The sequence below is a fragment of the Eleutherodactylus coqui genome, chromosome 7 (assembly GCF_035609145.1).
Source record: "Eleutherodactylus coqui strain aEleCoq1 chromosome 7, aEleCoq1.hap1, whole genome shotgun sequence".
NCBI classification, from domain to species: Eukaryota; Metazoa; Chordata; class Amphibia; order Anura; family Eleutherodactylidae; genus Eleutherodactylus; species Eleutherodactylus coqui.
This window is the reverse complement of record NC_089843.1, coordinates 126,066,970-126,211,148: the sequence shown is the minus strand read 5'-3', so window position 1 is coordinate 126,211,148 and position 144,179 is coordinate 126,066,970. Positions and strand designations below refer to the sequence as shown.

Below are 144,179 nucleotides of genomic sequence, written 5' to 3'. Positions count from 1 at the left end.
GCCGGCGGCCATCTTCACCGGGTAAGTAAGAAGTCACCGGAGCGCGGGGATTCAGGTAAGCGCTGTCCGGTTATCTTTTTTAACCCCTGCATCGGGGTTGTCTTGCGCCGAACGGGGGGGGGGGGGGGGGGGGGGGGGGTTGAAAAAAAAAATCCGTTTCAGCGCGGGACAACCCCTTTAAGTTATGGGAACAGGCACCCGCTCCCCCATCCCTCTTTTCAGACCGCTGTCTGATCATTTATGCCAAGTCTGTAGAATCGTTGTGCCGTGTACCAGCGTGGGGGGCGGCATGAATCGTATTTAGGGTGGATGGCGACATATCCCACTCTCTCTGCTAGGAGTGGTGAGAAGAAGGGGCTGCGGTGTCAGCAGGAAAAGAGTGTAAAATATATTTATATCTATGGAAAAGCATAGAGAGAGAGGGGGAAAAAAAACAAAAACAAAAAACCCTTTAATTGCCTTCTATAAAGGACATGTTCACACTGGGTGGCTTTGCTGTGGAATGTCCGCAGTAGATCCGCAGCTGAAAGTCTGTATCAAATCCCGCACCCATGTCAATTCATTAATATCGACGACTGTCAGCATAAAAACAACCACATGGCTGGATCACGAGATCCTCACGAAGTGTAAATGCTTACCGCTTCACATAGAATAAGTGTACTGTATATTAGATTGTGAGCTCTTAGGGCCAGGGAGTGTACTGTATACTAGGTTATAAAACTCAAGAAGAAGAAGAGGAAAAAACAAACAAACAGCAGTGGAACGCATGATGACATCACAAGTCACATGATGTTACAGGGCTTATGACATTAGAGACAGCACATGACATCATAACTGGCACAGAATGTGACAGTTCTAAAGCGGAACTATCTTGTGTCACTCCAGCAGGACAGCCTGACGAGGACGGGTGCAGGTAAGTAGCTCCTCCCTCAGGGCTGAGGCCGTGTTCACACATCGTGTAGACGGGGGAAGGGGGGGGGGGTGAAGTTTAGAACTGCACCATTTTATCACCCAAAAATCTCAGCACAGACACCTGTATGACGCGTTATTGGCTGCGATCATCAGGACTAAAAATTTAAAATAAAATTAAAATCTCTCTTTTTAAAGTTTTTTTGTTTTTTGCTTTAAAAGAACTGATCTTCGACCTGATTTTATGTGCACATCTGGGCACCGTGTATTTTGCCTCTCCGAAAAGAACAAAATGCGCCATGTGTGAACCCGGACTCACAGGGGTTTCCTATAGCACTATAGTAGAAAGGCAGGGAGCCTTAAGCCCGGGGCCTGAGGGCGGAGAGGCAGGGAGCCTTAAGCCCGGGGCCTGAGGGCGGAGAGGCAGGGAGCCTTAAGCCCGGGGCCTGAGGGCGGAGAGGCAGGGAGCCTTAAGCCCGGGGCCTGAGGGCGGAGAGGCAGGGAGCCTTAAGCCCGGGGCCTGAGGGCGGAGAGGCAGGGAGCCTTAAGCCCGGGGCCTGAGGGCGGAGAGGCAGGGAGCCTTAAGCCCGGGGCCTGAGGGCGGAGAGGCAGGGAGCCTTAAGCCCGGGGCCTGAGGGCGGAGAGGCAGGGAGCCTTAAGCCCGGGGCCTGAGGGCGGAGAGGCAGGGAGCCTTAAGCCCGGGGCCTGAGGGCGGAGAGGCAGGGAGCCTTAAGCCCGGGGCCTGAGGGCGGAGAGGCAGGGAGCCTTAAGCCCGGGGCCTGAGGGCGGAGAGGCAGGGAGCCTTAAGCCCGGGGCCTGAGGGCGGAGAGGCAGGGAGCCTTAAGCCCGGGGCCTGAGGGCGGAGAGGCAGGGAGCCTTAAGCCCGGGGCCTGAGGGCGGAGAGGCAGGGAGCCTTAAGCCCGGGGCCTGAGGGCGGAGAGGCAGGGAGCCTTAAGCCCGGGGCCTGAGGGCGGAGAGGCAGGGAGCCTTAAGCCCGGGGCCTGAGGGCGGAGAGGCAGGGAGCCTTAAGCCCGGGGCCTGAGGGCGGAGAGGCAGGGAGCCTTAAGCCCGGGGCCTGAGGGCGGAGAGGCAGGGAGCCTTAAGCCCGGGGCCTGAGGGCGGAGAGGCAGGGAGCCTTAAGCCCGGGGCCTGAGGGCGGAGAGGCAGGGAGCCTTAAGCCCGGGGCCTGAGGGCGGAGAGGCAGGGAGCCTTAAGCCCGGGGCCTGAGGGCGGAGAGGCAGGGAGCCTTAAGCCCGGGGCCTGAGGGCGGAGAGGCAGGGAGCCTTAAGCCCGGGGCCTGAGGGCGGAGAGGCAGGGAGCCTTAAGCCCGGGGCCTGAGGGCGGAAAGGCAGGGAGCCTTAAGCCCGGGGCCTGAGGGCGGAAAGGCAGGGAGCCTTAAGCCCGGGGCCTGAGGGCGGAAAGGCAGGGAGCCTTAAGCCCGGGGCCTGAGGGCGGAAAGGCAGGGAGCCTTAAGCCCGGGGCCTGAGGGCGGAAAGGCAGGGAGCCTTAAGCCCGGGGCCTGAGGGCGGAAAGGCAGGGAGCCTTAAGCCCGGGGCCTGAGGGCGGAAAGGCAGGGAGCCTTAAGCCCGGGGCCTGAGGGCGGAAAGGCAGGGAGCCTTAAGCCCGGGGCCTGAGGGCGGAAAGGCAGGGAGCCTTAAGCCCGGGGCCTGAGGGCGGAAAGGCAGGGAGCCTTAAGCCCGGGGCCTGAGGGCGGAAAGGCAGGGAGCCTTAAGCCCGGGGCCTGAGGGCGGAAAGGCAGGGAGCCTTAAGCCCGGGGCCTGAGGGCGGAAAGGCAGGGAGCCTTAAGCCCGGGGCCTGAGGGCGGAAAGGCAGGGAGCCTTAAGCCCGGGGCCTGAGGGCGGAAAGGCAGGGAGCCTTAAGCCCGGGGCCTGAGGGCGGAAAGGCAGGGAGCCTTAAGCCCGGGGCCTGAGGGCGGAAAGGCAGGGAGCCTTAAGCCCGGGGCCTGAGGGCGGAAAGGCAGGGAGCCTTAAGCCCGGGGCCTGAGGGCGGAAAGGCAGGGAGCCTTAAGCCCGGGGCCTGAGGGCGGAAAGGCAGGGAGCCTTAAGCCCGGGGCCTGAGGGCGGAAAGGCAGGGAGCCTTAAGCCCGGGGCCTGAGGGCGGAAAGGCAGGGAGCCTTAAGCCCGGGGCCTGAGGGCGGAAAGGCAGGGAGCCTTAAGCCCGGGGCCTGAGGGCGGAAAGGCAGGGAGCCTTAAGCCCGGGGCCTGAGGGCGGAAAGGCAGGGTGCCTTAAGCCCGGGGCCTGAGGGCGGAAAGGCAGGGTGCCTTAAGCCCGGGGCCTGAGGGCGGAAAGGCAGGGTGCCTTAAGCCCGGGGCCTGAGGGCGGAAAGGCAGGGTATACTTTTTACTGTATATTAGATTACAGACTAAGGAACAGGCTGTGTTTTTTTATTTCTGCACAGCATTAGCTGTCCAGAGTCTATAATTACATACATCTATACAGCACTATACAGCAGGACAGATTAGATCCAGGGTGATAGCCGATCACCGCATTTGGGGTCAGGAAGGAATTTTTGTCCCCCTGAGGTAGAACTCTCCGGGTGGTTTTCGCCTTCCTCTGGATCTTTGGGTCCAGCGGCTCTCATCTCATCGCTGAGGCCCAATATTACAGAAATAGTTTTATCATACATATAATATAGTGTATCAGCTCCCAAAGACACAGCGGCAGCTGCTGCAGGGCAGGAACTATAGGGGCTCCATATAGAGAGTTGCGAACCTATAACTCCACCTACAGCGATGTCATCATGTCAGCTCCTACCTCCAGTTACAAGTGTTATGGGGTTTAGTCTCTGATGGGGACGCCAACATTGTCTGTGTCCCCGCGGCTACACAACAGACTACCTGAAGGCTGAAGACAGCGACAAGAAGAGTTACTGAGTACAGAAGACACAGGGGTCTCGTAAAAGTAGAACACAGACTAAAGGGGTCATTCGCAGGGATGCAAAAAGTAGTCATGGTGACCCAATAAAACATGGAAGGGAGCGCCACGCAGCAAGGACCGGTATTAGCAAGTAATGGCCACATTTACACGCAACGATTATGGTTCAGTGCTAACACGGCCAACGACTGAACAATAAAAGATAATTCAATCGCTTATCATTCATTGTATGCAAGCATAAATATCACCGTTGGCGCGTTCGCTAGGCGTTCGGTTTAAACAGCGCTCGTTCCGTCGTTCTCATTCACTGGGCAGCGAACCGAACAACCCAACAATCCTGCTTAAATAAAACTCAAAACAACATTTACTTTGTATTTAAACTGACCGCCCGAGTGACTGAGAAACTGTAAGACCCAGAAGACGGGAGTGCTTCATGCTGTTCTGCAGCAAGAGGATAGTTGCAGCGACTTGCGTACGTCTCAATAAATCTGATGCATTTGATCGGCAGTTTCTGGATGTTTCGCAGGGTTACACCCATAATTGTAAATCCTCATAAGTAATTAGTGTTCCTATTACGAGGCAAGGCGCACAGTACCGGATTTTGTATATATCTGTCATATAATATTTCTCATCCAATACAAAGTAGTGTGTCTGCGACTATTGCACGGTGCAGTCTGTATCTCTCCAGCTGTAGTAAGAGGAGGCCGGAGCAGCGCTCAGCCTCATCCATACCACCAGTCACACAGCTCTCAGGATGCTCCTCTCTCCAGCTGTAGTAAGAGGAGTAAGAGGAGGTCAGAGCAGCGCTCAGCCTCATCCAAATCACCAGTCACACAGCTCTCAGGATGCTCCTCTCTCCAGCTGTAGTAAGAGGAGGTCAGAGCAGCGCTCAGCCTCATCCAAATCACCAGTCACACAGCTCTCAGAATGCTCCTCTCACCAGCTGTAGTAAGAGGAGGCCGGAGCAGCGCTCAGCCTCATCCATACCACCAGTCACACAGCTCTCAGGATGCTCCTCTCTCCAGCTGTAGTAAGAGGAGGTCAGAGCAGCGCTCAGCCTCATCCAAATCACCAGTCACACAGCTCTCAGGATGCTCCTCTCGCCAGCTGTAGTAAGAGGAGGCCAGAGCAGCGCTCAGCCTCATCCAAATCACCAGTCACAGCTCTCTGGATGCTCCTCTCACCAGCTGTAGTAAGAGGAGGCCGGAGCAGCGCTCAGCCTCATCCACATCACCAGTCACAGCTCTCTGGATGCTCCTCTCACCAGCTGTAGTAAGAGGTGGCTGGAGCAGCGCTCAGCCTCATCCCCATCACCAGTCACGCAGCTCTCTGGATGATCCTCACCAGCTTGTCACGTTCCTGCAGGCCGTATGAACATGAACAGCGACCTACACTAACGCAACCTCTAGCCGGCTGACCGAGAAACGGAAAGGGAATATATGAACGAACACCAAACACACCAAAACATAAACCGAAAGTGCAGATGACAAAAACCAACAGCTGGCAAGATACTTACCAAATGCACTAATACACAAGCAGATGGTAACAGGAAGACGTACGAGGTACTGTTTTGTACTTTGGCCAAAACATGTAAGCTCACAAGCCCATGTCAAGGGTCCCTGTTGACTTGTGAGTCCTTGGGCTGGGTTCCCACAGGGCGGATTTGCCACGGAAATTCCATGCGGAATGTCCATTTAGTTCAGCCTGTTTCCACCCCCCACCCCCTGCTCCTTGTTGATCCAGAGGAAGGCAAAAAAGAAAACAATGAGGCAGAAGCCAATTTAGCTCATTTTGGGGGGAGGGGGAGGGGGGAAATTCCTTCCCAACTCCAAGTAGGGGATAACTATTATGCAAGACAACTCCTTTAAGGGGCTGTCCAGGACGTCCCCTATAGTCAGTCTATGCTGAGCATAGACTATCAATATATCATCAGCAGGGATGCACCAAGCAGGATATCTGCTTATCACCAAAGCGCTGGAAGCAGGTAGCTCAGTCCATAGCGCAGTGGCCCAGATTGGTACTGCAGACATAACTCCTAATAATTTCAATAGAAACTGTACCTGCAGTACCAAACTGGGCCACAGCAATATGGACAGCGCTATCTGCTTCCAGCACTGTCTACACTCACAGCAGGGATCGCCAACGGCAGATACCCACCAATCAACTACTACTAACCTAGCCGGAGGATAGATCAATACTAAAACCCCCAACAACCCCTTTAAGCCAGAGGGCTGCCATCTGTGAGCCCACCACGCCAGTCGTACCGCGACTCACAACAGAACACTGGAGGAAACATTCAAACGAAAAAACGGTCACCAGCAAACATGAGTCACCAAGTTCTTCGAGGAGTTGCGGAAAGTTCTGCTCACTTCTGTCACTTCCTGGAAAAGTTGGGTGACCGCCGTTAGGGCGCCACTTTACAGAGGTGTAATCAGCAGAACTCCACCCTCTGCAGGGTGGCATCATCTGGCCATCCAGGAAAGTGAAGCACCAGCCACATGTAGGGCAGTAAAGCCAGCTATGCCAGGCATCACCCAGCTTTCCCAAGGGCAGGGAGGAGTAAGGCATAGTGAAGGACTAGCATGCACATGTCATGTCCCTCCAGGCTGCTTGTACAGCAGCAGTGCCAGGAGGAGCGACAGAGGCACAACAAGCACTACTCACCAGGTTGAAGACCGTGTCCACCAGGTCCCGGGTGCTCACCTCCCCGACCTCCAGCAGCCCGCTGAGCACCGCGAACTTCATCCGGATACCCCTTATAGGCACCCCCGGGCCTAGAGCTTGCGCCCCTCCAGGGTCGGGGCCCTCGGCGGCGGCCCTCCTCTCTTCACCTGTTGTCTGCACCTGTCTCTCCTGGCCGGCCATGGCTGAGTGCAGGGACACAGGGCCCGCCGTGCCGTGCTGTCACCTGGAGGAGCTCTCGGCGGGTACACAGGTCCTGTGCGGGCGGTGGGACTGAGCTGTAGACCGGCACTGGCGCTACAACACCGGGACCACCGCCTCCTGTCAGGTGCGCCGGGTGACCCCCTCCCTCCTCGCACTCACTGCAGCGTCCTAGGAAGTGGCCGTCGTCTCCTCCTGCTCCGCCATGCTATTGGTGTCTGTCACTACTGCCCCTGCCGCTATTGGTGGGTTTCTGTCAGTGCTCAGCTCTCATTGGTCCGCTTCTATTTCCAGCGCTCTGATAGGCCAGCGCTGCAGCCTGCTAGTTCCCTCCTGCCCGCAGGTAAGAGGCAGCGCGCCATGGCATCACAAGGGCAGAGCGAGCCGGTGAGCTGCTCCTAACACGTGGTGCCCTGTGCTGGGCGGGGCCTCCGTCCTGTCCCTGTCCTCCACAGGGGGCAGTGCTGGGGGCTTCCTCACTGCCATAAGACACATGGGGTACAATGTATCAATAGAGGCGCAGCTGCAGATCACTGCAACTTTCTGGCTACATTGGTGTTGATTAAAAAGCTCTATTTAGTTATTCTACTCATTTATGTAATTAATGACCCGAAATCCTATTTTTTTCTGCCAAACTGCACTTTTTTCTGGCAAACTCTCTCTAGAGTTGTTCGGACGCCCGCTGAAGAACTGTCCACATTCATCCTTGAGAAGGTGTTTGCATGTATATAGAGGTGCAGGGCGGAGTGTGCAGGGTAACCGCCCAAAGTAATGGGGTGGACTTGCTGTGCGCCGTCAATCGCCAGGCACTATTTTGGCACGCGTAATACACGCCAAGATAGAACATGCTGCCATCTACATTGCACATGTATTTTGCGCAATATATGTGAGTGACAATATGGAAGCATATGGCAGATTGGTACAGCACATTAAACACGTAAAACCCGCACATGCATGATATGCTGCGACCATACATTTGTGTGACGGAGCCCTTACTGCAAACTGACACCACAACAGCTGTGAAGCTCCTCTCTCTTTGCCTTTGGAATGAGGGGTTGAATTCCCACCCGTCTATATTAAAAAAAAAGAAGAAATGAAAGCAAATTGGTTACATATTGGTATTACGTATAGCTGAAAACAAGCAGAAATAGACAGATGTCATTGTTTCCATTTTTTAACGGATCCTCCATCAAAAAACAAACTATTGCATCTGCTCAGCCTCCGCTGTAGCGCTCTTTTGTGTTACATTTAATGGATTTGTTAAAAAGCAAATCAAGATGCAGATGTGAAGGAGCCGTCCCTCGTCAGATCTTAGCCCACTGCTGCAGCCACTTATGTTTTGCCTATTACTCAAAGTTCACATCCTATTTGTGAGATTGGTCAGCAGAATACTTGTATCCATCATGTTGAAGTAATCACTTAATGTAGGTGATACTCAAGGGGTATCAAAGCCTTATCAGTCAGGTATACCTAATTATTAGTCGATGCATGGGAGAAGAAAACTATGAGAAACACGCAAGTGATGTTTTAAAGCTCTTATGTTTTATTGTTTCAATGCAAGAGGTTACATAGTGTGGCATCCCCCACAAGGTAAATAATTCAAAGTCTACAGCATGTGTGATACTTCTCTCTTAGGCTTCTTTCCCACAAGCGGATATTGGCCAGCCCTTTTCACGGCCGCTGATATATGCTGTGATCTGATGCATTGGATTCCAATGCATCAGATTACATGGCCGTATCCCTGAGACGTAAAAACGCCAGGCCAGGCCAATATAGCGCAGGGCGTTTTTACATCAGGCCCAAAAGATAGTCCTTGAATGATCTTTTGGGCCGGAATACATCGGCCGCTGTATGGGCTCCTATGGGAGCCCATGGCAACGGCTGCAGGTGGGAAGGAGTTTAGCAGCGTGGCTGCTAAACTCCCTCCCTCTGCTTCCCCCCCCCCCTGCTTCCCCCCCCTGCAGGCTCACCTCTGCTCTCCCCGTTGGCGCTTTGCAATGGGAAGGGGCAGAGCTAAGTGCCGCCCATCCCGCCTCCTCCCATTGCTGGCTGCAGACAAGGGGCAGGGTGGAGCTAAGCTCCTGCCCTCTTCCCGCGCCGTGTCCATAGCAATCAGGAGGAGGCAGGATGGACCAGCGCTTAGCTCCACCCCTGCTCCACCCCCTCCAATTGCAAAGAGCCAGCAGGGAGGATAGCAGAGGAGAGCCTGTGATGGGGAGGGAGGGGAAAGGGGTGACGGCATGGTAGTCTCGGAATATATGTGCACCCGTTAACCAGTTTTATCTCTCTCAACGTAGAGTGCATCGTCCGGCCGATATACGCTCGTGGGAAAGAAGCCTTCGTAAAACATTATAAAGGTTAACTATGACAAAGCTGTATGCTCAGCGTCTGTGAACCTGTTAGGGTGCTTTCACATCTGCGTTGGGGATTTTGCTTTCCTGCTCGGAATTCCCTCAGCCGAACAGAGATGGAACTGAACAGCATCAGACAGACCCCATTGACTATAATGGGTCCGCCCGTCTGCCCAATTTTTGAACGAAGAAAAAGTGCTGCATGCACTGGCATCTGGATCTGTGACAGAACCTCCAACCAGAGCTTCCAACGCAGATGTGAAACTAGCCTTAAGCTGGCTGCACACGGGCGGATTTGCATTGTGGAACCTGGAGCGAGCATCCGTCTTAGGATTTCGCAGCAAATACCGCCCATAGCATGCTATGAAAAAATGCGTTTTCCACCACACAAGCGGAAACTAATTGTAATTTTCCGCTTGCGGAGGAAAATTCTCAGTATGCTTTATTTCTGTGCGGATTCCACATGGACGGCTTCTTTTGAAGTCAATGGAAGCCATCTGACTTACGGCCCTTCCACAATGACATTGCAGAAAGGTCGCGGGTACCCGCATCATCGCCTAACGACGACGTGGGAAAAGCAGGGATTTGAAATAAAAAAAACTGTACTGCGCATGTCCGACAGCTCGCCATGCAGACCAACTGCAGTACAGAAAGAAGAAAAGAATGGCAGGTACACGCGAATGCTGCCTGGGCACAGGATCGGAGTCCGCTGCGGGCTCCCGTATACGGAATCCGACCTGTTCGTGTGCAGCTGGCCTTAGCAAAACGTCACCTACAATGCGTGTCTTTTGCACACATACGTCTTGCTATGCTCACGGCACTACTGCATGAACTATAATTCAGTACTATCACATTAGGAAAACAATGCTTACCGCTACCCTCCCCTTCCCCAGTGTTGCTGCCACGCTGTGTCATAGTCATCACCAACTTTCTGTGCTGGCAGGTTTAAATCTGGTTAAGGCTTCTTGCACACAGACGCTTTTTTGTCCAATTTTTGAACAAAAAAAAATCAGTCCAAAAATTAAACGGAAATAGCACCAATTGTTTGAATGGGTGTATGCACTTGATTTATTTACCCAGAAGAATAGTCTGGGTGAAAAAAATTGCAACAATATTCTTGCCCAATTTTTGGACAAGAAACACATGTGTCAGTGTGAGGTGCTCAGCACATAGGACAGCACACGGATGGGATGAATCTCAGGCACAACTTGTGCATGTACCCTAAACAGTAAGCCCTTGTTCTGCTTGAATAAACTGACAACTGTCTATTACAATTAAAAGGACTGTCCAGTCATGGCTGGTAGGATCATAGAGACACAGCCTAATGACCAGGGAATGGTACCACCCAGTTGTCAGACTAGGAGGTGCACTGAGACTTTTTGTAGCACTACTTGATTGAGTGACGACTACAGTGAAGACTGCATGGAACTCAATGTACTGTTTTAGACTGCAGCTGTAGCTTCATAATAAGAATGAATTGGTCTATGTTACACATCATACTTTTCTAGGAGGAATAACAGAGGAACAGAAGAACAGAGTGCTAATATAAGTATTATCCAGAATTGTTATACTGTGGGCAATACAAGTATTTACTAAAGTAGACAGTCAATAGAGGTGACACTTCCTGTATAAGTCCAGTGACGTAAGGTGATGTCTTCTCTTTCCTTTTCTTCTCCACCTGACCCATCCCCATTACACCTGGTGCTGACCACTGCCGAGTTTGCTGCTGAAACATCTTTGGTCTCTCGATTTTGCAGGCATCTCCAGCTTCTATGGCAACACACATAAATTCTGACTCCAAGACCATTTTCAGCAGTGAATAACTGGCTTCTAAGCATATTAATCACATTAATTCTATGTAGCGGTGCCATAATCTTCTATTCTCCTCATATTTTACATGAGGGGTCCAACAAGTGACTGAAGTTATGCTTTGTTGTCATGGCAGTCTACAGATGCCCCATAAATATCAGTCTTCAGACCAAAATTATACACCCCCTCCTCACTCCTGGGTTACTCCTTGCTGGCAGCACCAGGACGTTGTGGGCACAACCGCATGTTATGTCTTAGTATGGAGGGCATCAGGACAGTGACTGAACGTGAAGAGAAGCCAGAAGGGTATTATCATCCTTTAGGGTACATGCACATAGATGATATCACCGATACAGTTGAATGAGCGTATGCACACGAGCTGTGGTTTTTTTTTAAAACTCAGACCAAAAGGGAGCGACTGTAAATTTATTTGTGTGCAAATAGCCTGATCTGTTTCATTAAGGTCGGCAACTGGATTTGAATTGCGGATTCTGTGATTATATGATCCTAAGTTATATGCAGTTCAATGAAATGCATTGAATTACATAGTTGCGATCACACGAGGAATTGTGTAATCCGCGAGCGTAAGATAAAACACATCATGTTCTATTTTATCACGTACATCCATGACATAGTGTCTATTGTTCTCTATAGACGCAAATATACCCGCAGCCCATACGCAATTACAGAAGAGAATTATGCTGTGTGAATGAGGCCGTAGTCCGCAGGTACACAGGTGACAATTTATGTGCATTTGTTTAGTGTTGAAGATTAGGCAGCGTACATGCCGAATGCTCTCTATTGAAAGTGCACCATCTTTATCCAAAAGTCATATTTAGAAATAATGTTGAGCGGTTACTATCATCCTTGATACTGATGTTTATTTGATCTACATGATGGAAAATATAAAACTGTAACAGTCGTGTATTGTGAATGATGGACCCTGTGTGAAGGCTTCGTTCACGGGTGACAAAGTCCTGCGATTTTGTCGCGTTACGACAATGCTACAAATCGCCTGTATGTGAAGCCCATGCTTTCCTATGGGTTAATTCACTTGTGCGATGCTTTGTAGCATGCGACATCCCGACACAAAAACCGAGCGGTTCCGGCGATATGCACGCGACTCGTGAGAACTTGTTGCTCATGTTTCCCTATGGAGCCTTCCTCTCTGTTGCATCGCATCTCACAAAAACACGATTTTCCTGCAGTGGGATGCAACTTTGACAGTAGGAAATCCTACTGTCAAAGCCATATGATAAGCCCTAGCTGTAGGTAAAAAAAAAACCAGTATACATCACCCTAGAAGCGCTGTCATCTCTGGCATGTCTTCTCCTCGGTCCATGGCACTATTCTCCTTCATCTCTTCTGTCCAGGAATTGAAAAATCCCCGCCTCCTGGAAGCGCTGCTTTTGATTGGCTGATGCTCAGCGCTCGATAAACCAATCACAGTTATTCAATTAGAGTTGGCTCTGATTGGCTAAGTGTCAGCCAATCACAGCCAGCACTTATATTTCAAGGCTCCCACCTTCTTCGAAAATCCTCACATTTGGTGGTGCTACAATGTCGCGATATCACCGTGAGAAACTGCAGCAATATCGCACGGACCAACAATGCAATATCGCAGCGATTTTCTCATGGTGATGTCATGTTGCCCATGTGAACGAGGCTTAATAATGTTGCTCATTGTGATAACCAGAGAGAGTGAGAGTGTGTGTGCGTTTCTTTCATTAATGTAGGTTTAACTCCCATCATTAATAACGTGCATCCATCCAGATGTTGTCCTGGGTAGATTTGAACTTACAACGCTAGCACTGCAAAGCAGCAGCGTTAATAGCTTAGCCACCACACTTGTCTGGTCTGCTCTGCTGTAGAGAAGTAGAACAACAACAAGTATAAATGCAGAGAATATAAAAACACTATCCAGATGTTTTTCCTGGTCAGATTTCAACAGAACTCCAGCACTAACAACTGCATCACCATGCGTGTTCTTTTTTTCTGGAAGAGAAGATGGAGAAACACAAAGCGAGAAATCCATGGAGATGTTGTTCTTGAACATATTTTAATCTAGGACACCAGCAATGTAAGGCAACAGTGCTAATAACCGAGCCACCTTGCTAGTTCTTCCCTTTTCACATTCTTCCCTCTTGTAGTTTCACTTTCTACTTCCTTCTCCTTTTCCTTAGGGCTTTTCCCCACGAGCGTCCGTTTTCACGGCCAGCTGATACACTCTGTGATCTGATGCATTGGATTCCAATGCATCAGATCACATGGCCATATTCCTGAGACATAAAAGCGCCCGGCTAGGCCACTATAGCGCCGGGCGTTTTTACGTCGGGCCCAAAAGATAGTCCTGGAACTATCTTTTAGGCTGGAATACGTCGGCCACTGCATAGGCTCCTATGGGAGCCCATGGCTGCGGCCGGGGGTGGAAGAGAGTTTAGCAGCGTGGATGCTAAACTTCCTCCCTCTGCTCTCCTTCCCCCTTGCAGGCTCACCTCTGCTCTCCTCCCCGCTGGTTCTTTACAATGGGAGGGGGCAGGACGGGGTGGAGCTAAGCTCCCGCCTTCTCCCTGCCCCTTGTCCATAGCCAGCAATGGAAGGAGGCGGGATGGGACGGTGTCTAGCTCCGCCCCCACCCATTGCAAAGAACGAGCAGGGAGGTGAGCCTGCGATGGGGAGGGAGGGAAAAGGGGCGACGGCATGGTAGTTTCGGCATATATGCGTCGGGACCCATGCCGTCTGAACTGGCACACAAACGTTTGATTTGTGTGCCCGTTCACCAGTTTGATCTCTCCCAACGTAGCATATATCAGCCAGCCGTGAAAAAGGCCGGCCGATATACACTCGTGGGAAAGAAGCCTTAGAGAAAGAAAGTGAAGGAGAAGTCTAAGAAGGAGTAGGAGACAGGGAAGAAGGAGTTGAAGGAGATTAAGAGCATCTTCTCCTCCTTCTTATCTTTCTCCGTCTCCTTCTCACACAACCTTACTAACTGTGCTCTCCACAAACACACACATTTCAAAAAAGCCAAATTTTATTTCCACTGAAATCAACGGAAATCGGAATCAGCATTTCCTATTCAAGATTATTTTTTGTACAGGAGGTGAAAAATTTGACTCCATTACCCGAGCGTCCTGCAGATCTATCCTATTAGTGGCATGATTATCTAGGTAAGTGTCCATTTACCCCCCTCTGGAGACCCGTCCACAAGGGATGTTTTTATATCATAAAGTTTGTTGTAATACGGCAGTGTTCCCCAACTCCAGTCCTCAGGGACCCCCAACAGGCCATGTTTTCAGGATTCCCTCAGTATCGCACAGGTGATGTAATTCTTGTGAATGCCTCAGATATTGCCACAGGTCTTCTTACTATAGGCTATCCTGAAAACATGACCTGCTGGGGTGCCTTGAGGACCGGAGTTGGGAAACACTGTAATACGGTCTATATTTCTCTAGAATTTCTGAGGTGGAGTGGACAGTTCCTCCATGACTAGATTGGATTTTAGGTATATGGGATTAAGGTAACCTTGGGTGAAGTGTTCAGGCCAGCCTGTGCCCACATTTATCTCCGTATTCGAATGCACCTTTGCAGATTTTGTCTCTAAAAGCCAATGAGCGTTGGTCTAGTATTGATAAGATTTGTTGTCTGAGGAAAAAGATCTCAGCTTTTAACATATCTAGGGGTTTGTCTTTTATTAGAAGTTTCTTTAATATGGAGGTCAGGAGATTTTTTTAATTTGATCGATCTTTCGTTTTTAAGTCGGGCACCATGGGATATGAAGATTCCTGAGGACACGCTTCAGGGCTTCCCATTGAATAGGGGCTCCAAACACGTCATTTTAGTGTATGTCCTCAAACTTAACAATCGCCTTCTTAATATCTTGGACACAGACAGAATCGTTCAATAGGTTATTGTTTAATCTCCATACATTGTTCCTTTGGTCTCTGCCAAGGACAGCTAGTTCACCAAATACAAGGGCATGATCGGACCACACGAATGATCTTATCGAACAATTTGGATGCGGGTCTAATAGTTTATGGGAAAGCAGGATGTGATCAAGTCCACATTAACAATTGTGGGCCATTGAGTGAAAACTGTAATCTCTGACACCCGGGTGAAGAATTCATCAAAGATCAACTACAAATAGGATCTCTAAAGCCTTTTTTAAAGATCGCAGCGCTGACCGGGAGATGGACGACTTACCCGAAGAAGGGGCCACCTGAGGGTCAAACATCAAGTTGAGATCGCCTCCCAGAATGATGTTGAAGCCCTCAGCAAAGTCTGCCAACTCTCATATGAGTCTGGTTCCAAAAGAGATTCAGTACTGTTTGGAGAAATAGACATTAGCCACGGTTAATATAACGCCTGCTATAGATATCTTTAAAAATAAAAAAAAAATCTGCCTACTGGGTCTATTCTAGAGGATATAAGCTGATACTGGAATGACCAATGAAAGGCTGTAGATACACTACCAGCCTTCTTGGAGGGATGTGAGCCATATAACCAGGAGGCATAGAACCTGAAGGTGCATCTAGGGATATGGTCTACCCTAAAGTGGGTCTCCTGAAACATGGTCGCCATGACTTTCTTTTTATGCAAATGGTGGAGAATTTGACTTCTCTTCTCTGTGACATTAAGGCCCTTGGTGTTAGAAGTCACACTACCCATATCCGCATTATAAGATTTGGGATGAGCTGAGACCAATTACTCAAGTCCTGCTGTGGGAGGGGGAAGGTGAGAGAAGTGGAGGGGGTGAAAATAGCAAAACCTTAACCAAAACACCAGGCCCTGGAACAGGACCATGAGAACTAAATTTGAACCTCTCTCGATACAGCAACCAGTGCTGCAATACCTATGGTGGGGTGAGGAAGCCAATGTTGGGCTTGCTTCCTTACCCCAGTTACATGTGAAGAGAACTTGTAAACATTTGTGAAACTGCAGATATACTAATCCCGGAGACCATATACATAGTATTATACAGGAAATGGGAGCTATGGAAAGATTTTAAAAGACCATGAACTTTAATTAAAGAAGACGCTAAGTATTTGAGTCCTTAGATGCCACCAGACTGTGTGTAGCTAGGTTTGCGTCAGGGTCTTCCTCCAACTGCCTCCGACTTTTGGGAGAAATTTTGGGAGGTCTCCCAGACTTCCGAATACAGCCAATTTCCCTCCTTTGTGAGCATGGAGTTGGAAAGGATATCCCTATCTGTGTTGAAACTCTTTCTCTTTCAAAGTTGAAAGCAAGGGTTTCAGAGCTTGGCGTAGTTGCAGGGTGCAACATGATGGGTCGGGGAGTATTAGGATGAGAGAACCCCAGAAAGACAGTCCCTCTGTATCTCTGACTCTCTTCATGATAAACTCTTTCTCTTTATAAAAATGGTTACAACAGACCATATTACCAGGTCTTGAAGGGTCCAGAGATCAATGAATTCTGTCTATTTCGATCGACTTTTCAGGAGGTCTCTGCAGAATATTACTTGGACTTATTTAAAGCAGCGCCAACATCACAATATGATGCCCTATTTAAGAGCAGCACAAATTAATGATAGATAGCTTAGGCTGCTACTGCAAACAGCATAAAAAATATTGTGTCATTTGGTTAATAGACACAATGACACTGCATCAAGTTCAGGATATACACGATGAGAGCACTTCTTCTGCCTCTCCGCTCCTTCACCCGCCCCACTCACCAATGATTAACAAATCCTGTGTATACAGGCAAATCATCAGTCACATCAGTCATCAATCATTGGCGAGTGCAAGGAAGGAGATTACTCTCATAAATACAGCAGACTCATAACTATGGGGCAATTTACTCATAACTTTTTATCTTCCAATGCTCCAAATGGAACAGTGGAATCATACAGTAGCTGCCTTGCTTTGGATTTGACAGGTAAAAGGTTAAGATAATTTTCCCCAGCACACGATGTACCCAATAAATGAAAAGGCACATGCCAGCATCTCTATGCGTCTACGCAGAAAAGTATGCCAGGTCCACCCTGGTGTACATTTCTGGCATGTTTTTTTTGGTGTAAATTATACACAAATCTATTGGTCCGGGGCGTCCATGCACCCCTCTTGATAAGCCTCACCCATTTTTTGGAAAAGTGTCAAGGGCGGCTCAAAAAGTTAGAAAGCCTCAAATTTTCACGGAAGCCGAGCTGACACAAAAATTTGCGACTTTTTAAAGCTTTCCGAAGCTTTGCTAAATGCCCTCCTATGTTTCCTCTCTATCCACTCTTAGAGCCTATTAACCATACTGCACATAATATTCTTTCAAAATGTGTTTATTAATTTTCTATGCCAACCATACAACATTTCAATAAAATGGATACTTATTGTACCTGCAGGGTGTTGTTCTCTTATCTTGTGGCGCGGTCCGGGTCGCGGGCCAGCGCGGGTTCGTGCCTCTCCACCCTTCCTTTTTGTGTGTCGAGAGCTTTATCTTAAAAGGTATTTATTGGTCAGGCGGGCCCCCACCTAGACAATGGTGTCGTTGTGTGGACCTCGGGGTCTGAGCCCCCCAATTTCTATGGAGGATTCCTCCTCACAATGCTCTTTACTTTTAGTTATCGCTATCAGCAGAAGGGCTTCTGAGGGAGTCGCCCGCACCGCCCGCCACCCGGGAACCGCCGCCACTGCATTTTCATTGAGCCCTGCGGAATTGAACAATGTGCGTTGCAAACAGATTTTGTAGGTAACATTATATTCGAAACAAAACCGGACAAACCGATATATAGGTATACCCCAGACAATGCTGGGGGACAAATAAAGAAAAGGAGAAAGGAAAGAGGGGAGGAAGAAAGAGAACTAGGTACAAGGGGGGGGGAAGGGACGGAGGTGAAGGGTTTGGCTGTCTCGTGAAATCGCCGAGCGTATATGGCTTCTGGGAGAAGAGAAATTAAGGAAACAGGCAGGTAAGTTGGAAGGAGACCCCGATATCACGTGGGTGGGTTTTCATCTCTGTCTATAGAGATCCGTCGGCCAACCATTTGAGAAACGAAGGGGAGCCTTTGAAATCTATCCAGGCCATCCAGGCATCTCGAGACCCGGCTACTGGTTGGTTCTGCACAGCTTCGCTGTTCCGAAGGTCCTCCATGTACCTAATATGTTCGACCTCCTCCACCCACGCGGACCTCTGGATCTCCCCCCCACGCCTCCAGTGCCGGGCTATAATGTGGCGCATGGCCATGATGAAATGGCCTATAAGGCTCTTTTTGATCCTAGAAACCGAACCAGGGAGCATGGAGAGGAGAGCAGCCTCGGGGTTCAGGCCCATGGGAGATCTGCAGACCCTCTCGTATACTCTGGCGACATCTCCCCAAAGGGGCGCAATTAGTGGGCAGGACCACCAGATGTGCAGCATGTCTCCCACATCGGAGCAGCATCTCCAGCATGTGTTTGAGACTTCTGGGAAAATTCTGTGGAGCCTGTCCGGGGTTCTGTACCATTGCGTGACGATTTTGTAATTGAGCTCCTGTGCCTTGGCAGAGATGGACATCTTGTGGGTCATCCGGTATGTCCTGCTCCAGAGCTCTCCGGAGAATTGCCCGTCCAGGGCCTCCTCCCATCTTGACTCCCATGGCGGTCGTGTGTCTCCCATTTTCGCTTCGGCCAGCAACCCGTACAGCAGAGATACTACGTGAGGGGGTGCGTCAGAGCCCACACATAGCCTCTCGAGTGGAGTGAGTTCCGCGCTCAGTGCCCCAGGATTCCCTAGCGATCCTATGTAGTCCCTCACCTGGAAGTATTGCATCCAGGCGCCTGGTTTTTGCCTATGGGGCCCGACTAGTTCACCCAGTGTGCGCATACCACCTGAACCCCAGACTTCTCTGACTCGTGGCTCCAATGTGCCTGGTATAATTGACAGTTTGGTTACTGTTAGGGTGGCCGGGAATTGGGGGTTGCCGGTAAGGGGGGTTAGTGGGCCCGGTATGTTCATTAGCTTTCTGCTCCTAGCTATTCGATTCCAAGCTCGCAGGAGATTTACGGCAAGGGGGGAGGCTCCTTGTCCTCTCCAATCTACCCCTCCCGGGATCCAGAATGCACCCCCTAGGTTTAGGTTGTTCTCTTCCGTCTCTAAGGTCACCCATGTTTTTGTGTCTGGGTAATGGAGTATGTCTAGGATACATTTCCCTATTGCTGCCTTATGGTAAAGTTCTAAGTCTGGCAGGCCTGCTCCCCCTGCTGCCCGTGGGCGAGTGAGGACCTTATGGCTGATTCGCGCTGGACGGTTTCCCCATACGTATCTTGTTGTTGCCTTCTGTAATAGTGTGAAGAAGCTCCTGGGTATGTCGTGTGGCATGGTCTGGAAGACGTAGAGGATTCTGGGCAAGATATTCATTTTAAGTGAATTAATTCTGCCGAACCAAGAAAGGTGTAATTTGGACCAACCCGTCATTTCGGATTCAAATATGGAGAGTAGGGGTTTGTAGTTAAGTTCGAAGGTGTCCGACGGATTTGCTGGGATGTTTATACCTAAGTATTTTAAGGAGTTCTTTCTCCATATGAATGGAAATGTCTCGTTTAACCGGTTGGCCTCCGTTAATGGTTGCACATAATATTCTGGTGCCGTTTGGTGTAAAAAACGGTTATTATGAAAAGTACAGCATATTGTGATGACAGTTCCATTTTGAATTTGATCTACTGCAGATTTGTGAGGATGAGTGTGCTTATATCAAGAAAGTGGTCTGAACCATAGAGGTACTCTATTGTCTACTACCCTTATCCTTTCTTCCACACACTGACATTTTATTATTTAGGCCGGTCTCACAAAACCGAGTTTGAATTGCGGAATCGGCTATCATCACCTGTAGGGACGATCTGCGGTATTCCACACATATTTAAACAATAGAACATTGTCATTTCCGTTCATGGAAATACAATCGCGGCATGTTCTATTTTAGTGCGGCTTCCGCTTGAAGTCAATGCAAGCTGTCTGACCCATGGCCCATCTGCTATTGGCATTGCAGATAGGTCATGGGTACCTGCGTCATTGCCTAGCAACGGCGTGGGATAAAGAACGATTTAAAAAAAAAAATCTGTACTGCGCATGTCCGACAGCAGCTCGCTGTGGCCATCCGCAATACAGGATATACCAGGTATGTGCAGTCGCCGGCGGGGGACAGGACTGGATTCCGCTGCGGGCTTCCACATGTGAAATCCGACCCATCTGCGCGAGACCGGCCTTACTCTTTATTTCATATATCACTCAACCAACTATAATGAAATTGTACTAGAACTCATTAAATGAACAGATTCTCACAATCCCCCTGTGTATGTACTTCCTTGGCAGTGCATAGGGATATACCTTCTGTAAATAGTGTATTTGTGTTTGATACACCGGACATGAAAGTGAAAGTTTAAAAAAAAAAAAAAATCAAATAAGAATAACGCATAAGCATGAGTACAATGAATAATGTATTTCTAAAGCAGAAACGTGAAATAAAATGCCAGGACCGATGCATAAACTATCTATTAATAGGCATTCAGACATGAGATTGCACTTGACAATGCTTTACTAATGCTAATGTTGATTTTACATGACAGCTGGGAGGGCATTTAAATGGAGGGTTTTTAATATATGTAGCTTACTGAGGGAATTAAGTCGGGGAAACCAGATCAGCATACATCTGGGAGGATACATGTCAGAACAATGTTGTAGAACTGATAAGCCAGATCCTTCCTTCAATTCCATTTGTTGTGATCTGGCCTCCAGCAGATTTGTGCCTCCAATGTATACCATGAAGGGACTGTCATTTCACACATCATTTTTGTTTATTGTAGCCATTCTATTAAGCTAAATCTAATGTTCAAGGGATTGATGTGGTGCTACAATACTCCACGGGGCATATGGCATAGAAAGTGGTTAATTAGCTTGATGCCTATGTCAGCACGGATGTAATCTAAGATGCCGTGTTAGCTTGAGAATTGGAATATCAGCACCAGTGTGACAGTTGTTCTATGTTGTGGTATGTTACCAATTAAATGGATTTGGGACAGTATAGTGAAGTGTATAATTGTGACTTTTCTCCCAAGGCTGGTTTTAGAAAACTATAATTTAGCTGGATTTATTGTTCGTATTACACCTGGACCCCCGTGGTGCTACTGAACCAAACTCTAGATCACCAACCGACCTGTACAGTAGAACCTCTAGGGAAAAGGGCAGCTATCTATTGTATTTTATTTGTGTTTTGTTCCTAAGCTCTTTTATTCTTGACTGTTTTTCATCCTTCTATATATTCCTCTCTGTTGTAGATGCAGAAATGGTTTAAATGCTGTGATATATATATATATATATATATTTATATATATATCACTTGTTTGGCACGGCCTGTGTGGTAACAGTGATACTATATTTATGCTTATTCTGGAAAAGTGGAATTTAGTATTTAAAGGTGAAATCCAGTGAAAATGATTTTCTGATATGTCATAGATACATTTGAGAAGATAAAATTGGTGAAGTCTGTGACCTTGGACCATTACTGGTTTCCAACATGAAATGGTTCAATAGAGTGCTTAAATACTTCTTACTTTCTAAAATTTAAAAGGCAAAAAAACTGAATTTATCATCTTTTCCCATCTTATTCCACCCCCACCCAAGAATTATCAGTCACCTGCTAATGATGCCACACTTTCCCCAACTGCCCATCTAGGCCCTCACGTTGAATTCACCTCAAAAACATTTCTTGAATCAGCCCGTTCCTCAAGCTCAAGTCTACAAAAATGCTGGTGCGTGCCCTCATCACTTCTCACCCAGACTACTATAATATCCTCCTCTGTAGCCTCCTATGTAACACTCTTGCACCCCTCCAATCCATAATCCACTCTGCTGCTTGGTTAATCCATCTCTCCCCTTGTTACTCCTCCTCCTCTCCCCTCTGATCTCTTCTCTGTGCATCTTGGGAATTCTGTTGAAAATATTAATAATATACAAGGTTGTCCACAACGTGTTCCCTGCATACATCTCTGGCTCCCTAACTTGATGCCTCCCCACCCACATATAAGCCCAGGGCCTCGCAAGACCTCCTTCTTAGCTCTCCTCTTGTCTGCTGCTCACACATTCGCCTCCAAGATTTTCCCTGTGTATCCCCATACTCTGGAACTTGCTGCCATAACCAGACTTCCCCCCACCTTTGAAACCTTCAAAGGCAACTTGAAAACCCACCTCTTTTGCGACGCCAACAACATTCACTGCTTTTTTGGCCTATGGCGTATTTTCAAAAGTCTAGCATGCGTTGGGTCTGGACTTTTTTCAGGCGTATTCCCATAGCATTCTCTCTAGGAAAAATGCCAAAGTTTGTATGACCAAAAAAATTGTCAGCAAGCAAAAAAAATCTAGTAAAAATGACAGAATTATATAAAATTTGCATGTGACTGTCTTGGAAGAATCTTTTCAAGTGTTTTTAGGCCGAATGTGCAGGGGCAGATCTGAATTGCGGAATGCGCCCATAGGGAAACATGGGTGTCCACACCTCAATTAAAGCATGCGGATTTGATTTGTGGATCTTTGGCTGCAGAAATCAAATTGCAGCATGCTCCATTTCAGTGCAGTTCCCGCACTGAGGGTTTCCATTGAAGTAACACAGTCAACAATCAAGTGATGAATAATAAATCATTCGCTTATCATTCATTGTTCATTACATGCAAGCATGAAAATCATTGTTGGCTCGTTCGCTAATCGTTCGGTTAAAACGTCGATCGTTCAGTTCTTCTCATTCACTGGTACAATGAACTAAACAATCCTGTTAAAATAAATAAATAAACAATGCATCTTTGTGTTTAAACTGACTGCTTAAGGGAATGAGCAAAGTGTTCGCTCGGGCGAACCATTATCGCTACGTGTAAAGTACCCTTAGGGCTCATGCCCACGGCCGTGAAGGACTCCGCCAACAGACGATCGTAGCAGAGTCTGCCGTGGCACCCTCAAAACCTCCATACTTACTACTCCGGATCCACCGTATGGGTCCTGCATGGAGGACCCGTGCTCATGCGCAGTACAATGGAAGCCGGCCGCATGTATTCCCACGGCATTTAGAGCATGCCGCGTTTTATTCCACTCTGCAGAATTCCATGGTGAAATTCCGCAGTGTGAACATTGAGCTGTTGATTCAAAAGAACCTAATAGCTGCGGGGCAATGCTGTGGTTCTACGCGGCGGAAATCCAGCCGTGGGCATTAGCCCTTACTGAGTAAGACAGACGTATTTAGACATGCTATCTGCACTTATGGTCCTGGCGATGGTGAAAAGGAGGATAGTTGCCAGAACTGGATTATGAGCTTGTGGAGAGCGCCACCCGCAGGCTCTGGTGCAGGACTTTGTGTCACTCTGACATATGTTTTTTTGTTGTAGCTTTAGATAGGTGGATAAAGAATCAGTAAGATCAATTGTTTCAAGCAGTGAATATAAATACAATCACAGGAAAAGAATTTCTAAGTTACCAGAAAATTGACAAAGCAAGACATTTTTTCTCATTTTCTATGGAAACCAAAGTATTCCTTTACTTATTAACAAAAGAAGACATATTGCTGGCCAGTATGTGTCATATAAAGGTTTCCCTACAGCAATTAATGCATTCATTTATTTTTATATAAAAATTCAGAAACACATTTTAATTTGTACGAGTTAACATTTTGTCAAGTATATGTATTGGGATAGAAGCATTCGCAAGAAAAGGATTCAGGACATATGGAAAAAGTGAGAAGGACTGGATAGCATAACATCAGGGCTGTAGCTAAAGGCTCATGGGCTCGGATGCCACACTGCAGTTTGGGCCTCCCCCCAAGTCCACTTCATGGCTGTGTCTTCTCCATCACTTATAGCTGCATAACTGGTGTTTTAAGTGACCCATCGATGCAGTATCTGCAGTCAGCAGCTCCGCCAGAGTCTTAAAAGATCCAGGGCATAAGCCATGAGACATATGTTTTGCTTCCCCCATAAAAATATACTAGCTATATACACATTAGAGACAGCAAAATTATATATACAACTGAAAGTAGATATGATAATTTTTATTACACGTCAAGGTTCTGATTCAGTGGCACAGCTCTAATATAGCTCTAATAGTAATATCAGCATAACATGGTCAGATACCAGCTCTACCCAGAGATACTGATTATAGTGCCATAACCTCCAATGATCACAGGTGGTGCCCTCTTTGATTAGTGTCAGTCACTTTCATTTTTCATCTCTATCTGGCCCAAACCACCATGACAACTTCTTCCAGCCACCACTCGCCTCTACATAATTTAAAAATTGAACAGTCTTTAGCTGCATGATTTCTAGCACATCCTCACACTATGGACATCCCCCTATCCTGCTGCTCTTTTAAATAGTGCCAACCAGCTGTTATTTCTAATAAATAATCTCTCACAGACTGCTCCCTCTGGCTCTTCCTCATAGTCCACTTTCCATGCCGCCCTCTCTCACAGACTGCTCCCCATCATGCCCTTATCTTTTACACAGCCCACTTCCTTGTCAAACCGAATGCCCCTCCTGGTCCCCCATCATGGACTGATCCTTGTTTTCGCTCTCCTTCCCATATACATACACATAGGATGCCTTTTTCTTGGTTCTCTCCATTCCCCCCTCATCACACAGTACCCTTAGGGTACAAACACACATAGCGTGGTATGGTGTGAATCCGCACCAACATCAGCAACAAAATCCACACTGTTTGGTGCGGTTTTTAAAGTGGTTTTGGTGCGGATCCGTAGCAGGTTTCTCCTTTCTAATTCAAGGGGTTAAGTTTGCTGCAGATCTGCATCAAAATCTGGTTCAACAGGTTTCTGAAAAAATAAATGTCCCTTCATAACCACTGTGGTAACTTGGGGGTTCCTCGCTCATGAGGATCGCCACCTTCAGGTCCTAAGATGGTTGGCACCACTCTCAGATAGACATGGGACAACTGGATTGCTTCAAACTCTGGCTTCTGACAGCTTTATTGCATGCAACAAACTTATCACAATATCACTGAAACACAACAACTTCAGGGTTCACAGCCTGCAGTGTCCCCGTTACTTTACCCAGCAAGGGCATCTTCCACTGTCAGACTCGGGACTCTGGGTTTGCAACCCGCAGTGGATATTTTAAAAGCTACATTTTAAATCATTTTCTCACACCAAGCATTTTGATTTGGAATTTTTGGTGACACAACCTGATTGATTTGTACACCATATATCAGGGTTTGCCATCTATGAAAGTTCATTAGGCGCTGTCAAAGGTTAGGTCTAAGACAACCTGCTAGTATAAAACTGACCGGTATAATACACTACAATGCAGACAGTATATTATACACGAAATCAGGACATTGAATGTTCAATAGCTTTTTTAAAAAAGGTTTTTGGAAAAATGTTTAAACAATTACTTATGTTTCATCATAAATACCTGCATATTGCGCGTGCAAATATGTTCGTGTGAATTTGGCCCAAGTCTGCGTTTTCTAATTGTGGACAGCAACTAAAGCCTACGCTGTGAACAAAATTTGACACAGAATAGTCTGTTAGAGTGGTTCCTCAAAATAAGCCATTTATGGCATAAAGAAACTACATTGTGGTTGTGGCTTTATTTTATTCTCGTAACACATTCAAAATAGTAGGGCAATGACTGGGCATTCACAGACTGATAGCAGGGAAAACCATGTTTTAGTGAGAAGCTTGTTGGTAGTTGCGCTGCTGTAATTATGGAAATCTGTGTGGAACTTTTAAAGGGGTTGTCCCGCGGCAGCAAGTGGGTCTATACACTTCTGTATGGCCATATTAATGCACTTTGTAATGTACATTGTGCATTAATTATGAGCCATACAGAAGTTATCAGAAGTTATTCACTTACCTGCTCCGCTGCTAGCGTCCTCGTCTCCATGGTTGCCGTCTAATTTTCACCGTCTAAAATGGTCGAATGGCCAAATTAGACGCGCTTGCGCAGTCCGGGTCTTCTGCTTTTCTGAATGGGGCTCCGTGTAGCTCCGCCCCGTCACGTGCCGATTCCAGCCAATCAGGAGGCTGGAATCGGCAATGGACCGCACAGAAGAGCTGCGGTCCACGGAGGAAGAAGATCCCGGCGGCCATCTTCACCGGTAAGTATAGAAGTCACCGGAGCGCGGGGATTCAGGTAAGCGCTGAGCGGTTTTTTTTTTAAGTCCCTGCATCAGGGTTGTCTCGCGCCGAACGGGGGGCGGGGGGGGGGGGGGGGGGTGTTGAAAAAAAAAATAAATCGTTTCGGCGCGGGACAACCCCTTTAAGTTAGATAATATTACATTAAACCCCTACAGTCCCATCAGATAGCCTTAAATCTTTGTATGCAAAGTGGGAGCGCAGCATAGTTCAATGTAAAAGGATAAGTGACAAAGAGCACTGACTTTCCCTGAAGTGGTCCCTTCCAGTCACAATAAAGGTTTCCTTCAACTTCCTATCTTACATAGGGTATATTACAGAAAACGGCCACTACTTACTGAGTAAGGGCTTATTCAGACGACCGCATATCGGCCAGGTTTTGACGCCCGGCCGATATACGGCGTCCCTCTCTGCAGGGGGAGGAGGCTGGAAGAGCCAGGAGCAGTGCTTTGAGCTCCCGCCCCCTCTCCCCCCTCTGCACTATTTGCAATGAGAAGAGGCGGGGCAGGGGCAGAGCTACGGCCTGTTACTTAGACCCGCCCCCTTCCATTGCAAATAGTGCCGAGGGGTGGAGAGGGGGTGGAGAGGAGGCAGAGAGGGGGCGGGAGCTCAGTGCACTGCTCCCGGCTCTTCCAGCCTCCTCTCCCTGCAGAGAGGGACGCCAATATCGGCTGGGCGTGAAAACCCAGCCGATATACGGTCGCCTTTAGGAGTGCATATAGATGCATCCTCCTCTCACAATGCAGGTAGCTGACTACCAAATGAGGGAGCTAATTACACCTGTGCAGGACACCACCGATGCAACAGCCACTCACACTGCCTCTTGATATAGAGGGGGTGGCTGCTTGGCGTATACTCTCACACATAGTGGCTACAAAGTGCCAGACCATTCGGATACATGTAGTTCACCATGCAGACTAGCAACCTATTAATGACGCCATGATAATTCGGCGGGTTGCCCTGCATATCGATCAGTGAACCACATTGGTACTGCCACCCTGGGCTACCCCTGAAGTCTTCAAGCCACGCTGCATGTGAATGATAGATAATAAATTCAAGGCATTGGTTGGATGTTGGCCAAGATGCATGAGCCCACTAACCACTTCACGGTTCCTTGCGTTGTAGTGGGTCCCTACACTAATATAAATACATCACAGAAGGGGAAATATAGGAAATTTAAAACAATCACAGAAAACGGCCATTACTTTCTGAGTGAGGAGTGCATATAGATGCATTCTCTCACCATGCAGGTAGCTGACTTCCAAATGAGGGAGCTAATTACACCTGTGCAGGACACTGATGAGACAGCCACTCACATCTATATGCACTCCTTACTCAGTAAGTAATGGCTGTTTTCTGTGATTGTTTTTAATTTTCTATATTTCCCCTTCGGTGATGTAGGGTATATTACACTACCTAATTTCAACCAAATTGTTTAGATGCATGCCCATAACTGAGAAGGACTTATCTGGCACTTTTACATCACCTTATCTGGTGAAGAAGACCCAATATACAGAATGTTTTGAGAGCAAGTGATAAAGTTCTCCACCTCGATTAATGCATTTCCAGACATGTTAAAAACATTCGCTACCGATAAAATGGGGTTATCAAAACGGGAAATGCCCTGAAAAATTCTTTAAAGTCTGAAATAGATGGCTTCAGTCTACCTCCTCTGTAAATATGCCTCAGTCTATGTTATATGACTCTTCTTCGGTTTTGTAACTACATCAATGTAGTTTTGTACACTCTTGTTTGAAACACAAAGTCCTATGAACAGCCTAACTTCATACTTGATGACTGGAGTTTTATATTCTTGATGGCTTTTAGACCATCCTTCAGTTATTCGGATCTCTTTAATTTGTTACACATTGTACTTGTGATCTTTAGGGTGCATTCAGACGACCGTATATTGGCTGGGTTTTCACGCCCAGTCGATATACGGCATCTCTTTCTGCAGGGGGACGAGGCTGGAAGAACTGGGAGCAGTACTCTGAGCTCCCGCCCCCTCTGCCTCTTCTCCGCCCCTCTGCACTATTTGCAATGAGAGGAGGCAGAACAGGGGCGGGGCTAAGTTCTGGGAATTAGCTCCGCCCCCATCCCACCTCTCCTAAAAGGCAATGTCATTCACAGCTATATTCAGCATAAAGAACAACAGAGGGGCCTGCAAGTGATGATCTGGCCCCACGGAGCCCTCCCTGATCTAATCATCGAGTCTGTCTGGAATTACATGAAGAGACAGAGGTATTTGAGCAAGCCTACATCCACAGCACAGAGGATAAATGGTTAGTTTTGCAAGATATTAAAAAAAAAACACCCAGCTGCGTCCCATTAAAAATGGTGTGCAAATGTACCTATAAGACTGAACAGATACGGTTTCAAAAGACAAAGAGTGATCACACCAAATATTTAGATTTCTATTTTATTCATTCACTTTGAATTTTGTTAATTGACCAAAAAACTGTTAAACAACTTCTTATTTTTGAAAACATTGCAATGTTGCAGCATTTTTTCAATACCTGCCTAAAACTTTTGCAAAGTTCTGTATCATTTACTTCCATGGGAGAAAACTGCACTCCTAAACTGGGCCACTACACTACAGATGGTGTTAGAACAGTACCTGCTGTCTGGAGCAGTATCTCATCAGCTGGTTGACAGGGATAATGAGTGGCAGACCCCCGCAGATCTGCTATAGGCGAGTATGAATTTTGTTATTTTACTACCGCAGGCTGAAGAAGTTTTGAACAAAACTATGTCCCCAGATAACCCGTTTAGGCTATATTGTCTTATATAGAGCATGATCAAGGCACATGTGGATGTGAAGAGTACAGATGGCTGCCTTTGTCTCTTCTGTTCTGTATTCACAAAGGAGCAAAAATCGGTTCAGAAAGACTTCCTATGTCCAACATCAACGAGTCTGTCAGATTGGTAAGATGATGATGGAAATAATGACCCGTGAGGGGCAGAAGAATGGCTGTACTCCAAGTTTCTGCACGGCCTCAATCACGAATACTTGCTCTGACTTTAAAGGGGATGTGTCATCAGAAAATGACAGATTGCATAAATCACTTTTATGTCAAACATATTTCTACAAATTTGTGAGATTTTATTTTCGATTACCCTATGTAAAAAAATTAATTAAATCCTGTAGTTTTCACACTGACCACTAAGCCTAATAATAGGTTTGACAATTCCTTACCAGGATTACAATGAAAGACGACAAGATATATATGTATATAAATAAAAGATAGGATCCACAATAGATGATGATTAGGACTCATGGTTTCCCCCTTCCTGCACAATGACCTCATGAGGTCTTAAATAGAAGTCAGTGGTTCAGCTCCTGTCCATTGTGTGAATGGTCCATGAGTTCTGCTGTAAACCATTTCTAAATGCGGTTAACTGCAGCTCAATAAAGATAGCAGCTCCCATAGTTGTGTATGGGCCACAGAAAAAAAAGATTAGGAAAATAAAATAGGTTTCGCTACCTGGTTTAGGCTGGATTCACACGAACGTATATCGGCTTGGTTTTCACGCCGAGCCGATATACGTTGTCCTCATCATCAGGGGTGGGGGGGGGAGAGGAAGAGCCAGGAGCAGGAACTGAGCTCCCGCCCCCTCTCTACTATTTGCAATGAGAGGCAGGACGGGGGCGGGGCTCATTTGCAGCACTTATCCCCGCCCCTGTCCTGCCTCCTTCCATTGCAAATAGTGCAGAGGGGTGGAGAGGGGGTAGAGAGGAGGCAGAGAGGGGGCGGGAGCTCAGTTCCTGCTCCTGGCTTTTCCATCCTTCCCCCCCCCCCCTCTGCAGATGAGGACGACGTATATCGGCTCGGCATGAAAACCCAGCCGATATAGGTTCATGTGAATCCAGCCTGTAGTAAAATACATGGGTGATGCATTCCCTTTAATGGTTCCATGTGGGAAAAGTGATGAGGTGTTCATATGACATAGTATGTCAGGCTGAATGAAGACAATGTCCATCTAGTTCAGCCTGTTTCACCTTCCCCCCTCCCCCTTTCCTCTCCTTGTTGGTCCAGAGGAAGCCAAAAAAAACCAAACGAGACGATTTAGCTCATTTGGAGGAAAAGAAAAATCCTTCCTGCCTGCATATTGGCAGCCAGAGTAATCCCTGAATCAACATTTGAGTTCAACAACCTGCTGGTCAGCTAATGTCTATATCCTGTAATATCATAGCGCTCAAAAAAGACTCTAGTCCCCTCCTAAATTCCTCTATCGATTTTGACATCACCACATCCTCAGACAGACAGTACCACTGCTCTTCTGGGTGATCTGCACTTATTATAGCCATAGGCGGCCACTTCGAGTACTCTTTTCTTCAGTTATAGCAGCGGTCCCACAGTACTTGGTGAGACTTAGAAAGCGGATTTCTGCTTCTCACATGCTAATCTTCAACTTTGCAATTTATTTTTACTCTCTCTCTTATAGGGGCTACAACACAAAACTGAAATCCATGTTCCAGGGCCCCCAGGGACCTTTGTGCCATACCATGTAGCGCTTCCATGTTTTCCTATTCAACTACACTATTGTTCGTTCAATATGAGACACCGCTAGTGAGATATAATGCTGGATCAGCCTTTTTGACTGCACCTTGTGATTTTTAGAATACCTTCATTGCTAAAGTTGAGCTGTTAACGTGTACATGCGAGACAGCTATTGGCCAAAAAGGTTTCAGCTAGGAACAATTCAACACCTATGAGCAATGTTTCATTTACTTTCCAATTTCAGAATCTTGTAAGGCCGCCTGCAGACGGGCGGAAATTCCGCAGCGGGATTTCCGCCACTGGAAGCCTGCATAGGATTGCGTTAACAAACGCAATCCTATGCAGACGGCCGCGCGAAATCTCACGCGGCAAAAAAACCACAGCATGCTCTATTTCTGTGCGGGGCTCGCAGTCGGGTCACGCGGCGAGAATCCTCGCAGCCGGATCCGACCCGCCCGTCTGCAGGCGGCCAAAATCTAATAAAAATAGTTACTGTAGCATGTTGATAGTTGACGGTATGACTTACTTTCATACTTAGCTTGCATGCTTTGTGCAAAAAAAAAAAACTCACCCAAAAAAAGAGACACATATTACATACATATTATAAATTACTTTTTATTACATAACGTTCCAGTAATGCATAATTGCCCGATAAAAGATTCTAAACAAATAGTCTCCCCTTGATATACTCCTCTCCTGTGTTCACTGGGCTATTACCAAGGCATAGTTCATTCACCACTTCCATATGTTACAATCTCAGAGTCTTGAGACAGCAGTCATGATCCTTAAAGTGCATTGCTGATTTATGACACATGGGGTCTTATATATTTAAAAACACAAGTGCAGAAAAAAAAATGAATAAATTGGGCTGTTGGCTATGGCAACCACATAACTTCTGGGGAAAAAAAACAGTAAGATGAAAGTTTTTGCTTTGTCAGCACTAGTTTATACACATGGCCCATCATGACAGAGGATAGGCATTTACTGCATTATCATATTGTAATCAAGAGATGCAGTATGTTACAATAAGAAAGGAAAAGAAACATTGAAATCAGCTCATTCAAATACCTTGAATTTACAACTTAGGTAAAGACATTCAATTCTGAAGTGGTATTTTAAGTGCAACTCCATACACTCACCATGTCTGACCAGGACACATTTTATATACTTTACATTAGCATGTTTGATCAGCATAGAAAAAGATGCAGTCCTCATAAAAGGGCTGTATAGTGTCTAAAGGAATGATTAGAAAGAGATCCATTAAATTTACCCTGTATATGGGCATTCAAAGTTCATTGAAGCACTTACATCCAAAGTGACACTTATTTCCATGTCATACCTTCACAATATAGTTCTGTTGCCTCCAGTTCTTCCGCTTCTTACGTCACGTTTGCACACTTTCTCAAAGCCTAGCAGTTCAGTGAACTTACGTAGTCGTGTTAAATCCTGTCAGATTAGATTTGTCAGGAAATATTTAAACCGGATTTAAGAAAAGAGTAAATAGAAAAATAACCTCATCTTAAAGAAATGTTTGACAATTTTGCACCATTTCGACCCAAATTCAGGTTCAATCGATTTCTGTGATGGACTATTTTCTTTCCGGAGTCAACAGAGTACGATTTTCTTCTAGAAGTCCTCCTCTCGGTTCCAGTTCCACAAAGGCGATCATTTCTTTAGTTCTTTGAAAGGTTAAACAAGGACAATGATGCTGGCTCATGCAAGGGGCAGATGTGCACCCTACTGGAGAGGGTTAGTATGTGGAGCATAAAGCAAGGTTTTCATGGCAGTAAATGGAAAGTATGCGTTCAGTACAGAAAATGGATTAGAGAAACTATTTTGCATACCAGAACAAGTAAACAATGTCAACTAGTACGTGTTAACATAAAACAATAATGCAGTGATGGAGGGAGGAATCATTCAGAGTATCATGTGTTGCTGTATTGTACACAGGCACTGAATGGATTGCAGATACTACAAGCCCTGAACATCGTGGCACTGTGGAAATGTGTCATTTTTCCACAGAATGCTAAGAGTCTGTTTGGCCATGTGGCCAGATGGGTTAATTGGCCATATGAGGATTGCTCCAGGAAATAACAAACCCTATAGCACATTACACATAGCATACTCCTAGGCTGGCCGTGGGCAATGCTGGACTTGCAAAAATGTGCATTCTGCAGGGTAGACCAGAAGTAAGGTAGATCAGAAGTTGGAGTTTCTTGGCCGGTGAAATCAAGGACATTTTTCTGTAAGCCCTTTACAATGCTACATGGCCTGTGATATGCTTTAACATCTCTGGCTGGAATTGATGTATTTGTACAGAACAAGCAGGTAAACAGCGTATACAGAAACCAGAACAAAACATCTTATCTAAAATAATAAAAAAAAAATACACAAAAAAAACATAGTGCAAAAAATCTCACACATTATATCTATATAAAAAGTTCAGTTGGCACCAAAGGTGATAGTCTGTTTTGTGAGAAGGTACAATGCAATGTCCGCTGTAGAGTGCTAACATTTCTGAACATAGTTCTTTGGAAATATCCCAGTTCTCCCATACAGCTCTCCACTCATCCATTCATTATCTACAGATTCCAGTGCAGTGATTACATCACCAGCCTGTGAAGGAGAACAAAGACAATTCAGATTGATATCAAGTAGTGTGTCATGTGTAATGTAATAATCAAAACAATCCTTTTCCATTAGGTCTATTACATCCTCCAGTGTGGGCGCATTCCTGATCATTACTGAGCGGAGATCACGCATACAATCTGAGTAATTCTGATAGTTGATTTTGAACACTGCAGAGTGTAAATGAAGTGTGAAAATCGCAGTTGCAAATCTTCTATCAGGTTAACAATATTGTTCCTAAAATAGAGCTCCAAAAACGGTAAAATCACTTGATGTCTTGACAAGGGACCGCGATTGCAACATTTTAAAAGTCACCTACGTTTAGATTTCTCTGTGGTGTAATTGGGATAGCAAATTGTTAAAATTGTTACATTGTAGATACTCAAATATCTCCTCCATTATTTAATATTGTGCATTCTAGAATGGTGTGATCTACATACTATTTGATCCATCAATGGACACCAGCAACCTGTGGAAGAACTGGTGGGGTATGGGCAGCAAAGCATGGTACCAGCACTGCCGGAACATAAAGGGTGACCCCATTCTTGTCTCCAAAAAGCCCAGTTTTGTCATCTCTGTTGGTCAGGTTTGTTGCTAGACTCTTGCATGCATTATTCATTAGGGAGTATTTCATTTCTGATGAAACTGTGATGTTCAAGGAACCTTATAAGTGCACCCATTTTAACGGTAGGGATTCAGCCTTCTCAAAGATGCTTTATACAGGGAAAGGTAACATAACCCGTCAACAAGTCTCATCAAAAACATAGGCCCACACTTATCAATGTATTTGTGCCTTTCTTCTGCTGTATTTTACTCCTGCTGTGGGATGCATTAACTATTTGCACCAGAAATTTAAGCCACTGGCGTACATATAGGAGTCGCTGGGGTCGCGATCGCGACCCGGCCCCCAAGCCAGAAGGGCCCAGAGGGCCCCCTTTCCACTCGCTGACTGACTGCAGAGTTACTTTCACTTGGCGCTCTGCGGCTTCTCCTGCACGCCGGCGCCTCCTCCTGGACCTCCGCTCAGTCTCCTCCCCTGTCTTGTTCTCCTCCACGATAACCAGAGGGGAGGAGTCTGAGCGGAGGTCCGGGAGGAAGTGTCTCCGTGCAGGAGAAGCTCCCTGCGGTGCACAGAGTGCCTAGTGAAAGGCAGTCAGCAGGCAGACTGAGGGCTCTACACATTGCCGCCCTCCCCCGACTCCTACAGTCATCCTCAGCCAGCAGGGGAATGGAGGTGGAGCGGCCAACACACAGCAGCAGCCTGACAGACAGTGTAAGTACTGACTTACACATGTCTGTCTCAGTGGGGGAGGGGGGTCAGAGCAGCAGGCAGTGTGAGAGGGGGAAGAGAATCAGGTAGGGGTATCCTGTGTCAGAAGGGGGAGAGACAGCCATGAAGGGGCAGGGGATGAACCATGCTAGGGCATCCTGTGTCAGAAGGGGGAGAGACGACCATGAAAGGGCAGGGGATGAACCATGCTAGGGCATCCTGTGTCAGAAGGGGGAGAGACGACCATGAAGGGGCAGGGGATGAACCATGCTAGGGCATCCTATGTGATGGGAGAGAGCCATAAGCCCATTCTCACACAGGCGCCGATTACCGTGGCTCTTTAAACGCCGCGGTAGTCGCAGTAAAACGCTCCCATTGTTTTCAATGGAGCCTTGCAGACGTGCTCGATTTCAAGCGCTGTTTGCTGTATTTTGCCAGTTTTAGCACACCTCATCAATGATGTTGTGCGCTAAAACCCAGTATGGACCAAAAACTAAAGTAAAATCGCAGCGGACACCGCAATCAAAATTGCAGAGTTTTGCCGAGCGCCTGTGTGAGATCGGCTTGAAGCCACGGTCACACACACCATCAGTAAAATGCTGCATTTCAAAAGACGCGATTTTGAGTGGTAAGGGTACGCCATGGGAGCGGGGTACGTACCGCAAAATGACGTACCCTTACGTCATAGGGATAGCGCGAGATCATGACAGATCTCGCGCTATCCCACAGCGGAAGGCGGCTGTCAGTCATAGCCGGCCTCCTGCTGTAGCAGCGGGGGTGCATCGGAGATGCGCTCCCCGCTGTTAACCCCTTCCCTGCCGCGATCTATGTAGATTGCGGAATGGAAAGGGTTCATGGAGGGAGCGCGCTCTGTCTGTGAAGTTGCCGGGCTCTCACGATATAATCGCAGAGAGCCTGGCTGGTTGCCATCGCAACAGGACGCCAGAGCCTATGATCGCTGTATAAGCGATAAGGCATGGCAGGACAGAAGTCCTGCCATGCCTTATCCCAGCAATCATCAGTGCTGTGCTTTAAGTCCCTCAGAGGGACATAGATGGTGTAAAAAAGATAATAAAAATGTGAAAAAAAGAAAAATGTAAAAAAAAAGTCGTAAAACACCTTTTTAGCATAAAAAAAGGTTTTTAAAAAAAAGGCACATATTTGGTATTGACGCGTCTGTAACGACGTGTACAATAAGTTGAATACGCTTTTAATCTGCACAGCAAAAAGCGTAAAAAAAATGCTAAAAAACAGAGGCAAAATGCTAATTTTTAGCATTTTGCCTCTCAAAAAATGCAATAAAAGTGATCAAAAAAGCCATATATTCCCCAAAATGGCACCAATAGAAACTACAGCTCGTCTCACAAAAAATAAGCCCTCAAAGAGCTCCGTACATAGAAATATAAAAAAGTTACAGGACTTTGAATGCAGCGATTTAGAAACAAAAAAATGATTTCCAAAAAAAGGGTTTTCATTGCAGAAAAGTGGAAAAACCTAAAAAATATAAGAATTTTGGTATCGTTGTAACCGTACCGGCCCGCAAAAAAAATGTAGTGCGTCATTTATGCTGCATGATTAATGCTGTAAAAAAATAAATAAAAAAATCTATGGCAGAATTGATGCGTTTTCTCTCCCTGTTATAAAAAAAAGTAATACAAGTTTTTCTATATTAGTCAATGTACCCAAAAATGGCACCATCAATTCCATCGTCGATGGAAAAGTATAAAAGTTATGGCTTTTGAAAAATGGAGAAGAAAATCTGCCAAAAATCGTTGCGTCCTTAAGCCCAAAATAGGCCATGTCCTTAAGGGGTTAAGAACACATTGTACAGCTCTACACTGCGATTTTTACTCACCCCATCATTATAATGGGCGATGAGGTGTATTAAAAAGTGCTTAAACACATGAAAATAGAGCAGGCAGCTCTCGAAAATCGCGGTGTTAGAAACGCCTCATCCGAACGTTAGTCTGCCAAGTTCCATTGAAAATCAATAAAGGCGCATTGTACAGCGGTTACTGCAGTGTTTGAAACGTTTGAAATTTTCTTTTGTGGTTTTGATGCAAAAATTTGTGCGGATCGTCCGACTGAAACAAGAGCTGTTTTCCACTACTTGGGCACAGACCCTAAGACCAATTCACACGGGTGATGACGCAAAATTCTGAAGCCCCGGCTTTTCAATGGTTTCTTTCACATTTTCCATGTTTTGACTGATGTGATGTTGCGTGGAGAAAAAAAAAAAAAAAAAATTGCTGCCTGCCCTATCTTTGTGCGTTCTGCTCTTTTTTAATCGCCCATGTTTCCCTATGGAGCCTTTGTTTTATCGTATCGCACGAACTTGCGATTTTAGTGCAATGCGATTTTTAACATCAGAAAGTCCTATTGCCTTTCTCGCAAGAAAACTGCAAATGACGGCGATGTTTATGTGAAAAAAAAGCCTCGCTGACGCTCTATGAGAAAACCTGCAATATTGCTGCAATTTTGCGATCCCCCTTGTAAATCTAGCCTAAGGGTATGGGGAGGGGGGCCAAAGCTGAACTTCTGCACCCGGGCCCATGAGCCTCTAGTTACGCCCCTGATTTAAGCCATTTGTGCTGTCCAAGTCAGTCTTTAAAAAGGAAGTGAGAAGTGAGTGGGGCTTGCTGCTTAGCCAGGATTTAGGGACATTTATGAAATGTGACTTTTCAAAAAAGCTGCAAAATTTTAGCACAATCTCATTCCAACAGCGGATGTAGGAACATCTCTAGACATATACAGAGATGCAACAAATGTATCAACGCCGTGTGACATTTTCATACATTTGTTGCAAATAACAATGACATTGCCTCCAACCAAACTGACTGAAGAAGTGCTGCACATGATGAATCCCCCCCAATCTGCCTGTCCTCAGGTTGATGGGGTATTCCAATCTCACAAAGTGATGACATATCGCTCTGACCTCTGAGACAGCCACCAATTATGAGGATTAAGGGTCTGCAGCCCTTTCACAGTCTTTCTCTGCACAACACAACCACAGCAACCTGCTATGCAGGGAACTGCAGGACAACTCCATTCAAGTGAATAGGACTGACTGCAGTTCACTACACAGCCACATAAGATAGGATATCAGTTTATGAGATGGGCATGTCCCTTGCAATGCCCTGTCATACTGCTGCAGGAAAATTGAAAGTACTGCTGGATTCCACCATATATTATAGCTGATCTTTGAGGATCTCCAATAAAATGTCCAAAATGGAGAAAGTGTGCTGTGGCCTCTTCATCTTCAGTACTGGTGGGGGACCCAGAGGTCAGACCCCCTAGGGATATTCGGTCACTTATGAGATGGGAATAGCAATAGTCCTTTAAGCTTCTTTGGGTTTGGGGGTATGAGTAGGAGTGTCTCATAGTAATGAAGATGGGAATCACTGCATCGAGTCATTTTTTATTACCTGGAATGAAAGTTCATCCTCATTCTCCCCACTGAAGTCATAAAGTGCCCGAGCCTTTCCAGATTTCCCTCCCTGAGTTTGCCACGCTGTTGGTCCTACAAGAAATGTATAGAAATCAGTATAGACAATAGGAACCATCATGGTTTTAACAGGACATTACTGAAGTGAATCTGCATCTCAATAAGCTATAGAGGGCAGCATATTACAGCGGCATATTTGCTCTACTATTAGTGAAAGTAGCCCAAAAATATTGTGCCATCTGGATAACAGGACCTAACAAAGAATACAGAGGACTCATTGTTAGGGAGAGCCTAACCCTGCCTCTACCCACTGACTGACGGCTGCCATGTATCTGCGAGTACACAGCAGCTGTCAGTCACTGGTCAGGCGGGTGGCATATACAGCTGGTTGCGTGTTCCTCATTAATGTGACTACTGTATGCTCTACCAGCCAAACGGCACAAGATGTTTTTGCCTATTAGTAGAACAAGCCTTTCCTTGTAATATGTGGTCTTTACATAGATCAGCATATTCGGGTGACAGATCCACTGTAAAGCATGCACCCACTTCACAGACAAATGGATGAAACAAATATAAAAACAAGCTAAGCAAATACATTAACTTATCTAGTATTCAAAAAGGGTAGGCCTATCTGTATGGGTGAAAAGAAAAATAATGACGACACATATCATGACATACTAGCTCTAATACGTAGACCAGAGCACAGCTTACACAGCCAGGTTTTGTGGGTCTTCTTAAGCTAGCCATAGTAAAGATTCTACCACAATCTGACAGGCACTCAACATTTTTTGTGATGGCAAAGCTTGTCGGTGAAGGGATATACCCAAAAATATATTTTACACCATGTGTGCATTATTCTAAATGGAAAACTGTATTGTGGGAAATCAAATATGTAGCATAAGAATCCTTACATCTATGGTCAGCTTTATGGTGGCCATGTGGATAAGAGAAGAGTCATCCCAAACTGTCGATATTGATGGGCTCAGCTAGAGGGGTCGCATGTATATTGAAATGGGCCTCCTGAATCTCCTCCATGAAAAAAAAGGAACTCGGCCTGCTGTATTTCCATGAAAAAAAAAGGAACTGGGCCTGCTGTATTTCTACACACCCATTTGTTGTTCCTACCGTACAGAAACCTATTTCAGAGAGTGGTTTGGTGGCAACTTATTCCCCTCTCCCTATTGATATAAACTTGCATACTTGGCCAAACTGAGTGCAAATATTTATGGTGGATTTGGCAGAAATTGCAGTAGACCAAGTAGATGACAGCTATTGTATGTGCCTGGTCAAAGGAGTGGGCAGATTTAAGTGGTTTTCAGGTTTTTTTTCCCGTTTTTTTTGTCATTGTCCCATTCCTAGAACTTTTTAATTTTCTGTTAACATAAAAGGGCTTGTTTTTTGCAGGACAAGTTGTATTTTTTAATGGCATCATTTTTGGGTACAAAAAAATGTATGGTCTAACTTTATTTTTTTTGAGGAGGGGGGGGGGGGCAATTGGGAAAAAAAATTCTGCAATTTGTTTAGGATATCATTTTTACGGCGTTCAGTGTGCTAAACAAACCGGATAACATTATGTTCTAGGTCAGTATGATTCCAGAAATATCAGGTTTATAAAGATTTTTTATAGTTTTCTATTTTTGTACACTAAAAACACTTTTAAAAAAAAAAGTTTTTGTGTTCTTGCATTCCAAAAGACAGAGCATTTTTAGTTTTCCATCGACGGAGCTCTATGGGTGCTTGTTTTTTTTGCGGGATGAACTCTAGTTTTCATTTATGTAATTTTTGGGAACATATCAATTGCTTTTTATTCTATTTTTTTTCTAGGTGCAACAGTAACAAAATCTGCAATTTTAAATGGCGTTCACTGTGCAGTATAAATAATAATATGTTAAAGGAGTTCTGCAGGCCAGTACGATTTTTTTTTTGCAACTTTTTCACACTTTTTTGTCACTGCATTGAGACTTCTACCATTTTTCTTTTGTTTGTCAACTGGGCTGTGTAAGGCTTTGGTTTTGTTGGCAGGATGAGTTGTACTTTGTAATGGTACAATTTGTTGAACCAATGAGACGTTTTGATCACTTTTTGTTTTGTTTTTTTAAGGAGAGATAGGCAAAATTAGCTATTTTCGCCAGGTTTTTTGTATTTCTTTCTTCATGGCATGCACTGTGTAGATTAAATAATGTACTAACTTTTTTCTCTGGGTCTTTTTTTTTTTACATAGTAAAAAGGGCTTTAACATCTTTATTTTAATTATAGATATTTTTTTATACTTTAACTTTTTATTTTTGTCACACTAGGGGACATGAATATCACCATATTTTATCTACTTTAGTATAGCAGTGTATTATAAAGCCTATGAAGCTCACTTCCGCCAGAGGCTGAGCCTCATAGGCTGCCGTAGCTGGCAGACCTAGAGGCCATATTAAAGCCTCCTAGTGCAATAGCAACTTATCAGCCCCTCCCTCTGTCAGCCTTTTACATGCTGTTGTTGCACAGACTACAGCATGTAAAGGGTTAAACAGCAGGGTTTGGTCTCTCTGGACCTCGCTGTTTGAGCAGGTGCCAGGCTGTTATACAACAACAAATCACCCACTCCCCCTGGCACGTGCCATGCTTCTGACACAGGCGCCATAAAAAGGCGATTGCATCAAAATAAAGCCCATTAAATGGCAGCCATCAAGAGACGTATGGGCGGTTATTAGTGAGTTAATAAAGCTTTAACACTGTAGAAATGAAAACTTCTGCAACTATCCAATACCTTGAAATTGAAGAGGAATTGTTACAAAGTAGGTTTATAAAAATATACAAAATATAATTAGCTAGGCCTAGTCTCAGCTGAGATGTTGATACAATTGTATCCAGCCTAGCAGTGTAACCCCCCTATTAATAGGAACTATCACCACCACCCAGGCACATTAGAGAGGTACAAGTAGAATTGGGGGACACCTAATCCCCTGCCTGTACATCAGCAAAGAAGGCAGAGTCTGTATAGGAAGGATGGACTGCTGGTCTAACAGAAGTGGTAAGCATCACACTCCTTTTCCCCTAGTATCTGTGCCCTAGAAAAAGGCCACCCCCTTCTTTGAAGAATTTATTGCTCTTTCTCATGTCACCTTATCAACATGACCTAAGCCTGTATACGGAATGAAGATTGTACAGTAATGGACCACTTTTGAACAGGTCAGACATCTCGTAGAAGACGTCTATGGAGAAACCACCCCAGGGGTCATACTACAAAAGAGACAATTTGCCTGCCATCAAAATGAAGGGAAATATTTGCCCCAATGTGCTTGCAGGAGTTTATGGCATCGCTTCAGTGAAGCCAGGCGCTCACTGGATTCCTTAAAGAGGTATTCTGGGATTTTAGTAGCTGATCAACAGGGCCTACTGCTCTGGGTACCCATAGGTCAGCTTATTGTTCGGCCGGACATAGTCATTGCTGGTCAGTGCTTTAGGTGTAAATCAATGGGAAAGCTGCCTCCTATTAGACTTTTTGCTCCCCCGGGTTGGACATCCCCTTCCTGATGGCAATGAGGTACCAAAAGTGGAATAGGAGGCAGTGCTGTCATTGTTTTCAATAGGAGTGAAACTCCTATAATAAAGGCTATAATACTTCTGGCACTTACCAACAATGACTGTGTCTGTCCTGCTGCACTGACAGTGGGCAGAACAATCAACTGATCGATGGGGATCCCGAACAGTGGGCCCACGTTGATCAACTCCTGATGAACTATCACAGTGATCAGTAGTTAAAGTTCTGGAATACCCCTTTAATGTTGGCAAGATCCTGCGGTTCCAGTTTGTGTTGGGCCTGTGGTACATCCTCTTACACTAAACCATCCAACACCACATTGACTGGGAGTCTGCATTGTTCCTCTCAGTCTTGTTATAACTTTCTAATAAAGAGTTATGTCAGAGTATACTCAACTAACCAACAAGGAAAAACTGATAAAGCTGGACTCTATTGAAAGGCTCCTATGGACTTCCTGTAGGCATTAGTACACGAAAAATATCATGACCACCTGTAAAAAGAGTTAATGAAACAATACCAACCAACTGTCATGCGGGACCAACCCCAAAAGGTGATGAACAGTTCCACTGGCATGGCAGAATAGAACTAGGGTTGCCCAATATTGGTAGTGCAGACAACCAGGGCACCTGGTGTGTACCCGTCTCTTGCTCCCTAGGGGAACAAAACTGGACCTTTTAAACTGGTATTGGACTCCTATCACCACCTAGATCTGCTTTTCAGCTGAGGGCAGCACTAGTTATGTACCAATTTGCATTCGTTGAATGTAAACAAGAGTGTTCCTACTCACTGACAGACAACTAATATCCTGACAATAGTGAGGACTTGAAAAACAAAAAGTATAAGAGAAACTTGTAGAAGTTTTCATTTAGCTAGTGAGTACATTTTAGTAAAATAAAATCCGAAAACCTGTAGATATTAAAAACTGGGCCCCGAAAACCTTTGTAGGAAGCATGCACATTTTTAATCAACCAGCTAAGACATTAACACTAGAGATGAGCGAGTATACTCGCTAAAGGCAATTGCTCGAGTGAGCATTGCCTTTAGCGAGTATCTCCCCTGCTCGAGACTGAAGGTTCGGGTGCTGGCAGCGGGCTGCGGGGTAGAGCGGGGCGGAACGGAGGGGAGATCTCTCTCTCCCTCTCTCCCCCCCCCCGCTCCCTCCTGCTGACAGCCGCTACTCACCGCTCCCGCGCGCCGGCACCCGAACCTTCAGTCTCGAGCGGCGAGATACTCGCTCGAGCAATTGCCTTTAGCGAGTATACTCGCTCATCTCTAATTAACACATAAGACACTCAGCAATTGTACCAAACCACAGCTACATAACAAACATATGGATGTGTGACAATGGAGTCTGGTCTTACAAAAGTGGATGTGTGTGACAGATCAGACCGGGGCTGCTTTATAGCAGGTTGTTAAGATTATATTGCATTGAAGACTTGCATCAGGGTCTGGGAGACACATAAAATATATTGCTGACATTTCTGAAATAGATTGATTTCCGTTGGCAGCCTTTCTGGTTACTGCAGGAGTAACCGGCTGCCGGAGGACCGTATCTGGTTTACTACGTGTCGCTGTTCATTGAAAGCAGAAAATGTTGCAAGATTAGGAGGTTTTTGTAAACAGATGTTGATTTCTCTCCAGTCTCTTGCTGTCATGACAACCCGGCTCTATGCCGAGCGGCGGTACCAACCACAATGCAGCTCTGTAGAAGTACACTGCATGCTTCTATAGCCTCCATGGACCCAGGAGGGTGAAAGGACAAGAGCCGAGTATCACTGGTGCACCAAACTGTCTTCCTTTGTTCTTATGATGATGTATTTCTTTTCTAGAATGAAGTGTGTCACTCTCCACAGATAGCCCTGTCCTCTCATCTGTCTAGGCTTTCCCTTTCCCATTTTTCCTGTGACCTCTGCCTATCTTAGTGTCCGTTCACACCAGCGCTGATCCGTTTTTTCAAGAATGGAACCAATAGCAAAATGGAATTCAAACAGAAACCATTGATCTGATTAAAAAAAGAAAATCAACGGACAGTTTGTATCCAACAGATCCATCAATTTGCTTCCATTTACATCCACTTGTAACGATCAGTTATTTTCATGTGTCTAACTTTCTGCACATGCTCATTTAAAAATAGAACTTTTAAACAGGCATCAAAAATGGACCAAACCGAAACCTTTCCATTCCGTCACCCATTGATTGAAATCTAAAATACAGGGATCTGTTTGATTTACATTTTCCACATTGAAATAACAGCGCAAACTGCTGCGCTACCGTTTTCTCAAGACGTAACGGAATGGAAGTAAGCCTAACTGAAGCTCAGGAAATCCCATTGAAATCAATGGGATTTAAATCAGAACCATTTTTTCCGTTCTGCAAGGTCTCTGATGGAAATGCAAAACGTAAATCCCAAACGGTGATGTGAAGGAGCCCTTCGTCAGGCCTTAATAAGTGTGTCGTTCTGTCATTAACCTTCCACCTAATGGTGAGAATGAGGTGAATTTCACAGTGGAAAAGATGCGGAGATTATTACCTGTTTAGCCACTAGATGTCAGCAAATGTAAAAACAAAGCAAAATTAAAAACACAGCCAAAACTAAAAATACGTGTTTTCATAAAACTGATCTTCAAAAAAGGTAATTTCTAAATGACAGACATCCTGGAAAGGACGGCTTAAAACTAACATTTCTTTTAACAAAAAGAAGATCCTAGCAATATTTACAAATTCATAAAGTACAACTTTCAGGAATATTCACGGACAGCTGGTCACAATCACCTTTTTCATATGGGGGTACAGGGAGAAAATATGTGGAAATCTCTGAGCAATATAAAGGGCTTTTCTCATTATCTCCAAAGTGTTTAAAATGAACTTCGCAAAAAGTGACAGATCAAAGTAGATGGTACCTAAATATATAATGGTGGGGAGATATTTTATTGCTAAAATGTTGTGCCTCTCTTAACATGAGGTACATGCTATAACTCTGTGCTCCTCGGATTTTAGATGGAAGAATACAGATGTTCTTCATATGGAATTGGTTGGAAAAATACTGTTGTGTGCTCTATGTATAGAAACATTGTTTCTAGGGCAAAATATAATTAGAATATGGGCCATATGGAGGCACAGACTGTCTATGGGTCTGTAGTACAGAGCCACCATGACTCCATGTATCCCCCTCTAGCTAATGACCAACCTTGAGTCACTGTACACTATAACTTAAAAGTCATGATCGGTTCCCTTTAAAGAAGCTGGCTAATCCTCTTAAACTCTTGAGTGGTGGGGCTCAAAGATGAGGGAACGGGCAATCCAGGAAACTGTGTTTTATACTTAATGGGTGCCCGTCCCAATGCGGTGTCCCTGCAAAATTGGCGTGTCACACAACTTGGCTCTTCTCATCTTGCTGTGTATGTGCGCATCCCCATTCATCTATATGGGACAGCATAAGAGTCACTGTGTGCGCACCCCAAATTCATGGAGACATTGCCCAGGACAGGGGCACCCAGTGAGTATGAAACAGCTTTACAGATTCCCAATTCCCTCTACTTTGAGCCTCAGCTCCCTTTAAATCGGCCTGAATTATGTTGGTATGACACTTACTCAAGATCTACATTTCTTCCCAGGCCCTGTTTAACATTTTTAAAAAATCAAGAAGTCACTTGGCAGGCCTCCTGGAGGCATATATCTATATTACTCCGCAAATCCACACCATTTGCAACCTGATTGGTTGTTTGGATTTACTCATTCCCGATGATTGGTTCATTGGGTTGCCTCATTCACCGTAATTGGTTATTTGGTTTGGCTGATTCACGGTGATTGGTTGTTTAGGTTGGCTCGTGTAGAAGTGCGGAGTAAAAGGCTAATATGCCTCCTGGACAGCACTCCAGTTAATAAATGGCTGCCTATGGAAAGGCATGTGACCAATACGTCATCATGCCTCCTTCACATACATGTGGTGCTACTACACAGCACATCTATAATCATTGTATGCACTGGGATTTGAGTGCACTGTATAGGATTGGAGGAAGCATGATGACATGGTGGTCACAGGTCTTTGCTCCATAACCTATTTTATGAACAGGACCACCATACGGGCTATCCAGAATGCCTGCTGAGTGGGGAGGAAGGGGAAGGGACGGGACACATTGCTTCTTGAAAATGCATAACAAGGCCTGAAAAGAAAAGCTAATTTTTAGAAAGTACGTCACAAACATCATTTACACAGATTTCCTGAAAATAGTAAGAAACTGGTCAACACCTATAACCCTTTCCCGCCCCATGTTGTACATGTAAGTCATGGTAGGGAAGAGGTTCATGTGAAATGCTGTACATATTCAGAAGCTGAGCCCGCGCCAACCTCAAGGGGAGATAGGTGTAACTGACAGTCCAAGTCCCACAGTGGGGATCGCAGAAATTCCCAATCCCTGCTGCTAACCCCTTGAATGCTGTAATTAGGGTTGATTCAACATGTGCAGGGTTAACATAGGAAGTAAGCTCCCTCTGTAACATCACTGGCCCTCTGCCATGCCATTTTGAAGGGCCAATGGGCTGCCATGGCAACCACACACCAGACAATGGCTTCAAGGTCTGCTATTGCTGTTATATTGATAGAAAAGAGAAAATACACTGCAATACAGAAGTACTGCAATGTATTGTATTAACTGTCATATGATAATAAGTTAAAGTCTCCTGCAGGCACATAAAAAGAAGTCCAAAGAAATTAAAATAGTCAAAAAACCCACATAAGAAAAAAACTAAAAATTTTATTTTATTTTTTTGCAAAAAAATAAATGAGATAATACTTTGGTATTGCTGCATCCATAATAACTATCTGTACAATTGAACTGATTGTTTTTAGCTTTTTAACAAGTACAGACAACTGTTTAAGTAAAAAGAAATGATCCTAAATACTTTTGTTCATTTCAACTCTCAAACAAATACAATAAAAATGATTAAAAAAGTCATAATGTACCCCAAAAAGTTATTAATTTATACAACATACTAAATGGCGTATTAAAAAAAAAAACACAAATAAAAAACAACACACATTGGCAGAATTGATGTATTCTTTCACCTGTCCTCCTCAAAAACTAACAAGTTATATAACCCATTATATGGGCACCTAGATGGTACCAATAAATACTACAACGCACCACGCAATGAACAAGCTCTCATATGTCTATGTCAATAGACATTCTTTTTTTTAAAGTTACGGCTTTTGAAAAGTGGAGATGAAAATCCCCCCAAATTTTTGTGACCTTAAATACCAAACTAGGCCGCGTCCTTAAAAGGGTAAATTAAACTATTGCTGTAGTTGCTATAAGTTTATTGGCCTATGTAGATCAACTTCTAATATAAAAAGCCTTTTTTTTTTTTTAACTCTCTTTCGTTATACAGTATAAAGCAAAAAGATATAAAACGTCTTTGTAAGCAGTCTTTCATCGGCTGTTTATATCACTGACTGGCTTATGTGTCTTTCAAAGGATTAGAAATGCCTCTGGGAAGTATTTGTTACTGTACTCCATGCCTACCATTCATGCTCCACTGTAAAGATCAATATTGGCGAGTATATAATGTGAAGGCTGCAAGCTGAATAAATCCTGTGTCACCAAACCTAATCTGGTTTATGTGTGTATGCCCACATAATGAGGAGCGAATTACTAGTCAAGTACATTTGTGGTTAGCAAGTCACCTTCACTATCTAAAACCAGTTCTCTTCCTGGATTTACTGTAGTGTGACTGATGCGCCCAGGCATTACACCCAAGTCATGTAGAAACAGACAGGTAACAACCACAATGTCAGAGGTGCGCTGCTGGACGCCCCTCTACCCCTCCAGAGAACATCATACATTATTCAGAGTTCCCATTGATGAACACCAAGGATTTGATATCTATCTTATAAAGCAATCTCTCTACTCATCAAACTGTGGCAACATAGCCGTACTCACAGGGGTATTTTAAGACTGTAACTCGAGGTTTTGACATTTCAGGTGACATACATACCTGAGCAGAGCTGTACGAATGCAGCCGGCAGAATCCCTTCTCTGCCATTCAGTCGCCCTTTGTACCACTCCGAGTCCAGTCTTTCTATAATCTTTATCTTGTCTCCTTTTTTAAAGGGCAAGTCATCTTCTGTCTCTGCGTGGAAATCATACAGCGCTTCATACCATTCTCCAGACAGTCGGTTTAGCTGTGACCGAAACCAGACATCATATTATACATTACCATTGTGAGAGCGATTGCCAACCATGCAGCCAGAAAAAGGTGGAACACGGCTTTCAAAGTGAACATTTCCCTCTACAGCTGCAGAGTAGATATTGGACCAGACACTACATTACTAAACCTATTCCAGCCATTATCGAGATTCAGAATCAAGTTTTAGTCTGTATTCACACAGGCGAGTGCGATATCGGACCGACATCGCACTTTTTTTTTGCTTTGATTGCCAGAAAACCACAATGTTGCACTTGCAATTTTCTTAAGCATGAAAATCGCATATTTTGCAATAGTAAAAATAGAAAAATCATATTGCACTGGTGTGAAAAATCACATTTACATATAAAGTGCGATACTATGTTTTCAGGCTCCCATAGGGAATAATGGATGATTCTTAGAAAAGTTATAGCAGGTCCTTTTTTTTTTTTTTTTTTTTTTAAAACGATTCTTGTTTATCTCAGACCATCGATCTGAGAAAACAATTGTTCATGTGACTAAACATATTTAAATGAATGTTCTTTTCGTGGGGGTGTTGTTTTGTTTGTAATGAGTACTTATTGGAGAATATGAGCCCTGTATTAGAGATGAGTGAGCATGCTCGTTTAGAGCAATTACTAGAACGAGCATCGCTTTTTTCGAGTAACTGCCTATGCGTGTGAAAAAATTTGGGGGACGGTGCTCGAAAAAGGCCTGCGTCAGGCCGAAACGTTGCTTCTTTTAAAATGGACTCAATAAAAGATACATCTTAGGCCCTCTGCCCACGGGCGGAAATTCAGTGGCGGGATTACCCGCAGAATTTCCGCCCGTGGAAGCTGCCATAGGATTGCGTTAGAAAACGCAATCCTATGCAGACAGACGCGATTTGTCTGCGCAAAATCTTGCGCAGAAAACAAATTGCGGCATGCTCTATTTCTGTGCGGGGCTCTCGCCTGCTGGGGAGAGGTGAGTGCCGCACTGGTCCCTGCAGGGGCTTGGTTTCCCAGCAAAACCTTACACAACAAAAAAGGGCAGTTCATTCAAAACAGATTGCCATGACAATATGAAACGCATACCTGTGCAGAAGATGCAGATGGTTTATTCTTCTGTGTATCCCAGGAATCAGGGGCTAAAATGGAAAACAACAACTTGTACAGTTTTTGCAAGAAAGATACCGGACAGACTAACTTACGGTACATCCACAGACCTGCAGCAAGTACAATGGTGTCCAGTAGAGAAAGCTTTCTTTGTAGAAAACATTTCTTCTCCATAAAACTGATTTACCATGTAAGGCTCTAACAAAACAAACTAGCATTCATGTGGTCTCCGCAGTTCACAAAATTACCTGCAGTCTTGTTTGGCAAATCTTCTATGATTTCAACAAAATTGATTGGAAAAATGCCAACATGTCCTTTCAGCTCTCCCTTAACCCATTCCTCATTAATGTATTCTCTCAGAGTGATTGTGTCGCCCTCACTGAAGCTGAGCTCATCCTTCTGATCACCAATAAACTCAAAACGTGCCACGCAACACGGACCCCTGGAGAGAGGGAATGACAAATGGAAAAAAAGCGTTGCTCATGAATAACATCTGCAGTTAAGTACAAATCCACCATAACAGCCATAGAAAATTCAATTATTCAAGCAGCTTCCCAAGTGTAGGTAAAATTAGCTTTTTCGGTTTAAAGAACAAGTAGCCATCAGTAAATCTTCACTGGCGTATTAGAGAGAGCTGCACTCCAATCCGCTAATATATTACTATTATCAGTATCCACCCTCTATAGAAGGAAGTGACCTGAAAATAGGCTCCGCTAGGCTTTCCCCCACAAGTCGGCAGAACACAAGTCACCGATTATGGCAACCTGTATTCTTTCTGTGGTGCAAAAAAATGCAAGTTGTAAAATAACTTGTGTCCCTTCATAGGTACAGGGAAGCTGCAGAGAATTTGACTTCTTAATGGGATTTCTACTGTTATCAGAGCACTCTCATGCAAACTGTAACTATACCGATAACACAAGTATATTAGGTAATTGCTCTATATTAAATTCCCCACTTCACAGATTAGACTTTTTAAAAAGAAGATAGCTTAATTTTTATTAGAAAGCTTAATAAAACCATATACACTAGGGCTAGACAGCTGAGGCATAGAGCCCAAACATGGTGGGTGGGCCTATGCGCATCAACAACAGACAAACAATTATACAACACTCAGACAAATATCCAAAGAGAGGGATTGGCCTCTCCTCACGGGTCACAAGTTGTGATTACACAGTCAGCCCAATCAGAACCCAGTGTCCTAAAGGGCACAAGGATTTGTTATAGCCTCTTATCTCAATTTGTAGAGGAATTTTTCTTCTGTCAACTATACAACAGAGCCTGGTGGCTCTATAAGCTCAACTCAACGCGTTTCACCGCCTATTTGGTGGATCCTCATGAGATGCGATAGTCTAGGTTTACAAGACAGATATTACTAGAGATGAGCGAGCATACTCGTTTAGGCAAATTACTTAAGCGAGTATGGGCATTTTTGAGTGCATGCCTGCTTGTATAAAAAGATTCGGGGGCTGGCGGGGGTGAACGGTGGGGAGAGGGAAAGGGAGAGGGAGAGAGAGAGAGAGACCTCCCCCCCCCTCGTTCCGTGAATCTTTTCGGGCAAGCAGGCATGTACTCGAAAATGCCCATACTCGCTCGAGTAATTTCCCTTAAGGAGTATGCTCGCTCATCTCTAGATATTACCACTCAACATTGTTACGATTTAGAATTTGGTGTCTGTGGATGCCGCTGAGTAGATAATAACAGCGGTAACAAAAGGGTATGATAACCCTACTAAAAGAGTGATCAATAGCCTGCTAAATCCAATAATTCACTGCCATGTCTAAAAGCAGTTTCCTGATGGTGGGGACTGCTTTGCAGTGCGCAGGGTAGGAGGAGGTTTTGTGAGACTAGTTGACTGAGTGCTGCCAGCGGGATGATACCTATCAAGGCATACACCAGTCTCTATGTCTACAGCTCCCCCTTAGATCAACATGCACACAAAAAAAAAGCAGCAGGGCCTCTGGCCTTGATGGTAGGTCAGGGCTGGTTTTGGGGCAGGACTATCTCGGGGGAACTACCTTCAGCTTCAACTCTTGACTCCTCCTTCTGATTGTAGCAGAAGTAATACCAGTGCCTACTTATACATTCAATATATATCATATTTTATATATGGATTTATTATAAATTGCTATCTTGAACACTAATATATATATTATTAGTTTGGCAATGTTGCACAGTTTCTAAAATGGGAATTATAGATAAATAAAATGCAGCTTTGCAATCAAAGTCATTTTATGGGACAGAATGGCCTTAAGGCCGTGATTTTAGAGTAAAGATTGACTTATTGGAATAACCATTATATAATCAGTATAATATGAACTCTAAAATCAGAGAATGCTAAAAACACGCGCTAGCAAGTATTTTGTAAAGTGCACTTACTTTACATTCGAAGCTGCAGGATTTTTCTTCGGATGACCCTTATCTGCCAGATCAACCTAAACGAAATGTATTTAGGAAATTATATTTGTTAAAATGCCTAGATTCCTATAAAATGCAGAAGAGGTTATGCATCACATCTCAACGATCAGACTGAGGGGACACATGTTATAGTTTAGCCAAGGGTGAGTTCACACTTCTGTTACGGCTGTCAGTTAGGATTCCGTCTCTCTGTTCCATTTTTGGAGAAAAAAGAAGGGACTTAAAATAGAAATTGTTTTCTTCCTTCCTGATTTCAATGGGCTTAAAAAACAAACAAACAAACAAAAAAAACTGAAAGCAAGTAGAAGCTTTTCAGTTTGTTTCCATTCTGTCAGGTTTCCGTTCTTCTTGTTAACAGAACGAATAGCGCAGTTTGCAGTGCTACTTGTCTTGTTAAAATAAATGGAAACCTAATCAAACAGAAGCAAACTGAAAGCTCTCCGCTTACTTTCCATTTTTTCAAAGTGCCAATCTGGTGACTTTTTTTTCTTCCTCCAGTATATGTTTGTGAGCCAGTGTTACCTTAGTTAGTCATGTGATTTAAATTCTGTCAAGCTCAGGTCTACTTAGGGCCATGTATTAATGTTATAGTCAAATACTCAGTTTGTGTGATGCTGTTGCATAGATCTACCACAGAAGGCGTAATATATGACTAATTAATCTATAATACTTGTATTTTGAAGCCGGAGTAGGTACATTTCTGCTGAGTCCAATTCCAAATCCCTGTGCCAATAAAAGCCACGCTTTATTCAATATTTGACCTTAGAAGTAGGGCGTCATACACTGCGCAGTTCTATGCTTGTCATATGACAACTCTGTAGAAATTTCAAGGTTATACGAATACGGAATTACTTACCAGGATGCGGACATGATTGGCAGGAAATATGCCAGTGGTTCCTTTACATTTCCCTCTGTACCATTCTCTGTCTATTTTCTCCAGCAGGTATACAATCTCCCCTGAGCTCAGACTTAGGTCATCTGCATGTTCTGGAAAGTACAAAATATTACAGAAAGAGAAAACAATGCAGTAATCCTGATCAGGCATCTTTCTGATAAATCTAGTCACTGGCTTGCATGTTGCAATCACCCCCTCTAAAACAAATACGTTTATTTTAAAGGGGTGGTCTGGGACTTTGAGCGTTTTTTCTATTACTCACCTGACAAAAAGTATATATTTGTGAGAACAAATATATACTTTTTGACTTAGTGTGGGACTTGTAGTGAACCTTATTTATTGTTATTCGTTGGTGCCCGCCCTTTACTATTATATTGATGACCTATCCTCGGGACAGGTCACCAATAGATTATCAGTGGGAGTTCGATTCAGAGTGCTGCTGTTAACATGGACAGCGCAGTGGCCCAAGTTGGCTTTGCAGGCAAAACTCCCAATGAAATCAATGGGAGCTGGGCTTGCAGTACCCGACCAGGGCGCTGCAATGTTATCTGCACTATCTGCTTCTAGCATTAATCACATTGATAGTGGCCTTTGCAATCAGCCGAATGGCAGAGATCCCAAGTGGCAGACCCCCGCTGATTCTTTGTTAACCTATCCTTGGGATAGATCATCAAATTAGTCTTAAGGCCCATTTACCCGCAACGATTATAGCTCAACAGCCATCGTTTAAGCGATCATCGTGTGTAAAAACTCCCATCTTTCACTCTTCGGCTGAACAATGATTTTTAGGTGAGCATAAAATCCATTGTTCAGCTGGAGAGAAGATAACACGGACCGCATCCTGTGTTTGCCATCCATGGTGCTGTATTCTCCATGGGAGTGCTGATTACATTGTATTCAACTTGCAGCCCCGCAGCAGAACAAAGAATGCAGAGAACAGATCACCTGCTGTTCTCTGCATACAGCTCCTGGAGGCTCACTTACATGCAAATGAAGGTGATAATCTTACAAACGATTATCTTTGCATGTAAATGGCCCTTTAGACAAACCCTTTAATTAAAATGCAAAAAGTTTTGTCAAGTAGTAGTCATGCCACTTTTAAATACACTATGATATTGGTCTAGGTTTTTGGATGCAGCGCTACTGTGCATTAAAATGAATTCTTTCAATTCTGCCTCCCATGGCCTATAGCCAACGTGGTGCATCAACTTTGTGCACATGTCTTATGGAAGAAACACTAAGACTGTGGCGAGCCATCTTCCCATTTGTTTGCTTGATTTGTGAATTTTTTTGTATTATACAAAAGGGACCCAAAAAATGTGTCCACACTTGAATAATAGTTATAGATGCCCTTTTTGTAAAATCCAAATTGAATTATGGTAGCAATATGTAGTATTAAATGGTCTCTAAAGATATCAGTATTTACACGATTGCTAGAGTTGTCATATGGCTGTCAGGAAAATTAAATAGAATGGCGGCAGCACGCTTGGCTTTTGCGCGCAAACTTTATTTGTATAGTAGTTTACTGAAACAAAAAACGCTGTACATGGGCAATGTAATTCTGTATGTACAGCATTTTCATACGCACCCATAGGGAAGAATTGGGCTCGATTACGCATAATATGCAGTAAAATAGAACCTGCTGCGTTCTTTTTTATGCAATGAATATAGGCAAATGTGAATGGATCAATGAAAATCAATGTACTTTCATTGATTCCATTCACCGCGTATTATACACGCGTAATACACAATTAAATTACACCCGTGTGAGCAGAGCCTTATAGTCATCATTTAATGTCTGTATAACTCTGGTAATAAAGCTTTTATGCTGATATTTTTCATGTTAAAGTGTGTATACATTTTTTGGGCTATCCTGTATGTTCATCTGATGAGCTTTTCTGAAATGTTCAGACCAGTAACAGAGAAATGTTTTATGCTGAAAATGACAAGAAGCTATTGTAAAAGTTAAACACACGAACCACCAGGGGGCACTATTGCTGACACTGCAATAGAAGTAAAGCTAGTGCAATATCTCAGTATTTTATGAAACATTAGCTTATTCCATATACTGTGTATTACTTATGTCCTTCCCATATACTGTGTATCATTTATGTCCTTCCCCATTTCCAAACCTTTCATTTTTCTTGAAATATTTACAGTTAATCACGTGTGAAGAACTAAAATTCCAAAATAAATACAACCACGACGTATACACGTCATATAAAGGGAACGCTCAGGCCTCCCTCACATCAGAGGTCCTCGGTTTAGTGTTTTGCAAAGTGGAGGAGGTACAGAGACTGTGATAATGAGCTGACTGAGATGTTTAGCACATTACATCATGGTGAACAGTCTAGCTATCATGGTAATTACCTCAATCACATAGCATTTCATAGGATAGACTACTGTTGTCTTAACGGCTTAGTTTTGGGTGCAGGACAATCATTTATACACAGTATGGCAAAGGAGCTAGGCTGTGTACAAACAGGAATCAGTTGATGTGTTAGCCTCTTCATGTGTTAACCTGTTCGTGCAAGAGCTGTAAGACAACATATACACGCAAAATCTAGAATACTAAGCTTTTTACCATATGCCAAAAGCAGTCTAACTCAACAATAAGTTTGGGGGTGAAGGAGGCTGGGGAACAGCCAGGAAGCGAAGGTACTTTTTTTCTTTCAGGTCATTTAATTTATCACCTAGCTGGATACTCATTTTACCGACCTTGGAGTGAGTCAACCTTGTGCCGGCTACCCGAACCACGCGGGGATTGAACTCGCAACCCTTAGGTAGTGAGCAAGAGTATAAACTGCATACTGCTGCCTCAACACTCTGCGCCACACAAGGCCACATGACAACTTTTGAAGGAGGACGTATCTACAAGCCAGTGAGAATTTTAAAAAAGTGGGTGTAGGTGCAACCTTCTTTAAGTGAAGCAAGAGACATTAGGTTAATTTATTTCAGCTCCTGTTTTATTTAAACCAACAGACGCGTTTCAGGGATGCAGCGCCCTTTCCTTAGGATTTTGCTGGGGATACACATCCAGGGATTTCAGCGCTGCAATGTGCGTTTCAAAAACAGAGCTGAAATCCCTGGCTTTAATAAACTATCAGCAAAATACTAAGGAAGGGGCGCTACAGCCCTGAAACGCGTCTGTTGGTTAAAATAAAACAGAGGAGTTGAAATAAATTAACCTAATGTCTCATGCTTCTCCTAAAAGAAGGTTGCACCAACACCCACTTTTTAATTCTCACTGGCTCAAACATAAAGAGAACTCGGCTTACCTCCAGCAAAGTCATGCAGCACCAATGCATGAGGTGTATGGCTGTCCTCCATTCTATAGGGTAACTCCTGAAACAAAACAAACAGAAGTAAGAATCTCATTTAACATGAAGTGGTAAGAGCATCATAAAGAACTAGATGAAATGAAATGCTTTATGACGGCAATTTGGTCAGAAGAGGAAATTAATCAGGTAAGCAATAACTATGTAGAACTGACTGTATTCAACTGAGCACAGGATAGCGTAGGCTCAGGGTATAGTGCGCTACCATACTCTTAGGCCTCCCTCGCACTGGCACTTTTTCCCCGCGATTAACGTGACGTTTTCAGCACCGCGCAAATTGAGTTATAACGCTCTGATTGTTTTCAATGGAGCCTCTCAGACAGCTGCTCAATCGCAACGCTTTCCAGTGCCGCGATTTTCGAGTGGTCCCTATTGTATTTTTGACGTTTAGCGCACATCATCCATGATGAGGTATGCTAAACTCGGATGTCAGTTGCAGGGAGCTGCGGCCGAAAGTGAAAGTAAAGTTGCAGCAAAGAGCGGTGAGTGAAATCGACGGCACTTTGCCCAAAGCCTGGGAGGCCTTAGGTCACTCTCAGACAGGCGTTTCTTTCTGCGTTTGCAGCGCAGCGCAGAGCTAAACGCGGTCTATCACTACCATTGATTTCAATGGGGATTCTCAGACAAGCGTTAAAACGCAGTGCTTTTAAACACTGCGTTTTTCAAGCGCTGTCTGTTCTATTTTCATGCGTTTCTGTGTTTTAAAATGCAATGCTTTGCCCATTGAAATGAATGGGGTGCGTGTTCAGCGCTGCTGAAAACGCAGTAGAATGTGATTACCGTGTTTTTGGCCGCGTTTTCAGTTGCATTTGTTCAGTTCTGGCGTTATCAGCTTGCTTGGCTGCGTATATAAATATGTGGAAATTGCAGCTGAAAACGCATTGTCAATGCAGCTGAAAACGTCGTAAACGCAACATTTAAAACTATTGTCCAAATGACCTATTATTTTATTATTTGACTCAAACTATATGGTAAACATATATTATAATTAGAGATGAGCGAACGTACTCGGATAGGCACTACTCGTCCGAGTAATGTGCCTTATCCGAGTACCGCTGTACTCGTGCAGAAAGATTCGGGACGCGCTGCGGAGCGGGGAGCTGCAGGGGAGAGCGGGGAGGAACGGAGGGGAGATCTTTCTCTCCTTCTCTCCCGGTTGCTCTGCCCCGCTCCCCGCTGCGACTCACTTGTCAGCAGCGGAGCGTCCCGAATCTTTCAGCACGAGTACAGCGGTACTCGGATAAGGCACATTACTCGGACGAGTAGTGCCTATCCGAGTACGTTCGCTCATCTCTAATTATAATAAAAAAATATAGTTTTGTTTTTTTTAAATTAAACTTTCCATTTCTCTGTATTAAATTATCCCACTTTACAGTAGACCAACACTGTTTTATAGAGATACTTTTCAGTATGGAAGGCTTAGTGGGTGCCAGCGGAAAGCTTGTTGAGGCTCAATAATTCAGTTTGCCAAATATTCACAGCACTCCACATAATAGTATGATGTTCAAATAATAGAATGTATTGAAAACTTTACATCAAATTATAAAATGAGTGCCGTCAAAGAGTGTTGAAATCCCACAGGATTGACCAGAGGTTTCAGTCCTCCTACAACTTAGTCAATGGTATCTGTCTAGAGAGGCAGCACAGATTAGAAGAGTAACGTCATATGGCATGTTAATATTCATACAAGGACCTAAAATTAAAGAAGACCTTTCACCACAATCTTGATGTGTGTTTTTCATTAAAATTCATTGTCCTGACCCAAAGTAAACATTTTATTGAATATAACAAATTAAAAAAAAAAATCATTAAAAGGGTTGTCTGGTAACTGGACAAACTTCCTCCGATAGCTACAACTACGTTAAAATAACAAAAAAGGAGCATACTCGGTCATGGAGATTCACCGCTGTTGCCCTGCAAACCTTGTGGTGTTTGTCGTCTAAGATGTCATCACAGGAAGTTCCCTGACTGCTGCAGCCAATCAGAGGCTGCAACGTCACCGGCCATTCTTTTGCCATCAGTTCTCTCATCCTCGGCGCCACGATGCCAAGAGTTCATAAAAGTGACCAAGTAGCCTAAAAGTGTCCAGTAACTAAACAACCCCTTATTAGTACCCCGGGATCCTCTGCCGTCCGCTCTCAGAACATAAGATCTCATATCGAACGTTCTGGCTTTAAAAAATAAAAAAATAAAAAAAATATTGCTATATTCTGTATTAAACTAGCGGTTAACAATTGATTGCGAACGGCTTTATTAATACAGGAAAGTGTTTTATTTTATTTTTTTAACCAAGAGCACAAAATCTTACATTCTGAGAGTGGAGATGGCTGTGTGGGATGGCAGGTCGTCTTTAAAGAAAGGTGAGAATATCTAAGTGGAGGTAAGAGAAGAGGGAAAATACTTCCCAGTTTAGAACCATAAACGTTTCCTGTTTAATTTCAGGCTTATTGCCGTGATACACGCAATTTAAGATGGTGTATAGGGAGCCTACAGACTATGTTACCTATATAACCTCTTCCTTATAATGCGGCATAACATGCTTTGGTTTGAAGCCAAACAATCTCAATCGCCTCTCTCTGAAGATAAACCTACCTTTTGCTTATTTTCTGAGCTGTCATCGAGTGGTGTGATGATCTTCAAATGAGCCACTTTTACATCCCCGCTTACACCTCCCTTTTGGCAATAGACATGATTGTTATCTTTTTGCTCCAACAGCACGACCACCTCTCCACGCTGCATGTATTATACAAATAAAAAGTAAGAAATTAAGAGCTATAAGTACTCCATCATCATTATGCATACATTAGATGACCTAGAACGAGCCATCTGGTTAACCCCTCAAAAGGGGTTTTCTAACATTTTGCATTGGAGGCAGTTAGGGGAATGAGGTGTCTAAAAATAAAAGGCACACATACTAGACTCTTTTTGCTCCCGCTTCCCCGCCACGACAGGGATCTGTTTACAGCTGTAGCGGTGTCACGTTGGTTGTTTGCCCACACGGCCACTGTAGCCAATGATGTCTTGTAAACCTGTCTCAGGACTTCAACATTAGAAGCCCATGTGGTAGGTTTAGGGGACGTCACCAGGCCTGCAGGAAGAGCGGCGTCACTTGTCAAATGCTGCAGTGCCGGACTCCCGAAGCGGAGGTCTAGCACTGTGGCGAACATATTTCTTTTAAATAATTTTGGGCATGTGAAGCCCGAAATTTTATAAACAAAATAACTCAGAAAACCCTTTAAAAGGACTTAATTTTCGGTTTTTCCTCCCCAGTTTCCAAAAATCTAAACTCTAATTTTTTTGCCAACGTAGCTATCTTAGGGCTTTTTTTTTTGTGGGACGAGTTATATTTTTCAATGGTACAATTCAATGTGGAATGTAATGACGTTATGTATTATTTTTTTCTGCAAACATTCATCATGTGGGATAAATAATCCATTATTTTGATAGATTGGACTTTTGAGGACACCACAATACTAAATGTCCTTTTTTTCTTTTTCTCAGCATTTTTACTTCCCGTAGGAGACTTGAACTTGTGATCGTTTGATCGCTTATCCCACATACTGCAATACTTCAGTTTTGCAATATATGGCATTCTATTAGCGCAAGCCACATGCCATTTCTAATAGGCAGAAATACATGGCAGCCCCAGGGGCCTGCAAAAGGTCCTGGGCTGCTTTGACAACCAAATGGCACCTTGCAATGTCATCACGTAATGGTAAGGGCCGTTCAGAATCCGTGATCTCCAATCAGGGCATTTAAAGGCCGCTGTCAGAAGTGACACTTGCATTCAAAGGGTTAACAGCCACTATCTGAGCATCAGTGCACCCTGCCTATGGTGCATCACTGATGTTGTCAGCAGGGCATAAGACAGTCATAGTGTAGACCTAGAATTGTGAATGAAGACAAACAAAATACATAGCACTGCGATCCTACAAGCAAATGCTACCGGCATAACATATGGGTACTGCTAGCTTTGGGGGTCAAAAGATCTTTGCTCTAACCCAATCACTAACATCATTGCTATGAGAATACGATAAATATGGCATTATGAAATAATAGAAATAAGATATACCTTGCACGACAGCTCTCCAAGATTAGTAGATACAATATCCTTTTCAGCAATTCCATGAGGCAGAGGCAACTAGAAAAAACAAAAAGTACACCGGTTTCACGATCGGACATCAGTACAGTACAGGATCCCCAGCCAGTATTGTGGACCAGACCTTTTACCTCTTTAACATTGCAGCCATTTTCGGTCTTCAAGGGGTATTCTGAGTTATAGTCTATTTTTTGAAACGTATAAAGGAATTCCACCATGGTTTTTTGGGTTTCGTCTTTTTTGTAGTGTCAACCATGTGGTGTAAATAATATGTTAAAAAGAGGTTGTATCAAGATTGCAAGTTATTCCCTATTCACAGGATAGTGGATAACTTGCGGATAGGTGGGGGTTTCACCGCAGAGACCCCTGCCAATCTTGAGATCAGGGGTCCCGTGTCCCCTATCTTCCTCACTGCATGTTCTGCCAGCTATCCCTTCATGCTGAGGTCACTGTGGGAAAGACAATCATTTGAAAAAGATTGCCTTTGCGTGTAAATGGGCCTTTAGTTTTTTTTTCTCCTCTCTTGAATGGCCTTATCAGCTAATGTATGACCACAACAAAGTTTAGGCCCATTTAGACGGGACGAGTGTCGGGCAAACATACTAGCTCCCGTGCACCAGCATAAACGATGGACAATGAGTAGATCGCTGATCACTCAATGTAAATAGCAGACATTCAGTAATGGACGTCCGCTATGTTATGTCAATGGAGAGGGGCGAGGGAGTGCGGGGAGAGAAATCTCCTGCAGCCTGCCTGCTGTGAGCCAGTAATACTAGCTCCTGTGTAGGAACGAGTGTCAGGCATCGTTTGCCCAACACCCGTCCCATCTTAATGCAGCTTTTGCCTTTGTTGTGGTCATAAAATCAGCAGATAAGAAAGTTCAGGAGAAGAGAGATAAGGGCTTAAAACCAACTTTTCAGCCCCAAATATATGCATTTAAGTGCCAAAAAAATTTGCCTGAAAAGGTGCCCACTGCCTTCAAGTGTCAAGGCAGCGGAAACAGACATTACTGTATATATACCTGCACAAAAGCACACATTATATATATATATATATATATATATATATATATATATATATATATATATATATATATATATATATATATATATAAAAATAAAAAAAAACACATACTGGTGGTCTGTCAAGGAAATCCTGAGCCTAGTGGCCTTGTGAGGCCTCCCTCACACAGGGCGTTTTATACAGCGTTTAGCGCTGCCTTTTCAGCCCAGCGCTAAACGCTGTACAACACTCCCATTCATTTCAATGGGGCTGCTCACACAGGGCTGAAAACGCAGCGCCTTCCAATGCTGCGCTTTGACAGCGATGCATGTTCTATTTTGGGGCGTTGTCAGCCCTGCGTCGCCCATTGAAATGAATGGGCAGCGGTTTTAGCACTGCTGAAAACGCGGCAACACTTGGTGCCGCGTTTTTGGCAGCGTTAACCGCTCGCCGATTTTCGGGGTGAGGGCTTGTAATAGAAGCGCTCACCCCGAAAATCAGTCCCAGCTAGGTAGAGAAAAAAAAGAAAGTAATACTCACACCTAGCCGCTGTGGTCCGGGTCGCGGCCGCTGCTCTCTGCCGCTGATCTGGGCTTCCTCGGCACCCCAAAGTCTATTGCCGGAGGCCAGGTTTGAGAACCCCGGCTCCGGCAATAGAGTGCTGTGATTGGTTGTCGGCGCTTGCTCGATACCCAATCACATCCCTTCATTGACTGTCTCAGCCAATCAGAGCTTGCCGGCGCTGATTGGATGAGACAGTCAGTGAAGGGATGTGATTGGGTATCGAGCAAGCGCCGACAACCAATCACAGCACTCTATTGCCGGAGCCGGGGTTCTCAAACCTGGCCTCCGGCAATAGACTTGGGAGTGCCGAGGAAACCCGGATCAGCTGCAGAGACCAGCGGCCGCGACCCGGACTGCAGCGGCCGCGACCCGGACTGCAGCGGCCGCGACCCGGACTGCAGCGGCCGCGACCCGGACTGCAGCGGCCGCGACCCGGACTGCAGCGGCCGCGACCCGGACTGCAGCGGCCGCGACCCGGACTGCAGCGGCCGCGACCCGGACTGCAGCGGCTAGGTGAGTATTGCTTTTTTTTTTCTTTTCAGCATTCTTGGCTGGCATAAAGTATGCCAGCGCTGCTGAAACAGGGCGGAATCTGCAGCAAACGCAGCGTTCCAAAACGCTACGTTTCTGCAAACGCCCTGTGTGAGGGAGGCCTGAGAGTGCCCTCACACATATACCGGTCCCAACACCTCCTAGCCTCCCTCACACAGGGCGTTTTCAGCAGCGTTTTCAGCCCTGTGCTAAACGCTGTACAACACTCCCATTCATTTCAATGGGGCTGCTCACACAGGGCTGAAAACGCTGCTTTGAAAAACGCTGCGTTTTGAAAGCGTTGCACGTTCTATTCTTGGGCGTTTTCAGCTGAGTCTCCCATTGAAATGAATGGGCAGCCTCTTCAGCTGGGCTGAAAAGGCAGCTGAAAGCTCGGCTGAAAAGGCAGCGTTTTGCAAACGCCGTGTGTGAGGGAGGCCTAACAGTCTGGTCAGAACAGCCCAGGTGGTGGACAATTCATCAATACGACCAACCAGCTTCTTGCATTCCAATTATGCGCCCCCTCTCAAACTCAGTTAACTTGGTGAAATCTAACTAGGTACATGCGAGTCAGTACCTCCCTGAGCTGCATCTACAGTGTTCATCCAACCAGTATCCTGTCTGTACTGACAAGAACCCTGAAACTGTCTACAGATGGGTCGTTCTTCCTTTTGGAGGAATCACATGCTGCTTCTAGGATAGAAGCTTTTTCATCAGTTAACAGTGATGTAAAATACTGTATATACTGAAGACGTGAAACAAGTGAATGTTGACTGTAGAAGAGAAAATAGGTGATCTAGGGGCCTTACCATGTACTTATTATATAAAGGATGTCCAGGTTTAGGTCGAGGAGGTAGATCTGGTTGCTGTCTTTTTAACACTTGACTTTTTGATCTGTTGAGCCCAGATGTGTTATGTTTTGCACCCATGCCCACATCGGAGGATGATCGGGAAAAGGCATCTCGATTTGAGGCATTTTTGGAGATTTTAGGGGGTGGAGGTCTTCCTGGTGGTCCTTTCTGGGGAGGTGGTTGTGGAGTGTCCATCACTTTAACACCAACTGGTCTATATCAAAACAGAGTGTGTAAAATATAGTAAGCAAAATACAAAAAAGTAAAAAAAAAGAACCTGGGATGCATATTACAATTAAGTGGCCAGGTATAAAATGTAATGCAAGGAAAGCACTGAGGCTTTGATTTCCTGGCTTTTTATTTGCTGTTTATAGCTCAAATGCATATTTTAGAAACTTTGGGAGAACAAAATTTATGTCATCCTGACACATCCCTACCTAGTAGGTAGTACTGGCTTAGACCAAGTCTCTTCTGCATTTTCAAATTGCTCCCATTCCTGAAATACAAGAAGACTTGGATGTAGAAATGCCAACACAACAGAGAAAAAAAAATGAAATTCATGCTGGATATTTCTACACTGGTGTACAGCAGACCAGCACCATCAAAGCTGGCAATATGTCAGAAACAGTGGTAGCATATATCAGATGAAAAAGTATGCTGTAAGAAAAAAACATGCATGAAACCTACCTTTCTGACTGTAGGTCGTGCCCTTGCTGTTGGTTTATTGAATAGGCTCCCTACTGGTTTTTCAGAAGGAAGTGGTGGAGGAGTCTGAAGTTCTTCACATGCTGTAAATAGAAAGTACTATTACCCTACTTTATTAAAAAGATTTCCCCTCATTCTTGAGGAGATACTAGCTTTACTTTTGCATCATTCTTTACTACATATACAGCAGTTAAATGTACTTTTATACGTACTGTGTTTCCTTCAAAATAAGACCCTTTCTTATAGGGTATTCGATTTTTGCCCCAAAAGAGGCACTGGGTCTTATTATACTTACCTAGCAGGCTTGATCCAAGTCCCTCCCGCTGATCTCTGGAGCTCCAGAGCTTTCTTCAGTCCTCGGCCGCGCACAGAAGATGGCTTCCTGGTTATGGGGTTCATAAAACCAGCCTCTAGGAAGCGATGGCTCCGATTAGCTGAGCAGCACTCGAGAACCAATCAATGCAGCACTTGATGAACCAATGCGATGGCTGTGATTACTTAATTGAGAGCTGCATTGATTGTCTCTCGAGTGCAGCTCAGCCAATCATTGCTATCACGTTGTGGAGGCGAGATTTATGAATTGGCCAATCAATGACACGGCTCAACCAATTCATACATCCCGCCTCCACAATGTGATGGCTGCAATTGGTCCTTCAACAGCTGCTCAGCCAATCAATACAGCGCACGATAAACGCTCCGTAGATCAGTGGGACAGACCTGGACCGAGCCTGCTAGGTAATGTATTGCTTTTTTTTCATGTAATGCAGCTAGCGCTTATTTTCAGGGTAGGGCTTATTTTCAAGCCTCCCTGTAAAATCAGGGTAGGACTTATTTTTGGGGTAGCTTTTATTTTTAGGGAAAAATTGTATTAGCAGTGTATCTAGTGGACATGCATCAGGAATTTTGAGCTGCTATCCAACAAAACATGGTAAGCAATGCAGAAACTGATATACGGTATAGACATCTGAAGATGAGCCAGATACACTAGCATCCTGTGCTATACATATTACAGAGCAGCTTCTTGTTCATATTTTTGTGTATATGTGCTTTGATGAGAAAAAAAAAAGGAGATTTAAATGAAGAATACTTTAAAAAGTGTCAGAGAAGCAACTGTAATTGTTCCTGCTAATTCAACAAAGCCCATCTATTACCTTACAGCAAACTTTGTTGCATTTGTCAACTTGCTTGTTCTCTGCTGTGCCCTGTGTTCCAATATTAATCATAAGAACAAGCAAAAATTCAAGTGTGAAGTCATATCGGTCATACGCAGCTCTCAGAAGTGTGATAATCGCCACATAACCATGAGGTTGCAGGATACAAAGTAGCTCTGTGGAATGCTCACATTTGCCGAGTTTGCCAGAGATGCGGATGACTGTAGGCTTTCTGAAGACGGTAGGAGGAGCTGGCTGCTCCTTCTCAGCCTCATCCTTGGAGAACAGCTGGAAGGGATCTGAAGGGAGAAAACAATTTTGCTTTGACTAAGGAATGTGGACACGATAATAGCAAACACAGAGCCCTGAATCATGTCCTCGCTGACGTTACTGAATGTGCTGACACTTTATAAACATTAAAGGAGACAATGCATGGAGCTTTCTACAGATACTACTTTATGGCAAGTCAGTTAGACAAGAGCATGATCTGAGAGGATCTGTCGCTGTTGGACTTTAAATAAATGTTTTAGGGTACATTCACACCCCACTTAAAGCGGTTGTTTAGTTACTGGACAACTTCCCTTTAACCCTTTCCAATCCACTGTCTGACGTCTAAAGACATTCTGATTGAAGGCTGTACAGCTCCGATGTCGGAAGACATCCAGCAGGGTATTCTTATTGTATATTACTGGCCGCTCTGTTGTTGGGGGCCTCTTCAGCATGTCCGATACCGCAGTACTGGCTCTAGCCAGCAGATGGTGCCATTGCATAATGGCAGAAGGAGAAAGCCCCCTAGGAAACCGTGAATCCAAAATTGGATTGCAAAGGGTTAATAGCGCTCACTGTAGTAAAATAAACTGAGCAGTGCTTACCCTTCCTCTGCCACCAGGATCCAGCACTGCCATAGTCCCCATGTCTGTTATAACACTGGATGTCACCGGAAGTCAGGCGACCGCTGCAGCCAATCAGAGGCTGTAGTGTCATAGTTCAGCTTTCCTAGCATCATTGTGTCCAGGATGTGAGTGCCAGTAGAACTAGTGGTGATGCTGCAGTGGTGAGTTCAGTTTTGGTGATGTCAGCTGTCACAACAGACACTGGGACTACATCAGGGCTGCACCGTTGGATCCCGGCGGCGGAAGAGGACTAAATACTGATCCGTTTGTTATTTTACTACAGCGACTGCTATTGCATGGATGTTGTTAGATAACGGGACGACCCCATTAAAGCTACTTCCCAAAGTTCCATCTGGATCCCAAAAACAGGCTTCAGATGGATCCCTGAGACAGATCCATAGATTATCAGCCAGTCAACTGGAGACCAGTAAGGACTCTGTTTAACTAGGTTTTTGTTAGCTTCTAGCATTTGCACCAGACAGAACAGTGTGGTCAACTACACTAATCACAAATGCTGAAAACGAAAGGAAACCTAGTCAAACACAGACCTTATGGATGGCCATTTGAATAATGAAAATCAATGGTTCCATGCTAGGGTTCTGTTTGAATCTTGTTTTTGCAACTATATGTGGAACTCAAGGAGGTACTCTTAATTGTGGTGTGAAGGCACCCTCACAGGGTAAAAATGACCACACAGATAAAAAAAAAAAAAGTTCAAATATGGCCAGTAGCATTGCTCAAAACAGCTAGAATACTATGGTCATTATGCAAATCAATGTTCTAAAACAAAAGCAAACATGCTAGCTTTTCTTAACTTTTGGGTAAGATAAAACTGCATTACCCCAACACTCGAAAAAATGTTAACGCACAAAGTTTTAAAATGTGAAAACTTCATGCAGGTCCACCAGTTACAAGTACACAATGTATCTAGGATAACTGGATCTGAACAATCTTTGATTATAGGATGATTGTGGGTGAGGTTCTGATGCGAGTATAATAACCACTGCACTTGTAAACACAGCCTCATTTGCCACTAGGCATGGGAGGACCAGTGCCTAGGGTGGCGCTAGTTGACAGATGAGTTTTCCTTTCATCCACTTCCGCCTGCTGGATTTGACAGGGCACCAGAGTGCACAGAATGGATGGCACCAGCAGTGGAGAGAGAGGGAGGACAACGCTCATCATTAACTGCAGTGCAAAAAAAAAAAGTGCCTGCATGCTGACAGAGTACCGCGCTGAGGAGGCGCTACCTGCCTCTCTATCATACTCCTGCCCCTACCATGTAGGAGGAAGGAGTAATGATGAGTCACCAAGGAGTAGAAGTTCTTTCTCTATTAGGCACAGTAATAGTATGGCCTAATGGTTCTGCTGCTGCAGATCTGCACATGTAGGCACTTTGCTGATAAGCTGCAGATGCATGATAAAAAGACCAGAAGGTTGGTGTGTGGAGCTGCATGGGAGGCACAGACTAGAATAGACCAAAAGAGTGGCCTCGCATTCCACTGGCCAAATAGTGGTATGTGTAAACTGATGTATCCATCCTTCTCAAATGGAAGGGGCCACAATTTTTTACGCAATCCAGGGCTCATGGAGCCCCCTGCCCGAAAAGAGGTTTACAGGAATAGATATAGCATGCATGTAAGGCTGTGTTCACATCTGCATCAGAGACTTTAATTGGGGCTTGTGGTGTAGATCCATCCCAAAATCCCAAACAATAGTGCGCAATTACATCTAGGAGACTGTCGGAAACCAGATCAACCCTATTATAGTCAATGGGGTCTGTCCGCACCATTCAGTTCCATCAAAGGATGTTTTTGTTCCAAGCAGAGATTCTTTTTTCTTTCTCCCATGATGGAACAAGAAGATAGAATCCAGAAACGCAGATGTAGCAGAACCTAAGTAAGTAAATCATGCTCCGCAGCACTCAGATGAACTATTGTCTTGCTTGCAGCTATCATTCATGCTGAACTTCAGAACCAAGACAGCTCATTCTGGGAAGCAGAGGTTTTCCTGCTCCTTGCATCGCTTAGAACCCAAACTAGTGGTAGGAGGTATTCTGCAGACCATCTATGGTATATATGGGGCAGTATCTCAGTGTGGTGGTAATACTCACATTATGGTAGTAATTTTGTTATTCAGCAACAGTATGGAAGTATTATTCAGGTACTAGTGGCATTATCCAGTTACGATATGGTTATATTATTCATGTACGGTGTGGTGCTCTTATCTAGTCACAGTATGGCGGTGTTATGCTGTCACAGTACGGTGGTATTATCTAGTCACATTATGGAGGTATGGTTCAGTCATTGTATGGTTTTAATATGTAGTCTCTGTATTATTTTTTTGGGGGTTAGGTCTAATTATGTATTGAAATTTCAGATTCTGATACAGCATAGTATTCCCTCGATTAGACTAGATAAATCTAGGAGAACAGTCCACACCACTGACCACCAGGACCTGACTGTGCGCTACACAGCAATACTAGAGCAGCATTTACGGTTAGCAATTAGACCCTGATAATTCTCTTCATGGCTTCACAATTTGTGATACACCGTTGTTATTGCACAGAAAGGAGTGAATCACGACGAAGGCGGATGATTGTAAATGTGCCTTATATGGGGCGCTGCTTTCAGACTTTGTGCCTAGGGCCGCGGGAGCTGTAAATATGGCCCAGTTTGCAAAATCTTCCAGAGCAGCAGAAATTAAAGATATATGTACAGAAAAAAACAGCCTTTTTTTCATAGAAAATATCAGAAAACGGTATAATTTCTGTATGTATATAGTGCTTGGCTGATGGCTAATGATCAGCTGTCTAGCTGTATGGATAATGAGCATATTCAGAGATTTTTTTTAAGGGGTAGTCTGGGTTCTTTTCACCTGATGACCTACCCTCTGGATAGGCCATCAGTAATTGGTAGATGTGGGTCTGCCGCTCGGGATCCCATCCATCAGCTGATCATTTGTCCAGTTTTAGTAGGCCAAACATTGTTATGCGTGGACAGGGAAAGAAGCGGGGGAGCAAGCTTTACTCCTATTGAAATCCCTTCCTGCTCCTGTTACTGACATCCTGTACTGGGCAGGAAGTGAAATAGCAGTGCAGTGCTCCCATTGATTTCAATGGAAGTGAAGACAGCTTTCCCACTTCTTCCCCAGTCCACTAACGAGAACACTCGACCTGCTACACTGGTCAGCGGGCCAGATAATTAGCTCATGGTTGGGGATCCCGAGTGGCAGACCCCTCTCCATTAACTACTAATGGCCTATTCAGAGGATAGGTTATCAGCTGAAAAGAGCCCAAACTATCCCTTTAACTAGTCCAATACATCACCCAATTTATGGAAATAGATTTCCAGATTTTACGGAACAGAAGTCAGAAATTATTGCTATCGCCAAACAGATTATTTAAAAGGTCAATTTAAAAGGGCCACTCCAGTTTTCTTTCATTATGTAGCTATTCCCCCAGTATATATAAGTTGGCTAGTGTTACCTTGGTTAGTTATTCCTTCTATCTGAAACTCCTGTCCTCCTCCTCCTCCTCCACAGATGGTCATGTGATCTCAATTCTGGCCACTTCAGATATAGGTTATACTGTCTGAAACTAGGAAGTTTCTCAGTCTGTGTCATGCCATTACATGGCATACAAAAAGGGAGGGTGAATATTGTCAAATTTAAAACATAGAATAAAGATAAAATATAGGATGCTTTAAGAATTGATAATAGTCACTTTCTCTTTTGTGTGTTGAAATTTGGTGAAGTCTTAGTACAAAAATCCATAGCAATTGTAAGCATCCTTTGGGATCTTCTGTTATTACATGACCCCTAGCGCAGAAACTGCCTAGAGGGGGATACAAGCACTCCTATCACAGTTACTAATGATGATCACACAGGTCTTGTCACACAGTTATAATAAAGGAGATCACAGCTCATCCTCCTGACTGTGTACTTATAGTCTGTAGCTTAGGTGAATATAGAAGGTAATGATAATCAATCTGCTTCCCCTCAGCAGGAAGAAATGGTACAGCCTCTAGCTAATGCAACATACTGATCAATGTGGAAGTGAAGCCAAAAAATTTCACTCAAGCTAGTGGCTAATAAGCATCAGACCAGCGGCTGCACTGCATGGAACTGACTGCAATAAACAAATGAGACCTCAAAAGCATGACAGGCAATCAGGAGAGTGGAGAAGGGATGGAAAAAAATATGTTTTCACTGGAGTGGCTCTTTAAGCATAGATTCCATCCTAGTACTGTATAGCACTGCACATGCAGCAGAAACCAAATGCAACGGAATACAAAAACTGTGCTGTTATCTATCCTTACCAACATTTGCCTTCGAATCGCTAATAACTTCTGGACTGGGCAGAACCGGTGATAAAATATCATCATCAAAGCTGATCAAGTCTAGGTCACCCACTGACTTGCTCTGAACCACTCGGGCTGCAGGTGCTTCCACGGTGTTAAATGCTTTGGCTTGAGAAGCTACAGAGAATTTTGGGGCAGGAAGGAGAGGTTTGACTCCCATGGATACGGAGACAAGGTTGTCAGTTTGAACAGATTTCTTAGGCAGCAGAGGCCTGGGAGCAGGAACCGGTAATTTTCTTTCAGACTCTTTACTACTGCTTCCAGATGTTGTAAGCAGACCATCAGGAAACTCACTACTGTTGCTTTTTGAGAGATTCGGTTTCGGTTTCTTTGGCAGGTCTGGTTTGGTCACACCGCTGACATCTTGTAGACTCGATGGCACAAGACCTTCTCTTGGTGTAAATTTTGGTTTGTTGTCTTTCCCAGGGTCCCATTCACCAGATACTCTATTGGATAATGGTTTGGGAGCTAATATAGGCTTTGTGGTGACAGCACCCCTAGTGTTGATGGAACGTGGTGCGACCTCTGGTCGTTTAGGATGTTCTGAATTTTCACCTTGAGACTCAAAGGCTTTAATCCTTGACACAATACTGTTTTGGCTTCTTTCATGGCTCATATTGTTCATTTCAAATAAGTCCCCCAGAAAATTATCATCAAAACCAGAACCAGGCTGGCTGGAATGAAGTTCTCCTTCAGCGATACCCTGGAAGAAGATCTCACTGCTACCTTGATAAATACTTAGATTATTGTTTACTACAGGTTTAAGATTAGCTTTTGTCCTTGGCCTTGGCACTGGGTATCTGGTGACATTTGATTCTTCGTATCGGGTGCTAGTCCCAGCAGTGTTACTGACTGCTATCTGAATGGCACTGTCCTGAACATTGTTTGTCACAAAAGGTAGTGACTGGCGGGATCTCTCAGTTGTCCGTTGCACTAATAATTCAAACAAAAAGAATATTACAAAAACATTTTAATTTTCCACAAGTATTTCCACCAGTTCACCACAGGTTGAACTAGATTTTTTTCAACCATACTAATAAACTAAGCCATCCATTCCAGATAACAGATACACCCCAAGTCTAGTCTACATACAGATGGTCCCCCTACTTGCGAACAGGTTCCATTCCAGGAACCTGTTCGCAAGTACATTTGTTTGCAAGTCCGAACAAATGTTGTATGGAGCGGGATCCACCCCCCATCCCACTCCATACAGACATCGGGTGCAGGCTGTTCTTACAGCGGACACCCGGCGGCAGCAGTTCTGACGAGCCGCGCCACTCGCCGGAACTCTTAACACTTTAAATACCGCTCTGACAGCGGTATTTAAAGTGCTATCAGTTCTGACAAGCGGCTCGTCGGAACTGCACCCGCCAGGTGCCGGCTGTAAGAGCAGCCTGCACCCGACGTTCAGGGGGCCCGTACAGTGTCCGGCGATAAGATCGCAGGACGCTGTGCGGTTGCTAGTCAGCCGGAGGCCTTCTCAAAGGCCCCAGGGCTACCAATGCAGAGTGCCTATCAAGCGCACGGCTTGATAGGCGCCCTGCATAGGCAGCCCTAGGGCCTTTCAGAAGGTTCCAGGCTGCCTAGCAACCGCACAGCGACCCACGATGTGACCGGACAGGCTTCTATCAGGCTTGATAGAAGCCTGTCCGGTGCCTGCGCAGTATGATGTAATGCCATAGCACTACATCATACTGTGCAGTACAGATTGTTCGTGACTTGCGAAGTTCGTAAATCGAACGTTCGCAAGTCGGGGACTATCTGTACTTCTATGGCCAAATAATAATATCACTAGAAATTAAAAATTGGTATCCTTTTATATGACTAGTGTAGTCACTTAGGGAAACTTCCCAGCAGTTTATTCTGCCTTTAAAAACTACACATAACACATGAAAATTAATAAAAAAAAAAACAAAAAACATTTTAAATGTGGTTTCACACACAGGTTATTTTTGAAAAAAAATTTGCTGTTTTTGTGGCAGTTTGTGAGCCAGAAGTGGATCCAGCAGGAAGGCCTTACTTTACATTTTCAATTTACTTTGAATCCACCCTTGGCTTTGACTTAAAAAACAAACAAAAAAAAAACACTTGAGGAAAAAAAAAAAAAAAAGACAACAGACACAAATATTGTGGCAAAAAGTGTGTTAAATCATCCATAGCAGATTTTCTGCAGCAGAAAAATTTGCACCAAAATCAGAATCAAATTCTACATCAAGATCCGCATTGTTGGTTCAGATTTTGATGAAGCTCCACAACAGATTTCACCCTCTCAATTGGAGGAAATCTGCTGCCGAATTTGATCAGCTACATAAAAGGACAACATCATCATAATGACTTCAGCTGTCTAAGAAGAGCACATAAGAGTATTACACACTTCAACTTGACAAAATATGTATCTTCAGAGTGAAGGGCCGTGCAATAATAAAGGGTCTATGACTGCATGTGAGGGGTAAAGGGCTTTATGTTGACATATAGTGTTCATAGGAATCAAGCAAATTCAGATTAAAGGGGTTGTCCCGCGCCGAAAGGTTTGTTTTTTTTTTGCATAGGCCCCACGTTTAGCGCAGGACAAACCCAAGGGATGTGTTGAAATTAAAAAAAAAAATTTTACTTACCCGAATCCCCTCTCTGCAACTTCTTCCTTCTTTTACTCCAAGATGGCCACCGGGATCTTCACCCACGATGCACCGCGGGTCTTCTCCCATGGTGCACCGTGGGCTCTGTGCGGTCCATTGCCGATTCCAGCCTCCTGATTGGCTGGAATTGGCACACGTGACGGGACGGAGCTACGTGATGACGTGTAGAAGGGGCGGAGCCAGAACGCCGCTCATGCCCGGACCGACCAGAAGGGAGAAGACCCTTCTGCGCAAGTGCATCTAATCGGGCGATTAGACGCTGAAATTAGACGGCACCAATGAGACGGGGACGCTAGCGCAGGGAAGGTGAGTATATAACTTCTGTATGGCTCATATTTAATGCACGATGTATATTACAAAGTGCATTTATATGGCCATACAGAAGTGTATAACCCCACTTGCTTTCGCGGGACAACCCCTTTAATACATCACCTCTCTTTTCCACCGAGGGACTCTCTAAGGCCTCCTGCACACTGGCGAGAGCGCCAGCCCCATTAACATAAATGAGAAAACATCGCTGAAGGAGTCCCCTGCTGCCGCTGTGACAGCGGCAGCAGGGGATCATAAGGTTTCCCCATTGTATTCAATGGGGCTGGCACCAGCGGCTCCAGCCCCATAGAAATCAATGGGAGAAGATCGCAATCCTCAGCCACTGCTGTGACAGCAGTGGCAGGGGATTCCCTCATTCCCGTGGGAAGTCCCATCATCACTGAACACTGTGCTTAGTAATGAGGGGACTCCTGCGGGGATGCAGGAATTCCCTGCTGCAGCAGGCACAGCAGTGGCAGAGGAGCGCGATCATCTCCCAGTGCTTTCAATGGAGCCGGCGCTGCTGCCGTCAACCCAATTGGACACAAAGGGCAAGATCGCAAAAAGAATAGACATGCTGAGATTTTGTTTTCATGCTGCATCGCAAGCGTTGAAACACCGCACATGTGAAGGGAGCCATTGGAAACCATTGGCTTCATAATTTTACGATTTCATCGTCAGTCTGAAGGCACCCTAAGGAAGATGCATCAGTTTCATAGAAGTCTTTTAATTGGGCAAATGTCCCGTGGGCAGGCCTGTGGGAGTTGTTAGCAAAGTTTGATATTGAAGATGCTTTTAATTTGCTGTCGGTTTACCCGGAGTGTTTTCATTTGTTAGAGTGCTTGGATTGCCAATGTTTTGTTGACGTGTTTACCCATGGGGTGTTCTCTTTCATGTTACTATTTCTAGTTATTTAGGTTTTTTTAAAGAATGGATGGTTTGTTTTGCAATGGGTTTCATCAGTATTGCTAAATTAGATGATTTTTTGTTTGTTGGTCCTGGGTGCTCAGTTACTTGTGCATTTTTATTAGGATTGGTGGTTATCCTTAGAAAAAACATAGGGGTTGTCCTTCTTAGGAATAGAAATACATACAGTGCATATGGCCTTTAGATTGCTTTAGAACAAGCTGGTGCCTTTGGTCAACTGTGTGGATGAATCATTTGGTAGCACAAAAAGTGTCACTCCAACAAATACAGGTTATTTTGGGTTTACTAGTTTTTCTGCACATAAGGTTATCCCAATGGGGCATGTTTTTCCCATTGTTTGTGATTAGTGATGGCAAGTGTGAGTGGACCCCACCACTTTATCCGAGTATCCTGGGGAATGAAAGATAATTTGTTAGTTTGCACACTTTTTACACTCTTTCAATGGTCGTTTGATTTGTCAGGAGGAGGAGGTTATGAGCGAAGACTTAAATCTTTTTTCTAATGTAGCAGGGAGTGACGGGTTCTATGTGATCTTCGTAGACACTTGTGTAGGGGTTCCTGGCTGGCAGCTTGATTTGTTAATGGGTTAATGGCCAATATGTCACTCTTTGAGGAGTCGTTTCCCTGATTAGGGGCAAATTGTTGTCCATACAAGCGTTAGGTGATTTTGGATGTCCAGTTTGGGTTCTGGGAATGTTTTTGCACATGTGACGGGGAAAGGGACATTTCTTAGTACATCAGTTGGTTTGCCTCTTACTTGTTTCTGGTTTTCAAGTTGTGTTTGCGGCAGTTGGGACTTAACACGACCAAGTTTGGTACACATTCATTCCGGATTGGTGATGCAACGATGATGTCTGGGCGAGGAAATCGATGGAAATCTGATTGCTATCGCTCATATGTCTGCCCTGACTGCACATTTACTGTTTTCTTGCATGTTGGTTTTAACTTGAATTGTTGGATATTTGGATTGTTGAGCATTCATTTGTTTATTGGGCAGAAAAATGCACAATGACTGTCTGGTGATCTGTACTTGGGGTATTCTTTGGCAGAGGTTCACTGGAGGGGGGAAAAAAAAAAGAGGCCTGTGATGGGTCCAGCTGCTGCCAGATGTTACAGGCATCATCCGTAAGTGTGCAGGATTGGTAGTATTTATCAAATATACAGGAGGTAACGATATATATGTAAAAGTAAAGATTGACAAACTTATAACTCTAATGACGCAGGTCTTTCGTAGGTTTAAAAATGGTTTTGAGCGAGTAGTTTTAGTTTGGTCCGAAGTGATTCCTAGAAGTTTTTCGTGGGCAGCTTGGAATATGAAGTCGATAGAGAACTAGGTGCCTTTTGATCATTCTGATTTGGAGGGTGATGATATGTTGGAAATGCAATGGAACGTTATGATGTTTATGGCATGGAATTATGTTGCTGTTAAATCAAAAAAGTTGCGGCCTATCCCACCTTTGACCTACAATAATGGTTTCTGTCTCATTTATTGCTGCGGCATAGTTTGAGGTAATTAATAAGGCTATTGTATGTATAACTTATGCTATACTATATGTAGTCTTTGTTGCATATTAACATTTTTTAGCAAACAGATAAAAACCTACCTGTGGCGGTGGCTTGATCACAAGTGACTGGCTGATGAATTACATTATTGCCTGGCGCTGTGTAATCATCTTCCAAGTGAAAGTCAGTTTGTGTTGCACATGTGGACGTCCGTCTGGGTTCAACATTAGAATTGTTTGTGGTTACTTGCACTTGCGAGATTTCCTTAATTACTTGCTCATAGGATGGCGGCTGTTGAAAACATACAAAAATTTGTCAAAGTGTGCCAAAACATGTCCCTTATGCCAAATTTTATCTGGCTTACAAATGAAAAATGTTTTAGATGCTGAATAGCATCTCCCTCAAAAATGTTCATTTTTAATTTTAACCCTTTCCAATCCAATGTCGGGCCTCCACAGCTCCGATGTCGGGGCAGGCCCGACACTGCAGTGCAGGAGTGCATCTGCACCCGATCGTCTGACACATCGGGTGCAGATACACTTCTGCACTGGTCCTCATTGAGGACCCCCGAGGAGAAGGCAGAAAGGGTTTTTAACCCTTTCTGCCTTCTCCTTTACACATTACATAGCGCTCAATTAGTGCTATGTAATGCACGGCCGGCGATCATGTGACCGTCGGTGTCACCAGACCACCAGCGGTCACATGAACACTGAGCCGGGAGCCTGCACCGTGGGGGGACCTGCTTACCTGTCCGGCGTCTTCCGCATTCTCCCTTCTGTCTCCTGGCTCGGCGATCATGTGACCGCTGGATGTCACCTGACACCAGCGGTCACATGATCGCCGAGCCGGGAGGCAAACGGGAGAATGCGGAAGACGCCGGACAGGTAAGCAGCCCCCCCTACGGTGCAGTGAGCCCCTGCACCCTCCTGAACTCTGTCAATTCAGGAGGGTGCAGGGAAGTGTATTTTTTCTCATTCATTTTCACCAGGGTTAATCTGAATTTAAGGGGGTTGTGCCGAGTTATAAAGTTAGCTTTATGATAGGTGGGGGTCTGACAGCTGGGACCCTCAGTGATCCAAAGACCAGGGGTCTCATCAATCCTCGAATAAATACAGCGGAGGTCTTGCAGGCACATAGCCACTCCATTCACTCCAGTGACAGCACCAGAGATTGCTGAAGTGCTTAAACTGGGTAGTCTTCATAAAAGTGAATGGAGCGGTGGGGTGTTTCCGTGACCAGCACTCCATTCACTCGGGAACTGATCAGATGCCTGTTCTCGGGATTCGTGGGGGCCCCAGCAGTCAGACCCCCCATGATCATTAATTTTTCCCCTATCCTGTAGATTGATACATAGGGGATAACTTTATAACTTGGCATCATGCCTTCAAACTGCAATTATCAGCATACTATGTTGGCCTGTTTAAGGTTTCTTCTCCTATTAGACCCGACAGTTTGGCTACGAGTTTAACTGCAAGTCTGCTGTATTCTTTCGATAGTTGCTATTAGCCAAATGGTAAAATTATTCTTTGCGCGATTTGGGCAAATAAGAGAGCAGACCCATCTCTATACTATCATGCTCTTAAGCAAGTCAACATAGTATGCCGACAGATGGGCTTAAAGGAAAGTAAACATAATAATTATCTTAACGCTTACCTCTGGATGATGGGAGTCACTAGGCCTCCACTGTGGTGGAGGTGGTGGAGGGAATCCTAAGCCCCCAGGTGGGCCACCATGAAACCAAGATCCAGGACCAATGGGCTCAGCAGCAACTATTGTAATTTCAGGGCGCCTGGAGAAAAAAAAAACAACAAAAAAAAAAAACATTACGGTCTAGAGTTTAAAAAATCCTGTAGTTTTCACACTGGCCACTAAATCTAAGGGCCCTTTAAACTGCAAGATAAATTGGAGGGAGCGTGCAGCCAGTGGTGAAGTAGCAATATTGTTCACTTGCCATGCATTTACACGGATTGGATGGTTTTGGTTGTTCTATTGAACAGAACTGCCTCTAATCAACCTACTGCTACTGCTTTCTATTCAGAAAATCGTTACAACGCCCATTTACACAAAAGGATTTGCAGCAGACAAACGATTTTCAGGTCCGCATAAAGGACCCAATCGGTGAAAATTTAACAATTTAACTGCTGATCATTTAGGGTCCATTTAGATGGGACGAGTGTTGGGCAAACGATTGCTGACACTCGTCCCTGTGTGTCCTCGCTCCCGTGCCGTCACATTGGAGCTACTATCGCTGGCTTGCTCACAGAGCGGCCAGCAGCAGGGTGGTGCAGCTGCAGGAGATTTCACTCCTTGCACTCCCCTGCCCCTCTCCATTTACATAGCGACGTTCAGTACTGAACGTCCGCTATTTACACTGAGCGATCAGTTCATCGTCCATCATTTATGCTGCATAAACGATGGACGATGAGCTGATCGCTCAGTGTTAATAGAGTTAATGGAGAGGGGCGGGGGAGAGGAGAGAAATCTCCTGCAGCCACCCCGCTGTGAGCGAGTGATACTAGCTCCTGTGCAGCAGCACGATAGGGAGTATGTGCAGGGATTGAGTGTTGGGCATCGTTTGCCCAGCATTCGTCCCGGCTAAATGGAACTTCAGTTGCTGGACACGTTTATACCTAGCATTTATCATGCAAACCACTTGAACAATTGTTTGAATGGCTACTGTGCTGTGTAAAAGGGCTCTAATAAAAGACACCTCCTGTTGCATCACCTTTCAGCAGTCATCTCAGTACAAAGGTCAGAATTACAATGAAATGTGATACCTATGTGTAGATTATACACACAATCCACCATTTATATGGATGATGAGCCTACTGTAAAAGCATCTCCCTGAGGCTGTGCTCACGTGGCCATAAGCATAAACCACTGCGGGGTACAGGCAATATTTTCCAGCTGTGGAACTGGGCATGATCCTGCGTATGGCGGCGAAACTGTACTGCGCATGATCACGTACTCCCGCATGATGTCATGTGCAGTACACCGGTTTGTTTTTTTAAAATATTTACTGCGCCATTGCTTTGTGATGACGCTTATATCCACCACTATATGCAAAGCAATTATGTATGGTAACGTGTATGTACGTGACAACAGAGAACAATGGGCTCTATGCCACGTATATACAGAATTACGACATGCTAATGTGAGCGGAACTGCATAAAGTAATATAATTGATTGCCTGCGAGTTCCTGCGTATCACAAGGGTGTACAGAGCTAGCGTAATGCACGGTATACATACGGCTGTGTGAGATGGCAGCCCCCTAGTTATGTAGAGAAGAAATAATAGTGTACAGTCAGAACATGGATTACAAGATGGAATATTTCACTCTCTGGTCTTCGGTAAAGAAAAGCCAAAACAAACAAAAATGTAAAAACTGTACAGGGTGCCTCTAAAGTAATAATAAATTAATTACTCAGCAACCAACTTACATGAGACGCCGTTTTAAAACCTATATGATGCACAAGAATCCCCGGTTTTATCCACGTAAGTCGGAAGGTAAAGAGGCACAATTGCAGAATTTGGAAAACCGAAAATTCCAACACCATTATTGAGCACAAGCGTGACTCACCGAAATGAAATAGTTTTTGTGTATCTCACCGTAAACTGTACGGGTTGTTCTTTGCGGAGTCCACGGTAACCGACCTCTCCTACCTGGACATGCTGGAAAAATTGAATAATGCTGCAAGTTCATGTTTGCCTCTACACTGGATAGGAAGAATGGGAAGAAAGGACCCTCATAATCATCTGACTTAACTCTGCTGTGCTAGTTTTACTTGTGAGGCTACAAAGACAAAACCTACGTGTCCCCTCTGCCACATAACATTACGAGTAAGAATTCAAGACGCCATACACCCGCACCCCGGACATGTTAGGTAGAGTCTGGCAGGCGTTAAACAGTACTGCATCAATGTTTGGTGCATTTCCCCCTGAGGCTCACATTGAATTGATGTAAGGTGGATAAACCTGGAAACCTTGTGCATAAATGAGAATGAGAAAACCACAGCGTTTCCTGTAGGTTGGTTGCGGATTAAATACAGTTATTAAAGTAGGACTTACTTTAGAGACACCCTGTATATATATAGGCGATGCATTCCAGAATACAGAGAAAAGCTGCAAAAGCAACAATGTTCCATCTCTAGCAGAAGTTAAAGGGGAATTTGTTACAAGGTTCATGCTGCCAAAACCACAGGCAACATGAACTTGGGAAAGGCATGCCCACTGCCCCGTGTAGGTCTCATTCTGAAATAACGCGCCGTTGAAGAATAAACACACTTTGACTTGGAGCTTCGTCCTGATTCAAACTTCAAAAGAGGTTGGCAGAGTTGGCTTCTCCATGCCCGCTGCATATTGACTGACAGCTCTCTTCCTATACACTAAGGGGGCAAAGCGCCCAGTCAACAAGCTGTGAGCGGGGAGGGGCTGACACGGTCCGCCTCTGACTCGGAGCTGAATTGCAAGTCAAACTTATTCGGTTTTGGGCTGATGCGGCCTGTGGTTCGGGCAGCATTATCCCAGTGATACGTTCCCCTTAAAGGACTAATATCATGGACCAACTGTTTTCGATTAGCATGTAAGTAAACAAATGGAATGGCTTTCTAGGCACATTTCACCAGTTGACTTCCTGATGTCTGTAAACTAATAATTATTTGCAACCTACAGGCAGTCTTTTTGTATACTTTATGATTAAAACCATTCAACGCTTTTAGAAAAAAAGGATGCCAACCCCTGTGGCGTTCTAATGGCACTCATACTGGTTGTCGTCTGGCTTTCTAAGAAACAGATAAGACTATTTAACGTTTGAATTTACATTTCATTAGATCAAATGAAGTTCGCAAATCAAGATTTTATGTACTAAAAAGAGTTTTTCCATTTTGAAAGCAAAAAATGGGATGGAGAAGTGGGGTAAGCTGCTGCCCGTCAATCATGGCAATTTTAGATGAGACGCCCAAACTGGAGATACAAGTTTATCAACAAGCCAACAGTCCCAGTGTGCTGGGTAATGGCCGTTTTGCTTTAAAGGAGTTTTTGTCATTGAAACAAAAGCCTGCCCCCAGCTGGGCCTTGCCTAAAATAACAAACAAGGGTATATTCACCTCTCCTGGGGGCCCAGGACGCAGCAGACAGCCGGCGTTGGCATTGGCAGTGGCTTCCAGGTAGACTGGATGGGCGGAATTTGATCGCTGAGGCCAATCGGAGGCCGCATTGTCACGTCCATATGGCAACCAGGATATGAGCCCTGATGCCAGGAATGCCAATAGTGACGCTATGGCCTCTGATTGGCCACAGTTGTCACATGCTCCCGCCTCACCAGTCTATTCAGAAATCACCACCGATGCCAACACTAGCTGTCAGCTGTGTCCCGGCGCTCCACGAGAGAGGAGTATACCCTCGTTTGTTATTTGAAGCAGGGCCCAGCCGGGGGACAGGGTTTTGTTTTAATAATGAAACCCTTTTCCTTATTTGAAAGTGTAATCTGTTACCATCTCTTTGCAGTCCTCTCTGAGAGTAGCACAAGGTAGGGAAAGTGATGCTAATTACAGTAATAATTATGTATCTGTGTAGGAAAAACTTGGATTTTATTAGTAGCAGCCACATAGAGAGGACTACAGAAAGTAGTCCTCGATATTCATGAGCAGCCTCTCCCCACCATCTAGTCACTGATTGACAGTTCTCTGCCTATTACTGTGCCTAGAGAGACAGCTGGCTATCATTGGCTGGAGGAAGGAGTGGGCGAGGCTAGTGTCATTTAATGAATATCGAGGACTACTTTCTGCAATCCTCTGTGTGGCTGCTACTAATAAAATGCATGTTTCTCCCAAACTACTGCACAAATACAGCAGAGATATTGATGTAATCAATTACCTGTGCCAGTCACTATCTGGTTCTGCTCGCTCTCAATAAGGGCTACAAAAAGATGGTGACAGATTTCTTTTAGTGGTCAAAAGAAAGAAATGAGAACTGGAGGATAATGATCCACTTGCCAACATTAAGCAATACTGCATTGTCCATGGCTTAAGAGCACGATGCTTTACCTGGCAACTGCTATATTAATAATGGAAATATTTCAGGGGTGGATGCCTAAGCAATTGGTTCCATCCCACTCCTGACTGAGCCCCTGTTGCCTGTTCTCTGGTTAAGACCTCTACTTGCTCATGATTATACTGTCCTCTGTGCTCCTCACCTTGGCTACATTATTGGACCTCGTCATCTGTCTGCCGCATGCCCTGAGCCTTTAGCTGTAATATTGGTGTGAACTTTGCTGGCAGCCCTGACCTCTGCTGGTCTTAAGCCCCATTTACATGGGACGAATGCCAGACACTCGTCCCTGTGTGTACTCGCTCTCGTGCTGTTACACAGGAGCGAGTATCGCTGGCTTTGACATAGCGGCCGGCAGGAGGTGGGACAGCTGGATGAGATTTCACTCCCAGTTTATCCCCGCCCATCTCCATTCACTTAAAACAGCGTTCATTTAGTACTGAACGACTGCTGTTTACACTGAACGATCATCATTCAGGATTTTATGCAGCTTAAACAATGAGCGATGATCCAGAGCACTGATCGTTCAGTATAAACAGTAGCCGTTCAGTGCTGAACAGCCACTGTGTTAAGTGAATGGAGAGGGGCAGGGGGAGAGCGAGGAGAGAAATCTCCTCCAGCCGCCCCGCAGCGAGCCAACGATACTCGCTCCTGTGAAACAGCACAGTGAGTACGAGTATCGGGCATCCTTTGCCCGACAGTCGTCCTGTGTAAATGGGGCTTTACATCCACCTCTGTGTACACACCATCCATCAGGGACCGTGCTTTGACCTTGTGTAGCATCAGCAGCCAACTACTGAGACTATTTCTGCAACTACCAGCTTAGAGACTCCGCAGTGAAGACCAAATCCCACTTGAGAAAGGTCAAGGGTGAAAACTGGGGTTCCCCAAGTGTTGCCTCCAGAATAGCCCTGAGTCAAATCTGTGTGTGGCAAGGCGGATCCACATCTGTCAGCCTGAGGGCTCCTCCTGCACACTGGCGATTGCGACATTGCCGTGTGAAAATTGTGACTTTTTTCCCCGTGATTTTTGAGCGTTAGAGCTGCTTTTTTAAGCAAAAACATCACTGCCACTTGTGATTTTCTCACGCATTTTTTTCACGCGATTTATCACGAAAGTCAATAGGACTTTCCAATGTTAAAAATGCATCGCACGAAAATCACAAGTTTGTGCTTTGCGATGCGATAAAAAGGAGGCTCCATAGGGAAACATGGGAGATAAAGAAAAACAACAAAATGTAGAAAAGCAGAAAGACAGGACATGCTGCGATTGTTTTTCAATTCCACATCACGAGTGAAAACATTGAAAATGTGAAGGAAACAATTGAAAAATCACTGGTTTCATAATTCTGCAGTTTCTCTCAATCTCGCATCGCTCAAAAAACACACGATTTTCTTGCAAGTGTGAAGGCACCCTGACACATTTTAAAGGACATATGATCTTGTAGTAGTATCCTTTCAAACGAGTCTACAACAAGCGTTAAAATGTTCACTGATTAACGAGCAAAAAGGTTTGTTTAATTGGCCTTTACACAGGCGGATTCTGGCTGTATTGGAGACGAACATTCGTTAATATGATCATTGGTCTCCAATACAATTTCATCACTGTTGGCAGCCTATCCCCTCACACAGGGGGATGTGCTACTGAGAACAATATCAATTAATTTCTGCAGGAGTAAGGCCTCATGTCCATGGGGAAAATCAGGCCCGCCACGGATTCTCCATGCAGAATCCCGCTGCAGGTCCCTCCTTTCCCGGGGACGTGAGGCTGAAAATAAAATTAAACTCACCTGTCCAGACGCTGCGGATCTTCCATCCATCGCGGCCGGATCTTCTTTCGTCGGCCCGGCACGCCTGCAGCGTGCCGCGCGCATGCGCTAGGCACATCCGCCGGGCCAAAGAAAGAAGATCCGACCGCGACAGAGGGAAGATCCGCAGCGTCCGGACAGGTAAGTTTTAATTCTCGTACGGGTGTTCCGCGCATCCAGACGGCTTCCATAGGCTTCAATAGAAGCCTGCAGGAGCCGTCCCCGCGGGAGACCCGCACGAAAATGGAGCATGTTGCGTTTTTTTTCCCGCACGCGGATCCACGCCTGAAGGGAAAAATGACATCCGCAGGTATTTAACTACCTAAATACCTGCGGGTGTCCAATGCATCCCTATGGGGCGCGGATCCGCGTGCGGGAAAAACGCTGCAGATTTTTATCCAGTGGACATGAGGCCTAATTGCGCACGTGCTGCTGAGAACAATAATTTCTGCAGTATTAGGCCAGCTCCACACAGGCGTATTTGAACACACAAAATGTATGCTCGGAATACGCAGTGAATAGAATCCATTGATTCCTGATGGCAGTCCTGTATACAAGAGGTGACTGCTGCCCGATGTTTGCTGTATCCAATGAGAATCGCTGCATGTAAAAGGTACATTAACACTTGTTATTTAGTAATAAAGAGATAGAAGACTACAAAGCACTGAACAGCTGTAAAGTACATAGGAACAGGCATTTTGGATATTTTTGGAGTTTTGTAAAAGACCAAGGACTTCAGCTCCAGATGCTACGTGTTCATGTCGCTGCACACTGAATGTTTAGCATGTAAAATAGAACTCATAGACCAAGTTTTCTAATTAAAACTCAAGTCTGCTAAGAATCTGTAATTTATAAAAGTATCAGAACAACCGAGCCAAAAAGTGTCCACATGAGTCAGCACAAGGCATATTCCAAACCTGGATGAAGTCATAAGTTTCCATTGCCAGACATGTCTAAACTGTGCCATTATAGGAACATTCAATTTACTTCCACTGCTTTTACTGATGAATTGTGAAGCACAAAGAACATTACATCCTCTTATGTCTGGAGCTTTCAGTGACACGAGTACAAATTGCGCAGTACGGAGGAATGTCTTTCCCTGTAATTTTTAACATATAATTAACTATAAAACACAACGTCTGACAGATCATTTACATTATGGTGACCTGGTGCCACCGATGTAGACAACCGTGCTTGCCCCACTGTAAAGGCCATAGAAGGCGCAAAGAATATATTGTAAATACATTTGGTTCAAGGTTTCATTTGTCTACTTGTGTCATGTCTATTGTATTAAAGGAGAACCAGTAAAGAGTGGCAGAAAAAGGCCTTCCAGTTTACATTAAAATAGCCAAAAAATGTTCTGAGAATGAGACATTCTAGGTGACCCCTCACTAAATCATTAGTTTCAGTATACATGCCGTAATTACCATTTTTTTTCGCTTTATAAGATATGTCAGATGATAAGACGCACCTAGGTTTTAGGAAATAGGAAAAAAATATTTTAAACTCCACCAGACGAGGCAGTGAGGAGGTATTACAGGAGGGATGAAGAGCAGTAGTACCGCCTCAGAATGAAGTAGATACCACTAGGTCAACCTGCCATTCAGGATCCAGGGACAGCTGAGTGTAAATGTAATGGTGATCTTATAACTTGTCACCCAGCTTTCCAGGAGCCCTGAATGCCATGTTTGACTAGTTATAGCGATGTATGTGCTCAGCAGTTGGCATTCAGGATCCTGGCAGAGCTGAGTGACAAAGTAATGATGATTCCATTAGTTGTCACCCAACTTTTCAGGAACCCTGCATGGCACCTCTCATTATGATGAGGTATGGGGTATACATTTCAACACAACTAGGCACCAATCAGCTGTCCATACGGGTGGCTCTCCTCCCTTGCTATAGGAGACGGTAGATGGGTAAAGGAAGGCCAAGCCACAACTCTGACTGAAGGCATAGAGAATGTTCAGTGAAGAAGAATGCTATACAAAAAAGTTTTTCTTCTAGCTCTTGGTCTAAACTATCAAAGAAAAGTCAAGCACGTTCACTACCTAGTATGTAGTTACGGTTCTGTGAATGCTGCATTCCCCACACAGCGCCACTGGGGAAGTGACACTTTAGTAAATATGCTTTAAGAGATGCCAAAGGCACCCTGTGATGGAGTAGCTCGAGAAATACAGTCTTCATGCGAAATCAATTCAGTTTTGCCCAAATGTTCCATTACAAATTTTTTTTAGAAAGAAACATCTAATAGGGTATTTGGAATAAGAGAAAAACATGAAAAAGCAGAGGCCTAATAAAATTGCCTGTAATTGTACAGAATCTAGGAAATCTCAGCAGCAATACCTTCTATCCCTTTGCTGTTCACTCTGTGCAGTAGTTCTCGATGCTGAAAAAAATAAAGTGGGTTATTCTAAACAATCTGACATAAACAAGGCATATTCGATACATAGGACACAACCCGTCACAAAGCCATTCAGGTTGCAAAAGAAAATGAGGTATATCTGCAGAAATGGAGATACGAAGTAAGAAAAGTAAAGTTCTACAATTGTGCTGATTACTTGCCCTTCATAACCAAGGCTGACCAAACAAGCAACCATCAAACCTAACTACACTTAGCATTATACAGCTTGAGACGGATATATCCAATCTTTGGTTTACACTTAAAGCAAACCTATCATCAACTATAAGCACCATAACCTAAGCTGACGTGGAGTCCGAGGAGCCTCTTCTCATACTGCATAGTGATCCTGCATTGAGCAGGGGGTTGGACCCGATGACCCTTACCAACTTTACCATTCTACGAGTCTATGGGAGTACGCACGCCACTTCATCGGGGGGACACTGCAGGAATTGGGGACTGGGTATGAGTTGCACCTCCCCAGACTCCACATCACCGCAACTATACGCATTATAACTTAGTTTATAGTTGCTTACAGTTGATGACAATTTCCCATCAAGATTAGTCTAAAGGTCTCATGGTCAAGACAGAGTGATGTGTAGAAGTCCATAACTGTTTTCTCTATGTTTGGGCAGAGCAGTTCATGATTGCTAAGGAAATGATAGCCTGGCACCACCAAGTGCCCTTGCGCCATTCCAAGGGCTCCAGTGCCACTCTAGTCAGTGGCTTCCATTCTATGCATACAAAAAACATATAACTTGTACTTAAAATGTTTTTTTTTGCTGAAAATAAAGTTGGTAACAAAATAAAAACCCGAAGCAAACCTCACAGAAAACTTTTAATTTAGAAAGTGAGCCCAGAGTTCAGTCGGAATTAGTGAAACCGCTCCATTACTATATAGAGAAATGTGAGACTTCACTCTCTGCTTGTAAAACATGTTCATGGAAATAATGTGTAAGAAATAAAGCAGGACTTACTTCTCTTAATAACGGCTCTTATGGAGGACAGTGGTCCTTGTCTGCAAAGCAAGAGAACAACGGGTTAATTGGAATGGAAAAAAAATCACATCTTGCAAACTCCACAATAGCCGACTGCCTGCATGCTTTCTGTCATAAAAAGAAAAGGAAAGGGCAGTTCCAATATCTAAAGCCAATTTACTTTGTTTATTCCAGTGCTGTAAAGTAATCCCATGATCCCACCCCTCCGTAATAGAAACCAGAATCATGACAGAGCAACCGCTCCATAGGAAATACACTGCAATTCTTCCAGAAGGTAAGAACCCATGACAAGTGGAGACATAAATGGAGATTCATGCAGTGTCCTTGCATTTCATGGGAACCTCAGTCCTTTCTACTATGGCGACGTATCGAGAGGCGTATTTATCTGTTTATCTGCCAGAGAAATGCAAGTCTCCAGATGAACGGTCCCAGGAGAGTCATTATAAACATAGCCGTTCTCACAAAACACGCTGCAGTGCAGAGCAGCAAGGAGCTTTGGGGAGTTCTTCTGATTGTAGAACATTTATTTTAGTAAAGAGATATGACTTCAAGAAAAGTTTTCAAAGAAGTTAACTTCAAGACCTTGACCTCAAGCCTTTTAAGTTATATCTGTGTCTATGAAAGCTGTTGACTATCAGCCTGGTTGCCTTATAGGTCCTATGTCACCCAGCTTTATAGAGTACGAGATGGAAAATTTGGCTACCAGTACTTATGTCATGATGAATCCACAAACTTTGTTGCAACTTTCTATTACTCCCATATGCACAAATACAACAAACCCTTTAAGGATACTTAACCGAATTTGCACAAAAAGGCAATTAAACAGCACAGTCAGTGTATGATAAAGTGGGAGAAAAGGGATGCAGCTAGAACAGAAAATATGTATTGTCCACACGTGTTCCCAATTATTTTGCTTTAAAAAGGTCAGGATATGCAGATCTTTCCCAAAACAAGCTACGACACACCCAGCTGGCCAGGCCTTCACAGTTCTATCACTCCATTGTTATAGGGGGGATGTAAACTTCAGGACCCGGTCACATCCAGAGACTGCGAAAGATGTAACGGTACCAGAAGAGATGGTGCCTCATTATGTACGGACACGTTGTTTAAAAAAAAAAAAACCCCAAAAAAACACTCACAGGACTATAAAAAACTATGGGGGAGGTTTATCAATGCTGATAAACTACATGAGGGTTGTGCCAGTCTCATCCAACAGTGCCGCATCCAACCAATCACATCAACAGGGCGCACACTCCGTTACTGAAGCTCCTTGATAGAGGAGTTGTACTTCGTGCAGATTTAAAGCTACATCCACGTCTTCTAATATGTGTGGCACAGGAACTTAAAAGAATATGGTGTTCGGTCGAAATTCCATTCTGTTTTAGGTACTTCTGCCAGTGAATTGGTGTAAATACATTGAAAATTGTCCCCAGTTTAGCCATTATTACAGTGCATAATGTACAAGAGGCCTTTGGCGGCTAGCATACCTACGTTAGGGTCAGTTCAGGGTTTTTGCCTCTGCTCTGTTTGTGAAGGAGACAAACTGAAATAAAACTGAAATCGATGGAGAAAACAAACAGACTTTTTTTTTCAAAGTTTCAAAAATATGGAAAGCAAATGAAAATAGTGCAGTTTTCAATGTTTTTCTTTTCTTTTTAACAAAAAGTAAGAAGAGCAGAGACCTGATGGAATGGAAGCAGAAGGAAGCCTTTCCGTTTGCTTTTTTTATTTTTAAAACCCCATTCAAATCAATGAGGGGAAAACAAATTTGTTTTTTTCCTCCGTTTTATTTCAGTTTCTCTCCTTCAAAGACAAAGCGGAGAGGGAAATCCTGAACTGAGCCCTAAGGCAAGTGTGAGAGCAGCCAAAGGCCTCTTGTACATGATCCACTGTAATAATTGCTAAAGTGGTAAACTGGGGCCAATTATTCAATGTATTTAGACCAATTCCCTATTGGAGGTGTGAAAGCAGCCTTTGTTAACCAAAAACTTGTGATTGCACTTTCCTTCCAAGTTTTCAGCGTTGCCTTTTTTTATACAAAAAGTATCAATCAAACAAACCCTGCAGAGTAAGGCCGGTCTCACATGGACGGGTCGGATTCAGCATGTGGCAGCCCACAGCGGCCGGCGACCCTGCGTACCTGATCTTTTCTGTATTGCGAATGACTGCTGTGGCTTGTCGGTCATGCGCAGAACAGATTTAGCTTTATTTTTCCAGCACTATCGCTAGATGATGACCCGGTTACCCGCGACAAAATCGCAATGTCAATTGCGAATGGGCAGCGGGTCGGACACCACACAAAAATAGCAGATGCTGCAATTTTAAATCCCATCACAGAAATCAATATGCAAATGTTCTATTCTTTTAAGGTGTGCAGAATACCGCGGATCGTCCATGGGTGCGACGATCGCTGATTCCGCAATTCAAATCCGGTGGTGTGAGACTGGCCTAAAAGCACTGCCACTTCCAGGGAGGGTATGAAGGTTTCTGACATTAGCAACCACGCATATGTAATAATATATTCAGGATCAGCACTTACCCGGGAAACCGGTGCTCTGGCTTATTCCTTTCTGGACGTTCTGCAAGGAAGATTAAAATGGAGAAATTTATTGTAAATCATAAAAATACATGTATATAATTTACAGCTAGAAAATGAAAAAAAAAAGGCAAAACTGGAACTGGATTCAATAAATGAGAACTATCTGTAGGACCATTCCTGATTTTACCTTCCAAAATACATGTTGAAACTGCACAGTGTGAGCAAGACCCGAATGAACAATACATTACCGGCATGATGTTCTTCCATGTACATATTGGATGCATAGTGCTGGTATATACAATAACCTTGGATCCTGCACCCATGGACTACAACAGATTCAACTACCGTACATTGTGTGATATACCTGTTTTGCTAGGCTTTTGAACACAGTGAGAAAATGGTATACTGTAAGAACAGACTTTGGGCCCATCAAACACTATGGGGTGTACAGCCTCCTTATGGTCTACAATTGCATTCCCACTTCTGCTGGCTTCGGAGCTGACATCCACCAGTATTCAGAGCTGGGTCCATAGTTTCCTCTGCTAGTTTGCATTCTAGGTGTGGGCTGAAGATAACATATCTGTAGCAAAAGGGAACTTATGCATTGCATTTCCAGCTATACATGAATGAAACTCCTGACTATAATCCCGGCTGTAATTTCTGTTCCGCACAAGATTACAGTAATATATCTGCGGTAAAATGGAGAGACAGTTGGAAGAAAAAGTAAGAACTCCTTGGAATTACCTGGATTTCGCCACTGATTACTAATAACATGTGGTCTGATTGTTATCTAAAGTAACAAGAGCCAAATGATGTCAACAAGTTCTCCCCCTCCAACTTTACTGTATTCTCATATAAACACAGAAACAGCAAGGTTTTAGCTCAAAAGCCACTTTCAATCTTGCTTTTAGGGAAATCTGTCGGCTCAAACATTCCGTCCAAGCTGCAGGCAGTATGTTATAGAGCAGGAGGAGCTGAGCGGGCTGATATATAGTTTTATAGGGAAATATTCGGTATAACTTCTATCTTATTCATTTATGTGAATAAGATACAAGTTATGTTCAGCACATTTGGAGCTGAACAGTCCAGTGGGCGGAGCTATCAGTGATTGACAGCTACTTCTGTATGTACTGTCACACACAGATAGCCGTCAATCACTGATAGCTCCACCCATTGGACTGTTCAGCTCTGAATGTGCAGAAGTATAGGCTCCCGATGAGTCGTGTCTACGACAGAAGCGCGTAGAGTCATAATATAACCATTTTCAGTGGACCACACATTTGTGCTGAGCAATCATCCAGAACTCAAACCGTATTGGCCCTACAGTGACCCCAGAGCCCTAGTTCTGGTTTGACTCTCACGCATTAAATGGGATATTGGACCCTTCATTATAATCGTTCTGCGTCTTATCCCTATACTTCTATTTAGCTTATTGGTCCTCACTTCTGTCCCTTAGTAGACAGGCCTATTTGTCTAAAGTGACGGGCAGACAGGCATAACCTTAGTGGTCAGGAAACAACACCTCCTGGTTGTTTCTCCCCCAACTTTTGCTAGGACCACTATTCTTTGACTCTAGCATCTTTTTCCTCTACGAACTGGTATTCTGTCTCTTACATACTAAGATATAAGCAATTCTTGTTCAGGAATTACACACAGCGCCTGTCAGTGTAGACCATGATTTGTGTGGTCTGTGCATAAAGCTGCTAGTTTCTAGTATTTCTTTATTAAAAGTTATATTTTAAGGAGTTTTGTCAGTGACAAAAGAATCTAAAATCATAAAACAAAAATACATATGTGGTATTGCTGCAAAAATTAAAAAAAAAAATTAAATATACCTTTGAAAAAAAATACAAGTAGTACAGCAAGAAAAATAAACTATCTAAAAGTTTGGTATCACAGTAATCATACGGAACCATAGAATAAAGTTATGTCATTTTTGCTACTGTTTGTGCGCCGTAAAAACAAGACAGACCGAAACGTGGCGGAATTTCTTTTTTTTTTTCCATTTCACTCCGCTTAGAGTTTTTAAAAAGTTTTACAGTACATTTCATGGTATATTAAATAATACCATTGAAAAATACAACTAGTCTCGCAAAAAACAAGCCCTCATACAGCGACGTCGATGGATGAATAAAGGAGCTATGATTTTTTAAAAAGGGGGGAGGAAAAAGAGAAAATGGAAAAAACGGAAAAAGCTTAGTCACTAAGGGGTTAAGAAAGATTGGTCAGCGTTAACAATTCTTCAATGCAAACAACTAGGAGATAAGTTATAGAAATGCAAGAAGCATTTTAAGGTAACTATCTACCATTAGAGATGAGCGAGCATACTTGCTATGGGCTATTACTCGATCGAGCATTGTCCTTAGCGAGTACCTGCCCGCTCGGGAGCAAAGATTCGGCTGCCGGCGTCGGGGGAGAGCGGGGAGGAATGGAGGGGAGATCTCTCTCCCTCTCCCCCCCCCCCGCTCATGGCCGCAACTCACCTCTCACCCGCGCCGGCAGCCGAACCTTTTCTTCCGAGCGGGCAGGTACTCGCTAAGGACAATGCTCGATCGAGTAATAGCCCATAGCGAGTATGCTTGCTCATCTCTATTTACCATACATTGTTACAAGAAAAGTATATTGTGAAGCAAACCTTTACTTGTGCAGTTTGTAGCAATAATCTAAACATAAGACATGTAACGCTGCATGCTGACCATGCACAAATAACAAATCCCATCAGTCCCAACAATTGAAACAATTTCAAGTTCATGGAAACTTGCGCAATCACATTTTTGTGAGTCATTTTTGCTACATTATCCTCCTAAAGATAGGGTTTTGTAGCAGTCATAAGGAATAGATAAACATTATATAGTGAGGCATCGATAGGAATAACAATGTTACACTGGGGACTCTCTTAAAGGGGAACCGCTCATATTGAACATGCAGTCTGATCTTTGGCAGCATGTTATAGAGAGCATGTATTGCAACTTATATAGCTAAATCCTTTCCCACAGATCTATATTAATCTGCTCTACAACATGCTGCTTAGGGTTTGCTCACATCAGCATCAGGGGATTTCTATTTTCCTGCTCTGTTTGCTTTGCGTCCATTAGGTTTTGCATTCCACAGTACGAATAGCGCTGTATACTGTGATACTTCATTTACAGGAGGTTCCAAGCAGAAGATCCAATGCTGATCGAACAAGCCATTACAGGATCGCAAACCTAATACAGAGAATAACTTCAACATTAACTTTTCAGTATGTTTTTGGGATATGAGAGGAAGCCAGAATATCTGGAAGAAACCCACAGAGAACATACAACGTACAAGCAGAATGAAACAGTGCAAACCATTGCGCTACTGTGCGGTGGATAATTTAAGGCAATTTCTAGACCTTTTTTTCTATTGATGACCTATCAACATCGATTATCAATATCAGACAGACATCAATAACAGTTTATCAGAGTCACGGCAGCCAAAAATCACTCAGCTCCCAACACAATGCAGCGGCCTGGAAAGATCCTGCAAGCTCAGTCCCATTCATAAGAGAAGTTCTCAATAAAGGAGGCCTGGAGAACCCCTTTAACTCTGCAGTTGAAGAGGTTCTGATTTTGTAGTCAGTGATATTATGAGTTCAGCTCTGCCCAAATAAAACTACATTACGAAAATGAGGGCATTGGAAAATACAGAACATGTGCATTCATTCCTAGATCAGTCACTAATGTTTCCGCGCAAGTTATGTCCATTCCAGGAGATGATAATTATGAGAGAACGGCGGGATAGACATGGAATCCAGCAGAAAATCTGCGCGTAGGAAGACATTGGCGAATTAAAATAACTACACATACAATTGGTTAAAGCAAAGGTCAACCAGCTAAGTGGATTGGAGTTCTACATCTAGCAGGTTTATTATTACAGGAAAGTTTTGTTCTACGGGGAGTCTAATTTCTGCGCCCCACTGTAGTAATAGTACTAGGACTACACACAATTCTAGACAGATATTGTTTAGGTTATTAGTGCACACATGAAATACGGAGATGTATAGTTCAACTGACGCCACTGGCTTAGACAAATGTGGTAAAGCAACCCAACTAGGGACATATAGTTAGTCGTTTTTGAACTTTTTTTTTTAAAAGGGGACCCATCACCCCTACTGACAGGTCTGTTTGAGTCAATATTTGTTTTCCTTGTGAAACAATAATTCTAGAGAATCTTTTCTAAGAACTCCGTTCTGTACCGTCTATTCCTCCAAGCAAAATAGTGCCAGCAGCGCCAACACGTCCCGTAGATGGCATGGAGAACATAAAAATGTACCAAACTTTCCCCATGACATACAAATGGCCAGAATGGAGCTACACTATTCTACATATACTGTATTATGAGAAGACTCAGCACTTTGGAGGAGACAATTATAGGACTGCTTAGAAAAGTCGAAAACAGAAAGATAAAAGGGTTAATAAGAGGACAAGTTAGAAGTAAGTTCCATATAAATGGGCTTCTCCAAATAATCAACAGAATACACCATGTGCGAAATAAAAACTTTTATTAGGTGCAGATCCTCTTACTTGTATTGTCTTTTGGAGGAGACCACAGTAGTGGAACATTAAAGGGGTTACACAGCCTTTAAAGATTAATAGCCCATCCTCACGGGGGTCTGCCACTTGGGACTTCTGGCAATCAGCTGATTGTAAAACGGACACCAAAGAGGTGTCTGCTTCACAATAGAAGTGAATGGCTCTCTTGGTTTCAGTTTGGGGATTCCGCCGCAGTGCTATTTTCAGCCTCCATCACAGAAACCCCAAGTGTATCACAGTGTGTACAATAATGCTGTGTGAACGCTCCCTAAACACTGAAAAGGCTGCAGCACTTGTACGAGTGCCAAAGCCCCTTCAATTTGTTGATCGGCAGGGGTCTTGGGCTCATAGTCCACCTTAGGTCAGAGTTTATGATTCACAGTAGAGTAACATCATTGGTTATAGGAGGTTATACAAATCTTCTCTATCTACATTTTTAAATGAAGTGAACAGAGAGGTAACCATAGGTGGTCCAAGTAGTAGGACCCTCATAATCTGTTAGTTACAGGAAGCTGGAAAAAGCCTTTAAGTCCAGTCTGAGTCTCAATATCAGTAAAAGTATTTATAAAGTGACCCAAAGTTTAATTCTACATGTAAAGTGTAAAATGGTGTTGAAATGTGAATATACATAAAGACAACAACATTAATCTTTTCCTCATAAGTGAGATTCTCCAGGCACAATGGGGATCATTTACTATTCCTAATATGACAGCTTTCTGGTGCAAATTACACCAAAAAACTGTCTTAAGTGCTTTGCGACACATTTACTATGCGTTTTTTAGACACTCGCGGACAGTTTTTCCAACTTGTCCAAAAATGGTACGGAGCCTAAGGCCCCCTTCACACGGGTGGTAATTCCGCGGCTCGGATTTCCCGCAGAATTTCTGCTTGTGGCCGCTGCTGTAGGATTGCATTAGTAAACGCAATCCTAGGCAGACGTCCGCGATTTGTCCGCGTGAAATCACACGTGGAAAACAAATCGCGGCATGCTCTATTTCTGTGCAAGTCTCGCAGAGGCCCACACAGAAATGTCAGTGGTGACAGGCCGGCTCCTTTTCTGCGCATGCACCGGCTGGCCGGCAGCCGGAACACAGCAGAGAATGAAGACACCGGGAGCGGGTGAGCTTCTGGCATCTTCAGGGGCACGGGTACGCATCCTGCTGCGAGAATTCTAGCAGCGGTATCTGACTCGGCTGTCTGCAGGCGGCCTAGATAGCACAAAAAAGTTGCAATTAGCACCAAAAGTTTTGCAGTAAACTAAGCCAACTAATAGATGGTCTACACTTGGACTAGACAGTCTTAATAATTGACAGATTTATCATTTAGAAGAGCCACTATGTTATACTGGCGCATTTTAGGACGGTCTAACTTTTAGATAGTATTCATAAACAAGCCCCAGTATCTTTCATTTAGCCCTAATTTTTTCCAAATTAATTTAATAGTAGTCCCAAAACTGACCTTTGGGGTCCACCCCTTTGTAAGAGCGGGTTATTTAATGTATGCACCAGTGACTACCACTCTCTGGAGATAATACTCAAACCTGTTTCCAATCCAATCATAACTCTGGCCAATAGACCTCAAAGGGGTTTTTGGGGAGGATATTGCTCATTGCCTGTTCTTAGGATGGGCCATCAATGTTTGATCAGTGAGGTCCAACCTCCAAAATAAGTGTAGCATCCTTATTGTTCACACAGACAGCAATATGTCCACATGAGTGCTGTGCATGGGATTCTAGGTCAGTCCATCTATGAAGACTATATTTATACGAGTGCAGGATACGCACACGAAAATCTCAAACCATGAGCTCAAGTGAAGAACCTCTCATGTAAATGAGCCCAATCAAATGAATGGGTTCATATTCTGTGCGATTTCTGTCTGTGTCTGAGAAAGACGGCCTTAGGGATAGGTAGACCATATACTGTTAATATTCAGGTTTTGTCTTTTTTGTTAATAGGGGTTGTCTAGTCTAGTTAAGAGATTCTCATATACCCCATTTCAGAAAAAAAGAGGGGAGGTCCTCTGTTCAGGATCCCCATTTCTTGGCAGGAGTGCAGAACTTTGCAAGGAGTTTCTCTTGCTCTCAAGGCTGAATAGGAACTGTGTAATGCTTTGTCGCCTGCGGTCGCTCTGCGGGAAATCGAACACTTAATGCCAGTTTACCTACAGCAGATTACAGCTAATTGCCGAGGGACGCAGCAGGGGAACACTTTGCGATGAACTTATTGTCAAAGGACCCTTTTAACAAGAAGAAACTGTCTAAAGTGAGAACCCGTTTTAAGTATATTCATCGTAACTTTTCCATTCTCCATTTTTCTACAATTCCCGGCAGTACCCTCTTACATCTCTTCAATATTCACCAGAATACTATTTTTTATTTATTTTTTTTAATCAAAAGTTGAACTTCATCATAACAGGAACATCCATATATACTCCCAACAGCAAGGAAACACATCTTATGGGCATTATTTATTTGGAACCGACTGCCCTGTGTGTACAGCACAGTTCCCAGCAGCCGAGAGGTTAATAATTCATTATTTCTTTAGGGTTTTCTTTTTCTGTAATAGCCAAGCCTGCATGCAGAAATATCAAGCAGCGGCCAGTCATGCTGACTATTTTCCGCTCTATAGTCCACCGGAGAGCTGTTTAGCTGGCACGAGACCCATACATCACACCATTGAATGGATTAATGAAAACAAAAGCCGCAGTCTAGAACAAAAAGGCAGCTGAACTGATCTGCGGGGATCTCATTGAAAAGTTACAGCCGCGTTAGAACTCAGAGGCCACTTGTTGTCTTTGATGATGGCAGCCAGCCCGTGCACAACCTGGGCTTTACACAGCAGGCTGCCTGTTAGAGACACCTCCATGGAGAATCAGTACAATGTCGTACGGCGGCCAACATCACAGCGGACGAATAGCAAGGAGTTCTGTGGATGTGAACGGGCGAGATTAGGGTCAGCCGCAAACAGGGCAACAATCATGCCTATCATTCTCAATAATTCATTTTAGTTTTAAACTTCAAGATCCGTCGGAAAGTTGTGAAGAACGAACACGTATCACAACCTACTTTACTGGAATATGCTGTTTGCATAATGCGTTACGATGGATCCGACTCCTCTCTGCGGGACCAGATAGCCATCATAGATGGGCTTTTAATACAATAGTGTTTACGTTTCTAGAGAAACAAAAAGTATCCGTCTTTGGCCAGACTGAAGCGAGCGTTTTACCCTTGTGTGGAGCTGCGCATCACAAACACATCAATGCACTTTCATTAACTCCATTCATGTGGCCAGTGGGTAATATTTTCTGTCACTTTTAAAAAAGCAACAGTAATTTGTCATTAGTTTTAATTAGTTGTAGAACACATGAATCTAAAAATGTAAGCGTGAACCAAGCCTAAATGAACTTTTTAACTGAATCAGAGGGGATGTAGCTCAGGGCAGCTTCAGTACTTCAGAAGATGAAGATACAGCGGTGCCTTGTGTTAAGAGTTTAATTTGTTCCGTGACGATCTCTTAACCCAAAACACTCGTAAATCAAATCAATTTTCCCCAATGAAATGAACGGAAAAGCCAATAGTGTATCGTGAAGCTCTCTCGTTGATTTCAATAGGGATGGTGTTGCACCATTGAAAGCAATAGGACGCCGGCACCCCCGCAGTGATTTTCGGGGAAGGGCTTTAAATATATGCCAACAGGTTATAAGAGTCCCGCTACTTGGGCCACCTATAATTACCTCTCGGTTAACATCATTTAGAGGGGTTGTCTGGGACTTTACTTCCTCAGAACAGGTAATCCGCCGAACAGTTGATTGCCAAGGGGTCCCCTGTTCAGGATCCCCACTGATCAGCTATTTGCTGGGCCAGCAGTGCTTGCAGCCCCAGGAGCAAATAGCACTGACCGTGTTGCAGCAGTCCGGGTTGGTACCGTAGATGCATTGAATTCAACGGGAGAAGTACTTGCAGTACCAATCCAGGCCTCTGCAATTCAGACAGTGTCATCAGCCTCCAGAGGCACAACAAACAGTGGACCCATGACAATCAACTATTGTTGACCTAGTATAAGGATAGGTCATCAATAGTAAAAGTCCAGGACAGCCCCTTTAATTAAGCATCTAGAGAAAGCTTGTGTAAAGAGTACATCTTCTTTAACCAAAACCTAATGTTTTTACTGGGGGAAATGCTGTATCTTTCTACACCAAAACTTTAAAGCACTTTTGATACATCTGGCTACATATTATCCCAAGCTGGGGAACTTGGAACAAGTGCTGGTGTTACTCCTGGATGGCAGTAGTTTTGGCGATGCTATTCTACTATGTATCATTTTTGAGTTGTGAACTGTGCCGTTAGCTGGAGTACGAGACCTGCAATACTTCTACAATGTTTCGCGACATGCTAGAGGAGTTAATTATGAACATGTACGTTCTGCTTGGCCATGTTGTTTTGAACAGGGACAAGGAGATAAGTGGCTGTCAGTCTACATGTTTGTTTTCCTATGAAATAAGCAGCGCCAAATGTGTCTGACATCCAAGCTCTTGTATCTTTGTTTTTCCTGTCTGGGGAATTCTTCAACAAGCACCAATCAAATTGTTGTGAAATATTGGAAAATCTAATGAGAAGGATCTGAAATTTATTGCCAATTTTAAAAACGGCTTTCCAAAAATAATAACTTTTTCCTTATCTTTTGTGCAACTTCCCTTTCATTGCACAGCGTTCTTGCACTACTTTAGCCAGACCAGACTTAGAACATCTTCTGTCTGTCCGTGCACCTAGAAGCAAAGTCTACTAATATTTCGGGCTGCGAAGGCCCCGTCATCTCAACAAACCTCACTTGCTTTTTTGAAACATGCCAAGCACAGCATACAATGTTCATATTTTTTCACAAATACCAAAATTATTAGGAAACTGATGAATTCTCACTTTCTGGAATTTAGATCGAGCAGGACTGGCTATAATCAAGGCTGGCTGTGTTGAATATTAAAGGGCTGTCCCATGAAGAATATTGTTTGTTACATTCAACCCATTATAAACAATTTTCTATATGTACACGCTAGGGCAGGCTATATCCCCAGATATTACAGGACTAATATTAGAATAGCGCCACCTGCTGTTTCTATTCTGTGTCCACATCTGGAATTGTTCCAGAGTGGTCATACACACACAGTCTTGCTTCTCTCTTTGCTACACTGGATATGTGGAGGGGTCCACGGTGCAGTGAGCGGCTGCTTCTGAAGTTGCAGGGTCTCCTCTGCTTGTCAGAAGAGATACTGAACAAGTGATGAGAGTTGAGCCCCAGAAGCAGGCAACGCACCACAACAGGGATCCCTTCAAATACCCAGTGGCGCAAAGAGAGGCAAGACTAAATGGAAAAACAAAAATGTTTATAATTATGGGCTGGATTAACTTAAAGGGGTTGTCCCGCGCCGAAACGGGGTTTTTTTTTTCAATAGGCCCCCCGTTCAGCGCGAGACAAACACAAGGGATGGGTTAAAAAAACCAAAACAGTTTAGTACTTACCCGAATCCCCGCTCTGCGGCGACTTCTTTCTTACCTTAGCAAGATGGCTGCCGGGATCTTCACCCACGATGCACCGCGGGTCTTCTCCCATGGTGCACCGTGGGCTCTGTGCGGTCCATTGCCGATTCCAGCCTCCTGATTGGCTGGAATCGGCACACGTGACGGGGCGGAGCTACGAGGACCTGCTCTCCGGCACGAGCGGGCCCATTCACCAGGGAGAAGACCGGACTGCACAAGCGCGTCTAATCGGGCGATTAGACGCTGAAATTAGACGGCACCATGGCGACGGGGACGCTAGCAACGGAACAGGTAAGTGAATAAGTTCTGTATGGCTCATAATTAATGCACGATGTACATTACAAAGTGCATTAATATGGCCATACAGAAGTGCTGAACCCCGCTTTCTTTCGCGGGACAACCCCTTTAAGACAATATTTTTCATAGAACAACCCCTATAATTAAAAAGGGTTGTCCAGACATACTCTGCTGCCTGATCTGACATCAAGCATGGAGAGATGCAACTGCATGCTGGCGAACATTTGCAGAATCGGATGCTCAGAGGGTATCATACACGGGTGCCATTAACCCCCTATAGTTTACCATGAAAATAACTTGTTCTACAGGAATATGACATTACAGTTTTGGATAAACTGAACCGGGTCTAATTCAAACAGCAGTAGCTCCGGTGCTATCAGAGCTGCCAATGTGATTTTTCTATCATTTTAAAGACAAGAATTTTGGCCAAAAGCATGTTGGTAGTACTGACAAAAGCAGAGCTACCGCCGTTTTAAATGGGGGTCATATCTGGGGGCAGCAGGGGAGGAGCAGACAGCAGAGAGGGATCTGTGATTCTTCTGTCTGAGCCAGGGATAACAGACCTTTCTTCATGTTATCAACCCCCCACCCCCCAAAATGTGGAAAGAGGACTTGCTCATCTATTCACTTCTATATGCCGTTTAACCCTGCAGATGCCGCAGTCATTGCTAATCTTGGCATCTAAGCCTTTTTAGGGGAAAAAAATTAGGTATTTATACTCTTTTCGCAAGGCTTTGAATATTAAAAAAATAAAATGTACAAAAAACCCTACACATAATTGGTGCCGCCATATCCATAACACATAGTAAAAAATATTACATTTATCTAGCACGTTAAATTCCATAAAAAAAAATGTAAAAGAAAATGCCAAAATAACCACTTTCTGTTCATCTTGCGTCTCTAAAAAAGAGGAATAAAAAGGTAATCAAAAGGTCGTTTATATCTCAAAATAGTACCAATTAAATCAAAGTCATACTGCTCTGCCAAGGAAAAAAATAAAAATGCTCTGGTCCTGGAATGTGATGACACACATAAGTCAAAGAAGAAAACAAAACAAAAAACAAACAAACAGTCTTTATATTGTGCAAAAGTAGTTAAACATAAAACCTATATAAACTTAGACCCCTGTCCACTGGCGTTGCGGTATCCCGCGGCAAAGCTCAGCTGCGGGAGCCACCACATGGAAGCAGGAGCCGGCAGACGGTTCTCCGCAGGTCAGCCTATCGGTCCGGCATACTGCGAATTGCCGGCTGCGAGCGGAGAATCGCAATGATTCTCTGCTCGTGAACACGGGGCCGGCGCTTTCCATAACAATGCTATGGAAAGCTTCAGCCGTCGTGATTCGCCGACAATTTACCGGTGGACAGGGGCCCCCTAGTGTTGCCATTATCGTAATAACCCATAGAATAGAGTTAACATAATATTTATACAAATGGTGAACGCTGTACAAATAAATCTCCCTCCAAAAATAGGTAATTGGATTCTTTTTCCCATTGCAACTGGTTCCTATAAAAATTAGACCTTGCCCCACAAAATGTAAGTTCTTATACTGCTACATGGTATTGGTGTATCTTGTGTCCACCAGAGTTATGGGTGGGGACATGGGCTGGCCTGGCGGAGCTAGAGGGAATGCCCACAGCTCCAGATTGGCTGCTCGATACACACCTGCTGAGCTGACTACCGATGTGCCAACCTGCGGCAAATATGTTCGCAGCTCTACCATCATCCTTTCCCCTTCCAGCTACTGTCACTGTCGCAGCCGCTATCCCTTCTCCCCTCTTGGCTCTAGCACTGACAGTCACCCCCATGAATTGCCATCGGCTCCATGCTGCAGCAGCAGGGATGCCAGCAATTGCAGTGCCATCGGGGTTGTCGGTGGCCACACCAGCAGTGCCAGCATTCAAAAGCAGCGAACCACAGCCTGGACACTGACAGCTGGGACAGCTGTTCTGGTTGACGGGACCGGAGAGTGACATAGCTGGACGGTCACAGGGGAGAAACTCATTGCGGGGCTGACTGATAGCGCTGCAGAGCAAGGAGACAGACCTCGGAGCCGGCTGATCGGGCGGACATGAGCGAACATGGCAGTCAGGTTGTCATATGTGTGAGCTTGTCAGGGGGACAATGTAGGAGACTGTCAGCGGAGACGGGAGCGCACATGCTAGTGTGGGTGGTGATGTGTTAGCTTGTCAGGGGGACGGGCGCTGAGAGGTGTGCAGCAGCCAATCCGCACATCTGGGGGCATGAGCTATCACTAAGTCCTGCCAACCCATGTCTCCACCCATACATCTGGTGTAGACAAGATACACAAGTACCCAGCTACATTGGCAAAAATATAAATAAAGTTTGGTTTGCTGCAGCAGAAAAGGGGAAACAATCTAATGGTTCTTACGGCTAAAATTAGTTCTGCCACTAAGGCCACTAATACACGTGTTCACAAAACACTGCATCTGAAGCCGCGGTGTTTAACAGCGATTTCATGCACATTTTCGAACACACGTTGCAGCATTTGGCAGCTTTTTTTTTAAAATACTCCCTTCATTGAGATGGGTGATTAGGTGCATTAAAAAGCGCTAAAACATCCAAAAATAGAGTAGACAGCGCTCTAAATTAGCAGCACTCGAAACACCGCACTAATCTAGGTAAAAAGCAGGCTGTGTGAGAACAGCCTAAGAGGTTAAAAAAAAAACCCACTCAAGATTTAAAAAAAAAAAAAAAAAAAAAACCTATATATTTTCGGGAGGGTTTTTCCAATTTTAATGCGACTGTTAGGGGGTTAATAGAACCTAGAGGTGCTGAGTGTGAGACAAACATACAGCAATACTGAGATAAAGATGGAAGATTCCGAGCTCAGCTAAATAGTGAGCTAATTACCAATTAAAACAACTTACACAGTCAATGCTCAGCTAGTTACACAAGAACTAGCAAATGATGCCCGACCCTCGTCCCCGTGCTTCGGCATAGGAGCGAGTATTGCTGGCTCGCTCAGCAGGGGGCGGCTGTAGGAGATTTCATTCCTTGCTTTCCCCTACCCCTCTCCATTCACTTAACATAGTGGTCGTTCAGTACTGAACGGCTGCTGTTTACACTGAACGGTCATCGTTCAGGATTTTATGCAGCCTAAACGATGGATGATGATCGTTCAGTGTGAACAGCAGCCGTTCAGTACTAAATGGCTACTGTGCTAAGTGAATGGAGAGAGGCAGGGAGAGAAATCTCCTCCAGCCCCCCTACTGAGCGAGCCAGCGATACTCGCTCCTGTGCAGAAGCATGCGAGCGAGTACACACAGGGACAAGTATTGGGCACTGTTTGCCCAACATTCGTCCCCTGTAAATGGAGGCAGAGAGGGCCAGGGATTGTTGCGCCCCAGCTGCCTCCATCCACAGTAAGCAGGCAGTCGTCCACAAGTGAATGGCTGCCTGCTTTCTTAGAACGCTACGCCATTCAGTTTTCTGCATGCAGAAACAAGTGAACAACGAATGAGAAGTGAACGACTTCTCATTTGTCATTCAATCACTGCATGCATTTACACTGAACGATAATTGTTCAGATTCTTGTTGGATCGATGGAAGCCAAAGGGTAATCATTCTGTAAAACCAACTTAAGTATGCATAAGTGTGGAGATGACAGGAGAGATAGCCGTAGACCAAAGGAGCATTTGGAGAACAGCTGTCTAAAATGTATAGATAGCCTTAGCAGCAAACCTCCAGCTTGTTTGCTCTCATTTACATTAGGGCCTATACTGTATGGTTAGAAGCCATTTAAGGCCTTTCTACAGAACCCTACAGCTAACTGGTGGGGATAGTCCCAGGCAGCAGACCCCAATATTGATGGCCTATCCTATGGAAAAGGCCATCACTAGTAATTGTACAACCCCTTTAAATGAGTCCAATGCACTTCTCCTGACATTTTCCTCTGTATATTTTGGTTTCAGCTGTGTTAGACACATTAACATAATGACACACATACATCCTGGGTGGAGATTTAATTAATGCACCTTTAAGGTGTATGCAGTGACAGTATAAAAGATTAAGCATTCCTTATTATAGAGATTATAATCATGGAATGTGTCTATATGGTAACGACAGACTAGTAGTTCCATCTAATCTGCTCACAGATGCTTGCTCTACCAAGGAAGAGCTAAATTTAGGAGCATTTAGGATAAACTGCTGAGAAAGCAACCCTGCGCAGCTGTATCCTCACCTACAGGTCAGTCCCAGACTTCAGCCATAGCTTTACTAATAGAGGAGGGGAAACTGAAAACCACAAAAACGGGAAAAAAAAAGAGAAAACTTATTCCATGAATCATTGTTGGCAGTGATCCGCGACAGGACGGGGATTCAAAGCAGGTCTATACAACATCTGGAAATGTACTGTATAGCTGTGCACATGCCATATAGTTTATGGGAAGCCTCATGAACTGGCAGTCACTATTCTAATAGTAGTAGCATGAAGAAGTATGCAGCTAAACTGTATCTTAAAGACCTCTGGGCAGGCCTTTCAGGTTACATTTGTGTTCTATGGCACAAATTATTTGCATAAGGTAAGATTGTTACATTGTATAACAGTTATGTTATGGGTTGTATTCGCAACATGCAGTTCCTCTAGTTTATGCAAAAACTAAGAATAAATGCAAATGACAGGAAAAGTGTAAAGTTCTCCTTTATTACACATTTCACATCTTTAGGAACGACTCCTGCCAAACTAGAGCAAAGCAAAAATATAAAAGCATGTAAACTGCATCATAACTAAGTACACGTTAACAAACTTCTGTCCCTTGATAAGAAGCACAATACTACCAAGTGTGCAGAAACAGCCAAAAAGTATCCTTCTTCGCCCATTTCTCTAGATACTTAGTTACATTTAATGTAACCATTCTAAAAAGAATAAAAAGCTGGCAGACAATACATACAGATGTAGCAGAGCTCAAGTTGGCAATATAAACCCTCGGGCTTGCATTGTTTGAGCACTGACCTTCAGTACTAACACACTTGACAAACTGACATTTGCTGTCTGTATTCGCACACTTCCTATACTACAAAAGAAGAGTTGAAGAAGAACAACTGTGACCAGCAACAAGAACAAAGACAAGGAGCATTCATTCCAGGGCTTACCTCTGGCCAAAGGAAGAGGCTTTATTCAGGCTTTTGCTGTGTATCTTTTTTTCTGCCTCCCTAGTAATGCATAGTATACATGTAACCGTGAGGGAGGGATGAAATCACACAGCAGCATCCAGAAGAAAGAGGCGGAGGAGTGGAGGGACGGGTCCTGCCTTAGCACACTTATGATTGGAAAAGCTAAACTGGTCAAAGAGCAATGAAGGAATGCAGCCATTCAGGAAGCGACTGGTTCCTCCTCATATTCACCACTCAAAAAAGGAAATCAGGTTTACTGCTGAACTTTCTCTACCACAAGGCTTGTGAAAAAAGGAATATTTGTTAGGTTACTACTTTTCAGCACTGCCACCTACTGTCTATTTTCTGAAGTGCACAAATCACAACAAGACTTCTACACAATCCCACAGTACAGGGTGAATGTCACCAGCAAAGGTGAAAAGGATTCATGCATACTTAAAGTTGGAAAACTCTTATGCAGCTCATTCACGGGCTGAAATACTCCGCGCATTTCTGCCTATCGGCAATTTTCTTGCATGCATAAAAATGCACAGCGTATTTGCATGTTAAAAAAAAAAAATCAATCACAAAATCCCATTGATTTTGTATGTAAACACGCAGCGAATACAGAGCTTTCCTGTGTATTTACGCACGCTCATTGATTTCAGCCAGATGTATATATTCTTCCTATTCCTTTGAAATCCACTTAAAAACCTGACACAACAGTCTTGTTCTATTTTTTTTCCCTGTGTATGAAACTACCCCAAGTCCATATTTGCATACAGCAATTTTTTCTATGATTTGACTAATAAAGTCAGCGTACTTTTACACGGGCTGACTACTGGCTGGAAAAAATTGCTCAAATGAGCAACTTTCAGCGATAGTCGTCCAGGATACCGGGCGAGAAATCACTCAGTCACTAGTCTTTGCTTCAGCTCACTCCGTGTAAACAGGCAGTCAACATTTTAGACTTTTTAAAAAGCGAATATTACTTTTCGCCACCGTAACTATCTTTTTTGCCAATTGGGCCTGTTTTTTTTGTGGGGCGAGCTGTAGTTTTATATACCACCATTTTGAGGTACATACATATTTGTTAACTTTTTATTCATATTTTTTTGGGGGGGGGGGGAGTGGGGGTAAGAAAAAAAATTGGAATTCTCGCATTCTGTACTTTTTATTAATGGCATTCACAGTGCAAGATAAAATATGTGATATTTTACCAGTTTGAACTTTTACAAACACAGTTATACCAAATGTGTTGTTTTTTCGTTGTTGAGATATTTATTGGAAAGAAAAATAACAAAAAAAAAGTGACCTTTTTCTATATTGCCTTCCGTAGACGACTTGAACTTGTGATCATTTGATCAGCTATACTATAAACTGCAATACAATACTTCAGTATTGCAGTATATACAAATGTAGCAAAGTTTAACTCAGCTATGATAAGTTTTTGCAACAAGTGATCTTATACTACTCTCCCTAAAAGCTATTGCCATCTTATCTTAAAAGGGCTTGTTCAACACAATTTTTTTGTTTAATAAGGGTTACCCATGATAGAAAAAAAAATGTATACTCACCTCTCCTAGATCGCAGCTCTGTCCTCTGGGTCGGGTCTGTGTTTGCAGACTGCAGTCAGCCCATGACTGATGTCCTATATACAGGCTGCTGCAGCCTGTAAATATTAAGTCACAGGTGAGAACTCGAGCTGTCGGCATGGGAAATGCTGGGAGTCAGGAGGGATGAGTGAAGTAAACTTTGTTGCATTTGTAGTACTACTTACAGTTGCCCACAGGCAGAGTTTAATAGGTATCCATGCATAGCCCCGTAGGAGCCTTCACTAAGATCCGGGCTGTCATGCTAACCCACAGCCCCCAGCGGGCTACTTCAATGTGCTCTTAAAGGGGTTGTCCCGCGGCAGCAAGTGGGTCTATACACTTCTGTATGGCCATATTAATGCACTTTGTAATGTACATTGTGCATTAATTATGAGCCATACAGAAGTTATAAAAAGTTTTTTACTTACCTGCTCCGTTACTAGCGTCCTCGTTCCCATGGAGCCGACTAATTTTCGCCCTCCGATGGCCAAATTAGCCGCGCTTGCGCAGTCCGGGTCTTCTGCTCTCTTCAATGGAGCCGCTCGTGCAGAATGCCGGCTCCGTGTAGCTCCGCCCCGTCACGTGCCGATTCCAGCCAATCAGGAGGCTGGAATCGGCAATGGACCGCACAGAAGAGCTGCGGTCCACGGAGGGAGCAGACCCCGGCGGCCATCTTCAGCAGGTAAGTATGAAGACGCCGGACCGCCGGGATTCAGGTAAGCGCTGAGCGGTTTGTTTTTTTAACCCCTGCATCGGGGTTGTCTCGCGCCGAACGGGGGGGGTGGGGGGTGGGGTTTAAAAAAAAACAAAAACCCGTTTCGGCGCGGGACAACCCCTTTAACTATTCAGATGCTGTGCTAAAAGCTAAAAGAAGCAATGTGAGTTAACGCAGAACTCAGTCCTTGTCCTTAGCTGTCAGATGTGGGTATGGAGTGGACTCTGATCCCAAGCACGCTCCAAACACCCTTTATGAACATATGACTTATATTTATACAGTTGGGAAGGGGTTGATATAAAGGATTAATATCACCAGAGGGGAAGTGAATGGGAAGCTCTCTTCCCACTGGAGTAGATGGGATACTGCCACCTTACTCGCCACTGCGTTACAGTGTTTTGAGCATTCCGTCCGGCACACGGCTCCTTTAGATTAGTTGATCAGCAGGGGTCCTGGGTGGGGACCCTCACCAATCTGCTATTGATGACCTATCCTGCGCACAGGACATCCATAACTGTAGACCACAAAACCATTTTAAGTACTCACAGAGCCCTCAGATTCGGAAATGATAAAGAAGGGTCAGTGTTAAAAGTAACTACAGAAAAAAAGGATTATTATGAGCAGTTTGTATTATTCTAGCGGCAGAAACAGGGAGATCTTTTCTTGGAATGGTCAATTAATCTCTAAGGCTCCTTTTATGTGGAGCGATAAATCGTTCGCACAAGCTCGCTCGTTCGGACAGTTTATACAAGCAGGTAACTCTTACACTTTGCTCGCTTGTTTGGTCATTTACATTCACCGTACCAGCGAATGTTAACGACTAAATGACCGCCGTTTACACGCAACAACGTGCGAATGAGCAAAGAATGATTTTTATACCAGAAGAAAACGAACAGCGGATGAGTAGCAAACAAATTCTCATGAGTCATTGAATTATTGGCCCTGTTTACACAACAACTGTTAAAATTTGCACGATCCAAACGATAATCGCTCTGTGTAAAAAGGGCCCCAACACACCCGTGGAAAGCTCAGGATAACCAACAACACAGATCTGGTCAAACAGGCCCAGCCGGCTGCAGTTACATGACTCGCCAAATCTGCATTTGCAAACAGAACAATCTGAGATTAAATAAAACTTCATTGAAAACGTATTGCTAAATTGGAAAAATTAGCGATTAACCCTTTCCAATCCAATTTGTATCCTGGTTTTCCTAGGGGGCTTACTCTTTTTCTGCCATTATACAATGGCGCTATCTGCTGGCTAAAGCCGGTACTGCATGAGGTGACACATTGGATAGGCTCCGACAGCAGAGAGGCTGGCAATATACAGTAAGAGAACCCCGACGGACGTCTTCCAACATCCAAGCTGTACAGCCTTAAATCGTAATGTCTTCAGACGTCAGACAGTGGATTGGAAAGGGTTAATGTGCTTCCAATCAGTCAATGAATGAGTTGATTGGGTGGTTTATGCTGTAGAAAAACAAACAATTGTTAGCAGCACCTCTCGCTCTGTGCTGCCAACAATGATAATACTGTATTAGTGGTAAATGATCAGATCAAGGGTCATTCGACCCCCATACAGTCGGCACTAGCCTGTGTAAAAGCCATTTAAACAACTGCCAGTCTCGTTCACTAGATTTGTATCAAGGGAAATTGGAAACTCTTTGGCCAAGCAGGGGGAAATAGGTAATAGCCACACTGCACTTATTTCCACCAGCTCTGCTAAATTCATATATACACACTCTGTATAATAACTAAAAAAAAAAAAGAAAAGGAAAAAAACAGCCCCTAGAAGGAGTTGTTGTTTACAGCAAAACTCGGCATGCAGTTACATCTCAGGCAGATATGCAAGTGATTAGTTGAACGGTCTTGCTACCTGAGGCCCTATAAGTGGTTCCCCCTTTGGCCTATATAAAGGCTCTCGGAGGCTACTTGTGATTAGTAGACATTTTTCCTACTTGTTTGGAGCTTGTTGACCACTAGACGCCTCTATGACACAATTAAATAGATTTCACTCAGGTAACAGTTTGAGAGGGGCGCATTATTGTAATATAAGAAGCTGGATGGTCAGATAATTGAATTGTCCATTGTCTCTGGGCTGCTCTGACCTGACTGTTAGGAGGTGTTGGGACCACTGGATGCATGAGGGCACACACACAAGGCGACTGGGCTCAATGTCCTCAACAGACCACTAGTCGAGAGGATCGTCTAAACGTCCAACAAGCATGAACAGCACCAACTGTTTTGTTGCCCACTATCCAGAAACACCATCGTTACAGGTCCCTGTGTCTGCTGGAACCACTTCCAAGTGCTTGACTGGAGGACATTTGGTCTCATGACGCCCAACCACAGTCACCTCCGTTAACAGTGGTGTCGTGAACAACAGAACTGGACTGCTGGGGGGGGGGGGTTGTCTCCAGCAATGAATCCAGGTGTAGTTTGAGCACGGAGGACGGCCGTGTTTGTGTCTGGAGGCCTAGGGGTGAACGCCTCAATCCTGCCTGTGTTGTGGAGCGGCACACTGCCCCCACTGCTGGTGTGATGGTCTGTGGGGCCTTCGCATATGACAGTCGGTCACCCCTAGTAGTGGTACGAGGGACAATGACAGCTCAGCAATATGTTCAGGACATCCTGCAACCACATGTGTTCCTCTCATGGTGGCTTCCAAGAGGTATTCTCCAGCAGGATAATGTTCGGCTGCACACACAAGGGGGTCACAGGAATGTCCCCACAACATTGCCACACTTCTGTGGTTGCCCGGTCACCAGATTTATCACCAATAAAGCATGCATGTGACCATCTGCATGTCAGCTTCAACAGCGTTCAAGTTTCCATGATCTAGAGGTTCAGTTACAGGAAATGTAGACCAATATTGCACAGGATACTATTTGGAACATGCATGCCTTCATTCCCCCCGTATCAGATCTTGTAGTTAGAGGCAGTACAACAGGGTACTAGAGCCTCCATGCCCGCCTGTATCACATCTAGTATCCAAGCTAGAGGTGGTACCACAGGGTACTAGAGCCTCCATACTCGCCTATATTGCATCTTGTATCTAACCTAGAGGCGGTACAACAGTGTACTGGAGCCTCCATGACCCCCGTATCACATCTTGAATCCAAGCTAGAGGCGGTACAACAGGGTACTGGAGCCTCCATGACCCCCGTATCACATCTTGTATCCAAGCTAGAGGCAGTACAACAGGGTACTAGAGCCTTCTTGACCCCCGTATCACATTTTGCATCCAAGCTAGAGGCGGTACAACAGGGTACTAGAGCCTCCATACTTGCCTGTATCACATCTTGTATCCAAGCTAAAGGGCAGTACAACAGGGTACTGGAGCCTTCTTGACCCCCGTATCACATCTTGTATCCAAGCTAGAGGTGGTACAACAGGGTACTAGATCCTTCATTACCCCAGAATCACACCATGTATCCAAGCTAGAGGCAGTACAACAGGGTACTAGAGCCTGCATAACCCCTGTATCACATCTTGTATCCAAGCTAAAGGGCCGTACAACTGGGTACTAGAGCCTTCATTACCCCAGTATCACATCTTATATCCAAGCTAGAGGCAGTACAACAGGGTACTAGAGCCTGCATAATCCCCTATCACATCTTGTATCCAAGCTAGAGGCGGTACAAGAGGGTACTAGAGCCTCCATACCCGCTTGTATCACATCTTGTATCCAAGCTAAAGGGCAGTACAACAGGGTACTAGAGCCTCCATGACCCCCGTATCACATTTTGTACCCAAGCTAGAGGCGGTGCAACAGGGTACTAGAGCCTCCATACCCGCTTGTATCACATCTTGTATCCAAGCTAGAGGCGGTACACAGGTTACTAGAGCCTCCATACCCGCCTGTATCACATCTTGTATCCAAGCTAAAGGGCAGTACAACAGGGTACTAGAGCCTTCATGACCCCCGTATCACATCTTGTATCCAAGCCAGAGGTGGTACAACAGGGTACTAGAGCCTCCATGACTGCATCTCACATCTTGTATCCAAGTTAGAGGTGGTACAACAGAGTACTAGAGCCTCCATGCCCGCCCGTATCACATCTTGTATCCAAGCTAAAGGCGGTACAACACGGTACTAGAGCCACTATTCCCACCTGCATCACATCTTGTATCCAAGCCAGAGGCGGTACAACAGGGTACTAGAGCCTCCATGCCCGCCCTGTCACATCTTGTATCCAAGCTAGAGGCGGTACAACAGGGTACTAGAGCCTCCATGCCCGCCCTGTCACATCTTGTATCCAAGCTAGAGGCGGTACAACAGGGTACTAGAGCCTCCATGATCCATGACAATGGATGTATTTCCTCCTTTTCAATATATATTGTTCCATTGACTGTTTTTATTAAAGGATACAAACAAACAAATGTTGTATCTATTGTATGGCCTAATCAGAATCTTTGTAAACCAGGCCTTAAGGTGCCTTCACACTTGCGATCGCGTTATCACTGCGTTTTTTTTTAAGCAAATGCCAATAAGGCCTTCTAATGTTAAATGCGTATCGCACAAAAATCCGAAAGCACAAACTTGCGATTTTTGCGCGATGCATTTTCAACATTAGAAAGTCCAATTGACATTTGCGTTAAAAAAAGAACACAACAATAACGCGATCGCAAGTGTGAAGGTACTCTCACACATTAGAAGTTAGCCAAACCCACTGATTTCTAATGCACATGTGGGTAACCAGTGGTAAATAATGGACCTGCATAACAGAATTAAGTGGTGAATAAGCATTCAACAAACTTTGCATAAATCAATCAATGGAACTTGTTAAATCTGTTATTTCCGTTTTCTGGTCCAAAAAAAGAAAGGAAAACATAACAGACTACAGCGTTGTCCATTTCACAGAATTCTGCATCTGAAGTCCATTTACAAGCTGCAGAAAAGACCAATGTATTAAAACGGGTTGTGCAGAACATTTTAGGATTTTTCTCTATTAAAGGGGTTGTCTCGCGAAATCAAGTGGGGTTAAGCACTTCTGTATGGCCATATTAATGCACTTTGTAATATACATCGTGCATTAAATATTGGCCATACAGAAGTTATACACTTACCCCCTCCGGTGTTGTCGTCCCCGTCTCCATGGCGCCGACCGAAGCCTTCTTCTGCCTGGATTAGACGCGCTTGCGCTGTCTGCTTCTTCTGTCCCGCTAAAGGGGCCGCTCCGGCATGCGCAGAAGACCTCTGCGGCGCAAGCACGCCGGAGCGGGACAGAAGAGGGCAGACTGCGCAAGCGCGTCTAATCCGGGCAGAAGGCGGCTTCGGTCGGCGCCATGGAGACGGGGACGCCAGCACCGGAGGGGGTAAGTGTATAACTTCTGTATGGCCAATATTTAATGCATGATGTATATTACAAAGTGCATTAATATGGCCATACAGAAGTGCTTAACCCCACTTGCTTTCGCGGGACAACCCCTTTAAGGGCTCATGCATGAAAAACAGTGCAACTGCGTATTTAATATGTTTTTACACAATCTCATTGACTGTAATGGACGTAAATATGGATAAAAGTAGGACATGCATTTTTTTTTTACATGATAGAATCTGCACGTCTGAAGACACCAATTCAAATCAATAGCGTTATATGCTGTCCTTACTACGTCCGTAAAAAAATATGGAATAGCAACAGAAAATCCACCTTTGTGAATCAGCACTAGAGGGGTTAATCTACAGGTCAGAGAAAAACGAGTGATTAATTATAAACAGTAACTAACATGTGAAAGTAAGCCCAAAAATATTAAACCTGAAGAGGGCAGTGTGGAGTTCTGCTGCGTGTCTGACATATGTGGCACAGCACGCTGCCTACAGTAATACATAGTGATAGAATCTGCTGTGACTCATTTTATCATTTTTTGTGAAGTCCAATCACACAGTGGAAAAAAAAAAGATGATATGTTTTTGAAAATTCTCTTTAAAATTTGCTGCGGCTGCATAAACCTATTCCTTGCACTGCAAGATATTGCAATATCCAGGCGGTTCATAGTTGGCAAATGGGTAGCATGACCCACCTGTAGGGTAAGGAAGAATCCAGAGATCTTGGCATTACTGAAGCATCATCTAAGTAACATTTCTGGGGTGGGACAGATCTTAGGGTAATTTCCTGGCTGAATTTCGCTTTTAGGGCCCGAACATAGTAAGTTACTCCTAGGCAATAAGGTCAAGGGCTTGTACCGCTCGTCTCTTCACAAGCAGCTCATCATGACAAATAGTTGAGATGTTGAGCAACTCAGCAGATGCCAGAATAATGTGAACAGATGATATTATACCATTTTCCCTGAGACCAATAACGAGACATATGCTAGAATGCTAATAACCTAAAATACAAGCTGAGCAGACAGAAAAAGCAGCAACGTGGATGACTGCTAGCACGGGGGAAGGTCTACCACGTCCTTAATATCTGTAATCCCCCACTAATAAACCTGATCTTACCCGGAAGCATCACAGGCTCCTCGACTGGTTTATCTCAAGCTTTAGGAGAGTCTGGTAAAGATATCAAAAAGTACAACTGGTGCATCTTAAGTGTTTCACTTGGTTCTGGTAATATTAGGAAAGAATTGTATTCTTGCAGGTATTAGTGCAGCAACAACAACAAAAATGCTGCAACATTGTATAAAGACCGCTCAGACCCCAAGAAAATTATCCAAGGCCGACTGCACACGGGTGGATTTGCACTGCGGAATCCAGAGCGGGCAAAACGGTTTACCTCTACACAAGCGGAAATCAATTGAAATTTTCCACTTGCGGAGGGAAAAAGAAAAAAAAAATTCACAGCATGCTCTATTTCTGTGCGGTTTCTGCATGAACAGCTTCCATTGGAAGCGTCCGAACCGTGGCCCTTACGCAATAAGATTGCGGAATGGTTGCAGATTCCACGTCATCAGCCTAGCAACAAATAAAAAAAACAACAACAACAACTGTACAGCGCATGTCCGCCGTCTTGCCATGCAGACCATCCGTAGTACAGAAATAAGAAAGAAAAGTCAGGTATGCTCGGATGCCGGCTGGGCACAGGGTCAGATTCCGTTGCGGGATCCAGCATGCGAAATCCGACCTGGTTGTGTGCAGCTGGCCTTACGTGTGTGTGTGTATGTATGCATACATATATGCATATATATATATATATATATATATATATATATATATATATATATATATATATATATATCCTCTTGTCTATTAAATAAAAGTGCATTCACTAATGCCAATGCAGGGCAAACAGTCTGCTTATTGCATGTGGTCAACTAGCAACTTAAGAAAAAAAGAAAAAAAACCAATTACTCACTGGGAGGGTGCAGATTCCTTTTCTATAGGTGCAAGCTTTATTGATCATCCATGAAATACAATGCATTTCATGGGTTAAAACCCTGTTTCAAGTATACAGGATGAGTTCACGAACACAGTACCGGAAGCCATACATTTAAATGTGAACAATGGCGCCAAAGACAGTAATGCCCTTTGACCTCACAGGTAGAATCCAAGTCAATACTCACACCACAAGCTATACAGAATGTAGACTTGAGGTGCGTTCACACGTCGCTGATCTGCAGCAGATTTCATCCTTCAGAACTGAATTCGAATTAGAGGGATGAAACGTGCTGCAGATCTGCATGTAGAAGAGCCCTTAGATTCTACATGTGAGGTCAGATGGCATCACCATCTTTGGTGCCATTGTTCACATTTAAATGGTCCATTTACACGGAATGAGATGTTGGGCAAACAATGTCCTACAGCTTGTCCCAGTGATGCCCGCTGCTGTGCTGTTACACAGGAATGTAGCTGGCATGGAGGTGAAGCGGGCCAGGGAGCGTTTTCCCATGCCTCCATTCACATAAGCAGACAGTCTCCAGAAGTGCATCTCGTTGTTAAGTTTCACAGCAGTTACACAGGGCGATCATTCAAATTTCTGGGGGAACTTGGGAATTTAAATGATTTTGAACTATATCTATCCCGTGTAAAAGGGCCATAATCCTGCAAAGTTCAGAAAGGGATTTTAACCCCTAAAACGCATTGTATTCCATGGATGAGCAATGAAGTTTGTAACTATAGAATAGGACACTGCGCTCCGCCAGTAAGTGATGGTTTATATTATGCCTTTGTGGTTCCCTGGGATGAGTCACACTCCTCTGATCTCCAGAACTGTTCAGAAGTGTTGTGTCTTAACATAGAACAGGTGAGCATCTTATCTATAGCCTTGGATTTGTTGTGATGGAACTACTTACCCTATGCAGCACCATTCCTTGCTTTCTTCTTTTCTATGTGAACTTATCCTTGAACGTAAAAGCGGTTACGGTTTTCCAGACTTTTACTATTGATAACCTATCCTCAGGACGAAAGATGTCATTAATAGTTGAGTGGCAGGGACCCTGAGCGACGGACCACCACCAGTGGACCGAAAGACCTGCTGATTATCAGTATAGCCGAGCCAGACGTCCGCCAGCAGAAGTGTAAAAGAAGGCTTCTCTCCCCTTAAACTCAATGTAAGCAAAGTCTTCCATTAGGCTGCCTGGGTATTAGTGTATCTTGACGCCACCAGGAACTACTGGTGGAGTCAAGTTGGACAGGGTGGTGACGCCACCTGAATGTGATTGGCTGCTGACGTAGATGGGATTTAGGTCCTGGCTGCCTAGTAAGGATTCTTAAAGAAAGCAGACACGTTTCCCCGCTGCAGGCAGGCAGCCAGCCAAAGCTGCCAGTGATTTCTCTGGCACCCGTGCAGAACGCGGGTGATTATACCGCTCCTTTCCGTCAAGCCGATTCCCTTACGGCGCAGCAGCACGGAGGCCACACCGCCTGGGTACAGTAAGTGGAAGCCGCCGCACGCAGGTCCCCCGCTGCAGCCGCGCATTAGTAATTCTCAAACCCCTTATCCGGCTGTGCTAGCACCCTCTGTGCCAAACCGCAGAGCGGGGTGAGCCTCAGGCAGAGGACAGCGAGGTGAAGCGGCTTTGCCGGCGGCTGGCCCTTCTCTCTCCGTGGGAAAGGGATCTATCTGCGGAGCAAAACACGGAGCGCTTCTCTGTGACAGCACGGAGCCATGGACGGAGAACAGGCAGCTAACAGCACCTTCTGATCTTGACCCAATCGGCAGCTAGGGGTGTGAGAGGGGCGTTACCCCTGTCAGACTCCTAGCTTATGGTGGCGTCAAGATACACTAATACCGGCTGCCTGTCCACGGGCGTTGCGAAATCTGACAGATAGGCTCAGTGCTGAGAATCTTGGTAATTCACAGCATGCTGCGAATTGCCGGTCGCGAGCGAAGACTCGCTAGGATTCTCCGCTCGTGGACAGGGGGGCTGCGCTTTCCATAGCTACGCTATGGAAAGCGTGCACTATGTTCCCCGCGGCTGGATTATTGCCACGGTGAACACCGTGAAAATTTGCCCGTGGACAGGCAGCCTTACACTTCCGGCTCTCACCACTGTTGCGAACGTCTGACTCGGCTGCACTGACAGCAGCTGCAAGATCAACTGATCAGTGGAGATCGGGAACAGCGTACCTTAGTCAAATAGTGATAACCTATCCTGAGGACAGAGCCTGGAAAATTTCTAGTAAATGCCTGGAAAACACCTTAAGGCCTCATGTCCACTGTAAAAAGAACATTTAAAATCCGCAGCGTTTTTCCCGCACGAGGATCCGCGCCCCATAGGGATGCATTGGACACCTGCAGGTAGTTAAATACATGCGGATGTCATTTTCCCCTTGAGGTGTGTATTGCGTGTGCGGGGAAAAAAAACGCAGCATGCTCCGCGGCACACAGAGCCCTCCCTGCTGGCACGCGCCACCATCGGCCATTCACCACCTTAGTGAATACCGACAGGGGCCGCAGCTCCTATTCGTCATTATAGTGGTCACTATTCTACCAGGGGTCGCCGTGGGGAGGGGGTCACTATTACTGCTAGGGTATGTTTACATGTGGCAGAAATGGGCAGGGCTGTTTCAAAGTAGAAAGCGTGCAGATTTTGACTTCTTTTTGGATGCGGAAATGCTGCAGAATTTTCCACAGAAATTTCTGTGCTTTTTTTTAGAATGACGGGTAAAATCATATGTTGTGATAAGCCCCGCCCCCTGACATGTTGGCACTTTGCGATAAATAAGTGGATTTTGGGTTGCAGTTTGGGCACTTGTTCTCTAAAAGGTTTGCCATTACTGCCCTAAAAGATGCCTAGTATGAGTGTTGACTGCTTCCCGATTCAATCAGTGGATTAGTGCCCAGTAGAATAGCATCATTAATCAATAAAGTGCAACTCTGCCACCTACAGGCATAACAGCACGGTCAGTCTACTGCAACTCACCAGGCTTCTATTCAGTGCCATAGCTATGGGAGGTGCGGTGGGTCCTCTGATGGGATAATAATAATAATAATAATCTTTATTTGTATAGCGCCAACTTATTCCGCAGCGCGGATAACATTGTAATAGCATAATTCAACCATATATATGAAAATGTAATGTTTTTTGTTTTTTTTTAAAACGTATCATTTTAAATAGAAAAAAAAAAAAAAAGTAAAGGGCAACTCCCCCCCCCCCCCCCAAAAAAAAACAAAAAAGAACCGAGGACACCAAGATCACATTACGATTGATGCCAGCAAAGCAAGATGTAGAAGAACTAAGACAAATTGTTAGCTGATCTCTGCAGCAAGTGGATAAACACCCTGACAGCAGATAAGAGAATTAAAACCTCTACTTGGCCAGGTTAACGTTAATATTGCGCTGTTGGACCAGCAAAGTCGATACAGTCACAGATTTTGGGGGAGATTTAGCCACAAATTGCAGCCACTGCGTTATAATGGATGAAATCTGGTACAAATCTGCTGCATCTCCACAGTTGGGCATTTTGAACATGTCATATTTCAACATAAAAAAAAAATTAAAAAGTTTCACAATGATGAAAAAAACTCAAATTAGTTAGTCATTAAGGTACAAACAGGCTTTGGAAGTCAAGGGTTGAAGGGGCTTATCCAGGGATTTGAGTTCCTCACCGACACCTGCTAAGTCAGACCAGCCACACATTGCAAAAACTATAAGCAAGCCCCTCCGTCTATCCTACCCGATGAGGTGACATAGAGAGCGGCTTTATTAGTTATTAAAATGAGCCGACAGCCTGTCCCTCACCTACGACGTCACCGACACCGGAGGGCCGCAGTAGTGACTCCTTGTCAGAAACTGAAAGTGGCTGGTGTGACGCAGCAGGAGCCGGTGAGGAATTCCAATCCCCGGATAGCCGCTTCCAGTGAAAGGGATTTATTACAACTCCATTCACTTGTGCTACGTTGGACTGTGAATTGTTACTGACTACAAGTGCAAGCTATGCAAACTAAATTATGCAGTAACTACACGATAAGTGAACCCAACCCAATTCTGCATCTTGATTTATACTTTGTGGGCCACAAAAGAGTAGCCCGCCTTCGGTCCCTCACCACACTCTTTGGAGAAGGGTGTAGTAGTTTAATTTTACCTCAGCAGTATAAGAAATTAAATCGGTGCCGTGAGTGGTTGCTATGGGCAACAAAGACAGATCTTTTAGATGGCTTTCATAAATCTGCCCCATGGTGTTCTTCCGGCCACAACAATTAGTTATTGTGGAAGGCCATGTGCAAGGCGAATTAATTAAAGAAATGCAGGAGGCCTTCACCAATGAGTAACTAGGTACAAAACCACCGGCTAAATGTTGCATTCAGAGTCTGGTTCATAAATGGGGCCAAACCCGATCTTTTGCAAACATGAAGAAACTAGGGCCTCCATCAGTCCAGATGTCTAAAGTTGTCCATGACATTCAGCAGCGGACGGCAACTGGCCTTCGAAAACCAACTTGGACTGCCCCAGCAAGTTGGTATACCATGAACGTCTTGTCGGTGAGTGCTAAAATCTCTGAACCTGTAACCTTAATCAAATAACATGTGCAGGAAATGAAGGCGGTCGACAAAGCTAAACACTAATTACTGTATGTGCGGGCCTATGATTGCAAGTAAACTTTGGGACCCATTGCTGTAATTTATGAAGGATGACGTGTGGTTTCATTTATCAAGGCACATGAATTCACAAAATATGAGGTCCTGGTCTACTGAAACTCCCCGCCTGACTCACAAAAGACCACTGCACGACTATAAAATTGGCGTTTGGTGCTCAGTGTCAGGAACACGAATAGTGGACCCAATTTTCTACAAATCATCTGTGAACACAGCGGTTTATCTGGACATGTTTGAGCAGTTTTACGACAAACAGAAGAAAGGACGTACTGCTTTTTACAACATGATGGGGCAACATGCCACATCTCCAGCAACTCACAAGCACAGGTTCATGAATGGTTTACGAAAGAGCGAACTGTGAGAAAGGGGTTATGGCCTACACGTTCCCTAGTCTGGTCCATGTGTGACTTAAATTTAAAGCACAAAATATACACCAATAATCCGTGCACTGTGGATGAACTCAAGGAAAACACCACAAATACTATCCGCAGCATCACCGTTGAAGAGCTGCAGGCAGTAGCAACCAACATAAGGTGCCCAGAAGTAAATTGGGACCACTTCCAGCTTCTGTTGTAACGTGGATAAATAATTAAGCTTTGGGAAAAACAATCCACTTGCTTGTTCTTCCTGTCACAGCATTATTGAAGGTCGGTTACTTTTCCATGGCCCACCAAGTATTGTGCAAGACAGCCATAGGTTTTATGCTGGAACTGAAGCCTCTCAAAAGGAAAGCGAAGAAGCCTTTCAGATTCCACTTATGGTACAAAGCATTTGTCTCACACGGACATGTGTGAATCCATAAACTGTTCATATACCTTATAGTAGGCAGTTTATGCATATTCAGCAGGATACTATCTTCCGTGAGCAAGGGCCAGATGAGTGTAACGGTCCAATTCGGGGCCTTAGTAATTCGGGGCCACTAATGTGGGCAGAGCGTGGTCACCGGAAGCCATAGGCCAGCACACGGGTATTATCTGTTGCAGTACAGAGGAGCAGGCAGATAGCATAGTCGGGGGAAGCCAGAGGTCGGTACACGGATAGTAGCAGTTCAGAGGAGCAGGTAGGTGGTGGAGCTTGACTATAGGCTTGGAGCACAAATAATCATGCAATGCAGAAGTGGAAGGGCCAGACCTTTATAGGAGATCCAATTTTGGAAAACAGAGTGGTGACAAACAGGAAACAAGGTCAAGCAGGGGAGGTATCCAAAGGGCTAGATAGCTCAGCAGGTAGAGCCGCCGCCTGGAGTACAGGAGCTCCTGAGTTACAGTCCTGACAAAGAGTGTCCCAGCCCAGCCGCAGGTTTAGTGACCTAAACTAAAAACATTATAGATCCCTATGACGTTCTGAGTTCAGGTTGAGGCTGGGACGCTCGTCTGTATTATGGACGCGTAAATGCAGCAGTAATATGAGTGAAATAAGCCATAGGGAGAGAGGTATATAAATTACGTGTCAAGGTACGGTCAGGCTGCCCAACATTGTTGGTGTCGGGATCTGATTGTCATCAGAGCCCGACACCAATTTAGCGATGTCTATATAGTTATCATAAATCGGGCATTTGATGTAAAATCAGGATATAGGACCATTCATATTTTACCTTATTACTAAATTAGTGGCTGAATAGCTTGTGATAACAAATAGACCACAGGAGCAGCACACGATGCATTACATGCTCAATATGCTTCTTCTTGCAAACTGCATAACCAGGTTAAAAAAAAAAAAATTGCAGCATGCTTCATTTTCATGCGGGCTCCGCACGGAAGGCTTCCATTGAAGTCAATGGAAGCAGTCCGAACTTCGGCCACTCCGCAATCAACATTGCATACATGTCACAGATTCCGTGTCGTCACCTAGCCACGTCACGGGGGAAAATTTTGAACAAAAAAAATCTCAACTGCACATGTGCAACAGCAAGCCGCTAGGTCAATCCGCAGTACAGAAAAGACGGCGACAGAGCAGGTAAGGTTAGATGCCCGCTGCGGGATTTCGCATGTGGAATCTGACTCTGCGGTGTGCAGGGGCCTTACACAGGCTACATGTAAGGGTGCTTTTAGACAGAACGATCACTGGACAACAAAACTGCACTTTATTTTTAAAAAGGAAAAAATTTCAAACTACCCTAATTTTGGGCCGAGAAACACGAATATAGATTTTGTTCATTAGCTCTGGTTTTTAAGATATACAAATTTCAAATCAAAATACTAAAAATAGGCTTTGAAGTTCTTTCCTTTCTCAAAATAATTAAACTGCCCCAATTTTGGCTCAAGGAAAATGAATGTGAGATTATATTTTGTTTAGTGGACCAACTCTGGTTTTATAGATGCACTACCTTCAAATAAAAGGGCTTAATCACGTGAACTGATTCCCTTTGCTAGTCGCTTGTGCTCCTTTGCTGGCGCGTCTCTTGTCACTGTCCCACAGTAGTCCGCAAGCAGAGAAGCTTCCATCTTCCCCGATATCTTCGTTCTATGTTCGATATATCCTGATGGAATCGCTCTCCATGTTTGTCGCTCACGGTGCCGCAGTTGTCAGGGAAGAAGTCCAGGTAAGAAGGTAGGAGATGGATTTTGAGTGACATGTTGCAACTAGAAATGAGCGAGCGTACTCGTTAAGGCAAACTACTTGAGCGAGTAGTGCCTTATTCAAGTACATGCCCGCTCATCTCTAAAGATTCGGCTGCCAGCGGGGAGGAACGGAGGGGAGATCTCTCTCTCACTGACCCCCCCCCCCTCTGCTCACCACTGTCCCTCATCTAACCTTGTGGATCAGAATATATTTAACTTAAATGGGCTACATCTCAGAGCCGAGAGCTAACTCAAACTTTTCAATTCATTTTTGCTTCTTCCATGATGAAATGATTAAGAAATACCTATTTTCATTTCGGAAAGATTTTCACTGTTGACTAGTGTTATCATTCAAACAAGTGAAAGTGAACGATAATCGTCCAGTCTAGACGTGAACCAATGACCGGACGAATGATAACTGTTCTCTTGTTGCTCGTCCATTTTCTGCAGACAGAAGGGTCAAAGAAGTGGCTGGAATTAGATTTCTATATGAGCATTTTTCTGGATCCACAGACACTTGTTGTACAAGTTCACTGTTGAAAATGGGTAGTGCCGATTGCTTCTACTAATAAACATTATCCTTCCAGCCTTTTGTAATGCTATGACTCCCGTTATGCCTGCCAGCAGCGGTAGTTCTGCAACATCTGCATTCACAGGTTGAGACTACTGCTTTAAGTAGTACCAACTTCTGGAACTACATACTCTTGTGGGGGCAATCCAATAACTCTCTTTGGCTTTCCTGTCAGCTCATCTATAGAACCAGACTGCCCAACAGCCTTTGACGCAGTCCAAACCAAAATTTTATAGCTGCTTGTATTCTGCTGACAAGTTTACAAGCCAAAAGTAGGTTCTTTACATTTCCTGTCCTGCTCCGTCATTGGTTCGCACCCACTTGTAAAAGAGTCAATTGTATTAAGGGAGTGATTTATGTCATTTCCTAATGCATGTCTGGTCATCAAGACAATCCGGCACTTTAACGGGACTATATCAAGCAAAAATTTTCATGAATTAAAACCAGATGGAGAAACATTACATTTTTCTAATCTGTTTTAATTTTCTGATATATTTTTTATTCTGTTGCTTGTACATGACTACAGGGTCGGCCATCTTGCCCGAGTTACATTTAACAGCATTTCGAAGATATGCTTTACAGCAGCCTCATGCGCCATTCGCACAATGGACAGAAGAGGACCCATTGACTTGTATGGGAAACCATCTAGGCACACTCCATGACTGATGCAGAGGTCACTTTACACCTTTCAGTGTAATCCTGCCTGTGATATTAAGGTACTTTTACATGGAACGATTATCGTTTAAAAAAATGGTTAGATCGAATTTGAATGATAATTGCTCCGTGTAAACATGGCCAGCGACTGAGCGAGGAGCGGACAAATTATCCTTCATTTTCTACAAGCATGAAAATCATTGTTGGCCCATTTGCTAATCCTTTCGTTTCAACACCGATCGTTCAGTCGTTCTCATTCACGCTGAACATTCTCAATACAGCAAGCTGAAAAATCCTGATGAAGAAAAATAAATTTATGTTTGTATTTAACTCCTTAAAAGAACCTTTTTTTCAGATTTTCGATTTATCCTCCCCACTTTTATAAAATCATAACTCTTATTTATCCATCAACGTGGCTGTCTGAGGGCTTGTTCTTAGCGGGATAGTACTAGGAGAATGACGATAACTTTATTTTATGGCTCAGCACGATTACTACCATACCAAACTTAGATTAGGTTTTTATTTTGCTGTTGATCCGTTTTTAAATTAAATTTGATGGGGTGACCAAATAAGCGCAATTCTAATGTTGTGCATTTTATTTTTTTGGCAACGTTCACCATAAATAATGCGTTACTTTGATAAGTCAGATTTTTATGGACGAAGCGATAGCAAATATGTTTTGGGGTTCTTTTATTTAAATATTGGATATGAAAAAATAGTTTTTTAAAACTTACTGCCTTTTTAAAAAATAATTGAGTATTTTTTTCAAGCGAGCGCAATATAGCACTTGTCCGTGTGTAGGTAGCCTTGCTGAGATGATTGCTGCAAAGCTTTCCCTGCGGAACAAGTAGTATCAGACTATTATTAGGCTCTGTGGTCAGTGTGAGGAATGCTGGATTTTAGGCTTTTTTTTTTTTTTTAAATAGACATTGTGACCAAAAAAAAAAAAATTAAAAAAAAAATTTAAAATATGTTTAACACAAAAATGTGATCTATATAACGCGTCATCAGAAAATACCTAATTCATCCAGCGTAATTTCACTGTGAGCCTGCCAGTCCTAGAAACTTGTCAAGACACAGGTTAGCGTAAGGAGCAGGTGTAGCTTCCCTCTTCATATCTCTACCGCCTGAACGTGACTCATGTTCCTGGGTGTTGTCTCACCGTATATTGCATAACCCGAAACGCCTGACTATCCCCATATCTCTTAGTAACTCAAGCACGGGCTCTGACACATGGAAATCACAGCTAACCTGCACAAGAAACGCCAATGACCTGAAAATAGAAGTGGCTAGTCACACAAACACAATAGCACTGTATATTATGCGTGCAAAATTTGTGCACACAATAAGCAGTGAATAGAACCCATGGATTTCAATGGTTTTGTTCTCACGAGCTGATTTTGTGCGCACATGTTCTATTTTTGTACATATTGCGCACAAAAATAGCACATCTTAAACTAATCAAACTTAATTTCCATTGAAATCCAGTTTGGTTGTTTTTTCGCTCGCGCAAATACAGAGGGCATGCGTACACACACACACACACACACACACACACACAAAAAAAGATAAATATGCGCACACCTCCAAAAAAAGCAATGCTCACGTAACTGCGGCTAGAGACAGCGCACCTAATATGGCAGGATGCCCAATTAGTTCAATGCCATAGAGTAGACTTACATTAGAAGACTAAGGGCCTAGTCTCATGGGCGCATCGACGCCCGTGTTACTGCAGGAAGAAGACGGCCGTACTTCTCTCTGCAGCGCCGGGAGAAAGAACATGTGACTGGCTTAATTGCCGATCATGTGTTCTTTCTTCAGCGCTGTGGGGAGTCGTCCGTCTTGAAGTATGGCCGTCTTCTTCCTGCAGTAGGGGCCCAGTCACACGGGCGCATCAGTGCCCGTGTACGGGTGCCGATGCGCCCGTGTGACTAAGCCCTAATGGCGGACTGAAATAAAAATCTCTTACAAATTATATTAAGAATTATTTCCCATTTTGCAAGGCTAAAACCTGCGAAAGTCCTATGGAGAAGCCTATAGGGCAAATGCCAGGAAAACAATGCAATAGCCATAGTACCACTGAGCCCAAAAACAGCGCACAGAAATTTGCCAGCGACTTAGGCCGGGCTCACATGAACGGGTCGGATGCAAGAAGCCCACAGTGGATTCCGTCTGTGATCCCGGCCAGTGACCCTGCGCATGGCACTTTACTGTATTGCGTATGACCGCAGAGGCACACAGGCGGTCATGTGCAGTTTTTTTTTTGTATGAATCGTCGCTTAGCGATGCCGCGGGTACGCACAGCCCATACACTGTGCATAGGGTCTCGGCAAGACTCATCTTTGGAATCCGCTGCAGTACATTTTTTTTCCAAACTCCTACTTTTCCACGGAATCCATGGCCCGTCTGCAGCTGTGGACAATTCGCCTTTCGTTGACTTCAATGGAAGCCGTCCGTGCAGGAACCGCACTGAAGTGGAGCATGCTGCAATTTGATTTCTGCACCCAAAATCAAATCCACCCATGGACATTGGGCCTTAGAGTATGTCAGCGATGTAAGGAACTGCTGTACGCGTTACTGGGGGACAACTGAGAAGACTACAACTTCCAAGGAGGTGGTCACCCACCTTTCCCAAATTCCTGACTGACGGGACTGACTACATTTCTCCATCGTACACCGAAGAGACAGTAGAATTCTCAACATCATGACAGGAGCGTACGGCTGAGCTCACACCAGCGGATTCGAATTGCGTTTTATGCATGCGATGTACACAGCCTAATACGCAATATATGGCGGCAACTCAAAATACATGGATTTCCGCAGTCCCTCTCATACTAGCGTTCATTCATTGCGTAGAATACCTGTGTAGAATAGAACGTGGCATGTTCTATCTTACCACGTATTATGCACGATAGAGCCCTAAGGGTGCGTACAACCGCTGTACAAACACGATTACACTGTGTACATGTGGCGTTCAGTCGCAACGTCGCTAAGCGACAGATGTAAATAAAAGAATCTTGAAACCAGTTCTGGCTCATGTCCACGGCCGTGTTTTCACAGCGTATTACAAGGCTGCGTGATACGCTATGAATGGAGTCAATGGACTTTCAATGTTCCATGCACATGTGGGTGGAGACACTGCGTATCAATGTATCAACGTATCAAATAGATCGCAGCATGCTGTATTTCTCTGCATGGCACGCAGCGTCAGCCCTATACATTGGTATAGAAAACCACTTCACAGAGGCAGTAAGGTCCCAATTACTTAATTAAGCTCACTTTTAGGACCCAAAAATATAAATTCATAAAAATTAACTTTTAATAAATATTGCTTAAAAACCTTATGGACACACAAACAAAAAAAAAAAAAATCCACTATCCGGTAGGGAATGTGAAATTGTATCATACAGTAACACTTCAAGATCAGTATCGATCTTGGACGTTTTCTTTATTATGTCTTTTACGTCCAAAAGATAGCTCTTTTTTTGGGGGGGTTTCTTGGTTTTAATGTTCCAAAAAACCTATGCATTTTTTCCGAACCTGAACATGATGTCGTAATCAGCCGGAATCTACATGCAACTCATATAGTCCAATGTATAATAGACATGAGATGTTTTTATGTACAGAATAGACCTTGTAATTGCCCAGATGTTTTTATGTACAAAATAGACCTTGCAATTTCCCTACGCGTTTCGCCCACTGCGTGGGCTCCTCAGGGGCTCAAGTATCTCCTGGGATGATTCCCTGGAGAAAGGGTTATCAGTCATCAACTGAGTATAGAAAATTGTTTATAGATTAGGACTATAATCCATAGATGGATTATAGTCCTAATCTATAAACAATTTTCTATACTCAGTTGATGACTGATAACCCTTTCTCCAGGGAATCATCCCAGGAGATACTTGAGCCCCTGAGGAGCCCACGCAGTGGGCGAAACGCGTCTACGGATTATAGTCCTAATCCATCTATGGATTATAGTCCTAATCTATAAACAATTTTCTATACTCAGTTGATGACTGATAACCCTTTCTCCAGGGAATCATCCCAGGAGATACTTGAGCCCCTGAGGAGCCCACGCAGTGGGCGAAACGCGTAGGGAAATTACAAGGTCTATTTTGTACATAAAAACATCTGGGCAATTACAAGGTCTATTCTGTACATAAAAACATCTCATGTCTATTATACATTGGACTATATGAGTTGCATGTAGATTCCGGCTGATTACGACATCATGTTCAGGTTCGGGAAAAAATGCATAGGTTTTTTGGAACATTAAAACCAAGAAACCCCCCCAAAAAAAGAGCTATCTTTTGGACGTAAAAGACATAATAAAGAAAACGTCCAAGATCGATACTGATCTTGAAGTGTTACTGTATGATACAATTTCACATTCCCTACCGGATAGTGGATTTTTTTTTTTTTTTGTTTGTGTGTCCATAAGGTTTTTAAGCAATATTTATTAAAAGTTAATTTTTATGAATTTATATTTTTGGGTCCTAAAAGTGAGCTTATACATTGGTATAGGCAGCGTATTAAACGCTATCCATATGCGATACATTGAGTATGAGTGGCGTTTTCATACGCATCCCTGCTATGAAACAGAATTTAAAAAAAAGTCACAGCACATGTCCGTGCGTGTGCGAGATACACGGGCATGTGCAGTACACACACAGCCACACGCGGTCTCTGCCGCTGCTTACAAAATCGGTAAGACACTGTGGGGAGAACGATACGTTCATGGACAAGATGCCGAAGCCTGTGCATGACCGTGTGCGTGAGATACGATGTCCTGCGCAGGCAAAAAACGCTGGACTACACGGCGATAAAAAGCTGCATTTTACCATATGTTGGTGTGAGACCGGCCATATACTATATTTACAGGTTACAGTAGGGGATACAAGCTCCTGCCACCATATGTACCGGCTCATCCACCACTCTTCCCACTACAGATATAACACCGCTAGCGAGCGTGAGAATAGTCCCTGAGGATCAGTCAGGTTGCACTGCCCACATACATACATGAGGTGGCAGTACTGATCACCTGCACACATACATACATACATGAGGTGGCGTTGGTCACCCGCACACATACATGAGGTGGCGTTGGTCACCCGCACACATACATGAGCTGGCGTTGGTCACCCGCACACATACATGAGCTGGCGTTGGTCACCCGCACACATACATGAGCTGGCGTTGGTCACCCGCACACATACATGAGCTGGCGTTGGTCACCCGCACACATACATGAGCTGGCGTTGGTCACCCGCACACATACATGAGCTGGCGTTGGTCACCCGCACACATACATGAGCTGGCGTTGGTCACCCGCACACATACATGAGCTGGCGTTGGTCACCCGCACACATACATGAGCTGGCGTTGGTCACCCGCACACATACATGAGGTGGCAATACTGGTTACCCGCACACATACATGAGGTGGCAATACTGGTCACCCGCACACATATATGAGGTGGCAATACTGGTCACCCGCACACATATATGAGGTGGCAATACTGGTCACCCGCACACATATATGAGGTGGCAATACTGGTCACCCGCACACATACATGGGGCGGCGGTACTGGTCACCCGCACACATACATGGGGCGGCGGTACTGGTCACCCGCACACATACATGGGGCGGCGGTACTGGTCACCCGCACACATACATGGGGCGGCGGTACTGGTCACCCGCACACATACATGGGGCAGCCGTACTGGTCACCCGCACACATACATGGGGCAGCGGTACTGGTCACCCGCACACATACATGGGGCAGCGGTACTGGTCACCCGCACACATACATGGGGCAGCGGTACTGGTCACCCGCACACATACATGGGGCAGCGGTACTGGTCACCCGCACACATACATGGGGCAGCGGTACTGGTCACCCGCACACATACATGGGGCAGCGGTACTGGTCACCCGCACACATACATGAGGTGGCGTTGGTCACCCGCACACATACATGAGGTGGCGTTGGTCACCCGCACACATACATGGGGCAGCGGTACTGGTCACCCGCACACATACATGGGGCAGCGGTACTGGTCACCTGCACACATACATGGGGCAGCGGTACTGGTCACCTGCACACATACATGGGGCAGCGGTACTGGTCACCTGCACACATACATGGGGCAGCGGTACTGGTCACCCGCACACATACATGGGACAGCGGTACTGGTCACCCGCACACATACATGGGGCAGCGGTACTGGTCACCCGCACACATACATGGGGCAGCGGTACTGGTCACCCGCACACATACATGGGGCAGCGGTACTGGTCACCCGCACACATACATGGGGCAGCGGTACTGGTCACCCGCACACATACATGAGGTGGAGTTGGTCACCCGCACACATACATGAGGTGGCGTTGGTCACCCGCACACATACATGGGGTGGCGTTGGTCACCCGCACACATACATGGGGTAGCGATACTGGTCACCTGCACACAGACATGGGGTGGCAGTACTGGTCACCTGCACACAGACATGGGGTGGCAGTACTGGTCACCTGCACACAGACATGGGGTGGCAGTACTGGTCACCTGCACACAGACATGGGGTGGCAGTACTGGTCACCTGCACACAGACATGGGGTGGCAGTACTGGTCACCTGCACACAGACATGGGGTGGCAGTACTGGTCACCTGCACACAGACATGGGGTGGCAGTACTGGTCACCTGCACACAGACATGGGGTGGCGTTGGTCACCCGCACACATACATGGGGCAGCGGTACTGGTCACCTGCACACATACATGGGGCAGCGGTACTGGTCACCTGCACACATACATGGGGCAGCGGTACTGGTCACCTGCACACATACATAGGGTAGCTGTGGTTACCTGCAGCCTGGTTCAGGTTGGACCTCCTGTGTCTCCTGTTGCCAGCACTATCCCTCAGCTCCTCCTCCTCTTCCTCCAGCCAGGCTTCAGCCATCAGCAGACAGCACAGGGTAAAAGCATTGGAGGCTCAGAAAATCACATTCCTTGTCCTCGGGGCTGTAGAGAAGCCTCCAGTCTGCAGACGAGGCCGAGCTGTGATCAGTGTGTGTGGCTGCCTTCTACAGCAGGCTCAGCAGCATGCCCAGCACCAGCTCTAGCCATTCAACAGACACAAAGATGCCAGTGGCAGCCCTGGTGCACCTGATCCCTCGATGACACATGCAGGCCAGCCTCTTGCACACAAACTTTGCCCTGTGTGAACATGCATGTAGCAGCAGTCTGCCCCTATGCCAGTAGCACCCACAGGGCACCCTCAGCTGTGCGGCAGGAGGAAACTTCCCAGCTCAGATGCTGCCGTCCCTCCTTCCCTCCTTCCTTGCACTTTCTAAATATTCCGGTGTCAACAGGAAATTGTTCTCTCGGTCTCCCTGTGATAGTAAAACAAAAGGCAGAGGGAGGAGGAGGAGGAGGAGGTACCTGCAGCAGGGCACACTCAGAATGGCAGCTCCAGCCTCAGGAATGCCAAGGCAAGGGAGGAAAAGACAGATTGTGCCTGCACATGGAAGCTGCTGCCAGGCCTGCCACAGTGGGCATGAGGCTGACAATGTATGGAGAGCAGACCTCCCTCCAGACCTACTACACATGGAGGGCAGGGAGAGAGATGTGTGAAAGGACATGACAAAAGATGGAAGAAAATAAAATAGAAACAAATGACATAAAGAGACACCCATTTTATTCATACACTGCTTAGTTTACCAATGTATCTAGTGCGTACGTAGGTCGCAGCGCCGGCCCCGGGTTAGATGGCATCCTGTGCTGAATTGTTTTTGGCACGTCACCTACCAAAGCATGTGAAAGGAAGGGAGAACCAAATTTTCAAAAGCTTTTACGCCAGTGTTTGGCGTAAAAAGGCACAATTATTTTGTGTGTAGTGAGCTCTTCTTCCACTTGTATAGGGTTGTATAGGGCTTGTTGACCACTAGACACCTCTACGATGCAATCACAGAGATTTCTACCAGTTAGAGTTTGAGAGGGGACACATAATTGGAACATGGATGGTTGTATCAATGAATTGCCCGCAACTTGTGCTCCAACCAGACTATTAGAAGGTGTTGGGACCAGTGGATGTGTGAAGGCACACACAAGGCGACTGGGTTTAGGAAGCTCTTGAAGACCACCAGTAGAGGGGATTGTCTGATCATCCGACAAGCATGAGCAGCTCTAAACGTTTCATTGTCCACCATCCAGAGACAGGTGGCACCATAGTTACAGGTCCCATGTCTCACAGTGCCCATTAAGTGTACCTTTGACACCCACTGTTGCCACAGTTTGCAATGCTGTCATGAAAGATGAAACTGGACTTCTACGGAGTGGAACAAAGTTGTTTTCTGTGATTAATCCAGACTTAGTTTTGGCATAGATGACGGCAGTGTTTGTGTCTAGAGACATAGGAGTGAGTGTCTCAATTCTCCTTTGCTGCGAGTCAGCACACTACCACTGCTGATGGTCTGGGTGGCTATCACATATGACAGTCGGTCACCGCTAGTAGTGGTATGAGGAACAATGACAACTCAGTAATATTTTAAGGACATCCTGCAGCCACATGTTTCTCTCACGGCAGGGCTTCCAAGAGGTATTTTCTGGCAGGATAAAGCTCGGCCGCACACACAAGGGGGTCACACGAATGTGTCCACAACGTTGTCACACTTCCATGGCTGCTCGGTCACCAGATGTATGGCCAATAGAACATGTATGGGACCATCTTGGACACCAACATCGACAGCATACAAGTCTGCACGATCAAGAACCTTAGTTCCAGCAATGTGGACTGATATGTGGCAGGACACCATACAAAACCTTTATGTCTCCATGCCTGCCCGTATCACATCTCGCATACAAGCTAGAAGTGAACCAACAGGGTACTAGAGCCTCCATGCCTGCCCGTCTGACATCTTGTATACAAGCTAGAGGTGGTACAACTGGGTGCTAGAGCCTCCATGCCCATATCACATCTTGTAACCAAGCTAGAGGCGGTACAACTGGGTACTAGAGAGCCTCTATGCTCACCCGTATCACATCTTGTATCCAAGCCAAAGGCAGTATAGCAGAGTACTAGAGAGCCTCCATTCAAATGTTTTTTTGACAATTTGTGTAATCCTGAAAAGGTGCATAGAGCTGCCGGAATGCACTGAATACACTAAGGCCTCATGTCCATGGGGAAAATCAGGCCCGCTGCGGATTCTCCATGGAGAATCCGCAGCGGGTCCCTCCTGCCCCGCGGGCATGAGGGCTGAAAATAAGAATAAACTTACCTGCAGCGGACCGTGCAGGTCTTCTCTTCTTCGCAGCCGGATCTTCTTTCTTCGGCCCGGCGGATGTGCTCGGCACGCCGGCTGTGTGCCGCGCGCATCTGCCGGGCACATCCGCAGGGTCGAAGAAAGAAGATCCTGCCGCGAAGGAAGGAAGATCTGCATCGCCCGGAGCAGGTGAGTTTAATTCAGGCGTGGGTTTCCTGCGGATCCGGACGGCTTCTATAGGCCTCAATAGAAGCCTGCGGGAGCCTTCCCGCGGGAGACCCGCCCTAAATGGAGCATGTCCATTTTTTTTCATGCTCTAGGATTTTTAAATTCACTTTTATTGACCATCCGCAGGTATTTATCTACCTGCGGGTGGTCAATGCATCCTTATGGGGTGCGGATCCGCATGCGGGTGATCCGCTGCGGATTTAAAATCTTCTTTTCTCCATGGACATGAGGCCTAAGAGGCACTGGGGGAAAATCATACTAAGCCTGCAGTGCAAATGCTGGGCTTAGTAAATTCTCCCCGATATATATTGCACTGATAGGAACATATTATATTTTGCATGAATAACTGGAATTTTGCTTGTGCACAAAAAAAAGAGGTAGCAGTATACCCACAGCAGAATAAATACTGTACTAGAACCAAGTGCAGATTCGGACTGGCCCATAGGGGAACAGGTGAATCCCTGAGAATAAGTGGGTCCCCAGCTTTTCCACCCAGCTGAACTACACACAGATTGGCTGAGATGCTGTATGCTGCCTATCTATACATCCAACAGAGGCGTAACTTGAAGCTTCTGAGCCCCAATGCAAAATCTGTATGGGCCTCCAACTATAATGGGTTATTCAGAGTTCTCAGCTCCCTATATGGAGCAGAGAGAGGAGCGGAGTAGCCGTCAGCTGCTGCATCCCCAGAAAGTGCCGAGAGTGTGGGAACGGCCTCATCCAGGGCGGTGAGCGTCGCTATAGCACGGGGCAGGACAGTGTTGGTGCCAGCGGTGTGGGTAGGGGGGAGGACGACAGTGTTGCCGGTGGTGGGGTGCCGATCTCTGTGTGAATGCCACTTCAGAGCTGCAGGGACAGGCAAGGCAAAGTTTGTTTTCCAGTTTGGCTTACATTATGAGCTGTAACATGGAAGCATGTAGAGCTAATAATGTAAGCCTAAAAGGAAAACTAACCCTAACCCTCCAGCCAATTGGGAGCTAGGGGCGTGACAGGGGCGTTCCTCCATGCAAGCCCTGTTAAACCCCTAGCTTCCAGTTGCGTCAAGGTACAACAATACCCAGGGGGGACCCCAAGTCAGAAAGCAGGATACTACTGGGGGGGGGAAAAAAAGTACGTAGGTCCCCTCTCCTACTAGGTAATTATAATAGATTCATTTTCAGGTTTCTATCATCTTTTTAGCTTTAATGGGAACTATACCTCTTTGCTACAGACAGCTGCAAACCCAAGGAACCTTCTTAAGGGTGACATTACATGCAAACCATGCCAACTTTTGGTTTTACTGCTAATTGGCACAGTTTTCACATTGATTGTTAATAGGCCCATAGTTTCAGTTGTTTTTTTTTTTAAGGTAAAACTGCTGTTTATCTGCAAAACCGCATTAAGGCTGGTTTCACACAGGCTACAAAACGCATTTATGGGAAGCCCATGGTTTCCAATGGGTTTGTAGTAGCCCGAAACACCTTCTCCTGGCCTCTCCATAAATGTCATACATGTAATGTCTTTTGTGTAGATGCACTGTGCAAATTGTCTAGTCTCTTGTTATGTGTACTGCACAGCTGCAGCAAGTGAGAGGTTAATCTCTGCAAATGTATCAATTTATGTCCCGTCATGGGGTATGCTAGAGACTATAAATATGAGTGTCTGAGAGCAGGAAAAAAGTCTGTTCTTCTGGGTTCCTGAAAGAAAAAAAAAAGGACAGCCACATGGGGGTACCTTCGACCCTCATGTGGTGAAGAATGGAAGAGAAAGAAAGGTTTCCCGAAGTTCCCGATATCAGGAACCATTATAGAGTAAGGAGAAAAAGAGAGAGAGTGAGTGTGTGAGCAGAGAGGAAAGTCAAGACCACTGTGCAGAGGTACTTCAAAAAGTGAGTGATTGTGGAGAGTTTGCCCCTTCCAGGAGCAATACCATACAGATAACAAGGACTGTAGTGCCGATATCATCCTGAGTATACTCTCTAAGAAAGTCCTCCCTTCCAGGAGCGGTACCATATAAAAAAAAACAAGACTGTAGGACCAGCATCATCCAAAGTTCCTCCCTGACCTTCCTTCTAATGTGTTGCCTGCATTGGTGTGTTCTTAAGCTGTAAAGTGTTGAAGTTGGACAAGTAAAGTTTTGCCAAGCCTTGACCGTTCCCAGGGACTGAGGTACTTAACCACTAAATCGTGTGTGGACTCCATTATCGCCGAGGTTCATTCTGGTGAGTAAAGGAACGGTGGCGTCACGTGACAAGTTACAGTTGTTCAGCATGGATATTGGCCATCCCTCTCCTGGGGGTGTCCAAAAGAGGCCCAGCGATGCTCTGGCCAAGGCTGCAGGTGTCCCTCTGGGGAATAGTCTGATAAATGCCACCGTGACAAGTGACAGCTTTACCCTTCCAGCTCCTCAGCATATGCCTGATGTCCTGAGGTACCCTTTTGTATGCTGCAGGTTCTTTTACATGAGCGAAGTTTTGTAGCCTTCTACATTGCGAGACTACAAAATCGCGGCATGCTCTGTAGGCTGTATCCGAGCGGGTGATTTTGCCAAAATAAGACAGTGCTACAAATCACATGTATGTGTAGAGCCCATGCTTTCCTATGGGTTCTTCCACATGAGCGATGTTTTGTAGTCTACTACATTGCGAGACTACAAAATCGTAGCATGCTCTAAACAGCCACGATTTGCTATTTTTTGTAGCGCATGTTTCTCTATGGAGGCTGATAGTTTCTCGCATCACATAGCACGAACTTGAGATTTTCGTGCAATGTGATGCGATTTGAACATTATAAAGTCCTATGTAACTGTACATAGCAGCAATATCACAGCTATTTTCTAGCAACAATATCGCTGTCGCCCATGTGGATACAGCCATACAGCCGCGATTTGCTATGTTTTGTAGCCCATGTTTCCCTATGGAGCCTCCTTGTTTATCGCATTGCACGAAATTTGTGATTTTCGTGCAATGCAATTTTAACATTAGAAAGTCCTATTAACTTTCTAACTATAACGTAGTGCGATTTTATTGCAGGCAGCAGTGACGCGATGCTCCATTTCTCCCGAGAAAAAAGCATCACTGACGCTACAAAATAGTGTGTACATAGCAGCAATATTGCAACAATTTTGTAGCAGTGATATCACTGTCGCCCGTATGAAAGAGGCTTAAAAGTTAGTTTGAAAACTGCTGTTCTGCAATCAAATTGCATTCGGTGCATTGTTCTGTCATGCTGTGGCTATTATGTGCGATCTCACCTTTTACAAGATATGCCATGAATGACACCTTTGGAATCCTCACCTATAGGATAAATGGGGGCCCACAAATTATTACCTGGCTTGTTCTCCATAAGCTTTAGTGAAAACGTAGCCACCTTTCCATTGATGTATATGGAGAATGTGGTGGCCGGGAATTTGCAATCAGGGATCAAATATAGCTGTACAGTGAGCCCCCAGAATGATTTTTACTGGTAGGCTCTAACACCCCAGTCTGACGCTAACTACGTTTATAACATAAATACAGCACCAGAAACAAGCTCATAACATACAGTAACAGAACTAAGAGATTGGATTGTGTTGCGTGGGCTGCCGATAAACTGACAGCTATACCTCGAAACATCAGACTGAAGGAGACAGGATCAAGAGGAGAATGATTCATGTAGCACACAAGACACTGCCTTAGGGCTCCTTCATAATGGCGATCACAATATTACTGCGGTGCTATGCAGGTAAACATCGCTAATGTGTATGACCCCATTCAAAAGAATGGGATTTATATTTGCGTGTCTCGCAACACACTAGTCTCGTTCAGTTTTCTCCCCAGAGTAAAGACACCCTTACACAAAGTTTTTTTTCTGATTTAAAAAAAAAAAAAGGTCTGTGCTTTAAAACATTTTTTAATATTTTTTTTATGCTATTAATTATTTTGTGTCATTTCATACAAACATTTTCCAAACACTTTCTATAGAGATGCCCATGGAGAAAAATACCATACCTAAAGCATGCTGCATATTGACATAAATGCCACTGACCTCAGAAAGCTCCACTTAAAGTGTAATTCCTTTCTAAAAGCTTTTGATATGTCATAGGGATATATCAAAGGCTTTGATTGCAGGGGATCCGGCTGCTGAGATCTCGCCAATCACTGGAAGGAGCCAGCTGAAGCGCTCATCCAACCACGGTCACTGCTCACTAGATGAAGACAGGCTCGCTAGATGAAAACCGTGCTTAGAAAGTGCAGGTACATTTAAAATGCCACAAACCAAAACTCTACGTATGTAGATATTTTTAGAACTTGATATTGACTTTCAACTAACATCTGGCTGTTCCCATCTTTCTGCAAACAATACTTTTTATGCAGAGGGGACACCAAAAGATATATGTATGGCACATATTTTTTACATTGTGACCCTATGTGCAACATATGCCACTGTATGAGGGTGGCATACTTTAGAATTCCACATCCGGCACATACGCTTGTGGAGCCTAAATGGCCCATTTTGACATTGCTATAATGTGAGCTTATAGTACAGTTGGGAAAAAAAAAGTGTGCAGATCCTTGCATACACTAAAAGATGAAAGAACATGAGATATTGTGTCAGGGTTCATTCACACAGGCATATGAAGATTCGGTGCATGACAAAAATTGCACAATTTTCTACGCACCTAAACCGCGTATTTACTTGTTCTGTTTTTTGATTTCTCCTGCCTTTATGTGCACGTCTGTAGTCCAAATACTTCAATGCAAATCAATCAATGGGATTATGCTTTTTGTATTACATACGTTCTACAGATTGCAAATATGCCCGTGTGAACGAGTCCTCACTCCATACATTCCATATAGATTGTAAGCCCTCTCTTTTTCACCGGTGTCCCGCCAGTGTAAGGGCTTGTTCACACCTCCATTAGGGCTTTCTGTTCCAGTCTGTTTTTGGGGCATCAAAGCAGTATTAAACTTTTTTCATTTTTTTCCCTCCATTGATTACAATGGGTTTAAATAAAACTAACAATATAATTCAGTTTGCTTCCATTCCATTAGGATTCTGTTTTTTTTAGCGGAACATGTAAGCTTGTGTCTCTACTGGAGGAAAAGGTCCAGAGTCTTTAGGAGAGAATAGCTACATTGAAACTCATTAAGGAGGGTGAAGTCTTCAAAATGTTGAAGGATAAGAAATGTCCAGTGTAGCTGCAGAAGCAGAGGAATGGCAGCATGTGACCCAGAGAAGCAGGAGGATCAGGAGTCAGCCAGCACCCATACTGCTTGGGAACCAGTACCACGTTCTCACGCAGGGGGACTTGGTACTGGTTCCTGAGCAAAAGGAGAAAGACATACAGCAAGAAATGACTCTACCCACAAAGAACAGAACAGAGGAGAAAGAGGTACAGCAAGAAATGACTCTACCCAAAAAGAACTGTGTAGTAAGCAAACAGAGTTCTCCTAAGTGGAGAAAAAGAAGTGCTATTGTGAAGAAGAAAAGGAGAGTGGTGGTTGTGGGGGGATTCCCTATTAAGAGGAACAGACGCTGCTGTCTGCAGACCTGACATCTCTCGAGAGGTGTGCTGGCTTCCAGGTGCACAAATCAAAGATGTGTCTGATAGGCTGTCAAGACTTTTCAGTTCTACAGACACCACCCATTCCTACTAATACATGTAGAGACAAATTACACTGCAAAGAAGGACTTTGCAATTATCTTCAGAGATTTTGAAGACCTTGGAAAAAAGGTGAAGGAACTAGGAGCACAGGTGGTCTTCTCATCCATCCTCCCAGTAGATGGCCATGGAATAAGAATATGAAGCAGGATTCTAGAGGTGAACAACTGGCTATGTCGATGGTGCCGTCAGCAAAGATTTGGATTTCTAGACCATGGAGTGAATTACCAATATGATGGACTGCTTGTTAGAGATGGGTTGCACTACAAAAACAGGTAAGCATATATTTGGTGGGCACCTTGCTTGGATTAGGAAAAAACTTTAAAACAAGAACAATATGGGAAGGGAGGTGAAAGGCCAGGTTAAAATATATAGCCAATTAATATATTTGAGAACCTCACTATTAGAAGTGGAAAGAAAGACAAAAAATTCAGAAGGAAAGTAGAGGAGCAAGAGACCCCGATCACAAACTAAAATGTTTTTACACAAATGCACAGAGCATGGGAAACAAACGAGAAGAATTGGAGCTCCTAACTCAAGAAGAGAAATATGATATCATAGGTATCACAGAAACTTGGTGGAATGATACACATGATTGGTATACAAGGCTTGAATGATACAACTTATTTATAAGAAACAGACCTAAAAAAAGGGGAGGAGGTATTGCGTTGTATGTTAGGAAAACATTCATCTCCACAGAGATTCAAGCTTCAGAGCATGGTAGTTCTGTAGAAACTGTTTGGGTAAGAATACAAGGAGAGAACAACAGAAAGGACACCATTGTAGACATTTACTATAGGCCACCTGGACAAGCAGAACATATTGATTAATTTCCTACATCAGATGGCCAAGCTCTCAAAAAAAGCATAACATGGTGATTATGGGAGAGTTTAACTATCCAGACATTTGTTGGGAATCTCTCAGGTAAAAGTAATGGATCTAACAAATTCTTATCCGCACTTACTGAAAACTTTATCTTCCAAAAGGTATAAGAGAAAACAAGGGGATCTGCTATCTTGGACCTAATTCTTACCAATAGGGAGGGAATGATTGAGGAAGTAAGGGTGGCTGAGACCATAGGAGGCAGTAAAGGCAGTTAAAAATGGAAAAGAAAATAGGTTTATCCAATTGAAAGAGGATGGGGGGGGGGGGATATCTAAAGAAAAATATAATGTGATTTGCAGAAACTGTAGGGCAAGTGTCAGAAAAGCTAAAGCGAATAATGAACTGAGGCTTGCAACAGAGGCCAAAGCAATAAAAAAGGCTTTTGGAGGTATGTCAAAAGCAAAAGAAAAGTCAAAGATGCTATTGGATGCTTACAAGATGAAAATGGTGAATTAGTTAAGAATGATATTGAGAAGGCCGAAGTTTTAAATTCCTATTTTATATCTGTTTTCTCTCAGAAAGTAGATGGATCATCAACTGATCTTCCCCATCCTATTCGCGAAATAAAAGAATGCAGGTTATCCATAAGCAGAGAGATGGTGAGGGAACACTTAGCTAACTTAAATGAAGTCTCAAGGTCAAGATGAATTACATCCTAGGATACTAAAGGAAGCAGCGGAAGTAATTGCTGAACTAATTGCCATAATCTTTGAAAATTCCTGGAGAACAGGAGAAGTCCCAGAAGACTGGAAAAGGGCAAAGGTTGTCCCCATCTACAAAAAAAGGGAAGAAGGTGGATCCAGGAAACTGCAGGCCTGTGAGCCTGGCTTCTATACAGTGAAAGATCTTTGAACAAATGATTAAACAGCAATTATGCAAGTACTTGGATAAAAATGGAGTAATTAACCAGAGCCAGCATGGGTTTGTAACAAACAAGTCATGCTAGACGAATCTAATTTCCTTCTATGACAGAATCACCGACTGGGTTGATCAGGAAAATGCAGTTGATATAGTATATTTTTACTTTAGTAAAGCATTTGACAAAGTATCTCATACTTATTGAAAAATGACCAAATATTGACAAGGCAACTGTTAGGTGGATTCACAACTGGCTTAGTGATCATACACAGAGTGGTCATAAATAGCTTCACATCCAAGTGGAAGAAAGTATCAAGTGGGGTACCACTAGGCCCAGTGTTGTTCAACATTTCTATAAATGATCTGGAGGAGGGAATTGATGGGAAACTGATCAAATTTGCTGATGACACAAAGCTAGGAGGAATAGCTAACACTAAGGAAGAGAGAGGGAGTATTCAAAAAGATCTAAACTTGTACAGTGGGCGGCGACTAACAGAATGCTATTTAACAAGGAGAAATGTAAAGTCCTACATCTGGGCAAGAAAAATGCAAACAGTACATACAGAATGGGAGGAATTGGGTTAAGCAGCAGCACATGTGAAAAAGACTTGTGTATACTGATAGATCATAGACTGAACATAAGTCAACAATAATTTGCACAAGGAAAGACCAGAAGCAATGGGATGAAACTGAAAGGAATGAAACGCAAATTACATATTAGAAAAAAACTTTCTGACAGTGAGGGTGATCAGTGAGTGGAACAGGTTACCACAGGAGGCTCTCCTAATGGAAGTGTTCAAACAAAGCCTGGACAAATATCTGTCTGGGATGATTTAGTGAATCCTGCACTAAGCAGGAGGTTGGACCAGATGACCCTGGAGGTCCCTTCCAACTCTACCATTCTATGATTCTATAATAACAAATAGTGCTGGAGATTGTATTATTACCCACTCACTTTATTTATTTGTACTGAAAATATGTATAGGAAGACAAGATCTCTACCATGTTGCATAAATACATTCACTTCATATGTTATATATAAATAGTATAATATGCTATAAACAGTAATTACATGAATGCATAATGTGACAAGTCACCTGCAAACTGCATATAGATCCAATTTGTTCCATGTGTAGCAAGAATAAAAAGCTTTCTATATGTAAATCAAATCCATATAACCTGTATAATTATATGTTAATTCATTCCACAGGAAGATCCTGTTTATTTCATGGCTAGCAAAAGTACAGAAACTTTAATCCACTGCTAGTCATATGTAAAATGCATTTTACATCCAACTACAATCATGTACTGTATAGCATTCACACTCCATGTCTGGCACAAACAAACAGAAAAGTTATTTCAGATCTACTTGTAAAGTTTAACAATATGCCCACTTACTTAGCTATGTGCTTCCTGCTGATTCCACATCCATTATTTTGATATATTGCACCATACTAAACAGCACCCCAACCCTCTTGCCAACTTGAATTCAGTGGAAGCTGTGCTGCAGTACCAACCCGGGGCACTGTGCTGCGGTCAGCGCATTCTGCTTCCTGTGCTGACCATAGTGACAGCTGTCCCAGGGATTCAGCTGAACAGCAGGGTTCTGAGTGGTGAGTGCCTACGGATCATCTACTGATGACCTGTCATGCATCAATATAAAGAAATAAAGTCCCGAAATACCGTTTTAATCATATCTTGTACAACTCTGCTACCTGCACTAGCACACACACCAATGTCAGAGCTCTTCTCCGCAAAGTGTTAAAAACATATGATAGACCTTGCCCAACATGGGAGCTATGCAGGGAAATCTCAATGTCAGACAAGGTCCGATACTAGATTGGAAAGGCTTGAAGGGAAAGATGGGCTACAACCTATATGGTAACTATTAAGGCTTCTACAATAGCTTTCATTCCTTTTTCTTAACCTCCTGAATTGAGAACCTTCTTTAGTCTGCTTTCACGTTGCCAAGAAAATTGCATGAGATTTGTGCATTGTGAGATGCAGAAATCTCACACAAATATGAACCCCATTCTTTTAAATGGAGTCATATACATGAGCAGCATGTCCTACATCTTCACATTCCCCGGAATGCGTCACCCATTATTTCAATGGGACAGGAAAACACATTGCGCGATGTGAGGTTGAAAGCAATAGGAAACACTTGCCGATCTGTGGGTAAATCGCACATTGGCGAGCGCAATATCAGGCTGCATTTCACAGCCTGATATCACGCTCGCCTATGTGCAGGTAGCCTCAGGGTGGTTTAATGCATAGCACTTTAGGAAAAACGCCATTAGTTTAGCAAACGTCAGGAGTTTTGTTGCAAAAAAGTCTGTAGGCAGATGTTAACCGTAGGTCCATAGGACGTACTGCAAAGGTTGGGGCACATTTATTACTGGCGTTGCACCAGAATTGTGACTCAAATTGTGTTTTTTTCCCGCAAGTCAATTTAGACAAATTTACTATTAATTTGCGCCAAAAAGAATAAGTTACACCTCTCACTCAACTTTTCAAAAGTGTCTTGAAAAAGTGTGCGGAATTTGAGTAGAGTAAAGTTTTAAGAATTGTGAAAAGGCCCAAAGTTTATAGCAATCTCACTTCAGCAGCTGGGTGGTGTACAAATTGGCTGCAGTTTCTAGATATCTTTAAAGTTGCAACACATTTATCAATATTTTGTGACATTGGATGTGTCGCATTTTAAACTGGAGAAAGGAAACAAAGCAGGGAAAGAGGCATCAAAAATTCCAGTTTCCTCACTTTGTGTGCCGGTTTCGCACGGGCGAGAAAATCACCCAATATTTGTGAGTTGCGAGACACAAAAAACGAACCCCATTCATTTGGATGGATTTATACATATGAGCAATGTTATCTCTCGTGGCACCACGATGCTATGCGGTAAACACATCTCAGCATGTTCTATCTCCCTGTGATATAGCCCATTGTTTTCAATGGGGCTAGCGCCAGGGGGAATCCTATCAGCCGCACCAGGGGGAATTCCTTCATCCCCACCCGGATGAAGGGATTTCCTGTACCTATGCAAGGCTGTTTTCACATGAAAATGCCATGCATCCACAGGGATTTCATATAGTGGAAAGTGTGATATCGGACTGTGATTCTCTGCCCAATATCGCCCTCACCCATGTGAAACTAGCCTAAGGCTGGTAGGAGCGAAACCTGACTGGTATTTGAAAAAGATGGCCAATTAGCCTTGAATGAAGAAGGCAAAGTCCTCATGATCAATATATCCTTGTGGAAGGATAGCTAAAGCACTTTGGCAGTCAAGGCCCGTAGCTCAGTGATCTGTTTGGCTGATGCAATTGCCATGAGAATGCTACCTTTTCCATCAAGAATAGCCTCTTGTAAAGGTTTGAAGAGTTGTTCACATAACCTTTCTTAAGGGCGGTTCAAATCCCATTCTGGAAATAGAAACTGCAATCACCGAGTTAACTTAAGTGGCCATAGTGAACCACATTATCAGACCAATGATTCTGATAAGCCAATATTTCTTACTGAGGGCATGTCAATTTTAATGCTATCAGGCCAAATACCCTCAGGTTCTTGGACAGATGACTGTTCTCAAAATACCACGTCTGGTTTGAGAGAAAGCCTTTATAGGTTCTCGGACTCATCATCAAAAGCAGGGAAAACCACCCTCTTGGCAAGACTGGTATGACAGCTATTAAGGTATGTTTACATATAGCGAAATTGCTGCAGAATTTCTGTAGTGGCAAATTCTGCCGCAAATATGGCAGCATTTATGCATCTAAAACACAGTCAAAATCTGCACCAAAATCCGCAGCTGACTTCAGAGAATACCGCACTCCCCTCACTTCTGATGTCTTCTCACTCTTGGCTCTTCCTTCACCGGGTACTGTAGGGAGGTGTAGGGATCCTGAAGGAAAGGAACAAAAGTTGAAAATGTTGAATATTTGACTGTTTAGCCTGTGGACTTCAGGTACTGGGACATGTAGTTAGACATCCTTGAGATCCAAGGTTATCATATAGTCATCCCTTTCTATCAGGGCAGTTATAATTCTGAACCTCCCACCTAATTTAGGTATTATGAAGATGTGAGTGAACTCACTCAAGGCTCTAAACATAGCAAGTCTTCCCATAGGACAAGAAGGTAGACCTGTCTCTTAGAAGGAGCTGAAAATGTATGTAACCATGCTTTATTTCACCGTAGCTCTTGGATCTTGAACTAGGGGTTGACATTGAGAAATAAAAATGCTAGTCTGTTGTCTATAATTACTGTTTCCCGTATCAGAGAATAAGTCACATTTCCTATTATACTGGGGATGGTTTCTATCATATACTGGATCCTGTAGGTGAGCTGCTCTGGGTAGGAGTGCTAGATCAATCTCTAGCTGATGAGGGAGTTCCAAACTAGGCAGCATCAAGTTGCAGTAAAAATATGCCACCTAGACCTTGCTAGGGACTTACTTTTTACCTTATTGTTTGTTCTTTAACCTTAGAACCCAATACCTTACCTGGTTGAAACTTCAAGGCCCCTCAGGGTGTTCTCAGTCATCCCATTGGACACCAATGGCTTATTAAAACCAGAGATTTGAATATCAGTAGATTCTAATATCCAAATCTCTGGCTTTAATAGAAGAGCGAAGACCTTAATACCTTGCGGCACGTGCAGAGGCTAAAAAGACTGTAGCCTGACTTGCACTGGACATGTGATGTCTTTTTAGGATGCAGGATTCCATTCTATTGTGTACAATAGACATTATGTGCTACAGTTGCATCAATTTATGGGGAAATGCCTATTCATCCGGTTCCTTATCAAGGAGGTAGGGGTTAAACCTACTGGTTATACTAGATTACTCTCAGGCCTCTCATATTTCAAGGTTCCGGCTTCCCTCTGCTTCAAAGCTAAGAAAAAGCGCTTTGATCTCTAGAGCAGGACTTCACAACTTTTTATGGTCTGAGGGCCACGTTCCCATACTGTATGTTCCCAGCTGTCACAGCCTCAGCAGAAGATCGTGGAGTTCTCCCATTGCCGCTGGTCCCATTGAAAACAATGGGCAATCTCACAGAAAGATAGGACATGTTGTTATGTGTTCCCCACATAGTATAGCGGTGCCATGCAGGAAAACATCGCTAATCTAAATGAACGCATTTATAAGTATGGGTTTCATATTTGTCTCGCAATGC

At 44.3% G+C, this 144,179-nt stretch overlaps 2 protein-coding genes across 3 annotated transcripts in view; both read right to left on the bottom strand.

The window, feature by feature from the left end:
- LRBA (LPS responsive beige-like anchor protein) overlaps positions 1-6,866 on the bottom strand; it is a 503,130-nt gene extending 496,264 nt beyond the window's left edge. For both annotated transcript variants that reach the window (XM_066573657.1, XM_066573658.1), the window contains exon 1: positions 6,469-6,866. In XM_066573657.1, the coding sequence (XP_066429754.1) occupies positions 6,469-6,669 (201 nt within the window). In that variant the 5' untranslated portion in view covers positions 6,670-6,866. The remainder of the gene's footprint in view (positions 1-6,468) is intronic.
- A 24,191-nt stretch (positions 6,867-31,057) lies between these two features.
- Positions 31,058-129,526, bottom strand: SH3D19 (SH3 domain containing 19). The gene is made up of 21 exons (XM_066573654.1): positions 129,025-129,526; positions 88,585-88,624; positions 86,025-86,065; positions 84,993-85,035; positions 76,447-76,582; positions 74,895-75,084; positions 69,377-70,351; positions 64,356-64,463; positions 62,996-63,096; positions 62,746-62,804; positions 62,267-62,522; positions 59,334-59,402; positions 57,854-57,994; positions 55,202-55,268; positions 51,885-52,015; positions 50,990-51,045; positions 48,862-49,055; positions 48,593-48,645; positions 47,328-47,514; positions 37,782-37,876; positions 31,058-33,074 (listed from the first exon to the last, which is right to left on the bottom strand). Exons 1-21 carry the CDS (start codon positions 129,116-129,118, stop codon positions 32,967-32,969), a joined length of 3,144 nt encoding a protein of 1,047 aa, XP_066429751.1. The 5' UTR covers positions 129,119-129,526; the 3' UTR covers positions 31,058-32,966.
- Between the last annotated feature and the right edge of the window lie 14,653 nt (positions 129,527-144,179).

What these genes read in the sequence shown, in the direction of transcription:
- SH3D19 (XM_066573654.1), bottom strand. Translation starts at nt 129,118, where the DNA reads ATGGCTGAAGCCTGGCTGGAGGAAGAGGAGGAGGAGCTGAGGGATAGT. An exon ending in CGATTCGAAGGCAAATGTTG is followed by an intron (nt 64,464 to 69,376) that starts GTAAGGATAGAT and finishes TTCTCCCTTCAG; the next exon opens with ATCCCTTCCAGCTGTTCTCC. An exon ending in GCTCAGAAAATAAGCAAAAG is followed by an intron (nt 55,269 to 57,853) that starts GTAGGTTTATCT and finishes GTTTTGTTTCAG; the next exon opens with GAGTTACCCTATAGAATGGA.